The sequence below is a fragment of the Somniosus microcephalus genome, chromosome 28, assembly GCF_052327205.1.
Source record: "Somniosus microcephalus isolate GS21.2 chromosome 28, FLI_Smic_1.0, whole genome shotgun sequence".
In the NCBI taxonomy this organism is placed as follows: Eukaryota; Metazoa; Chordata; class Chondrichthyes; order Squaliformes; family Somniosidae; genus Somniosus; species Somniosus microcephalus.
The window spans coordinates 36,129,148-36,271,400 of NC_141014.1; the positions used below are offsets into that span (position 1 = coordinate 36,129,148).

A 142,253-nucleotide genomic window follows, 5' to 3' on the forward strand; every position below is an offset into this window, starting at 1 on the left:
GGGAGAGAGGGAGGGGGAGAGAGGGGAGAGGGAGGGGGGAGAGAGGGGAGAGGGAGGGGGAGAGAGGGAGAGGGAGGGGGGAGAGAGGGAGGGGGGAGGAGAGAGAGGGGCGGTGGGGAGAGGGGGAGGGGGGTGGGGAGAGAGGGAGGGGGTGGGGAGAGAGGGAGGGAGTGGGGGAGGGGGAGGGGGTGGGGAGAGGGGGAGGGGGTGGGGAGAGGGGGAGGGGGTGGGGAGAGAGGGGAGGGGGTTGGGAGAGGGGAGGGGGTGGGGAGAGGGGAGGGGGTGGGGAGAGAGAGGGGAGGGGGAGAGGGAGGGGGAGGGGGGAGAGGGAGGGGGAGGGGGGAGGGGAGAGGGCGAGGGGGAGGGGGAGAGGGCAGGGGAGAGAGTGAGGGGAGGTGGGGAGAGGGGGAGGGGGTGGGGAGAGGGGGAGGGTGTGGGGAGAGGGGGAGGGGTGGGGAGAGAGGGAGGGGGTGGGGAGAGGCGAGGGGTGGGGAGAGAGGGAGGGAGAGAGGTGGAGGGGAGAGAGTGGAGGGGGAGAGGGGGAGAGGGAGGGGGAGAGGGCAGGGGAGGAGAGTGAGGGGAGGTGGGGAGAGGGGGAGGGGGTGGGGAGAGGGGGGAGGGGGGTGGGGAGAGAGGGAGGGGGTGGGGAGAGGCGAGGGGTGGGGAGAGAGGGGAGGGGGAGAGGGTGGAGGGGGAGAGGTGGAGGGGGAGAGGGAGGGGGAGAGGGAGGGGGAGAGGGAGGGGGAGAGAGAGGGGAGGGGGAGAGAGAGGGGAGGGGGAGAGAGAGGGGAGAGGGGAGGGGAGGGGGAGAGGGAGGGGGAGGGGAGGGGAGGGGGAGAGGGAGGGGGAGAGAGTGGGGAGGGGGGAGAGGGAGGGGGGAGAGAGAGGGGAGGGGGGAGAGGGAGCGGGAGAGAGAGGGGAGGGGGCTAGAGAGAAAGGGGGGGGAGAGAGAGGGGAGGGGAGAGAGAGAGGGGGAGGGGGAAAGATGGGAGGGGGAGAGGGGAGGGGGAGAGGGAGAGGGGGAGGGGGAAGATGGGAGGGGGAGAGGGGAGGGGGAGGGGGAGAGGGGAGGGGGGTGAGGGAGAGAGCGGGGGAGAGGGTGAGGGGGTGAGGGGAGAGAGAGGGAGGGAGAGAGTGAGAGGGAGGGGGAGAGAGGGAGGGAGGGGGAGAGAGAGGGGAGGGGGAGAGAGAGGGGAGGGGGAGAGAGAGGGGAGGGGGAGTGAGGAGGGGGAGGAGAGAGGGGGGGGTGAGTGAGAGGGGAGGGGGAGAGGTGAGGGAGAGAGGAGGGGAGGGGGAGGGGGAATGATGGTGAGGGGGAGGGGGAAAGATGGGAGGGGAGAGGGGAGGGGGAGAGGGGAGGGGGGAGTGGGAGAGAGCGGGGGAGAGGGTGTGGGGGTGAGGGGGAGGAGTGAGGGAGGGGGTGGGAGGGAGGGGGGAGTGTGAGGGGTGGGGGGAGAGAGTGGGAGGGGAGAGGTGGGTGGGGTGAGAGAGGGGTGGGGGAGTGAGTGGGTGAGGGGTGAGGTAGGGGAGGGGGGAGAGAGAGGGAGGGGGAGAGAGAGGGGAGGGGGAGAGATAGGGGGGGAAGAGGGAGGGGAGGAGGGGGAGGGGTAGAGAGGAGGGGGAGGGGGTGGAGTGGGGAGGGGAGAGAGAGAGGGGAGTGGGTGGGGGATAGATGGGAGGGGGAGAGGGAGGGGGGGAGAGGGAGAGAGCGGGGGTGAGTGGTGTGGGGTGTGAGGGGGGTGGAGGTGGGGAGGGGGGTGAGAGAGAGGGAGAGGGAGCGGAGAGAGGGGAGGGGGAGGAGAGTGGGGTGGGGGTGAGGGAGCGGTGAGAGAGAGGGGAGGGGGCTAGAGAGAGAGGGGGGGGGAGAGGGGAGGGGAGAGAGAGGGGAGGGGAGAGAGAGAGGGAGAGGGAGGGGGAGGGGGAGGGGAGTGGGAGAGGGGGAGGGGGAAAGATGGGAGGGGGAGAGGGAGAGAGCGGGGGAGAGGGGGAGAGAGAGGGAGAGGAGAGAGAGGGAGGTGGGGAGGGAGGGGAAAGAGAGGGAGGGGGAAGAGAGGGAGGGGGAGTGAGAGTGAGGGAGGGGGTGAGGGGAGGGGAGGGGGTGAGAGAGGGAGGGAGGGGTGAGAGAGGGAGGGGAGAGGGGGGAGGGTGGAGATGGGGAGGAGGGAGAGAGCGGGGGAGGGGGAGAGAGGGAGGGAGGGGGAGAGGGGGAGAGAGCGGGGGAGGGGGAGAGGGGTGCTACAATTAGCATTACTGCTCCTGAGCTATTGTGTGGGTACGGCGGGGGTGGGGGGGGTGGGGGGAGAGGTGGCTGAAAGAAGAATAATTGTAGAATCATACAGCACAGAAGGAGGCCGTTCGGCCCATCGTGCCTGTGCCAGCTCTTTGAACGAGCTCTCCAATTAGTCCCACTCCCCCCTGCTCTTTCCCCCATAGATCTGCAAAAGAATTTTTCGAATTTCTTTTCAAAAGTTACTATTGAATCTGCTTCCACCGCCCTTTCAGGCCGCACATTCCAGGTCACAACAACTCGCTGCGTAAAAAAACTATTCTCCTCATCTTCCCTCTGGTTCTTTTGCCAATTTTCTTAAATCTGTGGTTACCGACCCTCCTGCCACTGGAAACAGTTTAGAGAGAATTTACAGCACAGAAACAGGCCATTCGGCCCAACTGGTCCGTGCCGGTGTCCATGCTCCACATGAGCCTCCTCCCACCCCTCTACATCTCACCCCATCAGCATATCCTTTGATTCCTTTCTCCCTCGTGTGTTTATTTAACTTCCCCTTAAACACTATTCGTCTCAACCACTCCCTGTGGTAGCGAGTTCCACATTCTCACCACTCTCTGGGTAAATAAAGAGAAGCTTCTTTACCCAATCAAAACCCTTCATCATTTTGAACGCCTCTTTAAACCAGACACACGCCCACACACCCAGACACACGCCCAGACACCCAGACACACGCCCAGACACCCAGACACCCACACACCCACACACCCAGACACGCCCAGACACACGCCCACACACCCAGACACACGCCCAGACACCCAGACACCCACACACCCACACACCCAGACACGCACACACACCCAGACACACACTCACACCCAGACACACGCCCAGACACCCAGACACACGCTCACACCCAGACACACGCTCACACCCAGACACACACTCACACCCAGACACACGCCCAGACACCCAGACACACGCTCACACCCAGACACACGCCCACACCCAGACACACGTGCACACCCAGACACACGCCCAGACACCCAGACACACGCTCACACCCAGACACACGCTCAGACCCAGACACACGCCCACACCCAGACACACGCCCAGACACCCAGACACACGCTCACACCCAGACACACACTCACACCCAGACACACGCCCACACCCAGACACACGCCCACACCCAGACACACGCCCAGACACCCAGACACACGCTCACACCCAGACACACGCTCAGACCCAGACACACGCCCACACCCAGACACACGCTCAGACCCAGACACACGCCCACACCCAGACACACGCCCAGACACACGCTCACACCCAGACACACGCTCAGACCCAGACACACGCCCACACCCAGACACACGCCCAGACACCCAGACACACGCTCACACCCAGACACACGCCCAGACACACGCTCACACCCAGACACACGCGCACACCCAGACACACGCGCACACCCAGACACACGCTCAGACCCAGACACACGCCCACACCCAGACACACGCCCAGACACACGCTCACACCCAGACACACGCTCACACCCAGACACACGCTCACACCCAGACACACGCTCACACCCAGACACACGCTCACACCCAGACACACGCTCACACCCAGACACACGCGCACACCCAGACACACGCTCACACCCAGACACACACTCACACCCAGACACACGCCCACACCCAGACACACGCCCACACCCAGACACACGCTCACACCCAGACACACGCTCACACCCAGACACACGCTCACACCTGCACACCCAGACACACCCAGACACCGCACACACCCAGACACGCACACACACCCAGACACACGCTCACACCCAGACACACGCCCAGACACCCAGACACACGCTCACACCCGGACACACGCTCACACCCAGACACACCTGCACACCCAGACACACCCAGACACCGCACACACCCAGACACGCACACACCCAGACACACGCTCACACCTGCACACCCAGACACACCCAGACACCGCACACACCCAGACACGCACACACACCCAGACACACACCCAGACACACGCGCACACCCAGACACACACCCAGACACCCAGACACACGCTCACACCCAGACACACGCTCACACCCAGACACACGCTCACACCCAGACACACGCTCACACCCAGACACACGCGCACACCCAGACACATGCTCACACCCAGACACACCCAGACACACGTGTACACCCAGACACACGCGCACACCCAGACACACGTGCACACCCAGACACACCCAGACACACACTCACACCCACACACACGCTCACACCTGCACACCCAGACACACCCAGACACATGCTCACACCCAGACACACGCTCACATCCAGACACACGCTCACACCCAGACACACACCCAGACACACGCTCACACCCAGACACACGCTCACACCCAGACACACGCTCACACCCAGACACACGCCCAGACACCCAGACACACGCTCACACCCAGACACACGCCCAGACACACGCTCACACCCAGACACACGCTCACACCCAGACACACGCCCAGACACCCAGACACACGCTCACACCCAGACACACGCTCACACCCAGACACACGCTCACACCCAGACACACGCGCACACCCAGACACACGCTCACACCCAGACACACGCTCACACCCAGACACACGCTCACACCCAGACACACGCTCACACCCAGACACACACACACACCCAGACACACACACACACCCAGACACATGCACACACCCTGATGCATAGCCACATGTGCACGTTTCCACCAGAGGTCACTGGACAGCGATCAGGCCAAGTTGTCCCTCCCTCACCTGATGGGGCCTAATTCAACTCTAGCACCAACCCTCTTCCCCCCACCCCCCCACCCCCACCCCGACGGAGATCCGCTGACTCGGCACAGACATGGGGGTCAACCCTGGGACCCGAGGAAGGGAGGCTGAGGGGTTGGGAGGACCTGGACCTTGGGTCAGGGCTGTGCTCTCTCCTGGGACATTGCCGGGTTCTGCGTTGTGCGTTGCGATGGGTTTCATTCTCCATCTCTCTCTCTGTCTCTCCCTCTCTGCAGACGATGGAGCTGCTGCTTTTGAACAAACTGAAGTGGGACATCGCAGCTCCGACAGCCCAGGAGTTCGTGGAGCATTTAATAGGAGCCATGGGCCTACCGAAGGCCAAAGAGGAGGTTGTCCGAAAACACACGGAGACGTTCATCGCACTCTGCACAATAGGTAGCTGAACAAATACCTGCCCAGGCCGCGGATCAGCGAGTCCCCTGTACATAACACTGGCTGTTTGGTGGGACGGGGAGAGGAGCGCAGACAGAAGCAAGAACCAAATAACTCCGGGACTCAGCTGTAAATAACTCCAGGTCTCACCTGTAAATAACTCGGGGTCGCACCTGTAAATAACTCCGGGTCTCACCTGTAAATAACTCCGGGTCTCACCTGTAAATAACCCGAGGTCTCACCTGTAAATAACTCCGGGTCTCACCTGTAAATAACTCCGGGACTCACCTGTAAATAACTCCGGGTCTCACCTGTAAATAACTCGGGGTCTCACCTGTAAATAACTCAGGGTCTCACCTGTAAATAACTCAGGGTCTCACCTGTAAATAACTCCAGGTCTCACCTGTAAATAACTCCAGGTCTCACCTGTAAATAACCCCAGGTCTCACCTATAAATAACTCCAGGCCTCACCTGTAAATAACTTGGGGTCCCACCTGTAAATACCTCAGGGGTCTCACCTGTAAATAACTCGGGGTCTCACCTGTAAATAACTCGGGGTCTCACCTGTAAATAACTCGGGGTCTCACCTGTAAATAAATCTGAGTCTCACCTGTAAATAACTCCGGGACTCACCTGTAAATAACTCCAGGTCTCACCTGTAAATAACTCGATATCTCACCTGTAAATAACTCAGGTCTCGCCCGTAAATAACTCGGGGTCTCACCTGTAAATAACTCCGGGTCTCACCTGTAAAAATCTCCAGGTCTCACCTGTAAATAACTCGGGGTCTCACCTGTAAATAACTTGGGGTCTCACCTGTAAATAACTTGGGGTCTCACCTGTAAATAACTCGATATCTCACCTGTAAATAATGCAGGTCTCGCCTGTAAATAACTCGGGGTCTCACCTGTAAATAACTCCGGGTCTCACCTGTAAAAATCTCCAGGTCTCACCTGTAAATAACTCGGGGTCTCACCTGTAAATAACTCAGGGTCTCACCTGTAAATAACTCGGGGTCTCACCTGTAAATAACTCCAGGTCACACCTGTAAATAACTCCAGGTCTCACCTGTAAATAACTCCAGGTCTCACCTGCAAATAACTCCGGTTCTCACCTGTAAATAACTCGATATCTCACCTGTAAATAACTCCAGGTCGCACCTCTAAATAATTCCAGGTCTCGCCTGTAAATAACTCGGGGTCTCACCTGTAAATAACTCGGGGTCTCACCTGTAAATAACTCCGGGTCTCACCTGTAAATAACTCCAGGTCTCACCTGTAAATAACTCGGGGTCTCACCTGTAAATAACTCGGGGTCTCACCTGTAAATAACTCGGGGTCTCACCTGTAAATAACTCCAGGTCACACCTGTAAATAACTCCAGGTCTCGCCTGTAAATAACTCGGGGGCTCACCTGTAAATAACTCCGGGTCTCACCTGTAAATAACTCGGGGTCTCACCTGTAAATAACTCGGGGTCTCACCTGTAAATAACTCGGGGTCTCACCTGTAAATAACTCCAGGTCTCACCTGTAAATAACTCCAGGTCTCACCTGTAAATAACCCCAGGTCTCACCTGTAAATAACTCCAGGTCTCACCTGTAAATAACTCTGGGTCTCACCTGTAAATAACTCCAGGTCTCACCTGTAAATAACCCCAGGTCTCACCTATAAATAACTCCGGGTCTCACCTGTAAATAACTCCGGGTCTCACCTGTAAATAACTCAGGGTCTCACCTGTAAATAACTCGGGGTCTCACCTGTAATTAACTCCGGGTCTCACCTGTAAATAACTCCGGGTCTCACCTGTAAATAACTCCGGGTCTCACCTGTCAAAAGCTCCAGGTCTCACCTGTAAATAACTCCAGGACTCACCTGTAAATAACTCCAGGTCTCAGCTGTAAATAACTCCAGGTCTCACCTGTAAATAACCCCGGGTCTCACCTATAAATAACTCCAGGTCTCACCTGTAAATAACTCCGGGTCTCACCTGTAAATAACTCCGGGTCTCACCTGTAAATAACTCCAGGTCTCACCTGTAAATAACTCCGGGTCTCACCTGTAAATAACCCCAGGTCTCACCTGTAAATAACTCGGGGTCTCACCTGTAAATAACTCGGGGTCTCACCTGTAAATAACTCCAGGTCTCACCTGTAAATAACTCAGGGTCTCACCTGTAAATAACTACGGGTCTCACCTGTAAGTAACTCGGGGTCTCACCTGTAAATAACTCCGGGTCTCACCTGTAAATAACTCCAGGTCTCACCTGTAAATAACTCCAGGTCTCACCTGTAAATAACTCCGGGTCTCACCTGTAAATAACCCCAGCTCTCACCTGTAAATAACTCGGGGTCTCACCTGTAAATAACTCCGGGTCTCACCTGTAAATAACTCAGGGTCTCACCTGTAAATAACTCCGGGTCTCACCTGTAAATAACTCGGGGTCTCACCTGTAAATAACTCCGGGTCTCACCTGTAAATAACTCGGGGTCTCACCTGTAAATAACTCCAGGTCTCACCTGTAAATAACTCCGGGTCTCACCTGTAAATAACCCCAGGTCTCACCTGTAAATAACTCGGGGTCTCACCTGTAAATAACTCCAGGTCTCACCTGTAAATAACCCCGGGTCTCACCTATAAATAACTCCAGGTCTCACCTGTAAATAACTCGGGGTCTCACCTGTAAATAACTCGGGGTCTCACCTGTAAATAACTCGGGGTCTCACCTGTAAATAACTCGGGGTCTCACCTGTAAATAACTCCCGGTCTCACCTGTAAATAACTCCAGGTCTCACCTATAAGTAACCCCAGGTCTCACCTGTAAATAACTCTGAGTCTCACCTGTAAATAACTCCGGGACTCACCTGTAAATAACTCCAGGTCTCACCTGTAAATAACTCGATATCTCACCTGTAAATAACTCAGGTCTCGCCTGTAAATAACTCGGGGTCTCACCTGTAAATAACTCCGGGTCTCACCTGTAAAAATCTCCAGGTCTCACCTGTAAATAACTCGGGGTCTCACCTGCAAATAACTTGGGGTCTCACCTGTAAAAAACTCGGGGTCTCACCTGTAAATAACTCGATATCTCACCTGTAAATAACTCAGGTCTCGCCTGTAAATAACTCGGGGTCTCACCTGTAAATAACTCCGGGTCTCACCTGTAAAAATCTCCAGGTCTCACCTGTAAATAACACGGGGTCTCAGCTGTAAATAACTCGGGGTCTCACCTGTAAATAACTCGGGGTCTCACCTGTAAATAACTCCAGGTCACACCTGTAAATAACTCCAGGTCTCACCTGTAAATAACTCCAGGTCTCACCTGTAAATAACTCCGGTTCTCACCTGTAAATAACTCGATATCTCACCTGTAAATAACTCCAGGTCTCACCTGTAAATAATTCCAGGTTTCGCCTGTAAATAACTCGGGGTCTCACCTGTAAATAACTCGGGGTCTCACCTGTAAATAACTCCGGGTCTCACCTGTAAATAACTCCAGGTCTCACCTGTAAATAACTCGGGGTCTCACCTGTAAATAACTCGGGGTCTCACCTGTAAATAACTTGGGGTCTCACCTGTAAATAACTCCAGGTCACACCTGTAAATAACTCCAGGTCTCACCTGTAAATAACTCCGGGTCTCACCTGTAAATAACTCGGGGTCTCACCTGTAAATAACTCGGGGTCTCACCTGTAAATAACTCGGGGTCTCACCTGTAAATAACTCCAGGTCTCACCTGTAAATAACTCCAGGTCTCACCTGTAAATAACCCCAGGTCTCACCTGTAAATAACTCCGGGTCTCACCTGTATATAACTCCAGGTCTCACCTGTAAATAACTCCAGGTCTCACCTGTAAATAACCCCAGGTCTCACCTATAAATAACTCCAGGTCTCACCTGTAAATAACTCCGGGTCTCACCTGTAAATAACTCCGGGTCTCACCTGTAAATAACTCTGGGGTCTCACCTGTAAATAACTCGGGGTCTCACCTGTAAATAACTCCGGGTCTCACCTGTAAAAATCTCCAGGTCTCACCTGTAAATAACTCGGGGTCTCAGCTGTAAATAACTCGGGGTCTCACCTGTAAATAACTCGGGGTCTCACCTGTAAATAACTCCAGGTCACACCTGTAAATAACTCCAGGTCTCACCTGTAAATAACTCCAGGTCTCACCTGTAAATAACTCCGGTTCTCACCTGTAAATAACTCGATATCTCACCTGTAAATAACTCCAGGTCTCACCTGTAAATAATTCCAGGTTTCGCCTGTAAATAACTCGGGGTCTCACCTGTAAATAACTCGGGGTCTCACCTGTAAATAACTCCGGGTCTCACCTGTAAATAACTCCAGGTCTCACCTGTAAATAACTCGGGGTCTCACCTGTAAATAACTCGGGGTCTCACCTGTAAATAACTTGGGGTCTCACCTGTAAATAACTCCAGGTCACACCTGTAAATAACTCCAGGTCTCACCTGTAAATAACTCCGGGTCTCACCTGTAAATAACTCGGGGTCTCACCTGTAAATAACTCGGGGTCTCACCTGTAAATAACTCGGGGTCTCACCTGTAAATAACTCCAGGTCTCACCTGTAAATAACTCCAGGTCTCACCTGTAAATAACCCCAGGTCTCACCTGTAAATAACTCCAGGTCTCACCTGTAAATAACTCCGGGTCTCACCTGTATATAACTCCAGGTCTCACCTGTAAATAACTCCAGGTCTCACCTGTAAATAACCCCAGGTCTCACCTATAAATAACTCCAGGTCTCACCTGTAAATAACTCCGGGTCTCACCTGTAAATAACTCCGGGTCTCACCTGTAAATAACTCTGGGGTCTCACCTGTAAATAACTCGGGGTCTCACCTGTAAATAACTCCGGGACTCACCTGTAAATAACTCCGGGTCTCACCTGTAAATAACTCCGGGTCTCACCTGTAAAAAGCTCCAGGTCTCACCTGTAAATAACTCCAGGACTCAACCTGTAAATAACTCCAGGTCTCAGCTGTAAATAACTCCAGGTGTCACCTGTAAATAACCCCGGGTCTCACCTATAAATAACTCCAGGTCTCACCTGTAAGTAACTCCGGGTCTCACCTGTAAATAACTCCGGGTCTCACCTGTAAATAACTCCAGGTCTCACCTGTAAATAACTCTGGGTCTCACCTGTAAATAACCCCAGGTCTCACCTGTAAATAACTCGGGGTCTCACCTGTAAATAACTCCGGGTCTCACCTGTAAATAACTCGGGGTCTCACCTGTAAATAACTCCGGGTCTCACCTGTAAATAACTCGGGGTCTCACCTGTAAATAGCTCCGGGTCTCACCTGTAAATAACTCCGGGTCTCACCTGTAAATAACTCCAGGTCTCACCTGTAAATAACTCCGGGTCTCACCTGTAAATAACCCCAGGTCTCACCTGTAAATAACTCGGAGTCTCACCTGTAAATAACTCCGGGTCTCACCTGTAAATAACTCGGGGTCTCACCTGTAAATAACTCCGGGTCTCACCTGTAAATAACTCGGGGTCTCACCTGTAAATAACTCCTGGTCTCACCTGTAAATAACTCGGGGTCTCACCTGTAAATAACTCCGGGTCTCACCTGTAAATAACTCGGGGTCTCACCTGTAAATAACTCCAGGTCTCACCTGTAAATAACTCCGGGTCTCACCTGTAAATAACCCCAGGTCTCACCTGTAAATAACTCGGGGTCTCACCTGTAAATAATTCCAGCTCTCACCTGTAAATAACCCCGGGTCTCACCTATAAATAACTCCAGGTCTCACCTGTAAATAACTCCGGGTCTCACCTGTAAATAACTCAGGGTCTCACCTGTAAATAACTCGGGGTCTCACCTGTAAATAACTCCAGGTCTCACCTGTAAATAACTCCAGGTCTCACCTGTAAATTACTCCAGGTCTCACCTGTAAATAACTCGGGGTCTCTCCTATAAATAACTCCAGGTCTCACCTGTAAATAACTCCGGGTCTCACCTGTAAATAACTCTGGGTCTCACCTGTAAATAACTCCAGGTCTCACCTGTAAATAACTCCGGTTCTCACCTGTAAATAACTCGATATCTCACCTGTAAATAACTCCAGGTCTCACCTGTAAATAATTCCAGGTCTCGCCTGTAAATAACTCGGGGTCTCACCTGTAAATAACTCGGGGTCTCACCTGTAAATAACTCCGGGTCTCACCTGTAAATAACTCCAGGTCTCACCTGTAAATAACTCGGGGTCTCACCTGTAAATAACTCGGGGTCTCACCTGTAAATAACTTGGGGTCTCACCTGTAAATAACTCCAGGTCACACCTGTAAATAACTCCAGGTCTCACCTGTAAATAACTCCAGGTCTCACCTGTAAATAACTCGGGGTCTCACCTGTAAATAACTCGGGGTCTCACCTGTAAATAACTCGGGGTCTCACCTGTAAATAACTCCAGGTCTCACCTGTAAATAACTCCAGGTCTCACCTGTAAATAACCCCAGGTCTCACCTGTAAATAACTCCAGGTCTCACCTGTAAATAACTCCGGGTCTCACCTGTATATAACTCCAGGTCTCACCTGTAAATAACTCCAGGTCTCACCTGTAAATAACCCCAGGTCTCACCTATAAATAACTCCAGGTCTCACCTGTAAATAACTCCGGGTCTCACCTGTAAATAACTCCGGGTCTCACCTGTAAATAACTCTGGGGTCTCACCTGTAAATAACTTGGGGTCTCACCTGTAAATAACTCGGGGTCTCACCTGTAAATAACTCCGGGACTCACCTGTAAATAACTCCGGGTCTCACCTGTAAATAACTCCGGGTCTCACCTGTAAAAAGCTCCAGGTCTCACCTGTAAATAACTCCAGGACTCAACCTGTAAATAACTCCAGGTCTCAGCTGTAAATAACTCGGGGTCTCACCTGTAAATAACTCCGGGTCTCACCTGTAAATAACTCGGGGTCTCACCTGTAAATAACTCGGGATCTCACCAGTAAATAACTCCGGGTCTCACCTGTAAATAACTCCGGGTCTCACCTGTAAATAACTCCGGGTCTCACCTGTAAAAAGCTCCAGGTCTCACCTGTAAATAACTCCGGGTCTCACCTGTAAATAACTCCGGGTCTCACCTGTAAATAACTCCGGGTCTCACCTGTAAATAACTCCGGGTCTCACCTGTAAATAACTCCGGGTCTCACCTGTAAATAACCCCAGGTCTCACCTGTAAATAACTCGGGGTCTCACCTGTAAATAACTCCGGGTCTCACCTGTAAATAACTCGGGGTCTCACCTGTAAATAACTCCGGGTCTCACCTGTAAATAACTCGGGGTCTCACCTGTAAATAACTCCGGGTCTCACCTGTAAATAACTCCGGGTCTCACCTGTAAATAACTCCGGGTCTCACCTGTAAATAACTCCGGGTCTCACCTGTAAATAACCCCGGGTCTCACCTGTAAATAACTCGGGGTCTCACCTGTAAATAACTCCGGGTCTCACCTGTAAATAACTCGGGGTCTCACCTGTAAATAACTCCGGGTCTCACCTGTAAATAACTCGGGGTCTCACCTGTAAATTACTCCAGGTCTCACCTGTAAATAACTCCGGGTCTCACCTGTAAATAACTCCGGGTCTCACCTGTAAATAACTCGGGGTCTCACCTGTAAATAACTCCAGGTCTCACCTGTAAATAACTCCAGGTCTCACCTGTAAATTACTCCAGGTCTCACCTGTAAATAACTCGGGGTCTCACCTGTAAATAACTCGGGGTCTCACCTGTAAATAACTCCAGGTCTCACCTGTAAATAACCCCGGGTCTCACCTATAAATAACTCCAGGTCTCACCTGTAAATAACTCCGGGTCTCACCTGTAAATAACTCTGGGTCTCACCTGTAAATAACTCTGGGTCTCACCTGTAAATAAACCCAGGTCTCACCTGTAAATAACTCAGGGTCTCACCTGTAAATAACTCCGGGTCTCACCTGTAAATAACTCGGGGTCTCACCTGTAAATAACTCGGGGTCTCACCTGTAAATAACTCCGGGTCTCACCTGTAAATAACTCGGGGTCTCACCTGTAAATAACTCCGGGTCTCACCTGTAAATAACTCGGGGTCTCACCTGTAAATAACTCGGGGTCTCACCTGTAAATAACTCCGGGTCTCACCTGTAAATAACTCCGGGTCTCACCTGTAATTGTGAGCGATTTTCGTGTCTGGGCTGGATTAGCAAAAGGCTGAAAGTCTCATGCGACTAATCCCTGGGATCTTTTTCAGATTATGAATTTGTTTCGTACCCGCCGTCCATGATCGGCGCCGCCAGTCTGGCCGCCGCGGTGACCGGCCTCCACCTTGGGCAGCACGGGCTTTCCCTCGCCAACTGTGAGCTCACCGACCGCCTCGCGCATTCCATCCGCTGCGATCCCGTAAGTATGACCGGAAAACCCAACGCCCCGATCACGGAGCGGATCTCCATCGACCGCCGAGATTGGCGATGAAGATCACTCTTCCTTTTTGGCTTACCCCACAGTCCTCCTTTATCTATCACCGTTTCCTGACCTCAATGTCTCCATTCATAAACTGGCTCCATGGGGCTCGCTTCCCTCTTTCATGCCGAATCCCAACTGTCAGCAACTCTTAACTCTACGTGAAACCCAGAGACACAAGAACAGAAGAATTAGGAGCAGGAGTCAGCCATTCGGCCCCTCGAGCCTGCTCCGCCATTCAATAAGATCAACTGATCTTCGACCTCAACTCCACTTTCCCGCCCGACCTCCATATCCCTCGATTCCCCTAGAGTCCAAAAATCTATCGATCTCTGTCTTGAATATACTCAAAGACTCAGCATCCATAGCCCTCTGGGGTAGAGAATTCCCAAGATTCACCACCCTCTGAGTGAAGAAATTCCTCCTCATCTCAGTCTTAAATGGCCGACCCCTTATCCTGAGACTGTGACCCCTGGTTCTAGACTCCCCAGCCAGGGGAAACATCCTCTCAGCGTCTACCCTGTCAAGCCCTCTAAGAATTTTATATGTTTCAATGAGGTCACCTCTCATTCTTCTAAGCTCTAGGGAACATAGGCCTAGTCTACTCAATCTCTCCTCATGGGACAATCCCCCCATCCCAGGAACCAGTATCAATGAGATCACCACACCCCCCAAGACGTGAAACACTGTTCCCCAATCTGGGGAGGCTTTTCCGACACCTCTCCCGCTCCTGGAACGGGTACAGAAAAATGAGGTTCTCTTCCCTCCCTCCTTTTCTTCCCCACTCCTCGATCACCCACTCGCTCCCCTCCCATTCCAGGAACTCGAGCCCACAATCCCCCAGCAGTACCTTCACCGCACGGACGGCATCGGCTCAAGAAGGCGGCTCACCACCACCACCTTCTCAAGGGGCAATAAATGCTGGGCCTTGCCAGCGACGCCCACATCCCATAAACTAATATAAAAAAAATCAGAGCTGACACACTCCAGTGCAGTACTGAGGGAGCGCCGCACTGTCAGAGGTGCCGTCTTTCGAATGAGACGTTAAACCGAGGCCCCGTCTGCTCTCTCAGGTAGATGTAAAAGATCCCATGGCCACTATTTTGAAGAAGAGCAGGGGGAGTTCTCCCCGGGGTCAATATTTATCCCTCAACCAACATCACTCAAAAACAAAAAAAACGGGATGTTCCCGATGGCGGGGGAGTCCAGAACCAGGGGTCACAGTCTAAGGATAAGGGGTAAGCCATTTAGGAAAGAGATGAGGAGGAATTTCTTCACCTAGAGAGTGGTGAACCTGTGGAATTCTCTACCACAGAAGGCAGTTGAGGCCAGTTCATTAAATATATTCAAGAAGGAGTTGGATATATTTCTTAAGGCTAAAGGGATCAAGGGATATGGGGAGAAAGCAGGGACAGGGTACTGAATTTGGATGATCAGCCATGATCTCATTGAATGGCGGAGCGGGCTCGAGGGGCCGAATGGCCTACTCCTGCTCCTATCTTCTGTGTTTCTATCTGGTCATCATCACATTGCAGTTTGTGGGAGCTTGCTGTGCGCAAATTGGCTGCCGCGGCTTTGGTGAGACCGCACCTTGAGTATTGTGTGCAGTTTTGGTCACCTTACCTGAGGAAGGACGTTCTTGCCATGGAGGGAGTGCAGCGAAGATTCACCAGACTGATACCTGGGATGGCAGGAATGACGTATGAGGAGAGATTGTGTCGATTGGGCTTATACTCACTGGAGTTTAGAAGATTGAGAGGGGATCTCATCGAAACCTATAAAATTCTGTCAGGTCTGGACAGACTAGATGCAGGAAGGATGTTTCTGATGGCCGGGGAGTCCAGAACCAGGGGTCACAGTCTAAGGATAAGGGGTAAACCATTTAGGACTGAGATGAGGAGGAATTTCTTCACCCAGAGAGTGGTGAACCTGTGGAATTCTCTGCCACAGAGGGCGGTGGAGGCCAGTTCATTAAATATATTCAAGAAAGAGTTGGATATATTTCTTGAGGCTAAAGGGATCAAGGGATATGGGGAAAAGGCAGGGACAGGGCACTGAGTTTGGATGATCAGCCATGATCACATTGAATGGCGGAGCAGGCTCGAGGGGCCGAATGGCCTACTCCTGCTCCTATCTTCTATGTTTATGTCTATGACTACACTTCAAAAGTACTTCATTGGCTGCAAAGCGCTTTGGGAGGTCCTGAGGTCGTGAAAGGCCCAGTATAAATGCAAGTGCTTTCTTATATTGATCAATGCATAAATACTTAAGTCAAGACTTGTAGAGAATTAGCTCTGGGCCAAGGAGAGTGAGAAAGTCTAAAACCTGTTTTCCTCCCTCGCTCCCCAGGAGTGTTTGCGAGCCTGTCAGGAGCAGGTGGAGATCGCTCTACAGGCCCGCCTACGCCAAGCACAGCCGGACACTCTACCCCAGCACATGAAGTCTGAAGAGCTGGAACGTTCTAGAACACCCACGGACATTCAGGACGTAAGCTTGTGACGGCAATCGGAGACTGGGGGAAGCCGCAGTGGCGGAGCGGCTTCGGAGAGGGAGAGTCCGGGTACCATGGGGGATCTACCGCCCCCCCCCCCCTTGTCCCAGCTCGGCCATCAATGGACAGTGAGGAATCCTGTGGGTTAGTGTGGCAGATGGAGCTTTACTGAGCTAGACTGCAGGGTCTGGGGGTGGTGTGGTGGCGGAGAGGAAGGAATGACTGGGAGACGGGGACTGTTTCCAACTGATGGGAATGGGCAGAGTGACCGGGACTGAGCTGTAATGGGGATAGGGAGGTGCTGCTGCAGGAGGGAGACTGGACTACGTGGAAACACAGGAACAGGAGGCCGTTCAGCCCCTCGAGTCTGCGCCGGCTCTTTCGAAGAGCAATCCAGTTAGTCCCACTCCCCCGCTCTTTCCCGATGTCCCTGCAATTTTTTCTACTTCAAGTATTTATCCAATTCCCTTTTGAAGGCCACTGTTGAATCTGTATCCACCGCCCCATCAGGCAGCGCATTCCCAATCCTAACCACTCCTTGTGTAACAACGTTTTTCCTCCTGTCGCCTCTGGTTCTTTTGCTAATCATCTTAAATCTGTGTCCTCTGGTTATCGACCCTTCAGCCATTGGAAACAGTTTCTCTCGATCTAATCTGTCCAAACCCCTCATGATCTTGAACACCTCTATCAAATCTCCTCTCAACCTTCTCTGCTCCAAGGAGAACAACCCCAGCTTCTCCAGTCTATCCACGTAGCTGTAATCCCTCATCCCTAGAATCATTCTAGTAAACCTCTCCTCTACCCTCTCCCAAGCCTTCACGCCCTTCCTAATATTAATTTGATGTGTTGGGGTCAGGAACCAATATAGGTCAGTGAGGAAGTAGGTAATGGGGAGTTGATGGTGTGGGACATTACCGTAAGATCGGGACAGAGCCGGAACAGAGAGAGACAGAGAGAGAGAGACAGTCAGAGAGAGACAGACAGAGAGACAGTCAGAGAGAGAGAGAGACAGTCAGAGAGAGAGAGACAGTCAGAGAGAGACAGACAGAGAGAGAGACAGTCAGAGAGAGACAGTCAGAGAGAGACAGTCAGAGAGAGACAGAGAGAGAGAGAGAGACAGTCAGAGAGAGACAGACAGAGAGAGAGACAGTCAGAGAGAGAGAGACAGTTAGAGAGAGACAGACAGAGAGAGAGACAGTCAGAGAGAGAGAGACAGTTAGAGAGAGAGAGACAGTCAGAGAGAGAGAGACAGTCAGAGAGACAGTCAGAGAGAGAGAGACAGTCAGAGAGAGACAGACAGAGAGAGAGACAGTCAGAGAGAGAGAGACAGTTAGAGAGAGAGAGACAGTCAGAGAGAGAGAGACAGTCAGAGAGACAGTCAGAGAGAGAGAGACAGTCAGAGAGAGAGAGATGACTGCCTCAAGACTAACTACAGGTTTTCTCCCTGCGGAACTGGGCACGATCGCTTCAAGCCATTGGATGTCCAGGGAATGAGCAAGGAATCGGTCCTGTTCATCTCCCTGCCCGACGAGGGGACGCTTATCCCCAAACCACCCACGGTGCTGACTCCTCCTGTGCCGGTGGGACAGACACTTTCTCAACGTCCTTCATTCACAGGTCGCGAGGGCGTGCAGCTTCTCATTGGCCAAATCGTGGGCCAATCCCGGTGGCCGCCCCACCCGCCTGACCCGTGAACTGGCGGCAGTGGGCGGGGCCTAAAAGCAGGAAGCCGGGATGGCGATTCGCACCCAGGAGGCGGGGGGCAGCTGTCAATCATCCCTTGCGGTCACCGTGGAAACCATTACGTGGCGACTTCAACGGTTTCATTATTTAACTATTTATTTTAGATTTTTTAATTTAAAAAAAGCGTATTTAAGTTAATGTTTAAATTAATGTTAATTATGTCCAATAAAGTTCACTGACTCAAAGCTGGTCAAGTGTCAATGATCTGGTCTGTACTTAACCAAAGTTGGTCTGTTCCCTCTGCACCCCTTCCTGAAGGAGCTGGGCTCTTGGTTCCCCTCACATCCTAGACGAGTCTTGGCAACGAGCATGGTCAGACTATTCGACTCGGGGGGGGCATCACAGCGGATCACCGTTCCCGACGTGCATTACCTAGCCGGTCGTCACCGGATAGCGATCGGGAGAGGATTCCCGCACCGCTTCCCTGCTGCCTGGATGGACAGCCAGAGCCCTACTGCAAGCTTTTTAAAAAATTCGCTTATGGGATGTGGGCGTCGCTGGCAAGGCCAGCATTTATTGCCCATCCCTAGTTGCCCCTTGAGAAGGTGGTGGTGAGCCGCCTTCTTGAACCGCTGCAGTCCGTGTGGTGAAGGTGCTCCCACAGTGCTGTTAGGGAGGGAGTTCCAGGATTTTGACCCAGCGACGATGAAGGAACGGCCGATATATTTCCAAGTCAGGATGGTGTGTGACTTGGAGCGGAACTCGGAGGTGGTGGTGCTCCCATGCGCCTGCTGCCCTTGTTCTTCCAGGTGGAAGAGGTCACGGGTTTGGGAGGTGCTGCCGAAGAAGCCTTGGCGAGTTGCTGCAGTGCATCTTGTAGATGGTACACACTGCAGCCACGGTGCGCCAGTGGTGGAGGGAGTGAGTGTTTAAGGTGGTGGATGGGGTGCCAATCAAACGGGCTTAAGATGGGATAAGTTAACTTGCCAAGACACAGCAATCAAACCTGGTCTGTGTGGGTCAGCCCGAGTCCCTAGCGAGCTGCCTCCTTTAATCCTGAACGGTAAGGAATGGTGTACAGAACCAAACCCCATTGTTTGATGTATTTGAGCACATAATCCGGGCCCGATGCTCCCTGTGCAGTACTGAGGGAGTGCTGCACTGTCAGAGGTGCCGTCTTTCGGATAAGACGTTAAACCGAGGCCCCGTCTGCGCTCTCAGGTGGACGTAAAAGATCCCACGGCCACTATTTTGAAGAAGAGCAGGGGAGTTCTCGCCGGTGTCCTGGGGCCAATATTTATCCCTCAACCATCATCACTAAAACAGATGATCCGGTCATTATCACATTGTCGTTTGTGGGAGCTTGCTGTGTGCAAATGTTTATGTTTTAATGTTTCCTACATTACAACAGCGACTATACTTCCATAAAGTACTTTATTGGCTGTAAAGCGCTTTGGGACGTCCTGAGGTGGTGAAAGGCGCTATATAAATGCAAGTCTTTCTTTCTATTAATGTAGTGTCTTCACCTCATGGACTGCAATGGTTCAAGAAGATGGCCGACCATCAACTCTACTTCCCCGCCCGGTCCCCATATCCACTCCAAAAACCTATCGATCTGTCTTGAATCTACTCAATGACTGAGCCTCCACAGCCCTCTGGGGTAGAGAATTCCAAAGATTCACCGCCCTCTGAGTGAAGAAATTTCTCCTCATCTCAGTCCTAAATGGCCGACCCCTTATTCTGAGACTGTGACCCCTGGTTCCAGACTCCCCAGCCAGGGGGAAACATCCTCCCTGCATCTACCCTGTAAGAAGTTTGTATGTTTCAAAGAGATCACCTCTCATTCTTCTAAACTCCAGGGAGTATAGGCCTAGTCTACTCAATCTCTCCTCATAGGACAACCCTCTCATCCCAGGAACCAGTCTGGTGAACCTTCGTTGCACCGCCTCTACAGCAAGTACTTCCTTGCTGAAGTAAGGAGACCAAAACTGTAGCCAGTACTCCCGGTGTGGTCTCACCACAGCCCTGTATAATTGCAAGACTTCCTCACTCTTATACTCCAACCCCCTTGCAATAAAGGCCAATTGGATCAGTACCTGTAGGAAAAAACATTTGCAGGGCTATGGGGAAAGGGCGGGGGAGTGGGACTAGCTGAAGCGCTCTTGCAGAGAGCCGGCACGGGCTCGATGGGCTGAATGGCCTTCTTCTATATGCTGTAACCATTCTATGATTCTATGCCATTTGCCTTCCTAATTGCTTGCTGTACCTGCATGTTAATTTTCTGTGATTCGAGTCCAAGGACACCCAAATCCCACTGAATCCCAACATTTACTAGTCATACGAACATAAGAAATAGGAGCAGGAGTCGGCCATACGGCCCCTCGAGCCTGCTCCGCCAGTCAATAAGATCATGGCTGATCATCGACCTCAACTCCACTTTCCCGCCCAATCGCTCACCTTTTAAAAAATATTCTGCTATTCTACCAACGTGGATCATTTCACACTTCCGCACATTATATTCCAACTGCCTCCTCCACTCACTTAACCGGTCTATATCGCTTTGTGTCCTCCTCACAGCTTACGTTCCCACCTAGCTTTGTATCGTCAGCAAACTTGGATATATTACACTCGGTCCCCTCATCCAAATCATTGATACACATTCTCCCCGTGTTTGCGTGGGTTTACTCCGGGTGCTCCGGTTTCCTCCCACAGTCCAAAGATGTGCGGGTTAGGTGGATTGGCTATGATAAATTGACCCTTAGTGTTAGGGGGATTAAATACGTGGGGTTACGGGGATAGGGTGGGATATGTGTTGGTGTAGGGGTTACGGGGATCAGGTGGGATATGTGTCGGTGCAGGCTCGATGGGCCGAAATGGCCTCTATCTGCACTGTGGGGTTTCTGTGATTCTGTGATATAGGTTGTAAATTCCTGAGGCCCAAGCACTGATCCTTGTGGCGCTCCACCAATTACAGCCTGCCAACCCGTTTATTCTTACTTTATGATGTCTCCATACAATCTATTGATTCCCTGTAGAACTATAATCAATATAAACTCCAAATATTCTATATATCGAACTGCCATTGGTCTCTTCAGATTATGAAAGGGTTTGACAGGGTAGACATGGAGAAGATGTTTCCACTTGTAGGGAAGAGCAAAACTGGGGACCATAAAAATAAGATAGTCATTAATAAATCCAATCGGGAATTCAGGAGAAACTTCTTTCCCCAGAGAGTGGGGAGAATGTGGAACTCGCTGCCACAGGGAGTGGTTGAGGTGAATAGTATCGATGCATTTAAGGGGAGGCTAGATAAAGGAAAGGTTTGCATTTGTCTACCTCCTTTCACAACCTCAGGACGCCCCAAAGTGCTTTACAGCCAATGAAGTACTTTTGGAGTGAAGTCACTGTTGTAGGTTAAGTATGAGAAAGGAATAGGTTATCATAGAAATTTACAGCACTGAAGGAGGCCATTCGGCCCATCGTGTCTGTGCCGGCCGACAAAGAGCGATCCAGCCTAATCCCACTTTCCAGCTCTTGGTCCGTAGCCCTGTGGGTTACGGCTCTTCAAGTGCATATCCAAGTACTTTTAAAATGTGATGAGGGTTTCTGCCTCTACCACCTATTCAGGCAGTGAGTTCCAGACCCCCACCACCCTCTGGGTGAAAACATTTCTCCTCAACTCCCCTCTAATCCTTCTACCAATTACTTTAAATCTATGCCCTCTGGTTATTGACCTCTCTGCTAAGGGAAATAGGTCCTTCCTATCCACTCTATCCAGGCCCCTCAATTTTAAACACCTCAATTAAATCTCCCCTCAGCCTCCTCTGATCCAAAGAAAACTCGGTTAGTCCACACTTGGAGTACTGCGTGCAGTTCTGGTCACCATATTATAAGAAGGATATAGAGGCACTGGAGAGGGTGGAGAGAAGATTTACAAGGATGATACCAGAAATGCGAGGGTATACCTATCAGGAAAAGATGAACAGGCTGGGTCTCTTTTCTCTTGAAAAAGAGAAGGCCGAGGGGTGACCTAATAGAGGTCTTTAAAATTAGGAAAGGTTTTGATAGAGTGGATACAGAGAGAATGTTTCCACTTGTGGGGAAGAGCAAAACTAGAGGCTGTCAATATAAGATAGTCACCAAGAAATCCAATAGGGAATTCAGGAGAAACTTCTTTACCCAGAGAGTGGTGAGAATGCGGAACTCGCTACCACAGGGAGTGGTTGAAATGAATAGTATAGATGCATTTAAGGGGAGGCCAGACAGGCATATGAGGGAGAAGGGAATAGAGGGTTACGCTGATAGATGAGGAAAGACGGGAGGAGGCTCGAGTGGAGCATAAACGCCAGCATGGACTGGCTGGGCCGAATGGCCTGTTTCTGTGCTGTGAATTCTGGTGTCTGCACTGAGGCAGCAATATCTTAACGGACCACAGGGTGGTGTTGTTCCTGGTCCAATTCCCCCCAGGCAGCAGTAACCTCACCTGTCCACATGGTGGCGATGCCACCTAACAAACAGCAGGTAACAATTCTGCTGAGATTTACAGATTTTCCCCACAAAAGCCCTTCGCTGCTTCAAGTACGAACCTAGCAGCCGATTCGATCGGTAAGGAAACTCTGGGAGATATTGTTGGGTCTCTCACCAAACTGCTGTTGCAACAAGTCCTTCTCATTCACGAGGTCTGTTTCTGAGGAAAGATGGGAGCCTCTTTGACCGGGAGTGGAAACACCTGGATCTCACAGGAGAGCGCGAAGGGAATGGGAAAAGTCAACCTGGAATATGACTTGAAATTAAACTGCACCATGTCATCCAGAGCCTGGATCTAGCGGTTGTCCTTGTTTTGGACAGGAAGGGGCTGTGGAATTATTCGGTATGTTCCAACACAGCCTCCCTTCTGCAGACGCTCTTCTGAGTTGAGGGTTGTGTTTCTATTTGTGTGAAACCGCGGGTCACACGAGCTCACACCGTGAGTGTGTAACGCAGGTCACACCCCGAGTGTGTAACGCAGCTCACACCACGAGTGTGTAACGCAGCTCACACCACGAGTGTGTAACGCAGCTCACACCCCGAGTAACGCAGGTCACACGAGTGTGTAACGCAGCTCACACGACGAGTGTGTAACGCAGGTCGTAACGCAGCTCACACTACGAGTGTGTAACGCAGCTCACACCACGAGTGTGTAACGCAGGTCACACCCCGAGTAACGCAGGTCACATGAGTGTGTAACGCAGGTCACACGACGTGTGTAACGCAGCTCACACGAGTGTGTAACGCAGCTCACACCCCGAGTAACACAGCTCACACGAGTGTGTAACGCAGCTCACACTACGAGTGTGTAACACAGCTCACACCCCGAATAACACAGCTCACACGAGTGTGTAACGCAGGTCACACCCCGAGTGTGTAACGCAGCTCACACTACCAGTGTGTAACGCAGCTCACACCCCGAGTGTGTAACGCAGCTCACACCCCGAGTGTGTAACGCAGGTCACACCCCGAGTGTGTATCGCAGTTCACACCCCGAGTGTGTATCGCAGCTCACACCCCGAGTGTGTAACGCAGCTCACACCCCGAGTGTGCAACTTTCACCTCACGCTACGAGTGTGTCCATCAAACCTGATGAAGATTAGTGTTCACTGAGATTGACTCCAGCTTCAGGCGATGGCGGCAGGAGCCGCTTCAGTTTTGTAACCGGGAACCCGGGAGGATCCGAGACGGTTCATTTCACCCACGGGATACAGAAATAAATTCACTTGTGACTTTGTTGCCTGTGGTCGGAAGATGAAACACCCCCATGCTGAACTGAGCTGTTCCCTGTCTCCAGTCACCGAGCGGTAAATAAATAAATGAACCGGTTAGTTTTAGGCTTCAGGTGATTGTCACCGGACACTGGACCAGAATCAGAGACAGCGGAGAGGGCGAGAAACAGGACACTGCCCATCGGGAGAGCAGGACCGTGAACAAGCAAAGGCCAAGACTCTGCACTGAGGCTGCTGGACACTGGGCGGCTGGGGCACTGAGCACTGGGACGCTGGGGCACTGGGAGGCTGGGCCACTGGGAGGCTGGGGCACTGGGAGGCTGGGGCGCTGGGCCACTGGGAGGCTGGGGCGCTGGGAGGCTGGGCCACTGGGAGGCTGGGGCACTGGGAGGCTGGGGCACTGGGAGGCTGGGCCACTGGGAGGCTGGGGCACTGGGAGGCTGGGGCGCTGGGAGGCTGGGGCGCTGGGAGGCTGGGGCACTGGGAGGCTGGGGCGCTGGGAGACTGGGGCACTGGGAGGCTGGGGCGCTGGGAGACTGCGGCATTGGGGCACTGAGGCTGAATGTGGATTTAACGTGGAACATCCTCTTCTGGCAGCTCCGGTATGGGCCCGGATTAAACGCAGAGTGGCTGCGGTTTGGAGACACAGGTTTGACAATAAAAGGGAGCAGGTGGATTTCCAAGTTTCGACACAGACCTTTATGTAAATACGTTAAATACAACGGCGCTCACCTGGAAACGCGCGTGGCACGAATTAAATTAAATTTAAAAACAGACGGGTCGACGATGGCGTGTGTTCGGGACCATATATAAAAAAAAGTGATTTCTTTCCTTGTCGGGCGCAGTAAGTAAAAATTAGCAAGAAAATTTCAAAGAATGTTCCGGCACAGGGGACAGAACATTACACGAGTTAAATAAATACAGTAAACATCCATTTACAAAAGGAAACACACCTCAGGGTTTAGCAATGACAGTAAAGCTTAATTTACATGTTCAACAAGGAAGAGGCCATAACTCAGACACAGGCAGGAGCCAGTGATTAAACAACGCAGACCCGGGGGAGCAGAGAGATTCTCCCAGCCCAAACACTGGCTCCTGCGGAACGGCCCCGGGGACAATACGTGCTCCTGAAGCCCGACATTATTAAAACAAAGCTCTTTTTTTTTTCTTTAATAAAATATCCAGAGTCCTTGGGGGTTGGAGGAGGAGGGAGGGGGTTTACACACATGCTCAATATCGATATAAATAAAACTCCGCTCAGTGCAAAAACAAAAAATTTAAATGAAAATGACGGGCAACGGCATCTCGAAAATATCCCGTCGGCGATTGAATCTCGCCGCCTGAGTTGGTGAGGGTCAGTGCATCGGTCCCTGTGCTGGGGGACGTGGGGAAGATGCAGCTAAGATGCATTGTACGAAAGCTCCTGCAAAAAGTCGTTCCTGTCGCAGCGGCGAGTCTACAGAGCCAACAACAGAAAACGCTGGAAAAGCTCAGCAGGCCCGGCAACATCCGTGGGGAGATAAACAGAGTCAACACCCTTCGTCAGAACTGAGAGAAAACACAGGAAATGAAACAAAAGGCAGTCTGGAGGCTGGGAAATGGGGGAGGGGATGAAAGAAGAGACATTACGAGATATTCAAGGTGAGACGAGATGGTAATAGGACAGGTAAAGAATCAGACAATGGCTCGAAATGATGCCTTTTGTTTCGTTTCCTGCCTTTTTTTCTCAGTCCTGACGAAGGGTTTCGACCTGAACCGTTGACTCTGTTTCTCTCTCCGCGGATGTTGCCTGGCCTGCTGAGTTTTTCCAGCGTTTTCTGTTGTTATTTCGGATTTCCAGCATCCGCAGTATTTTGCTATTGTATCTACAGAGCGGTCCGCCACTGCACGCAATTTAGCGACTCATTCTCGATACAGGCAGCAGCAGCTTCGAGAGATTATTTACCGTCTCTCTCTCTCTCTGCAGGAGCTTTAATTGGTGTCGACACCAAACTCCGCCGTCACTCCCGGGGATGGCAGCGGCTCAGAGACCCATCGAGGCTGCTACAGGGGGACCGGGACTTGGGAAGCTATCTATTCAGTCCAGGAGGGAGGAGAGGGAGGAGAGAGGCAGGTACAGCACGGGTTAGATACAGAGTAAAGCTCCCTCTACACTGTCCCATCCAACACTCCCAGGGCAGGTACAGCACGGGTTAGGTACAGAGTAAAGCTCCCTCTACACTGTCCCATCCAACACTCCCAGGGCAGGTACAGCACGGGTTAGGTACAGAGTAAAGCTCCCTCTACACTGTCCCCGTCAAACACTCCCAGGGCAGGTACAGCACGGGTTAGATACAGAGTAAAGCTCCCTCTACACTGTCCCCATCAAACACTCCCAGGGCAGGTACAGCAACTTAATATATAAGGCCCAGTCTCCAACTAGCTGGCGTTAGTTCGTGCCCACACACCGGTATCGCAGTCTCAATTTGTGCCCAGTCGTTTGAAGGCAGTGTGTTAAAATCCTGGCAGAGGAGCGGCCAAACTCTGTGCTTGGTACCATAATAGGGGTGATCGCAACAGAGCGAGGGGAGGAAGGGGCCTCACCTCCCGGAGGGAGCGGGCACGGAAGGCAAAGTGCGAGTTCAGGGCGAGCAACGGGATTTAAAAAAAAACTTCTGAAAGACAAGATTCTCCAGCACGAAACACTTGAAATTCACACACACGCACGCACACACACAAAGAAATACCCAATGACCAGGGGAAACGGGAGGCTGTGCATCGTATTTACATTCAGAATCAAAAAGGGGACGACGCCTTAAACTAAGGTTGTCGCTTCCCCCCTCGTTCGTGTGCCTGGGTAACCCGCGGGCCGGTGTCGGAGCCGGCTCTGCGCGGTTAACAGTCAGGTGGGGGGGGGCGGGTCCCGACCTCTGCCCTGGACCCCACAGAGTAACAGGAAAACAAAACAAGGCAGAGTCGCAATAGGAAATGAAGAGTCTGTCCGGCCATCTCGCCCGCTCTTCTCAAGTGCAAAGCGAGTCTCTCGCTCTTAACAGTCGGGTCAGTTTTGCTTTTTATTTTGTTCTTCGATTCTTCCTGCCACGATAAATTCCACGACAGCGGCTTAACCCAACACCCTCAGATCTGTTGAGGAACAACAACATTTACACAGCGCCTTTAACATAGAAACATAGAAGATAGGAGCAGGAGTAGGCCATTCGGCCCCTCGAGCCTGCTCCGCCATTCAATGCGATCATGGCTGATCATCCAAATTCAGTACCCTGTCCCTGCTTTCTCCCCATACCCCTTGATCCCTTTAGCCTTAAGAAATATATCTAACTACTTCTTGAATATATTTAATGAATTGGCCTCTACTGCCTTCTGTGGTAGAGAATTCCACAGGTTCACCACTCTCTGGGTGAAGAAATTCCTCCTCGTCTCTGTCCTAAATGGCTTACCCCTTATCCTTAGACTGTGACCCCTGGTTCTGGACTCCCCGGCCATCGGGAATATCCTTCCTGCATCTAGTCTGTCTAGTCCTGTCAGAATTTTATAAGTTTCAATGAGATCCCCTCTCATTCTTCTAAACTCCAGCGAGTATAAGCCCAATCAACCCAATCTCTCCTCATACATCATTCCTGCCATCCCAGGTATCAGTCTGGTGAATCTTCGCTGAACTCCTTCCATGGCAAGAACATCCTTCCTCAGATAAGGCGACCAAAACTGCACACAATACTCAAGGTGTGGTCTCACCAAGGCCCTGTACAACTGCAGCAAGACATCCTTGCTCCTGTACTCGAACCCTCTCGCTATGAAGGCCAACATACCATTTGCCTTCTTAACCGCCTGCTGCACCTGCATGCATACCTTCAGCGACTGGTGCACAAGGACACCCAGGTCTCGTTGCACTTCCCCTTCTCCCAATCTATTGCCATTCAGATAATAATCTGTCCTCCTGTTTTTGACACCAAAGTCAAAAACAGGAATAGAACACCGGAGCGATTATCAAACCATAATTTGACACCGAGCCACATAAGGATAAATTAGGGCAGATGACCACAGGCTTGGTCAAAGAGGTAGGTTTTAAGGAGCATTTTAAAAGTAGGAGAGAGCGAGGTAGCGAGGCGGAGAGGTTTCGGGAGGGAATTCCAGAGCGCGGGGCCCGGGCGGCTGAAGGTACGGCCGCCAATGGTGGAACGATTGAAATCGGGGGATGTGCAAGAATCCAGAATTGGAGGAGCGCAGAGATCGCGGAGGTTCTTAAAAGAAAGAAAGACTTGCATTTCTATAGCCGAACGTCCCAAAGCGCTTTACAGCCAATGAAGTACTTTTTGAAGTGTAGTCACTGTTGTAATGTAGGAAACGCGGCAGCCAATTTGCGCACAGCAAGCTCCCACAAACAGCAATGTGATAATGACCAGATAATCTGTTTTTGTGATGTTGATTGAGGGATAAATATTGGCCCAGGACACCGGGGAGAACTCCCCCTGCTCTTCTTCGAAATAGTGACCAGGGGATCTTTTACGTCCACCTGAGAGGGTTAGGTTGATTGGCCATGATAAAAAATTGGCCCTTAGTGTTAGGGGGGATTAAATACGTGGGGTTACGGGGATAGGGCTTGGGTGGGATGGCTGTCGGTGTAGGGACCGGGTGCTAGGGTTTGGATGATCAGCCATGATCTCGTTGAATGGCGGAGCAGGCTCGAAGGGCCGAATGGCCTACTCCTGCTCCTATCTTCTATGTTTCTATGACAGGGCCTCGGTTTGAACGTCTCATCCGAAAGACGGCACCTCTGACAATGCAGCACTCCCTCAGCACCGCACTGGGAGTGTCAGCCTAGCTTTATGTGCTGAAGCCCCTGGGGTGGGACTATGAACCCACAACCTTCTGACCCAGAGGCGAGAGTGCTGCCCACTGAGCCACAGCTGTAGGGCTGGAGAAGGTTATAGAGCAATGTTCCCAGTCATTTTTTTTTGGGTGTGTGGCCCCTTTAATGGGCTGCGGGGCCCACTCAAATTCAAAAGCCTGTGGGGGGTGGGTGCTTCAGAGCGTTGCCAGCTTCAGGGGAACATTGTCACGGAGACAGGGAGGGGGGCGAGGAGGCCACGGAGGGATTTGGAAACAAGGATGGAGAAATTTAAAATGGAGGTGGTGCCGGACCGGGAGCCAGTGTAGGTCAGCGAGCGCGGTGTGGGGGAGGGTGACGGGCCAACGGGACGCGGTGCGAGTTGGGACACGGGTTTTTGGATGAGCTCCGATGATGGGAACAGGAGAAAGGGGTCAGCGCGGACGCTTACGGCACGAGAGCGAGGCGCCGCACGGCCCACTGGAGCCCTGCTAGCTCCGCGCTTGGAGCGGCGAGCCTGCGTCACATTTTACACAACTTTATCTTGGGGTAAATTTTAGGGGTTTTGCAACACCCCTGACCCCCCCACCCCACCACCTGCCGCCCTGCCACGAGACGGGATCAAATCTCGGGGGTCTGGGCACAACGGGGAGGTGCATTCAAGCTCCGGCCCATCCAATTGGGTGCATTAAAACTCCGGGGGAGGGAATTTTAACATTAAAAAAAAAACACGGGTGGGTTTGAGGTGGAGGAAAAGTTTTAACTTTTACTCAGGCGGGGCGGGGGGGTGGTGGCAGCCAACCCGCTGCCAGGAGGCGGATTGGCATGTTAAATATTCTCTCGAGGCCCGAGGCCTCTGCTTTAACTGCAGGCGGCTGGGGATCCCGGGGATCACCAGAAGCTGCGGCGAGGCGAGTGCAGCCTCGGGGAGCAATCCTTGTGAGCCCAGAGGAGCAGGAGTGCTTCCTCCCAGAGCTCCCCGCATCCGGCCCCCACACCTACCTGTTTGTCGCGGCGTCCTGTCCTGTCCAGTCCGCCCAGGACGTCAGTCCACAGTGTGCGGGGAAATCCGGGCTTCCGGTTTCCCCGCGGTCTACCGCCACCCTCCACACCCCGGGCGGGTTGGAAATTTGAAAACTCCCCCACCCCCACCCCACTCCACCCTCTCTCTGTACGAACTCCCATCGCACACTAGCTCTGATCGCCCGAACACTCATCCTGTTGGCGTCACGGCTCACGCTTACCTGCTGAGCGCTGCTAGCATGAATACGTCCGGATCGATGGGGTATCGGCCCGCGGAGTCCCTGAGGGGTTACCTAATTTTTAAAAAAAATGACGATGGTGAAAAAAGGTTATTTAAATTCTTGAGAAACAAGCAGCATTAATTTAACAGAGGGCAGAACTCATCAAAGATCTTGTTGTACGATCCCTTGCTCACCTCTAACCACTCGCTCTCCATCTCATCCGTTCTGCGCTAAACATTCCTCACTTCTTCCCTCTGGAACTGCCAATCAGTGGGCAGCGCCTCTCGCCTCTGAGTCAGGAGGTTGTGGGTTCAAGTCCCACTCCAGAGACTTGAGCACAAAAATCTAGGCTGACCCTCCCAGTGCGATACTGAGGGAGTGCTGCACTGTCGGAGGGGCAGTACTGAGGGAGTGCTGCACTGTCGGAGGCACAATACTGAGGGAGCGCCACACTGTCGGAGGGACAATACTGAGGGAGCGCCACACTGTCGGAGGGACAATACTGAGGGAGTGCTGCACTGTCGGAGGGGCAGTACTGAGGGAGCGCTGCACTGTCAGAGGGGCAGTACTGAGGGAGCGCCGCACTGTCGGAGGGGCAGTACTGAGGGAGCGCCGCACTGTCGGAGGGGAAGTACTGAGGGAGCGCCGCACTGGCGGAGGGGCAGTATTGAGGGAGCGCCGCACTGTCGGAGGGGCAGTCCTGAGGGAGCGCCGCACTGTCGGAGGGGCAGTACTGAGGGAGTGCCGCACTGTCGGAGGGGCAGTGCTGAGGGAGCGCCGCACTGTCGGAGGGGCAGTCCTGAGGGAGCGCCGCACTGTCGGAGGGGCAGTGCTGAGGGAGCGCCGCACTGTCGGAGGGGCAGTGCTGAGGGAGCGCCGCACTGTCGGAGGGGCAGTACTGAGGGAGTGCCGCACTGTCGGAGGGGCAGTGCTGAGGGAGCGCCGCACTGTCGGAGGGGCAGTCGCGCTCCCCCTCGATGACCAATCTCTTGGTCTACGTCGGAGGCAGAAATTTAGAGAATGACTGGTTTTCCGGGATTCGCGACACGATGAAGCCGCGAATGGCCGGGATCAGCACTTACTGTCCGGCTGCATCTTGCGTAGCTGCACGCTCTGTGAGGTAATGGCGGCCGCGGTCACCCGGAAGTTGGCCGGGAGGGTCTCGGACGTGTCCGAGGTCATGTCGCGCATCTCCTTCGCCCGGAACCGCTTGCGCCACGAGGGGGCTCGACTGAAGTTCTTGGCATCGTCCTGAAAGGAATCGGGAGGAGGCCAAAAAAAAAACATGGGTTAGAAACATAGGAAGAGAAGGAGGCCATTCAGCCCCTCGAGCCTGTTCTGCCATTCAATGAGATCATGGCTGATCATCCAAATTCAGTACCCTGTCCCTGCCTTCTCCCCATATCCCTTGATCCCTTTAGCCTTAAGAAATATATCCAACTCCCTCTTGAATATATTTAATGAATTGGCCTCCACTGCCTTGTGTGGTAGAGAATTCCACAGGTTCACCACTCTCTGGGTGAAGAAATTCCTCCTCATCAGTCCTAAATGGCTTACCCCTTATCCTTAGACTGTGACCCCTGGTTCTGGACTCCCCCCGCCATCGGGAACATCCTTCCTGCATCTAGTCTGTCTAGTCCTGTTAGAATTTTATAAGTTTCAATGAGATCCCCTCTCATTCTTCTAAACTCCAGCGAGTATAAGCCCAATCGACCCAATCTCTCCTCATACGTCATTCCTGCCATCCCAGGTATCAGTCTGGTGAATCTTCGCTGAAATTTGACACTCCACAAATATCAAAGTTAGTTTTTCAGGACCAGAACGTTTACCAGTCAATACGCTGTTAAAACCTCAGTTGCACCTATTCCAACAAGGCTTGACGTTTAATGGGGTGTTTAACAGAGATATTAGAGTAGAAAAGCCCGCGTTTTCGTCAGTGCCAGTGGTTTCACTGTGCCGGGTATGGGGGAGTCCCACAGCGCAGCCAGTGTCAGAGCGGTGAATGACCAACCGCAACTTCAGGATTCCCGCGCTAAATGGCTTACCCCTTATCCTTATATCCTTCTCTCCTGAATGGCCTGGCTCTGATGTTAAGCTTATGACTCCTGGTCCTAGACCTCTCCCCGCCCCCCAACAACCCCCCACAACCCAGCGGAAAAAGTTTCTCTCTAACTAAACTTTCAATTCCTTTCAAAACCTAAAAAATCTCAATCAAATCACCCCTTAACCTTCGACATTCCAGGGAATACAAGCCTAGTTTCTCTCCTCATTATCTGACCCTTTCTCAGGAAAAACCGCAGAGCTGTCCGGGAAAGGGCAGGGGCTCGACACGACCCTGCCCCCGTTCAACCATAAACTAGGAACTTAACAGGAGGGCCTTACTCAACGTAACATTTTCTGGCCCCATGCTCTCCCCCTCGTCTCCACAAGGTGCGGACTCTCAGATTCGAGATTTCTCTTAAGTGACTATTCATGTGCTGGAGAGATATTTGACTGTGGAGGGCATCACCAGACCCTCTTCCTCCCCCCACCCCCCCCCCCGCCCCTCGTTTGCTAATTAAATCATCGTTACTTGGTACAGACAGGCAGGGGGAATAGCCGAGTTCACACTAACCTCTTCGTGGCGTCGATCGGTTCCTTGAAGCAGCAGATTGTTGAACTCGGTTTCCAATATCTGACGGGCCTGTTAGACAGAAAACAATCTCATTGGAGCGTGTCGACATGATGCGACGCACAGTGGAACCTCCATGGGAAATCTCTAGCCCGCAAGAGGCACCGATCCATCCACCGCCTTCCTGCTGTCCTAACAACGGCGTAACGAAGGCATTTTTCTTCAAGATACTACAACCCTCTGAGAAATCTGCGCTCCTCTAATTCTGGCCTCTTGCGCATCCCCAATTTTAATCGCTCCACCATTGGCGGCCGTGCCTTCAGCTGCCTGGGCCCTAAGCTCTGGAATTCCCTCCCTAAACCTCTCCGCCTCTCTCTCTCCTCCTTTAAGACGCTCCTTTAAACCGACCTCTTTGACCTGTCCTAATATCTCATTCTGTGGCTCGGTGTCAAATTCCGTTTGATAACCAACTTCCTGATATTCAACAGAATGCCCCCCTCTGTTAAGGCAGGTGATGGAGGCTCCAGTGTGTGTATGTATAATGCAAACCAGGGTCTGGGAAACAGGCGAAGTGGAGAACTTTGAAAAAGACTGCGTTTCAGAGTCCCTTATTCACCTACACCCCCCGACCCAGAAAAACAATCTCCAATACGCTGGGCGTGTGAAGCCCGGAATAGACCGCAGTTTCTTCCTTCTCTGCAGACTCTCAATTGAACAGAAGGTGTGATCATTACTAATCCTTGCACAGTGGCTCAGTGAGAGAACCTATTACCAAATCCCTTCCTCGTCCAATTCTCTCTCCTCCCCCCCCACCGCCACCCACCCCCTCTCCTGAAGACACCGACTTATGTTGGGGTCCGGCTCCACAGTGGCGACAGCCGGCCGGTAACCTCAACCCAACTCAACACCGGCAGCTATTCAACCGCAGAGGGCATCACACCGAGCCAGTCCACGCTTGCCAGCGGGAGTCACTGCACAGCGACCAGCGCGGGAAACGGTGGCCGGTTTTATATTTTATTCCGTCACGTTCCCAGGCAGGTGCGAAGATTCCGTGCAGCGTCCCCATCTACGCGCCCCCAAGCTCAGATCAGCCGGTTTGGTAGAGACTGAGAATCCTACCCGAGACCTTCTGCCTAGTTCAGAGGCGTCAGGCGTGACTCAGTGGGCAGCGCTCTCGCCTGCGAGTCAATAGGTTGTGCATTCGAGTCCCCACTCCAGAGACTTTCAGCACAAAATCTAGGCTGACACTCCCAGTGCGGTGCTGAGGGAGTGCTGCACTGTCGGAGGTGCCGTCTTTCGGATGAGACGTTAAACTGAGGCCCCGTCTGCTCTCTCAGGTGGACGTAAAAGATCCCACGGCACTATTTCTAAGAAGAGCAGGGGGAGTTCTCCCCGGTGTCCTGGGGCCAATATTTATCTCTCGACCAACATAACAAAAACAGATGATCTGGTCATTATCACATTGCTGCTTGTGGGAGCTTGTTGGGTGGAAATTGGCTGCCCCGTTACAACAGTGACTGCTTCAAAAAGTGCTAATTGGCTGTAAAGCACTTTGAGATGTCCAGTGGTCGTGAAAGGCGCTATAGAAATGCAAGTCTTTCTTTCTCTTTCCCCATCTGCAATATTGTTGTAACTAATAAACAAAAGTATTCAAAGAAAATGGAACCCCCCCCCCCCACAAAATGCCCCTATGATTTTTCTCCCGGGTGTTGCTGGCTGCAGGGGCTGGAATTCCCGGAGACTCCAGGGCAATCCTGGATGGTTGGACAACCCCACCTACAATCCACAGGCCTTTAAAAACCCCAAGTTTGGTGTCACTTCCTCATCTTCGCCCCTGCTCTTCCCAACCCTGTTGGTGTCCTGCACGACAGGCCTAGGCTTCCCACTGAAGGAAGTCCGTACTTCCTTATTGACGGCCGTGCCTTCAGCTGCCTAGGCCCCAAGCTCTGGAATTCTCTCCCTAAACTGCTCTGCCTCTCTCACCCAACTTTAATTTGCAACCTTGGTGTCATATTTGATCACACATTGAGCTTCCTGCCTCATATCCGTTCTATCACTAAGGCCGCCCATTTCCACCTCCGTCACATCGCCCGTCTCCGCCCTTGCCTCAACTTATCCGCTGCCGAAACCCTCATCCATGCCTTTGTTACCTATAGATTTGACTATTCCAACGCACTCCTGGCCGGCCTCCCTAGTTCTACCCTACGTAAACTTGAGGTCATCCAAAACTCGGCTGCCCCGTGTCCTAACTCGCACCAAGTCCCGTTCACCCATCACCCCCTGTGCTCGCTGACCTACATTGGCTCCCGGTTAAGCAGCGCCTTGATTTCAAAATTCTCATCCTTGTTTTCAAATCCCTCTGTGGCCTCGTCCCCTCCCTGTCTCTGTAATCTCCTTCAGCCCCACAAACCCCCCCCCCCCCACCCCCCCCCCCCCGAGATATCTGCGCTCCTCTAATTCTGGCCTTTTGAACATCCCCGATTTTCATCGCTCCACCATTGGCGGTCGTGTCTAGGTCCTAAGCTCTGGAAATCCCTCCCTAAATTTCTCCGCCTCTCCACTTCCCTTTCCACCTTTAAGACGCTCCTTAAAAACTACCTCTTTGACCAAGCTTTTGGTCGCCTGTCTTAACATCTCTTGTGGGTTGGTTGCCAACATTCTGTCTGATAACTCTGCTATGAAGCGGTCTTGGGGCGTTTTACTACGTTGAAGGTGCTATATAAATGCAAGTTGTGGCGAACACGGATCTCCGCCTCCTCCCTCACCTGCGTGTTTTGCATTGGGATCTGCAGGAGTAAAGCGACGTCATTGTGATCGAAGGTGTCGTCCAGTGCAATGAGGGACCCGTGGACACCGCTCTCCTGCAGGTTATTGCTGTACTCCTTCAGCCCAATCGCCTCCACCCAGCCAATCATTCGATCGTTCGTCCACACCATCACGTCTAGAGAGGACAGAAGGGGAAACATTTAAAACCACATCACAAAAGGTTAGCATGCAGGTACAGCAAGTAATCAGGAAGGCAAATGGAGTGTTGGCTTTTATTGCAAGGGGGATGGAATATAAAAGTAGGGAAGTCCTGTTACAACTGTACAGGGCGCTGGTGAGACCACACCTGGAGTACTGCGTACAGTTTTGGTCTCCTTATTTAAGGAAGGATATACTTGTGTTGGAGGCCGTTCAGAGAAGGTTCATGAGGTTGATTCCGGAGATGAAGGGGCTGTCTTATGAGGAAAGGTTGAGCAGGCTGGGCCTACACTCATTGGAGTTTAGAAGAATGAGAGGGGATCTTATTGAAACATAAGATTCTGAAGGGGCTCGACAGGGTAGATGCAGAGAGGATGTTTCCCCTCGTGGGGGAATCTAGAACTAGGGGGCATAATTTCAGAATAAGGGGGCACCCGTTTAAATCGGAAATGAGGAGGAATTTCTTCTCTCAGAGGGTCGTGAATCTTTGGAATTCTCTTCCCCAGAAAGCTGTGGAGGCGGAGTCATTGAATATATTTAAGGTGGAGATAGACAGATTTTTGAACGATAGAGAGTCAAGGGTTATGGGGCGCGGGCAGGGAAGTGGAGTTGAGGCCAAGATCAGATCAGCCATGATCTTATTGAATGGCGGAGCAGGCTCGAGGGGCCGAATGGCCGACTCCTGCTCCTACGTCTTATGTTCTTATATAGGAGCAAGAGGAGGCCATTTAGCCCCTCGAGCCTGTTCTGCCATTCAGTGAGATCATGGTTGATCTGTGTCCTAACTCCATAAAACATACTGGTAAATCTACACTCTAAACATCAGGAGTTAAGACCAAGTGTAGTCTTCAGGTGAAGTGGGGTTAAAGGGCGGGGGAAAGAAAGGACTTGCATTTATTTAGCGCCTTTCACGTAATAAAACGTCCCAAGGCGCTTCACAGGAGCGATTATCAAACAAAATTTGACACCGAGCCACATAAGGAGATACTAGGGCAGGTGACCAAAAGCTTGGTCAGAGAGGGAGGTTTTAAGGAGCGTCTTAAAGGAGGAGAGAGGTGGAGAAGTTTAGGGAGGGAATTCCAGAGCTTAGGGCCCAGGGCAGCTGAAGGCACGGCCGCCAACGGTGGGGCGATGATAATCGGGGATGCGCAAGAGGCCAAAGATTGCAGGAGCGCAGAGATCTCGGCGGGTTGTAGGGCTGGAGGAGGTTACAGAGATAAAGCACCTTTCACCAGTTCAGGAGATCCCAAAGAGCTTCACAGCCAATGAAGTGCTGTTGAAGTGTAGTCACTGTTGTAATGTAGGAAACGCGGCAGCCAGTTTACGCACAGCAAGCTCCCGCAAACAACTTTTACGTAATAATGGAAAAAGATCGACAGCAAGTGTGTGGAGACCTAGGATTATTTATCTATTATCTATCGTGTAGAGATTCTTTTTCAACAGTTCCGCAGTTGTTTTCTCTTCACCCATGGGGTGAGGCCTTTCACAGGTGTTGTCTTGGCGGGAGAGCGTCTTGCTCTCCAAGGAGCTCCGCCCGCCCGCACACGAACTGACCGCACTCAGCTACCAAGCTCCGCACAGCAACTCTAACACACGCTCACCCTTCAGCTGAACGAGGCTCCCCTCTCGTTTACTCTCCAACTCCTTCTTGTCGTAGTTCAGCCGCTTCAGACACATGATGCCATAGTGGAGACTGATTCTGCAACACAGAAGCATTCAGATCAGGTCAGGAGGGAACTTCTGAGAAGATTTGATAGAGGTGGACAAGATTATGATGGGTTTGGATAGGCTAGACGGGGAAAGGCTGTTCCCACTAGTTGATGGTACAAGGACTGGGGGACACAGATTTAAGGTTTTGGGCAAGAGATACAGGGGGGACGTGAGGAAAAACTTTTTTATGCAGCGAGTGGTGAGGACCTGGAACTCGCTGCCGACGGAAGTGGTGGAAGCGGAGACACTCACTGTTTTCAAGGGGAGACTGGATAGGCACTTGAGAGAAATAAACTTGCAGGGCTCCGGGGATAGAGCGGGGGAATGGGACTGACTGGAATGCTCTACAGAGAGCCGGCACCGACTCGATGGGCCGAATGGCCTCCTTCTGTGCCCTTATGACTCTGTGACTATTTCAACTGTCAGAATGGGCCTATACTCTCTAGAGTTTAGAAGAATGAGAGGTGATCTCATTGAAACATATTAGATTCTGAGGGGGGCTGACAGGGTAGATGCTGAGAGATTGTTTCCCCCTGGCTGGAGAGTCTAGAACTAGGGGCAGAGTCTCAGGATAAGGGGTCGGCCATTTAGGACTGAGATGAGGAGAAATTTCTTCACTCAGAGGGTGGTGAATCTTTGGAATTCTCTACCCCAGAGGGCTGTGGATGCTCAGTCGTTGAGTATATTCAAGGCTGAGATCGATAGATTTTTGGATACTAAGGGAATCAAGGGATATGGGGATAGTGCGGGATGGTGGAGTTGAGGTCGAAGATCAGCCACGATCTTATAGAATGGCGGAGCAGGCTCGAGGGGCCATCTCCCACTCCTGATGTTTGTAGAAGCGTCTTTCACCACCTCAGGACGTCCCAAAGCACTTTACAGCCAATGAAGTACTTTTTTGAAGCGTGGTCACTGGTTGTAATGTGGGAAATGCGGCAGCCAATTTGCGCACAGCAAGGTCCCACAAACGGCAATGAGATGACCTGTTTTAGTGATGTTGGTTACTGGGGACAGTGCCCACTGAGGGATAGCAAAACGTCGTATTGGGGGCAGTGCCAATTGAGAGGCCACAGCGCGATGATACCTGTGGAAACTGTCGACCATCTTCAGTTGGCCCCGAAGCTCCTTCTTGGTCAAGTGGTCCAACATGCGTGCATCGACCAGCGACTCCATGAAGTAACTCCGGTACTGCGGAAGCCCGAGGCTGGGCAGCCAATCGTTGCCCACCCACTCATGGTTCATATCGCCGTACGCCAAGATCTAGAGGGTCAAATACTCCAGAATTAAACCAGGTCTAAAAAAAAAATAAAAGGAACTGTACAGATGAAGCCGGGTCAGAGACGCTTCAAGCAAACTCAACGGGCGTAGTTCCAGGTTCACCGACAGCGCAACAGGTCAAAGAGTCCTCTCAGGGTCAAAGGTAACAGAATGGCAAAGGCATCCTGAATGAAGCCTCTACTGATGTCCAACAGGCTACTTGGACGTGAATTACAACAAGGCAACAACTTGCATTTCTATAGCGCCTTTAATGCAGTGAAATGTCCCACGGCGCTTCACAGGAGCGTTTTCAAACAAAATTTGACACCGAGCCACATAAGGAGATATTAGGACAGAGCAAAGAGGTAGGTTTTAAGGAGCGTCTTCAAGGACGAGAGAGAGAGGCGGAGAGGTTTAGGGAGGGAATTCCAGAGCTTAGGGCCCAGGCAGCTGAAGGCACGGCCGCCAATGGTGGAGCGATTATAATCAGGGGATGCTCAAGAGGCCAGAATTGGAGGAGCGCAGAGATCGCGGAGGGTTTGAGGAGGTTACAGATTCAGCAAGGCCGTTCTATGCGGAGTAGCCACGTCAACCTATTTCTCATGGTGAGCACTGCCAGCGACCAAGGTGGCCATTGGCAGCTGGCGATAAACATGGCTAGACCCTTGTACGGTTGCTAGCATTTGGTTTGTCCATCTACTGGAACGCCAGTTATGGTACATTAAAACCAAATTAATTTAGAAGTCACTGTGCTTACTGGATCAAAAAAGCAACCGAGATAGAAAACATACTCGTCAGCAAAGCTCGGAGAATAAACGTGAGGAATGTAACATCTCCCCACTCCCCCGGTGCAGTGACAACACTGTTCACCACTTCCGGGGAGTTGCTGGCTGCACAACCTCGGGTTAATTCTGGGGCACTGCCAGCGGCTGTGTGTGGCACTTGGTGACACCAAGGCACACCATGCCACCTCGGGTTCCCAACTCTGATTGGACCTATTCCTGGAGCTTTCATCACATGACCTCCTGCCTCCAAACACCCCGCCCCCCCCCCCTCCACTCTCGCCATTGGTCGCTTGACATGTCCATCCTTGTGGTGCTCCGCCCTCCCTCGGCCAATCAGAAAGCGAACAGACTCTTCATTACCATTGGACGATGATTGACCATCAGCCTTTATTCCCCATGCCCGATATTTTCAGAACTAGCAAGCAAAAGTGGTCAAAGGAATTTTATTTAAACACACAATTTTTTAAAATTTTTTTAACGCTTCTATGGTTTTTCTCCCGGGAGTTGCTCGGAGTGGTGTCCTGGAAATTAATCTTCAATTCCTGGAGGCTCCAGGGCCAATCCTGAAGGGCTGGAAACGCTAATCCCACCAGGGGTGTGCCCTAGACGGCGCTCAGCGATACAGGGGCCAGCTCCCAGTGGCAAGAGGCGACATCAAGTTGCACCCCTTCCCCCCCCCAGCACACTGCAACAGAGGACTGCCCCTCGCACCCCCCAACCCCACCCCCACCCCCAACCTGCCATCCTCAGGGGACATCAGGCTGCGCGTCCCCAGGTCCAATCTACAACATCTTACGCCGGATTTGATTGGGAGAAAGACAAGAATGGAGAACCCACCTGGTCCCAGCTGATTTCTTTGGCCTCCTACCATCGGAGAGGTTAAAGGTTAGTGAGGCAAGGGTTGAAAGGATGCAAGAAAAGAATTAGTACAGTGTTAGTGTGAGGACAGTGCTACATTCTACAGGCGAAGGGACACGAAGAGAATCGAGGGAGATGGGGATCGTGCGGGAAAGTGGAATTGAGGTCGAAGATCCGCCATTACCTTATTGAATGGCGGAGTAGCTTCGAGGGGCCGAATGGCCAACTCCTGCTCCTAATTCTTATGTTCTTATGTAACAGGGTAGGGAATGGGACATGTCAATCAATTTGTACTTGGGTTCTGCATGAGGAGAAAACTGTTAGAAAGAAAGGATGTCTCAAAGCGCTTTACAGCCAATGAAGTACTTTTTGAAGTGTAGTCACTGTTGTAATGTAGGAAACGCGGCAGCCAATTGCGCACAGCAAGCTCCCACAAACAGCAATGTGATAACGACCTGCTGTTCTTCGAAATAGTGGCCGTGGGATCTTTTACGTCCACCTGAGAGGGCAGACGGGGCCTCGGTTTAATGTCTCATCCGAAAGACGGCACCTCCGACAGTGCAGCGCTCCCTCAGCACTGCACGGGGAGGGTCAGTCTGGATTTTTTGTGCTCAAGTCCCTGGAGTGGGGACTTGAACCCTCAACCTTCTGACTCAGAGGCCAGAGTGCTACCCAACTGAGCCACGGCTGACAGACCGATACAAAACAGGCCCAGCACAACGCGTAGCGAACCCATAAGGGACCGCACCAACGTACGGGCTCCGCAATCTCACCTCAACAGCCCCTAGTGCTCCATCGTATGTCCATGGATGAGGGGACCCTTGCCAGAATTGCCTCCCACTTACGGCCAAGAAGGTTCAGATTGTTATTCATTTGCTCTTGGGATGGGAGTGACTCTGGCAAGGCCTCATCTATTGACACTCTCCAGTCAAGTAGTTCATAGAGCATGTGTGTAGGCCAAACCAGTTAGGGCTTCACTTCCCTTCCCTTATTAGTGAACCAGTTGGGTTCCCTTGCCATCTAGCCTTGATGTGACACCAAAGCCCAAACTATCTAGTTGCCCTCTGAATTGGTCTGGCAAGCAACACAAACAAGCAACTAGGAAGCCCACCACCATTTCCTCAGGGCAGCTGGGCAATAATTGCAGCCTTGCCCGCCGCCTTTCACTTACCGAGAACAAATCCAGAAAAACCTTCTTAAATATCTTCACATCTGTCAACTTTTTTCATTATATATTCCTGTGTCCATATTTATCATGGAAACTGGCCATGTAAACTTGTCACGGTGTACTGACACTCTCCCGCCAGTAGGAGACACTACAGCGCCGCCACTGGCAGGAGGATGCAATTACAGTGTGACAAGTTTACATATCTAGTTGCCATTATAAATGCAAACATAGAATTTATAATGGAAATATATAAAAATAAGGACAGCATGTATGGCTTTAATACCGAACAGTTGGTGCGCCCTGGTCTAATTATCTCCAGCCTCTAATCCCACTTCACCTGAAGACTACACTTGATCTTCACTCCCCATATTCAACACCAGGGAGATTAACTAATATTAAAAACCATGTACTCGACAGAGGTATTTGTGATTCTCATGGGTTGCAGAAATTGGATCCAGGATTTATTTTCTGTTGGACCCAGTATTCGAGGGCTAAGGGAAGCATCTTAAGGGCGTCAAAGGGGAAATAGGATTTAAAAAAAAAAAATCGATTATGGGATGTGGGCATCACTGGCAAGGCCAGCATTTATTGCCCATCCCTAGTTGCCCTCGAGAAGGTGGTGGTGAGCTGCCTTCTTGAACCGCTGCAGTCCGTGTGGTGAAGGTGCTCCCACAGTGCTGTTAGGGAGGGAGTTCCAGGATTTTGACCCAGCGACGATGAAGGATTGGCCGATATACTTCTAAGTCAGGATGGTGTGAGATTTGGAGGTGAACTTGGAGGTGGTGGTGTTCCCATGAGCCTGCTGCCCTTGTCCTTCCAGGTGGAAGAGGTCGCGGGTTTGGGAGGTGCTGCCGAAGGTGGTGGGAGTGAATGTTTAAGGTGGTGGATGGGGTGCCAATCAAGCGGGCTGCTTTGTCCTGGATGATGTCAAGCTTCTTGAGTGTTGTTGGAGCTGCACTCATCCAGGCAAGTGGAGAGTATTCCATCACACTCCTGACTTGTGCCTTGTAGATGGTGGAAAGGCTTTGGGGAGTCAGGAGGTGAGACACTCACCGCAGAATACCCAGCCTCTGGCCTGCTCTTGTTGCCACAGTATTTATGTGGCTGGTCCAGTTAAGCTTCTGGTCAATGGTGACCCCCCAGGATGTTGATGGTGGGGGATTCGGCGATGGTAATGCCGTTGAATGTCAAGGGGCGGTGGTTAGACTCTCGCTTGTTGGAGATAGTCAGTGCCTGGCACTGGATATTAGGCGATACCTTTCAGTGAGAGAGTGATAGAATTGTGGAGCAGATTACTCGTGGGGGAGAACGGAGCAGGGTGGCGGGGGGGGGGGGTTTTCCCCCCAAAAAAGGAGCTGGGTGCATTCCTGTTTAAAGGGGAGCCACCAGGACTATTAGTTCCCGATTCACGGTGAGGACAATGATGGAACGTCTGAATGGATCAACTACAATGGACCAAGATGCTTCTGCCCAAAAACGTTACGCAAAAAATGAGAATCATCTCAGAACGCGACTGTACTCCGAAGGAGGAGACAAACTTTCAGCATCAGAAGCGGCTTTGATCCACAAGAACCTGTTGTCATAGCAACCTAATTATTATATAATATAATATAATAGCCAAAAGGGAATTGGACAAATACTTGAAGGAGAAAAAAATTGCAGGGCTATCGGGAAGGAGCGGGGGGGGGGGGGGGGGGGTGGGGGGGTGGGATTGCTCCTCGAAAGAGCCAGCGCAGACTCAAGGGGCCGAATGGCCTCCTTCTGTGCTGTTCTATTCCATGAATCTCTTGTGACCTATCGTGACACGGAGATATTGCCACCGTCCCTTCAGGGTAAAATTCAAATGCGATTTTAATTCAATTACTTTATTTCCCCCTCCCCGCCGCCCCCCCTCCCCCGAGTGACTGCCGCCAACGACTGGAGGCTGGGCAGAAATGCTCTGCACATGAATCTGGAAGCTGACATCGATGAGGTTTCTGCTTTTTTCCCCACCCCCCACAAAGGCCTGCTCCCTTCCCCGCTTTTTTTCTTCTAGTTCCAAAGGCCTGCTCCCATCCCGACTTTTTTCCCCCTACAGTCCCGAAGACCTGCTCCCATCCCGACTTTTTTTTCCCCACAGTCCCGAAGGCCTGTCCGTTCCCAGCGTGTTTTTCCCCAGAGCCCGTGAGTAGCGAAGCAAACAACCAAAAACACAACTATCGTTAGCAGCAGTCGCTGCCTTTTTTTTTTATACTGAAAAGAAACACATTTTAACCCTGGAAAAAAAAATCGGCTACAGTATCTGTGATGAGTCAGATAAAACTGGTTTGTTCCTCGTTTGTTTAAAACGCTCTGGATTGTGGCAAAGTTGTTACATCCAAGGTAAACAATCAAGTTTAACTTAAAATGTACCAGCCAGCCCGGAGGCTCGGCCGAAGCGGACTGCGTGGCTCCGGGTGTTCACCGAACGAATGGCTCATCGTTAGCAACAGTGAGACCCCATCACTGAAGGTGAATGAATATTGGTAGAGGCCGGCACTCACCGTCTTTGTTGCTGCCGTCAGGGTCTCCATCTCCTCGTGCGTTACCCAGACATTGCCCGTGTTCTGCTCACGTGGCCCAGGGGTGGTCCAGTCGTGTCAAAGGTCAGGGAGAGGGAAACCGAGAAAAAAGAGGGAGGCACAAAATTCAGAAACTTTACAACACCTAGAATAAAACATTCAGCTTAAAGAGATTTATCCAGTTCACTGCTGCCTTTTAAAACATGCTTGCAGAGAGAGGGAGAGAGCCAGAGAGACAGACAAGAGAGAGAGACAGACAGAGAGAGAGAGAGAGAGAGAGGAGACAGACAGACAGAGAGGCAGACAGACAGATAGAGGCAGACAGACAGACAGACAGACAGAGAGAGGCAGGCAGACAGACAGACAGATAGAGAGAGAGAGAGAGAGGGAGGCAGGCAGACAGAGGCAGGCAGACAGAGGCAGACAGACAGAGGCAGACAGACAGACAGAGAGAGAGAGAGAGGCACATAGACAGAGAGAGAGGCAGAGAGAGAGAGAGAGAGAAGCAGACAGACAGAGAGAGGCAGACAGACAGGCAGACAGACAGACAGAGAGAGGCAGACAGACAGACACAGAGAGGCAGACAGACACAGAGAGATTGGGAATACTTGGCTGTTTCAGGGGAGGCAGCAGAAGGCATTGAGTGTTTATTAAAGTCGGGGATCAAGGGGTGGCAATGGGTGGGGGATTGGGGGGGGAGGCCATGATTGAATCAGACACGGATTCTGCTGGAGTGGGAATGGATGGTCTGAATGGCCTTTTCTCAGTCCGTGCTTAGCTATCTACGCAGGGGTTGATCCAGCACTCCCAGAGGGCGTGTATTGGGAAATTGCAAAGTATGCGTTCCCAGTGAGTGGCGAATGGTGGATTCTCTCCCACAGGTCCTTAGTTTCTGCTACTTGGTGCTGCAGGAGTGCCCAGTGCTTCGATGAAATGCCGTACCATTCGCGACGTGGTCGGTGCGGAGGGACTGGTCAAGGATACCATTTCCTGGATGGCTAACCGCAGCTTCAGCCTGTGCAGGGGGTTACTGATTCCAATCTCGCGCTGGATCTCGGTGTCGGACAGGGCGGACATGATGGCTCCACTCTTGACGTTGGCACGACAGGCCGCCACATACCAGGCGGGCATCCCTACCCACAGCTAGAGAGAGAGAGAGAGAAAGACCTTCCTTAAACACTAGTACACACCGAGCAGGTTACAGACAAGCTCTCCTACTACAGGCCACCCTTTCCTTCCTCGTTTTTCTTCAGAGAAGCTAAGAATTTTGTGAACCTGTGGCCTCCACGAGCAACAATAGTACAGGTTGCAGGAATCGGGAGGGAGCAAGAGGCAGCGAGCACCTCCCAAATCCGTGACTTCCACCCCCTAGAAGACCAAGGGCAGTAGGCACATGGGAGCACCATCACCTCCAAGTTCCCCTCCAAGTCAATGACCCTCTCGGACAAGGGGACATCACCTTAAAAATCAGAGCCAGGCCATTCAGGAGAGAAGTTAGGAAACACACTCCTACGAAAAGCAGTGGATGCCAGCTCAGTTAATAATCTTAAAACTGAGAGAGATAGATTTTTGCTAGCCACGGGTATTAAGGGATATGGAGTCAAGGTGGGTTGGATGGAGTTAGGATACAGATCAGCCATGATCTCATTGAATGGCGGAACAAGCTCTCGGGGCTGAAAGGCCTCCTCCTGTTCCTATGTTCCTATAAGTCACACACACCTATGTTTCTATTAGATATATTTCTTAAGGCTAAGGGGATCAAGGGATATGGGGAGAAAGCAGGGACAGGGTACTGAATTTGGATGATCAGCCATGATCGCATTGAATGGCGGAGCAGGCTCGAGGGGCCGAATGGCCTACTCCTGCTCCTATCTTCTATATTTCTATCCCATCCCGAAATGGAGATATATGCCGTTCCTTCATCGTCGCTGGGTCAAAATCCTGGAACTCCCTCCCTAACAGCACTGTGGGAGCACCTTCACCACACGGACTGCAGCGGTTCAAGAAGGCGGCCCACCACCACCTTCTCAGGGGGCAATTAGGGATGGGCAATAAATGCCGGGCCTCGCCAGCATCGCCCACATCCCCCGAGAATGAATAACAATTAAAAAAAATTAACGAGGGCCCACTACTTGGGACTTTGTTCAAGTGTTGATCGCTCAGCTCCTCCCCGAAGCCCGCTCTCCCCCCTTCTCGCCTGTAATACACACGTCTACCGATCGTCTCACCTCCAGCCAGGCCACGACGGTGGGCCCGTCCCACGAAGCAAAGGGAAGACCCTGGCGACACGCCTCTTCCAGCAGTTCGTGCCTGGAAAGCAAGATTTCAATCCTTTACTGAGAACCCGTTCAAAAATTAAAAAAAAAAAGTTTCGAAAGAACTTGCGGGGAGTTTTTACAGCACAGGAAACCGGCCGTTCGGCCCAACTGGGCCAGGCCAGTGTTGGCGCTCCACACGAGCCTCCTCCCAGAGAATGAATATTGCACCCTCCCAGACACTGCAGCCTGTATAGAAACCAGACTGATTTATTCCATTTAAGTATTATTTTTCTGGCAAAACTGGGCACGCTGCGGAAAGGGGAATTTTTTTTTTTTTTTGTTTATCATCTACTGTTTTTAAAAACTCAAATGTTCATCTATTGAACTTGTGAGGAAATCATTATCCCGGTTTATCAGTGCAAAAAACCAGGGCACGGACATGCGTTTATATAGCGCTTTTCACCACCTCAGGACGTCCCAAAGCGCTTTACAGCCAATGAAGTACTTTTTGAAGTGTGGTCACTGTTGTAATGTAAGAAACGCGGCAGCCAATTTACGCACAGCAAGCTCCCACAAACAGCAATGTGATAATGAGCAGATCACCTGTTTTAGTGATGTTATTTGAGGGAAAAATATTGGCCCGGGACACCGAGGAGAACTCCCACTGCTCTTCTTCAGAATAGTGACCGTGGGATCTTTTACGTCCACCCGAGGGGTGACGGTTGAACGCCTCATCCGAAAGACGGCACCTCCGACAGTGTGGCACTCCCTCAGCACCGCACTGGGAGTGTCGGCCTGGATCTTGTGCTCAAGTCCCTGGAGTGAGGACCTGAACCCACGACCTTCTGCCTCAGAGGCTGCCCACTGAGCCAAGACTTTCGTTAAATTAAATTAATGAACTTAAAACTCACTCTGGTGTAGGGATGTGTTTCTGAATTCTCTGGTGGGTTTTGTCAGTCGAAACCTTGTGGGGATTTTCAGAACTTACCAGCAATCCAACTTGGCAATCGGTGACAGGAGGGGGTGACGGCACAGGCGGGTTTACGGGATAACGCGTGTCTCGAACATTCGGCAGGGGAAAGGAGGGGTCTGTTGTCAATGGATTGTAACAAACACTAAACAGTAGGGTGTGTGTTTATTACTCCGGAACAGTAACAAAGTTAATTCTCAAAAGATATAATTTTGTAAACTGCAGTGGAATGTGAGAGCAGCACAAGAATTGTAAACTCGAATATCAGATGATTAAAGTCACAAATGTACACACTACTGTCAGTGGCTGAGAGAAGCTAGGAACTGGTGCACTACACTCCTGGAGTTAGACTGCCCAGAGACAGTGCTCACTGTACTCCTGGAGTTAGACTGCCCAGAGACAGTGCTCACTGTACTCCTGGAGTTAGACTGCCCAGAGACAGTGCTCACTGTACTCCTGGAGTTAGACTGCCCAGAGACAGTGCTCACTGTACTCCAGGAGTTAGACTGCCCAGAGACAGTGCTCACTGCACTCCTAGATTTAGACTGCCCAGAGACAGTGCTCACTGTACTCCTGGAGTTAGACTGCCCAGAGACAGTGCTCACTGTACTCCAGGAGTTAGACTGCCCAGAGACAGTGCCCACTGTACTCCCGGAGTTAGACTGCCCAGAGACAGTGCTCACTGTACTCCCGGAGTTAGACTGCCCAGAGACAGTGCTCACTGTACTCCTGGAGTTAGACTGCCCAGAGACAGTGCTCACTGTACTCCTGGAGTTAGACTGCCCAGAGACAGTGCCCACTGTACTCCTGGAGTTAGACTGCCCAGAGACAGTGCTCACTGTACTCCTGGAGTTAGACTGCCCAGAGACAGTGCCCACTGTACTCCTGGAGTTAGGCTGCCCAGAGACAGTGCTCACTGTACTCCTGGAGTTAGACTGCCCAGAGACAGTGCTCACTGTACTCCTGGAGTTAGACTGCCCAGAGACAGTGCTCACTGTACTCCTGGAGTTAGACTGCCCAGAGACAGTGCTCACTGTACTCCTGGAGTTACACTGCCCAGAGACAGTGCTCACTGTACTCCTGGAGTTAGACTGCCCAGAGACAGTGCTCACTGTACTCCTGGAGTTAGACTGCCCAGAGACAGTGCCCACTGTACTCCTGGAGTTAGACTGCCCAGAGACAGTGCCCACTGTACTCCCGGAGTTAGACTGCCCAGAGACAGTGCTCACTGCACTCGGAGTTAGACTGTCCAGAGACAGTGCTCACTGTACTCCTGGAGTTAGACTGCCCAGAGACAGTGCTCACTGTACTCCTGGAGTTAGACTGCCCAGAGACAGTGCTCACTGTACTCCTGGAGTTAGACTGCCCAGAGACAGTGCCCACTGTACTCCCGGAGTTAGACTGCCCAGGGACAGTGTTCACTGTACTCCTGGAGTTAGACTGCCCAGAGACAGTGCCCACTGTACTCCTGGAGTTAGGCTGCCCAGAGACAGTGCTCACTGTACTTCAAGTGTTAGACTGCACAGAGACAGTGCTCACTGTACTCCAGGAGTTAGACTGCCCAGAGACAGTGCTCACTGTACTCCTGGAGTTAGGCTGCCCAGAGACAGTGCTCACTGTACTCCTGGAGTTAGACTGCACAGAGACAGTGCTCACTGTACTCCAGGAGTTAGACTGCCAAGAGACAGTGCTCACTGTACTCCTGGAGTTAGACTGCCCAGAGACAGTGCTCACTGTACTCCTGGAGTTAGACTGCCCAGAGGCTGCTCACTGTACGATAGCAAAATACTGCAGATTTTGGAAATCCGAAATAAGAACAGAAAATGCTGGAAAAACTCAGCAGGTCAGGCAACATCCGTGGAGAGAAATTTGAGTTGACGTTTCAGGTCGAACCCTTCTTCAAAACTGGAAAGAAAAGAAAACAGATCGAAGGCAGGGCTGCGATCGGACAAAAGAAGTGAAAGAAACAAAAGAGCTAGAGGAGATGGTAATAGGCTGAGATTAGGTGTAAAGTGTACTGGCAGGGCAAGAGATAGCTGCCAGGTGTGAGAGAGAAACAAAAGGAAAGGGGGGGGGGGGGAAAGGAGTGGAAAAATTACAAGAAAAAATGTGTAATAGGGGCCGAGGTTATGATCTGAAATTGTTGAACTCGATATTGAGTCCGGAAGGCTGCAGAGTGCCTAATCGGAAGATGAGGTGCTGTTCCTCGAGTTTACGTTGAGCTTCCGTGGAACAATACAAGAGGCCAAGGACGGTGAGGTCCGAGTGGGAATGGAGCGGTGAATTAAAATGACAGGCGACCGGAAGCTCGGGGTCACCCTTACGGACTGAACGGAGGTGTTCCGCAAAGCGGTCACCCAATCTGCGTTTGGTCTCCCCAATGTGAGCAGCGAACACAGTATACTAGATTGCGAGAAGTACAAGTAAATCACTGTTTCACCTGGAAGGGGTATTTGGGGCCCTGGACAGTGGGAAGAGGGGAGGTATAGGGGCAGGTGTTACATCTCCTCCGCTGTACTCCTGGAGTTAGACTGCCCAGAGACAGTGCTCATTGTACTCCTGGAGTTAGACTGCCCAGAGACAGTGCTCACTGTACTCCTGGAGTTAGACCGCCCAAAGACAGTGCCCACTGTACTCCTGGAGTTAGACTGCACAGAGGCCAGGTTTCCGAGTACCAGCCAGTGTGACTGTATATATGAGTGAGACTGCCCGGGAGGAATCGGGTTTAGCCACAGCAAAGGTACCACGGAAACTTACTTTTTCTTATTCCTTCGGTCCTTGTCCACCGGTCCCCCCAGTTTCGAGAGTCCCAGGGGGTCTTGCGGGGACATCTCGGTGTCTGGCGTCCCGGCTGCAGAAGAGACAGAACACAGTGCGTTAGCCCCCTGTACCTGGGGTAAAGAGAGAGACACACACACCAGCCGAGAGCGGCTTGCAAGCCGCGCGCATACACCAAGATCGCGTGCACGCTCCCAGTGCGCGCGCTCAGTTCTACTCTCCATCCTGGTGACTGGTGCGGGCTGGAGGGAAGACGTTCCGCTCCAAACACACAATACAACTCCAGCTGCTTCACGGGGGCGGGAGAGCCACAGGAGTCTACAGCACAGGAGGCCATTCGTTCCATCGTGTCGGGGCCCGTCTGTTGCTAGAGCAACCAAAAACTAACGTCACACCCCCCCGCACTCATCCCATCTGCTTATTTTCCGAATTGTGTTCAAATGATTTGTTTTCAAATCCCTCCACAGCCTCGCCCCCCCCTCCCCCCCCCCCCAATCTCTGTAACCTCCTCCAGCCCCCACACAACCCTCCGAGATTGCTGCGTTGATCCAATTCTGGACAGTTGTCCATCCCCCCCACTCCCTTCGCTCCACCATTGGCGGCTGTGCCTTCAGCTGCCTGGGTCCTAAGCACTAGAATTCCCTCCCTAAACCTCTCCGGCTCTCTCTCGCTTCCTTTGACCCCCCCTTAAAACCTACCGCTGTCCTTGACATGAATCAACTGAGCGGCCTGCGGGTGGCGCTGTCCAGGGAGAGTATAAATACTCGGGCACGGGCCCAGCTTGCGCAGGACATTCTTAACAGGAACTAGTGAAGGACACAACTAGGCCTCCATGTTGTAAAACAGTTGATTAAAGCTTTGTTTAACGCTTAGACCAAGTGCCTAATAGTTTGCTTACATCCGTCCTCATATCGCTTCATGTGGCTCGGTGTCAACTTCTGCTTGATTATGTTCCTGTGAAGCGCCTTGGGACGCTTATTGCGTTCAAGGCGCTGTATAAATGCAACTTGGTTGTTGCTTCAAATATTTACTCCAATCTGCCATTGTCGGGAGCATTCCACGCTCCCAACGGGCCTCTGCTCTGGGCTGTGGTGGCTGATCTCACCCAGTGGCAGTGAGGTCTCTCGGACCGAGTAGACTCAGTTGGGGTGGGAGTGGGGAAAGGTCCGGGAAGGCTCCCCATCACTCAGACTCATCTTGGGTTGGGGCGGGGGAGAGGGGGGGGCGTGGAAGGAGAGTGCGAATTTGGGGGTCCGGCCATCACTAAGAGACGCTGCTTCAGTTGGGAGGGCAAAGGTCAACCCTCTGACCTACATGGGCTCCCGGGCTAAGCAACGCCTCGATTTCTCATCTTTGTTTTCCAATCCCTCCATGGCCTCGACCCTCCCTATCTCTGTAACCTCCAGTCCCACAACGTCCCCCCCACCCTGCCGAGATACCTGCGCTCCTCTAACTCTGGCCTCTTGAGCATCCTTGATTTTGATTGCTCCACCGTTGGCGGCTGTGCCTTCAGCTGCCTGGGTCCTAAGATCTGGAATTGCCTCCCTAAACCTCTCCGCCTCTCTTTCCTCCTTTAAGACGCTCCTTAAAACCTGCCCTTCACCAGTCATAATATCTCCTTATGCGGCTCGTTATCAAATTTTGTTTGGTAATCGCTCCTGTGCAGCGCCTCGGGATATTTTACTACGTTAAAGGCGCTATATAACTACAAGTTGTTGTTGTTCAATGGATTGGTGGAAAGAGAGAGAGAGAGAGAGAGAGAAGTACAAATCGAGTCCCGTCACCTTTAACCCCCCCCCCCGCCCCTGACCCACCGCCCCAGGGGAGCCCCACTCCCCAGGCAGGAACGGAATTACGGCGGTACAAAACCCACCTTGTGAGGAAGGCTCCCTGGCACCGTGTCCCAGGCGGCCTTTTTCTTTCTTTCCAAACAGGCGGCCGATGGACGACTTGATGCTCTTCTTCTTGGGGACCTTGTGCAGGGAGTCTTGGCTGCTGTTGCTGCTGCTGCTGCCGAGGCCGTCCTGGAAACCTGACAAACTGACAGCGGACACGCAAACATTACCAGCTCATTCGTTCCGACACAACCCCTTCCCCCCCCCCCCAGCACCTCCTCCCGAGGCTTCTCTGGGCACCCACTGCCATCGCACGGCGAGAGATACCGTCAACTCTTTTCCCTTGAAAAGAGAAGGCTGAGGGGGTGACCTAATAGAGGTCTTTAAAATTATGAAAGGTTTTGATGGAGTGGATACAGAGAGAATGTTTCCTCTTGTGGGGCAGAGCATAACTAGAGGCCATCAATATAAGATAGTCACCAAGAAATCCAATGGGGAATTCAGGAGAAACTTCTTTACCCAGAGAGTGACGAGAATGTGGAACTCGCTACCACAGGGAGTGGTTGAGGCAAATACTATAGATGCATTTAAGGGGAGGCTGGACAAGCATATGAGGGAGAAGGGAATAGGGGGTTACTCTGATAGATTTAGATGAAACAGAAACATAGAAACATAGAAGATAGGAGCAGGAGTAGGCCATTCAGCCCCTCAAGCCTGCTCCGCCATTCAATGAGATCATGGCTGATCATCCAAACTCAGTACCCGGTCCCTGCCTTCTCCCCATATCCCTTGATCCCTTTAGCCTTAAGAAATATATCCAACTCCTTCTTGAATATATTTAATGAATTGGCCTCTACTGCCTTCTGTGGTAGAGAATTCCACAGGTTCACCACTCTATGGGTGAAGAAATTCCTCCTCATTTCTGTCCTAAATGGCCTACCCCTTATCCTTAGACTGTGACCCCTGGTTCTGGACTCCCCGACCATCGGGAACATCCTTCCTGCATCTAGTCTGTCTAGTCCTGTCAGAATTTTATAAGTTTCAATGAGATCCCCTCTCATTCTTCTAAACTCCAGCGAGTACAAGCCCAATCGACCCAATCTCTCCTCATACGTCATTCCTGCCATTCCAGGTATCAGCCTGGTGAATCTTCGCTGAACTCCTTCCATGGCAAGAACATCCTTCCTCAGATAAGGTGACCAAAACTGCACACAATACTCAAGATGTGGTCTCACCAAGGCCCTGTACAACTGCAGCAAGACATCCTTGTTCCTGTACTCAAACCCTCTCGCTATGAAGGCCATCATACCATTTGCCTTCTTAAACGCCTGCTGCACCTGCATGCTTACCTTCAGCGACTGGTGGACAAGGACACCCAGGTCTCGTTGCACTTCCCCTTCTCCCAATCTATTGCCATTCAGATAATAATCTGCCTTCCTGTTTTTGCCACCAAAGTGGATAACCTCACATTTATCCACGTTATATTGCATCTGCCATGCTTCTGCCCAATCACCCAACCTGTCCGAATCATCCTGGAGTTTCTCGGCATCCTCGTCCAGTTCCCTTGTCTGGATCATTAATGTATATTGTGAATAGCTGGGGTCCAAGGACCGATCCCTGCGGTACCCCACTAGTCACTGCCTGCCACTCGGAAAAAGACCCGTTTATTCCAACTCTTTGCTTTCTGTCTGCCAACCAGTTCTCTATCCAAGTCAATACCTTGCCCCCAATCCCACGTGCCTTAACTTTACACGCTAATCTCTTATGCGGGACCTTATCGAAAGCCTTCTGAAAGTCGAAATACACCACATCCACTGGTTCTCCCTTATCTATTTTACCAGTTACATCCTCAAAAAATTCCAGTAGATTAGTGATGCGCTATCAATTACTCATAAAAGACTGAGAGTTAGAAGAGTAACTAAAGGCTTTTATTAACAACAGAATGGAGGTCTGCCTCGCGTGGTCGACCGGTCCATGATACTAAGGGCTGGGGAGCAGTCACCTTTATACTAGGACCTGTGGGAGGAGTCAGCCGAGGCATGTCCAGGCATGTACACAGTGGAATACAAACAGGACAAACAGGAATACAAACAGTGGTTTACCACAATTAGTCAAGCACGATTTACCTTTTGTAAATCCATGCTGACTTTGTCCGATCCTGTCACTGTTTTCCAAGTGCTCTGCTATTACATATTTTATAATGGGCTCTAGCATTTTCTCCACTACCGAGGTCAGGCTTACCGGTCTGTAATTCCCCGTTTTCTCTCTACCACCTTTTTTGAATAGTGGGGTAACATTAGCTACCCTCCAATCCATGGGTACTGTTCCAGAGCCTATCGAGTTCTGGAAGATGACCAGCAATGCATCTACTATTTCTAGGGCTGTGGTAAACCACTGTTATACCTGCCTGTGTGGGTGTTTGTATTCCACTGTGTACATGTCTGTACATGCCTCGGCTGACTCCTCCCACGAGTCCAGGTATAAAGGTGACTGCTCCACAGTCCCTCTGTATTCTGGACTGGTCGACCACTCGAGGCACACCTTCATTCTCTTGTTAATAAAAGCCTGTTAGTTACTCGCTTAACCTCAGTCTTTTGAGTAATTAATAGCGCATCAATTTTATTAACAAGATTTTTTTATAATGGAGAAGATCCTCACACCAGCATGCCTGGACTTAGACCATCGGGAGGCGGACGCATCCACCAAGTTTGCTCACTGGCTTAGGTGCTTTGAAAGATTCCTGATCGCCTCTGCTGCAACGGTCAAATCGGATGAGGACAAACTGGATGTCCTGACCTCCAAAGTGAACCACCGAGCGTACTCGGTCATCCAGGACGCGACCTCGTACACGGCTGCTCTCAAGCTCCTCAAGGACCAGTACACGCGCCCAGTGAACGAGGTGTACGCCAGGCACCTCCTGGGGAGTCGTAAACAACAACCTGGGGAATCGACCGAGAATACCTTCAGGCACTGTCTGTGCTTGGCCGGGCCTGTGGTTGTAAGGATGTAAAGGCCGCCGTGTACACAGAGGAACTTATCCGGGACGCTTTTGTAGCGGGCCACAGGTCCAATTACACCCGACAGCGACTGTTGGAGCAGAGTGACCTCGACCTCAACAAGGCCTCTGAACTCGCACTATCATTGGACGCAGCCTACCGGGGCATGGATGCCTACTCCTCTGCACCGTGGACGCCGCGGGGAACGACAGCCTGGGACACAGTAGGACTGTCTCATAGCGCCGTGCCACCCCAGCCACATCCCAGCAACGGCCCAACTACCGCAGCAGTGTCCCAAGGCCAGAAATGCTACTTCTGTGGCCAGGCCAAACACACCAGAGCGCGCGCTGCCCGGCGAAAAATGCGATCTGCTTGGGCTGCGGGAAGAAGGGACACTACGCCAGCGTCTGCAGGGCCAAAGCCACCCCGAACCCCAGCAGCGCCGCGTGTGGGCCGTGCGGGCCGCCATCTTGGGCCTCCCCAGCCATGTGCGAACCACCGGAACAGCAGCCATTTTGGACGCCTCCAGCCACATGGGGATCATGGACGCCGCCATCTTGGATGCCAGCCGGGACGCAGCAGGCCCCCAACACCGCCTCATCTGATACCCGCAGCGACACACCGACCCCTACGCTGGCCTCCGTTACGCTGGACCAAGCGAGACCGCACCAACTGGCCCGGTCCACAATGGACATTAAGGTAAATAGTCACGAAACAACCTGCCTTTTTGACTCTGGGAGCACGGAGAGCTTCATCCACCCCGACACGGTGCGGCGTTGCTGTCTCCCAGTCCTGCCTGCGCACCAGCGGATTTCTATGGCCTCCGAGTCCCAGTCGGCGGACATTGGCGGCTACTGCGTGGTGACACTCTTAGTAGACGGGACTGTGTACGATAATTTTAAACTTCTGGTCCTGCCCCACCTCTGCGCTGCCGTTCTACTGGGGTTAGATTTTCAGTGCCACCTTAAAAGTGTTACGATGGCGTATGGTGGACCCCTCCCCCCACTCACAGTCCGCAGCCAGCAGCTTCCAAATTGCCCGCCGCACACCAGGTGCAACCTCTCCACACTCAGAGTCACCCCCCCCCCCCCCACTGTTTGCTAACCTCACCCCCGACTGTAAGCCCATCGCCACAAAGAGCAAGCGATACAGTGCCGGGGACAGGGTTTTCATTAAAACCGAAGTGGAGCGGCTCCTGAAGGAGGGGATTATTGAGGGCAGCACCAGCCCCTGGCGAGCCCAGGTTGTGGTCGTTAAGACCGGCGAGAAGCAGCGCCTGGTCATCGACTACAGCCAGACAATAAATCGCTACACCCTGCTGGACGCTTACCCACTTCCCCGCATAGCTGATATGGTCAACCAGATCGCGCAGTACCGCGTCTTCTCGACCATTGACCTGAAATCAGCGTACCACCAGCTCCCTATCCGCCCTGAGGACCGCCAGTATACTGCCTTTGAGGCAAACGGCCGCCTCTATCACTTCCTTAGGGTTCCCTTTGGCGTCACCAACGGGGTCTCCGTCTTCCAAAGGGAGATGGACCGGATGGTCGATCAAAATGCGTTGCAGGCCACTTTCCCATATCTGGACAATGTGACCATCTGCGGCCATGACTTGCAGGACCATGACGCAAACCTCGAAAAATTCCTCCGCACCGCCCAACTCCTGAACCTGACGTATAACAAGGAGAAGTGCATATTCTGCACAACCCGCCTCACCATCCTTGGCTGTGTTGTGGAACACGGAGTCATCGGTCCCGACCCCGACTGGATGCGTCCCCTTATGGAACTCCCACTGCCCCACTGCCTCAAGGCCCTGAAGAGGTGCCTAGGGTTTTTCTCCTATTACGCCCAGTGGGTCCCCTACTATGCGGACAAGGCCCGTCCGCTGATCAAGTCCACCTCTTTTCCCTTGACGGCAGAGGCCCGCTTAGCCTTCCACCGTATCAAGGAAGACATTGCCAAAGCCACCATGCACGCAGTGGACGAATCCATCCCCTTCCAGGTGGAAAGCGACGCGTCCAACTTTGCCCTGGCCGCTACCCTTAATCAGGCGGGGAGACCCGTGGCCTTCTTTTCACGAACCCTCCAGGGCCCGGAGACCAGACACTCCGCTGTTGAGAAGGAGGCCCAGGCTATTGTGGAGGCTGTGCGTCATTGGAGGCACTACCTGGCCGGAAAACGATTTACCCTGCTCACTGACCAGCGTTCAGTTGCTTTTATGTTTAACAACAAGCAGAGGGGCAAAATCAAAAAACGACAAGATCTTGAGGTGGAGAATCGAACTTTCCACCTACAATTACGAGATCTTGTACCGGCCCGGGAAGCTCAATGAACCCCCGGATGCTCTATCGCGTGGCACCTGCGCCAGCGTGCAGATCGATAGACTGCGGGCCCTCCACAATGACCTCTGCCACCCGGGGGTCACCAGGTTCTTCCACTTCATCAAGGCCCGCAACCTGCCTTACTCCATTGAGGAGGTCAGGACCATGACCAGGAACTGCCAAGTCTGCGCTGAGTGCAAACCGCACTTTTATAGACCAGACAGGGCTCACCTGATAAAAGCCACTCGCCCCTTCGAGTGCCTGAGCGTTGGTTTTAAAGGGCCTCTCCCCTCCTCCGACCGCAATGTGTACTTCCTCAACATTATTGATGAGTACTCCAGTTTCCCGTTCGCCATCCCCTGCCCGGACATGACCAGTGCCACGGTCATTAAATGTCTGAACGACCTCTTCACCCTGTTCGGTTTCCCCAGCTATATCCATAGCGACCGGGGCTCATCGTTTATGAGCGACGAACTCCGCCAGTACCTGCTCGCTAGGGGTATTGCCACAAGCAGGACCACCAGTTACAACCCCCGGGGGAACGGACAGGTGGAAAGAGAGAATGCGACAGTTTGGAAGGCCGCCCTGCTAGCCTTAAAGTCTAGGGGCCTTCCGACCTCCCACTGGCAGGATGTGCTCCCCGATGCGCTCCACTCTATTCGGTCACTGCTCTGCACTGCCACTAACGCCACCCCTCATGAGAAAATGTTTGTCTTCCCAAGGAAGTCCACATCGGGGACATCGCTACCGCCATGGCTGACGTCCCCAGGGCCGGTCCTACTGAGAAGACACGTGAGGACCTATAAAACGGACCCCCTGGTCGAGAGGGTCGACCTCCTCCACGCCAACCCCCAGTATGCTTACATTGCGTACCCAGACGGGCGGGAGGACACAGTCTCCATACGAGACCTCGCACCCTCGGGGGCCCCAGTAACCCACTACCCACTACCACCCCCCCCCCACGATCCAATATCCAACCCCAGCAGACGGCACGCCTGGGCCCCGCGACCCGCTCGACACCCACGAGTACTACACACCAGTGCCCCAGCCTACGCGGGACTCGACGCCGGAAGCTTCACTACCCCTGCCATCGCCACGTCGATCACAGCGGCAGACAAGACCTCCGGAGAGACTCCAATACACAAACTTTTAATACACTTCACCCCGCCGGACTCATTTTTAAACAAGGGGTGAATGTGGTAAACCACTGTTATACCTGCCTGTGTGGGTGTTTGTATTCCACTGTGTACATGTCTGTACATGCCTCGGCTGACTCCTCCCACGAGTCCAGGTATAAAGGTGACTGCTCCACAGTCCCTCTGTATTCTGGACTGGTCGACCACTCGAGGCACACCTTCATTCTCTTGTTAATAAAAGCCTGTTAGTTACTCGCTTAACCTCAGTCTTTTGAGTAATTAATAGCGCATCAAGGGCCACTTCCTTAAGTACCCTAGGATGTAGATTATCAGGCCCTGGGGATTTATCGGCCTTCAATCCCATCAATTTCCCTAACACCATTTTCCTACAAATACTGATTTCTTTCAGTTCCTCCCTTTCATCAGACCCTATGTTCCCTGACATCTCTGGGAGGTTATTTGTGTCATCCTTTGTGAAGACAGAACCAAAATATGTATTTAATTGGTCTGCCATTTCTTTGTTCCCCATTATAAATTCCCCTGATTCGGACTGCAAGGGACCTACGCTTGACTTCACCAATCTTTTTCTCTTCACATATCTATAAAAGCTTTTACAGTCAGTTTTTATGTTCCTTGCAAGCTTACTCTCATATTCTATTTTCCCCTTCTTAATTAATCCCTTTGTCCTCCTTTGTTGAATCCTAAACTGCTCCCAATCCTCAGGTTTACTGCTTTTTCTGGCCAATTTATATGTCCTCTCCTTGGATCTTATGCTATCCCTAGTTTCCCTTGTTAGCCACGGTTGAGTCACCTCTTTTGTTTTATTTTTATGCCAAACTGGGAAAGACGGGAGGAGGCTCGAGTGGAGCATAAACGCCGGCATGGACTGGTTGGGCCGAATGGCCTGTTTCTGTGCTGTCTATCCAATGTAATGTAAAAGCTCACCAGCCACAAAACCGTAGCAAAAGATATCAGGGTTTTCTCCCTTCCTCCTCTCCTGAAGGGATCTGAATCTTACCGAGGTACCGTGGGTGCCATCTAGTAGCTCACTGGCATACCTGATGCCACCATGGCGCATCTTTGGCACCGGCACGGTGTGGGGGCACATGCCGGGATAGGTATCGATGTCCGTATTTCCCTGGATCCTGGCTGCACAAGGTGGCAAAATGAACCCGGGCACCTGCCAACAGGAGGGGTGGGAGTCACCCAAGGGGGCTGCCTCGCGCCCTCCAGCACTCGGCAGTGGGGGGCAGGATTCCCTACACCTCCCCTCACCCTCCCATCACTGGGGGACTGAGGTGTGGCGGAGAAAAGGGAATTCCGATAAATCGACACTGGGGCAGTTTTAAATCCCTTCTGAAATTATGAAAAAATAATTAGCATCATCTCACGGGCACCATAGGAACAAATGCCATGTGTTGTCTCCAAAGCGGTCAGAGGTTGTGCTGCACAGAACTTGCTATTAATCCCAAAGAAACCAGCACAGTCCCACTCCCCGGTCACGGTATAAACGCATTCCGCACTGTGCACTAGCTAGAGGCCGTCCCTGAACGAAACGTCACTGCAGCCACAGCAACTCCAGGTGCCTCCACTACAGACACCACAGGTTCAGAGACGACAGCCGTTCGGCCCATCGAGTCTATGCCGGCTCTTCCGAAGAGCAATCCAGTTCATCCCACTCCCCCCGATCTGTCCCCATATCCCTGCAATTTTTTTCTCCTTCATGTAGTTAACCAATTTCCAGCATTCCCAGGCCCAGAGGCAAGGTCCAACTCTCCGACATAATCTGTTTCCGCCTAGTTACAGCAATACGTACTTCCAGGAGCGTGACCAAGCTTCCTAACATTCTTACACAGCATAGAACTTACAGCATCGAAACAGGCCATTCGGCCCAACTGGTCCCTGCTGGTGTTTATGCTCCTCACGAGCCTCCTCCCACCCCTCTACATCTCACCCCATCAACATAACCCTCTATTCCCTTCTCCCTCTTGTGTTTGTCCAGCTTCCCCTTAAATGCGTCTATACTATTCGCCTCAACCACTCCCTGTGGTAGCGAGTTCTACATTCTCACCACTCTCTGGGTAAAGAAGTTTCTCCTGAATTCCCGATTGGATTTATTAGTGACTATCTTATATTGATGGCCCCTAGTTCTGGTCTATGCTCACAAGTGGAAACATCTTCTCTACGTCTACCCTATCGAACCCCTTCATCATTTTTTTTTAAGACCTCCATCAGGTCGCCCCCTCAGCCTTCTCTGTTCTAGAGGAGAAAGAGCCCCAGGCCCCGTTCAAGCCCGTCGCTTACCTGCGGACCTCCCGATTGTCATCCAGAGCGCTGGCCTGCAGAGCCTGGGTGACCCTCTCCAGTCGGACAGCCCGGGGCGTCAGGGGCGGGGATGTTTCGCACTGGATGGTGGGCTTGTCCTCGCGGGAGTCCTCTCGGGTCAGAGAATTCTGAGGGAGGAAAAGCATCCGGCAAATAACAACAAGAGGCAAAAAAAAAAAGGTGCCAGATTTGGAAAAATGAACAACTTCACCAAAGCATCATCGAATCATCGAACAGGAGGCCGTTCGGCCCATCGGGCCTGCGGCGGCTCTTCCGAAGAGCAATCCAGTTAGTCCCACTCCCCTGTTCTATCCCCATATTTGCAATTTTTTTCTCCTTCATGTAGTTAACCAATTTCCAGCATTCCCAGGCCCAGAGGCAAGGTCCAACTCTCCTACATAATTTGTTTCCGCCTAGTTACAGCAATACGCACTTCCAGGCCAGCCACAGAATGATCCAGGTGCAGTGGACTTTTCTCATGGCCATCTCAGAAGGAGCACTCTACACGATGGTATATTTCCAGTTCGATATCGCTTCCCAAACCCACGGGCCTCCACCACCTAGAGGGACAAGGGGCAGCAGGCGCATGGGAACGCCGCCACCTCCAAGTTCCCCCTCCCAGTCACGCACCATCCTGACTTGGAAATATATCGGCCGTTCCTTCAACATCGTCGCTGGGTCAAAATCCTGGAACTCCCTCCCGAACAGCGCTGTGGGAGCACCTTCACCACACGGACTGCAGCGGTTCAAGGCGGCGGCGGCTCACCACCACCTTCTCAAGGGTGACTCGGGATGGGCAATACGCCCACATCCCAGGAACGAATAAAAAACAATCTAGCCTTGCTTATGACTGCCAAAACAATCGATAACACACTTGCTGGAAAACCATCGGCCAAATTCACGGCCCTTTAGAGGTTTATTTTGCCCCTTTCCACAAATAAAGGGTTAATTGCCCTTGTATACTGTAGAGAAAGTAATAATCCCAAATCCAGATGACATACGCGCACAATTTATTTCTTATCTGTTCACGCCATCCCAGATGGTTAGCACCTAAACTGCCGTCAGGTTCTATAAATGGCAAATATTCCATCTATCCCGCTGAGATGGAGCAACAAAGAAGCCATGAAGTTCGACCATGGACCAGGACACTGAGGTCCCGATTTGGAAATTGCAATTGACTTTTTGGCCCCCTCCCACCACCCCCCCAACCTCCTCTGTACTCAGAAGCCTCACAGTGGGTCATCGAGGAGGTCAACTCAAGACCGACCACAGCCAAGGTCCTGACAGGAGATGCGCAACACCCGAGAGGGACAACACCCCTTCCCCTTCGCCCGGCACCTTCCCGTGCGAGCACAGGAGATGCAACACCTGCCCCTTATACCTCCCTCCTTCCCACTGTCCAGGGCCCCAAACACTCCTTCCAGCTGAAACAGCGATTTACTTGTACTTCTTGCAATCTAGTATACTGTATTCGCTGCTCACGATGTGGTCTCCTCTATCTTGGGGAGACCAAATGCAGATTGGGCGACCGCTTTGCGGAACACCTCCGTTCAGTCCGTAAGGGTGACCCCGAGCTTCCGGTCGCCTGTCACTTTAATTCTCCGCTCCACTCCCACTCTGATCTCTCTGTCCTCGGCCTCTTACACTGCTCCAATGAAGCTCAACGTAAGCTCGAGGAACAGCACCTCATCTTTCAATTCGGCACTTTACAGCCTTCTGGACTCAACATCGAGTTCAACAATTTCAGACTATACCCTCTGCCCCTATCTTTTTTTCCCATTTTTATTTCTCTCTCACATGGCAGCTGTCGATCATTCTGCCAGTGCCATTTACACTTCTTCTAGAGCCATCTTTTGTTTCTTAACTTGTCCCATTACCATCTCCTTTTGCCTCGCACCATCATCCCTTTTGTCGTTTAATCTCTCCTGCCTTCCATCCTATCACAGACCTTCCCTTCTGTTCTTTCCTCCCCTCCCCCCTTTCGCTGCCCCTACACTTGCTTAAAAACCTGTTCCATCTCCAGCTTTTTCCAGTTCTGACGAAGGGTCATCGACCTGAAACATTAACTCTGTTTCTCCCTCCACAGACGCTGCCTGACCTGCTGAGTATTTCCAGCATTTTCGGTTTTGATTTCAGATTTCCAGCATCCGCAGTATTTTGCTTTTGTACCCGAGAGGGATTGCTACGGCAAGAACATAGCACAGACTGGTTGGGCCGACTGGCCTGTTTCCGTGCTGTGTGTTCTATGTAATTCTATGCAACATCTTGCTGGTTTTATGTGGAGTGAAGGAGATATATACAGGGCAGGCGTTTAACCGCGAGTTGCTAAAGATTTCGGTGGAAGGAAAAAAAAAAGGAAATGTGTGAATGCAATACCAGGTGGCACATGGGATCGTCTTTACATGATGGAGCTTAAGGACATGTATGTACACAGGAACTCAATACCTCATTCAATAAAGTTACACCGCTTGGTAAAAATTGTGTAGTCCATTTATCGGGCAGAGAAGGAAGCGATATTTTCCCCACAAGTAGACAAAAAAGTGAACATAGGCAGTTCGGAGGCAAAGCAGGTAAATATATCCCAATGGGAAGCCATCATGGGCAACTGCAGACCAACCAGATTCTCTGGACAATCAGTGCTCCCTGTACTTGTCCTCCTGATTGGAATGGCTTGTAAGTCCAGGTCAAGTAAAAAGGGCCATTCAGCCCATCAGCGCTCCTCCCTTTAGCAACCCGAGTCAGGTCTCGCATCAATCTCCACTTTAAATGTCCCCACCGCTTCTGCCTCTAATACCGCACCTGGCAAATTGTTCCAAACATTCACCACTTTCGTAATCTCAGTTTTAAAATCTACCCTTCACTAATTTCAATTCACGGCTTCTAGTTTCACTTCCTTGGCTTTATTTGAAGTCATATTCTGTGTTTGCTTTGACTACAACATTTTATATATTATAGAAAGACGTGCATTTATATAGCTCCTTTCACGCCCCGAAGCGCTTTACAGCCAATGAAGTACTTTTTTGAAGTATAGTCACTGTTGTAATGTGGGAAACGCGGCAGCCAATTTGCGCACAGCAAGCTCCCACAAACAGCAATGTGATAAATGACCAGATAATCTGCTTTAGATGTTGATTGAGGAATAAATATTGGCCCCAGGACACCGGGGAGAACTCCCCCTGCTCTTCTTCCAAATAGTGGCCATGGGATCTTTTACATCCACCTGGGAGAGCAGACGGGGCCTCAGTTTAATGTTTCATCCGAAAGACGGCACCTCCGACAGTGCAGCGCTCCCTCAGTACCGCACTGGGAGTGTCAGTCTAGCTTTATGTGCTCAAGTCCCTGGAGTGGGACTTGAACCCACAACCTTCTGACTCAGAGGCGAGAATGCTGCCCACTGAGCCACGGCTGACACATTATGTACCTCAATGAGATAGAGGCCCCATTAACCACTTCCTCCCCAGAGTGGAGTGCTTGAACTTCTCTATAACGTTTTGTTAAAGCTCATCCCCTTTACATAGGTTTCTTTCTTTCTTTCTCTCTTTCCTTTTGTCTCTTTCTTTCTTCTATTGATTTACTCCTAACTATAACTGAAGGGGTGAACGGTCTGTTCTGCTGATGCTTCGCGGCATCTGATTTACTTTAAAAAAAAAACTTAATTAGACTGTTCCAACGCTCTCCAGACCGACCTCCCACTCTCCGTAAACATGAGCTCATCCAAAACTCGGCTGCCCCCGTGTCCTAACTCGCTCCGAGTCCCGTTCACCCATCACCCGCCGCCCTAGACTGGCCCCTCCACCCCCCACCCCGGTCCGGCAAAAGATTCTCACCCTCGTGTGCGCGTGGGGTCGCTCCGTCTGAAGGTGGAAAACGTACCGTGTTTCCGACGCTGAGCCGCTCGCACTCGCGGGCGGGGCTGTGCGGCGTCAGCCTGGGCGTGGAGTGCCCGCTGTTTGGGGGCGAAGGGCTGGCCAGCGTGGAAGCCGTGACGGAGTGCGGGAGCGTTGGGGCCGAGCGGTAGCGGCCGGGCTGGGGCCCCTCCAGGGTCCCGCTGCCCACCCGGCTCTCGATCTCCTCCGCTCGCAGTTCCGTCGTCTCCTTCTCCTCTTGGATCATCCTGAAAGCAAACAAAACCAGCCAGGCATTCACCAAAAACAGGTTGGTCACTTTCACGGAGCGCCGTGCGTTCTCTGCCGGCCTCCTTCCCCTGGTTGTCTGTTCGCTCTCATAGTTCTAGAGGTGGAACTCGCACCTTCACGCAGCACTGTTGCAGCACTGTTGCAGCACTGTTGCTGCGCTGCTGCAGTTCCAACATCCCCTTTTGTGGCCGGCAGTTAGGTAACGTACTACAATCGGACACTGCTGCTGGTTTTTGGGACCCGGCTTCAAATGTAACAACAGATAGGATGAATGATAGACTCACACAGCACAGAAAGAGGCCGTTCAGCCCATCGTGCCTGTGCCGGCTCTTTGAATGAGCTCTCCAATCAGTCCCACTCCTCCCTGCTCTTTCCCCAGAGTCCTACATATTTTTCCTTTTCAAGCATTTATCCAATTCCCTTTTGAAAGTTTCTATTGAATCTGCTTCCACCGCCCTTTCAGGCAGCGCGTTCCAGATCACAACAACTCGCCACGTGAAAGAAATTCTCCTCATTGCTCCCTTAGTTCTTTTGCCAATCACCTTCAATCTGTGCCCTCTGGTTATCGACCCTCCTGCCACTGGAAACAGCTTCTCCTTACTTACTCTATCAAATTAAAAAACAGAGAGAGAGAGAAATAAAGAGGGGGGAATAAACAGAGAGGGGAAATAGAGAGGGAGACAGAGAGAGAGAGAGGAAATAGATGGAGAGAGAGAAAGGGGAGAGAGAGAAGGGAAATAGAGAGGAGAGAGGAAAGAGAGAGTGAGCGAGAGAGGGGAAAGAGAGAGAGAAAAGGCAAAGAGAGTGAAAGCGAGAGGGAGGGGAAATAGAGAGAGAGAGAGAAAAGGGAAATAGAGGGGGAGGGAGAGAGGAAATAGAGAGAGGGAGAGAGAGGGGAAATAGAGAGACAAGAGAGAGAGGGAAAGAGAGAGAGGGGAAATAAAGATAGAGTGTGTGTGTGTCTGTGTGTGTTAGGAAGAGAGTGCTGGCTTTGTATTGCACAGCCGATATACCTGCTTCCTTGCATTAGAGTGCAGTTTGAGTCGGCCGCCAGTGATCTAAGCTGAGCTTCCTATTCTTTCTTCACATTTTTATTACTGCATCATTCCTTGGAAGACTTAATGTTATCCCCGGGTCCCCAGAAAGGAAACATTTCTATTCATTGGTGAGTTCATCAGCAGGTGAACATGTACACACGTACACACACACGTACTCACTCACGGCCTCACTGAAACACACACACACCCCTTCACGAATGAATGGAAATTCTGCTCGACGGTGCCCGCGACCGTTTACGCGGCCAGACTTCTGCAGGTGAAGCGCTCACCTTATTTCTTTGTTGATGGCTTCCAGCTGTTCCTGGAGCATCAGGGCGAGCGTCTGGACGTCCGTCTGCCCGCTCGGGGACAGGATGTCGGCAGAGCTGAATATGGTCTCGCGGTCATCGTCGTCGATGTCCGAGCCGTCCACGTCGCTCTCGAACGCCTGGGCGACATTGGCCAGGACACTGGCCTGCTGGGCTCGCTCCCATTCCTGCTCGTTCAATGTCTGCACCTGCTCGCACAGGGCAAACGGATCAGCGACACAATTTGCTCCCAATCAATGGCGCTTGTATCAATTTACAGCTCTTATCCATCCGTGTGTACGAGTGTGCTTGTCAACAATGTTCTCCCGAATACACACACACACACACATATCCGTGCCACACTCGCACTGCACTGAATCCAACTCCCAGACACACACGCAACGACACTCAAGAAGCGCGACACTCATGAAACTGGACCAGCCACATAAATACTGTGGCTACAAGAGCAGGTCAGAGGCTGGGTATTCTGCGGCGAGTGTCTCACCTCCTGACTCCCCAAAGCCTTTCCACCATCTACAAGGCACAAGTCAGGAGTGTGATGGAATACTCTCCACTTGCCTGGATGACTGCAGCTCCAACAACACTCAAGAAGCTCGACCCCATCCAGGACAAAGCAGCCCATTTGACTGGCACCCCATCCACCACCTTAAACATTCACTCCCTCCACCACCGGCGTACCGTGGCTGCAGTGTGTACCATCTACAAGATGCACTGCAGCAACTCGCCAAGGCTTCTTCGGCAGCACCTCCCAAACCAGCGACCTCTACCACCTAGAAGGACAAGGGCAGCAGGCGCATGGGAACACCACCACCTCCAAGTCACACACCACCCCGACTAGGGCGTATATCGGCCGTTCCTTCATCATCACTGGATCAAAATCCTGGAACACCCTCTCTAACAGCACTGTGGGAGCACCTTCGCCACACGGACTGCAGCGGTTCAAGAAGGCGGCTCACCACCACCTTCTCGAGGGCAATTAGGGATGGGCAATAAATGCGGGCCTTGCCAGCGACGCCCACATCGCATAAGCGAATTAAAAAAAAATATCAGGTTATACTTCAGTAAGCGAGTGAGGCTCAGGGAACCGAGCTCTGCGCCAGACTGGAGGCCGATGACACACCGTCCAGACTTACACGTAATGAGGGGACAGGGTCTATGGGACCACGAGGCCAGGCAAGCCCCTTCCAAGGTTTCTGTCAAAGATGCTCGCTAAATGGAGGTGCATTGGACTATCCCACGCTGATCGTATATCAGGGGCACATTCCCATTGAACAAACACCAGTCTCAATACAAGAAACATCAGGAGAGAAAAAGAATGATGCCAAAAAAAAAAGGAAATCTTTATTTTGTTAAACAACAGCCAAATCCTGAGATGAAACCATCCTGCGACGATTGGCCAGGGACAGTCTGGGCTTCGCGGGGATTGAAAAGGGACACAAGGCTAGTGCGGAGCACAGGCTGCCGCCAGCCTTCCTGCAAATGACATCACTCCAGTTCGCTGTACAGTGTTGGGGGTCATCAGCACTAACGGAGGACAGCCTGGTCCACACTAGCAAGCGCGCGATACGCTACACCGGAATCCATCGATCGGTCGGTACACTTACATGCTGCAGAGTCCGTACGGAAGCAGGAAGAGAGGGTTGAGAGGGCGTGAGTGAGAGAAGGAGAGAGACACACACATCCCGTTAATATTTAGTAGCACAGTAACATTAGGAACAGGAGGAGGCCATTCAGCCCCTCAGGCCTGCTCCGCCATTCAATCAGATCGTGGCTGACCCACGCCTTAACTCTATTATCCCGCCTTTGCTCCAAGTCCCTCGCTATCCTAACCGTACAAAAATCTATCAATCTCAGTCTGGAAAGTTCCAACTGTTCCCCAGCATCCACAGCTTTTGGGCGAGAGTGTTCCAGATTTTCACTGCCCTTTGTGTGAAGAAATGCTTCCTGATTTCACTCCTGAATGGCCTGGCTCTAATTTTAAGGTTATGCCCTGTTTTTCTCAACTCCACCACCAGAGGAAATAGTTTCTCTGTATCTATCCTATCGAATTCTTTTCACATTTCGATCTGATCACCCCTTAATCTCTTTATACTCAAGGGTATGTCTTACAATAAGGAAAGCGAATGGCATGTTGGCCTTTATTGCAAGGGGGTTGGAGTATAAGAGTAAGGAAGTCTTGCTACAATTGTACAGGGCCTTGGTGAGACCACCCCTGGAGTACTGTGCACAGTTCTGGTCTCCTTATCTAAGGAAGGATATACTTGCCTTGGAGGCGGTGCAACAAAGGTTCACTAGATTGATTCCTGGGATGAGAGGACTGTCCTATGAGGAGAGATTGTGTAGATTGGGCCGATACTCTCTGGAGTTTAGAAGAATGAGAGGTGATCTCATTGAAACATATGTTCTTATTCTGAGAGGGATTGACAGGGTAGATGCTGAGAGGTTGTTTCCCCTGGCTGGAGAGTCCAGAACTAGGGGTCACAGTCTCAGGATAAGGGGTCGGCCATTTAAGACTGAGATGAGGAGGAATTTCTTCACTCAGAGGGTTGTGAATCTTTGGAATTCTCTGCCCCAGAGGGCTGTGGATGCTGAGTCGTTGAGTATATTCAAGGCCGAGATCGATAGATTTTTGGACTCTAGGGGAATCAAGGGATATGGGGATCGGGCGGGAAAGTGGAGATGAGGTCGATGATCAGCCATGATCTTATTGAATGACGGAGCAGGCTCGAGGGGCCATGTGGCCGACTCCTGCTCCTATTTCTTATGTTCTTAACAACATCGGTGTTCAACCTCCTCCCCAAGGCTCTCCATAGCTACTACCCTCTGAAGACTAAAAGGCCTTTTGTGTTTTTACACTCGGCAACGAATTTCTTTTATGTAACAGCAAGAGTAAGAGAGCTTCCCTCTCTACTTCTGCAGTAGAATTAAAATGGCCCCGATTTTAACTCCAGGCAGATTCCCCGCTCAGGCCAGAGTTAAAATTAAAGTCGGGCCTCAATGATGTCATCGGGCCGCAACGTGCCGATGTAAAGAAGGACCCCGTTGGCTCCGGGCGCCTGTTCTTGCTGCCTGCTCAGGAGAGCGGGTTAAAATTGCAGATGTTGCGATCACGCCGGCTTTCGGACGGGTAAGAACCCAGGAGGGTGATTTTAATTGCCCGCCCGCCAGGTTTCCGCTGAACTCTCAGGATTTTTGGGGTCCTCCTCGCACCAGGTTTTACTTCAGTAACCCGAGTCACGCTCAGAGAACTGACCTCTGCCCCAGGAAGGGGGAAGGCAGGGCTATCAGAACTTCCTCCCTCTCTCAGGCAGAAATGTCAACAGTGTAAGCCAATGACATAGAAACATAGAAGATAGGAGCAGGAGTAGGCCATTCGGCCCTTCGAGCCTGCTCCGCCATTCAACGAGATCATGGCTGATCATCCAAACCCTAGCACCCGGTCCCTACACCGACAGCCATCCCACCCAAGCCCTATCCCCGTAACCCCACATATTTAATCCCCCCTAACACTAAGGGTCAATTTTTTATCATGGCCAAGCAACCTAACCCGCACAGCTTTGGACTGTGGGAGGAAACCGGAGCACCCGGAGGAAACCCACGCAAACACGGGGAGAATGTGCAAACTCCACACAGTCACCCGAGGCCGGATTTGAACCCGGGTCCCTGGCGCTGTGAGGCAACAGTGCTAACCACTATGCCACCGTGCTGCCCATAGGTGATCCTGGCTGGACGAGCGGCAGGAAGCTTGCCAGTGCTTTGTACTGGTTGGTAGCTCGTGGGTTAAGCGCGTTAAACCACAGCAGAACCTGCGCTCTCCTAAGATTCAATAATAACTTGCAAAAGGGGAGTTGGATAAATACTTGAAAAGGAAACATTTGCAGGGGCTATGGGGAAAGAGCAAGGGGGGAGCGGGACTAATTGGAGAGCTCTTTCAAAGAGCCGGCATGGACACGATGGGCCTGAGGATATAGAATGCAAAATATGGTAACAACTCGCTTCGCATAGCCAAGGACCCTGTCAATCTAAAATGGAGGATCCTGTCAGCATAAAGTGGTGGTGAAATGTCGACATCGCTGAGTCACTTGCATATTGTAAGAAATGATCATGTTAACTCAAGAAACTGTGAAGGCAGCAGGAAGTAAAATAAAAGAAGCTAAACTGATCTGTGGCTGCTAATATGGCTGGCACCCACGATGTCACACCTTACTGGTGGAAACAGTGTAGGGCGGAGTGCAGAGGTTATACAGACAATAGGCGATCAGAAAACACATTACCATGATTGCAAACGCATTACCATAATGATTAGGTGATCATGAAACCATTACCAGGATATTTACTTAACTATAAACCATTCAGTGAAATGTGACTTCTTTGTTTCATACTGCCAGGCCAGGAAATCAAATTAAATGTATACGTGTACAGCTCAGGATTGGTGCAGACTGTACGATGTGTTAATGTCTTCTCAAATGCAAGTATAATAATGTGGCACACTGTATGAAAGATTGCTTGCTCTGGTTTAACCTGTCGGACTCTTCTGGAGTCAGGACTGTGCTGTATCAGAGTAAGTCTCCCGGGATGACGGAATAAAAACTGTTGAACTCAACCAGTATTCGACTCAGTGTTTGTACTGAACCAGATTGAGGACCAAAAGAGTCCGTTTCAACAGGCCAAATGGCCTCCTTCTGTGCTGTATCATTCGAAGCTTGGGCTCTTGCCAACCAACCAGCGGCAGAGCCTCGAGGGCTTGGGCGCGTGGACTGTGCCCCTGCAGGGACTCCATAATCGGGCAAATCGAGACTCCACCTGTGCGAACTCCTCAGCAGGCTGACTGAGACTCTTAAACATGGCCATGAGTTCCTGCACATTTGAAAGATAATTGGCAAAAAAGCCAGTGGGGGTGGCGGGGGAGGAGACGAGAAGATTTTTTTTTTTTTAACGCAGCGAGTTGTTGTGATCTGGAACGCGCTGCCTGAAAGGGCGGTGGAAGCAGACTCAATAGTAACTTTCAAAAGGGAATTGGACAAATGCATGAAAAGGGGAAAATTTGCACGGCTGTGGGGAAAGAGCGGGGACTAATTGGAGAGCTCGTTCAGAGAGCCGGCACATAGAAACATAGAAGATAGGAGCAGGAGTGGCCATTCGGCCCCTCGAGCCTGCTCCGCCATTTAATGAGATCATGGCCGATCATCTAAATTCAGTACCCTGTCCCTGCCTTCTCCTCATATCCCTTGATCCCTTTAGCCTTAAGAAATACAGGCGAGTGTCTCACCTCCTGACTCCCCAAAGCCTTTCCACCATCTACAAGGCACAAGTCAGGAGTGTGATGGAATACTCTCCACTTGCCTGGATGAGTGCAGCTCCAACAACACTCAAGAAGCTCGACACCATCCAGGACAAAGCAGCCCGCTTGATCGGCACCCCAGCCACCACCTTAAACATTCACTCCCTCCACCACTGCGCACTGTGGCTGCAGTGTGTACCATCTACAAGATGCACTGCAGCAACTCGCCAAGGCTTCTTCGGCAGCACCTCCCAAACCTGCGACCTCTTCCACCTAGAAGGACAAGGGCAGCAGGCGCACGGGAACACCGCCACCTCCAAGTTCCCCTCCAAGTCACACACCATCCTGACTTAGAAGTGTATCGTCCGATCCTTCATCGTCGCTGGATCAAAATCCTGGCACTCCCTCCCTATCGGCACTGTGGGAGCACCTACACCACACGGACTGCAGTGGTTCAAGAAGGTGGCTCAGCACCACCTTCTCAAGGGGCAACTCGGGATGGGCAATAAATGCTTGGCCTTACCAGCGATGCCCTGATTGCATAAGCGAATTTTTAAAAAGGCACAATGGGCCAAATGGCCTCCTTCTGCACTGTGTGATTCTATTCTATTCTACGTGGCAGAAACCACCGACTTTGCCGCACATTTGCTGACACGACAACCAACCCTGCGTCAGTGCCGGGCTCCGCAAATGGACGAGTACACACGGCTCAGTCAAAGTAATTCCACTTGGAAAATACTGCTGATCGAGGACATCGCCTGCAACTTCGGAGAGTTGCTGACGTTCAGAACCACTTGAGCCAATTTCACAGACTGCTTTTTGATAGGCAGTGCTTCTAACCGACACCAGCTTTCCGTACAACCTTACAGCGCCAGAAGGCGGCCATTCGGCCCATCGTGCCTGTGCCGACTCCGTGAAAGAGCGTTCCGACTAGTCCCACTCACCCCCCCGCTCTTTCTCCGTGGCCCCGCAAGATTTTCCTTTGAGTATTTGTCCCAATTCCCCTTTTGAAAGTTGCTACTGAATCTGTTTCCATCGCCCTTTCGGGCAGCGCGTTCCAGATCACAACAACGCGCCGCGTAAAAAAAAAAAATTCTCCCCCTCTGGTTCTTTTGCCAATTACCTTAAATCTGTGTCCGCTGGTTACCGACAATGCTCCCGTTAACTGGCTGGTGCTCCTGCATAGGCGGCTAGTTGGCTCCACAATCTGAATGGGCCCTTAAAGGGGCCCTGCGCCCCCTCCCAAAAAGTAGATGGAACATTGGTTACCGCCCCCCCTGCCAGTGGAAACAGTGTCTCCTCACTTACTCTATCAAAGCCCCTCATAATTTTGAACACCTCTGTTAAATCTCCCCTCAGACTTCTCTGCTCCGAGGCTGTCAAGAGCATTTTGCCGCAAACGGCCCATTCTAAACGCTCGCTAGCGACATCTAGCGCTGCCTAACATGCAATGCACGCGAAGGTTTGTCACCGGGATTCTGGTGGCGAACGGCTTTATAAGCGCCTAATCGACCATCTTACCTTCGAGGGGTCATCCTTAAGCGCCGCCCAGCGTCCTTTATGGGATCTTCGAAGGACCCCTGTGGTGCTGTAGATGTCCACCTGGCTGCCCATGGGAATGCCGGAGCTGTGAGAGTATCGCAGCTCTGACGCGCTGCCTGGGAGTGACCTGTCATTCCAAAAGAGAAAGCAACAAATAGCAGCGCGATGGACGCGCAGATCCAAGGCATAAAGCAAACCTGTGCGTATTTCAATTATTTATTCAGGGAGTGAGTTTCACTGGCCTGCCTTGGGTTGGGGTAGAATTCACAGCCCTCGTCGGTGGGTTGGAAAACGGCCATTGTTCAAGAACCGGTCACCGAGAAAGACCAACCAGGCTAGAATTTCCTCTAGGGGCTGCCCCAAAATGGCAGAGTCTTCGGCCTTGCCCGCCAGTTTGGGGTAGGCCGTTGCGACAGCTTTCTCCAGCTACCCCATGCTGGGCCCCGACAAACAGCTTCACCGACGTATTGCCAAGAAGCCCCAGGAAATCCCTGTGGGGGGCAGGGAATGGGGTGGTTGGGAAGAAAAGGCTCCCCGTTTCCTCTTCAACAACAACAAGTTGCATTTATACAGCGCCTTTAACGTAGTAAAAAAAAAAACAAGGCGTTTAAAACTGACCCCCCTTTGCAGATATACACACTGAGCCTCGACTGGGTCTGGTGATGGTGGGTGAGGACTGGTGAAGGATCCAGTGGAATTGGTTACATACAGGAGTCACCAGGAATCACAGATTAGTCTCCCGCCGTGAGCAACGCCCGGGAGAAAAATTACAGGGGCAAATCGAAGAAAAAATTGGGTTTTTTTTCCTCGCATACGTTCATTTACAGGAAACTCTCTTTATACCGGCACCTAAATAACCGGAAATCTCTCTTAACCGGCAAAATTCAGGAGTAGGTTCAGGTAAGTTTTACTTCATATTAGTGGCAGTTCCTGGATCTATGGCCATGTAACCGGGGTTCCTGGATCGGTGGCTGTGTAACCGGGGTTCCTGGATCTGTGGCCGTGTAACCGGGGTTCCTGGATCGGTGGCCGTGTAACCGGGGTTCCTGGATCTGTGGCCGTGTAACCGGGGTTCCTGGATCTGTGGCCGTGTAACCGGGGTTCCTGGATCTGTGGCCGTGTAACCGGGGTTCCTGGATCTGTGGCCGTGTAACCGGGGTTCCTGCACCTGTTGCTATGCAACAGGGACTCCTGGATCTGTGGCCGTGTATGGGGCTCTCGTACCTTGGTAAGTATACCTCTCTGTAATCCGGACTTTTTGATCAACCGGCACCATCCCGGTCCCGTCGGTGCCGGATAAAAAAAGAGTTTCCTATATTGTTGTAAAAATATTGGAGATGCAGGGGGGAAAAAAAGACGGTTTCACTGACGGCCAATATTAATTCAAATCAGGTAACAAAGAGCCGGCTCGGTTTCCCAATTGGCCGTGGGAGGATGGACCAATAGCAGGAGTGTTGGGGGGGGCGGGGCGGTTCGAGATCATGTGAGGAAACCTCCAGCAATCCGCCCGACCAGCGTTGGCGACCCTCTGGTTACGGTTCTGTCGGGAGGGGAGGACCACAGATGGAGCTCTGGGCGAGGTTCGACTGGTCACCGGCACAGGGGGAGCAGCAGCCATCGCTCGCACGTCTCCGGCCGATGGCCGACACAGAAATCCGGTTTCAGCGCGAGCGCAGCATTATTCCGTTTACCTCGAGTAGGCATCGCGAATCCCGGTCTTGGTCCTCAGCTGCTCCAGCTCGGTCTGCATCCTCTCCACCTCCGCCATTAGCTGCTCCTGCGAAGAGGAAGCAGTTGCTCACCGCCGCACGGCCAAAATGCCGGAGAACGCAAAAAAAAAAGAAACACGGGCCAAAAAAACCCAACCGGCTCCAGAGGCGCGTTTGTCAACATTCACAGAAGCTTCCGACGGAAACCCAGACAGCGTCGTCAAGCAAACCGCTAGGAAAACCTCCACCGCACGGGACTGCAGCGGTTCAAGGCGGCGGCTCACCACCACCACCTTCTCAAGGGGCAATTAGGGGATGGGTAATAAATCCCGGCCTTGCCAGCGATGCCCACATCCCAGGAACGAATAATTAAAAAAAAAACGAGGACGGACATGTTGGGCGGCCAACGGCGGGAGTGCGGGGGGTTGGAGGTCATGTGATGACACCTCCAGGAACACGTCCAACCAGAAGTGGCGACCCGGATGACGGGACTGGGCAGTCCCATCACAAGACATCAATCGACAATGGGGGGGGGTGATCACGGACACAGTTGGTTACAGGGATAGTCAGTCCCATCGCAGCCACGTTAAATGGGTAAATCAGTCCTGCCACTCGATTGCCCGGTAACCTCCCTGTGCAACCAGCAGATGTTCATCGTACCCTTGGCCTGCCACGGCAGGACGTTGCGTTACTATTGGCCGTAGGTGGCCCCAGATGGAGAAGGGCAGAGTGGAAATACCTTGTTGAGCATCACTTCCTCCTGGACTTTTTTGATGTTAGAGAGTTCCTGACTTAGTGTATTCTACGAGGCAAGGAGTTAGAAAAGGGGGAGGAAAGAGACAGAAAAGGAAAGACAGACATTAGAATACCTTAGCAGTCAGACAACAGAGCAGAGATTCACATGAAATGTATAGCACACAAAAAACATTACAGAAACCGCGTGCTCTTGCTCCTATTTCACTGTGCCTAAAACAAGTGCATGGCTGTGTATTCCCACCCATTGTACTACAGGTAGACTATCCTTTATCCGAAAACCTCGGGACCAGCCGTGTTTTGGTTTTCGGAAAATTTCGGATTTCGGAAGGTGGGTCGGCGGGGGTCCGCGGGGGTCGGGGTCGGCGGGGGTCCACGGGGGGGTCGGCGTCGGTCCATGGGGGGGGGGGTCCGCGGGGGTCGGGGTCGGCGGGGGGGTCCGCAGTCGTGGCTTGTCCGTCGCTGCTAGCCTGGAATGCAATGAAGTTCCGCATTTCCACCAACAGGTCGTCGTGCTCGATCGGAACAGGGGCCGGCACCGCCGCGGGCTCAGAGCTCTCGTTGCTTTCGAGCCTTTGGAAGAGAGTCAGGTGGTTCCACGGGGGGGGGTTGGCGGGGGGTCGTGCGCACGACTTACGCTGACCCTCTGCTCTGCGTAAGTCGGCGGGGGTCGGGGTCGGCGGGGGTCCGCGGGGGTCGGGGTCGGCGGGGGTCGGCGGGGGTCGGGGTCGGCGGGGGTCGTGCGCACGACTTACACTGACCCTCTGCTCAGCGTAAGTCGTGCGCCACTCTGGTCATGTCGTGCGCATGACTTACGCTGACCGAAAAAACCTTCGGTCTTTAGAGGGTTTCGGTTTTCGGAAGTTCGGATAAAGGGTAGTCTACCTGTACAGGTAGAGCGTCCAAAATCCGGAGTTCCGGAATCCGGGACGATTGGTGGCAGGGTCGTCCGGAATCCATAATATGTTCCAGAATCCGGAACTCTGGATTTTGGACGCTCAACCTGTACTTCAAAAAGCCATTAACTTTTGTTGTCCTTTTTTTGAAAAATGCGAGTGAGGCAATAAAACTTTAGTGTTGTGTTTTATCCTCCTTAATCTGCACGGCTCCACTAAGTGTTTCCGCCAGGCTGCGGCCGCGGCACCAAGCCGCCCTGGTGTGGGCCATCGGATGCTCTGCAGAGCTCGCAGCGTCCCTCCCCTTTAACAGAAGGGGGAGGGGGCGGAGAAACGCGTCGGCGCTACGCGGGAGCGGCCCAGGCATTTCCGGACTTCGGAACGTGTTTCTGATGCCCGAAGTCCGGAAACGCCCAAGCCCAGGTTACGATATTTCCAGACTTCGGACATCAGAAACACGTTCCGAAGTCCGGAAAAACACGGAAAACCAGCTCGGCCTCGGTCCCGAGGTTGCCGGATTCAGGACGCACAACGTGTATATACATCCCAGCACGTGTACTATCACCACCTCCTTAGCACGTGTCCTTCATAGGAAAGGTTATAAGGCAATTGGACATGTGCTTGAAGAGGATTAATTTTCAAAGTTATAGGGAAAAAGCTCTGACAGGGCTAGACAGACTGGATGCAGGGAGGATGTTTTCCCTGGGCTGGGGGGTCGAGAATCAGGGGTCACAGTCTCAGGATACGGGGTAGGACATTTAGGACTGAGATGAGGAGACATTTCTTCACTCAGAGGGAGGTGAACCTGTGGAATTCTCTACCACAGAAGGCTGTGGAGGCCAAGTCACTGAATATATTGAAGAAGGAGATAGATAGATTTCTAGACACAAAAGGTATGGGGAGAGAGGGGGAATATGGTATTGAGATAGAGGATCAGCCATGATCATATTGAATGGCGGAGCAGGCTCGAAGGGCCGAATGGCCGACTCCTGCTCCTATTTTTCTATGTTTCTATGTTTCAAGGAGACGGCACAGACGTGTTGGGCCAACTGGCCTCCTTCTGTGCTGTAAGATTCTACGTTAATCGTATTCCACAAGCAGTCATGTCAGCGGGTCGTGGGTTCAAGGCCCACTGCAGAGACTGGAGCACAAATTCTAGGCTGACACACCCAGTGCCAGTACTGAGGGAGCGCTGCACTGTCGGAGGGGCAGTACTGAGGGAGCGCCGCACTGTCGGAGGGTCAGTACTGAGGGAGCGCCGCACTGTCGGAGGGGCAGTACTGAGGGAGCGCCGCACTGTCGGAGGGGCAGTACTGAGGGAGCGCCGCACTGTCGGAGGGGCAGTACTGAGGGAGCGCTGCACTGTCGGAGGGGCAGTACTGAGGGAGCGCCGCACTGTCGGAGGGGCCGTCTTTCGAGTGAGAAGTTAAACCGAGGCCCCCGTCTGCCCTCTCAGGGGACGTAAAAGATCCCACGGTCACTATTTCAAAGAAGAGCGGGAGAGGTGGAGCGGGGGAGAGGTGGAGCGGGGGAGAGGTGGAGCGGGGGAGAGGTGGAGCGGGGGAGAGGTGGAGCGGGCAGAGGTGGAGCGGGGGAGAGGTGGAGCGGGCAGAGGTGGAGCGGGCAGAGGTGGAGCGGGCAGAGGTGGAGCGGGCAGAGGCGGAGCGGGGAGAGGCGAAGCGGGGAGAGGCGGAGCGGGGAGAGGCGGAGCGGGAAGGGGAGTCTGCTAAGCAGCAGTTCGAACCCAGTGAGAGTTGCCAGGCCCCGCTCGCTCCCCCCATTGCCCCCTCCCCCGCCCCGCCCCCAGGCACGTTTCCAACGAGTGCGATTCTCACCTTCTCTTCCAGTGCAGCCATCCTCTCCTTGAGGTGGAGCTGTAGCCGTTCGTTGGATTCGGAAAGGAGCTTGTCGACTGTTTCCGACAGGCGCTTGTTGTGCTCGTCGTTCATTTTCTCCCTCTGTCGAGCCTGACCGCAATAAAGACACGTTTTAAACACACAGCTTGGGTGAGTCGTGAAGCCGGTGCAGACATTCAATGTGCCGGGGGACAGGGGAGAGTAGGGGAACTCGACAAGTCGCCTTCAGCATCCCTAGGCAAGTGGAGGAAAAAATCCACCAGGCAACGTCGAGATGTGTGGAGGTCGGCTGAGGGCAAGTTTAGGCTCCGATGTGATATCCCCATTCCCGCATGCTCCCCAAAGCCTTTCCACCATCTACAAGGCACAAGTCAGGAGTGTGATGGAATACTCTCCACTTGCCTGGATGAGTTGCAGCTCCAACAACACTTAAGAAGCACGACATCATCCAGGACAAAGCAGCCCGCTTGATCGGCACTCCGTCCACCACCTTAAACATTCACTCCCTCCACCACCGGCGCACCGTGGCTGCAGTGTGGACCATCTACAAGATGCACTGCAGCAACTCGCCAAGGCTTCTTCGGCAGCACCTCCCAAACCCGCCACCTCTACCACCTAGAAGGACAAGGGCAGCAGGCATGTGGGAACACCACCACCTCCAAATTCCCCTCCAAGTCACACAACATCCTGACTTAGAAGTATATCGGCCGATCCTTCATCGTCGCTGGGTCAAAATCCTGGAACTCCCTCCCTAACAGCACTGTGGGAGCACCTTCACCACACGGACTGCAGCGGTTCAAGAAGGTGGCTCACCACCGCCTTCTCAAGGGGCAATTAGGGGATGGGAAATAAATGCCGGCCTTGCCAGCGACGCCCACATCCCAGGAACGAATAAAACAAAAAGGGCAGATTTTCCATCTATAAGGCCCCTATGAAACCATTGGGTTGACCAGGCCTCACTCTCTAGGTTCACACTGGAGCCTCACCAGCAGCGAGTGTGGGGTGGATAATCGGGACTCCTCGCGGAATCGCCCACCCCGCGCCGCAGGAACTACACCTCCCCCCCAGAGAACCACAGCTCGTACAATAACCAGGTGTACACCAGCTTGTAGCACAAGTTCTTGTAGGAAATTATATTAAAATCGTTTATGTACTTTGCCTTTTCTTTTGATCAGAAAAAAGAAGCGTTAAGGCTGTAAATAAACTTTTGATAGGGGTGGTGAATGATTGAAACACCAGAATGTATCTCGCAGGGAGAGTGGGTTTATAGCAAGTATTGAGTTCTCGTGGTAGTATTGTGATACCATCTTTGCTGAGAAGGGGAGATAAAAATTCAGCCATGGGTTCTTTCTCTTATATTTAAAAAAATCTTATTTGGAAAAGTTAAGTGTGGGCTGGTTTAAATCATCAAATTTAATCTAAAAAAGCACTCTTAGCGTGGTGTCAGCCAGTGGCTCAGTGGGCAGCACTTTGGCCTCTGAGTCAGAAGGTTGTGGGTTCAAGTCCCCACTCCAGAGACTTGAGCACAAAAATCCAGGCTGACACTCCCAGTGCAGTGCTGAGGGAGTGCTGCACTGTCGGAGATGCCGTCTTTCGGATGAGACGTTAAACCGAGGCCCCGTCTGCTCTCTCAGGTGGACGTAAAAGATCCCACGGCCACTATTCCGAAGAAGAGCAGGGGAGTTCTCCCCGGTGTGCTGGGCCCAATATTTATCCTTATCCCTCAATCAACATCACTAAAACAGATTATCTGCTCATTATTGACATGAATCTTGCCATTCATGTAGAAATGACTTATGAAATAATGCTGGGCGGCCTGCTGGTGGCGTTGTCCAGGGAGAGTATAAATACTCGGGCATGGGCCCAGCTTGCACAGGACATTTTGTAAACAGGAACTAGTGAAGGACACAACTAGACCTCCATGTTGTGAAACAGTTGATTAAAGCCTTGTTTAATACTCTGACCAAGTGCCTAGTAGTTTTCTTACGTCAATTATCACATTGCTGTTTGTGGGAGCTTGCTGTGTGCAAATTGGCTGCTGCGTTTCCTACATTACAACAGTGATTACACTTCAAAAAGTACTTCACTGGCTGTAAAGCGCTTTGGGATGTCCGGAGATCATCAAAGACGCTATAGAAATGTATTTCTCTTTAATGTGATCCTGAATGTTTAGAATCTGGATTTTTTTTAATAAGGGGTCAGTGAATCCGCAATATTCTTATGTATTCGTGTTTCCTTCACTCACTCGACTAACATCTCAGTTTATCAGGGAAAAGCATTTCCGATTGGGATACTGGGAGACTTTACCCGTTGCAGCTCTTGGTTCTTCTCCTCCAGCTCCGCTTCCAGCTGGCACAGTCTCTCCTCGATGTTCCCGTGTCTTTCCTCAGCCTGAGAAGGAAAGGTCCTGAGTTAGTCCGATCCAATTACATACCAGCGGGTCGCGGCACGCAGCGCAGGAGCCGAAGGCCGGCACTGTGGGCGCCACCGGGCACCTGTCCACTGCCCCGACACAAGCCGTAGCTGAGTGGGCGGCACTCTCGCCTCCGAGTCCGAAGGTCGTGGCTTCAAATCCCACTCCAGACTCACGGTCCAGTGCAGCACTGTCGGAGGCGCCGTCTTTCGGATGAGATGATAAACCCCGTCTGCCCTCTCGGGTGGACGTAAAAGATCCCGCGGCCTCTATTCCGAAGAAGAGTGGCGGGGGGTGGGGAAGGTCGGGGGGAGTTCTCCCCAGTGTCCTGGACCAACATTCATCCTTCAACCAACACCAGATTATCTGGTCGTTATTGCAGTTTGTGGGATCGTGCTGTGCACAAATTGGCTGCCGCGTTTCCTACAACGCTTCAAAAAAAAAAGTACAGGTCGAGCGTCCCGAATCCGGCAACCTCGGGACCGAGGACGAGGTTTTCGTGTTTTTCCGGACTTCGGCACGTTTTCTGATGTCTGAAGTCCGGAAATATCGCAACATGGGCTTTGGCGTTTCCGGACTTCGGACATCAGAAACACATTCCGAAGTCCGGAAATGCTTGGGCCCGGGTTGCGGTTTGACAGGATGTCCGGATTCCGGAACATTTTACAGATTCCGGACGACCCTGCCACCAATCGTCCCGCATTCCGGATTTCGGAACATTCTGGAACTCCGGATTTTGGACGCTCAACCTGTACTTCAAAAATAAAAAAGACTTCATTGGGTGCGAAGGGCTTTGGGACGTCCTGAGGTGGTGAACAGTGCTGTAGAAAGGCAAGTCTTTACTGCACCTAGTGTCGAGCTTGCGGTGGCCCAAGAGGGGAGCCAGGCCTTTCCGCCGCCCGGCGCCCGGACTGTACCTTGTTCAGAGCCGCCACCCGCTGCGCCAGCTCGGCCTCCACCTCCGGGAGCGTCTCCGCCTTTCGCATCGTCTGCTGCAGCTTCTGTTTGGAGGAATCCAGCCACTCCTGGAGCTGCCGGTTCTTCTCCTCGCTCTGAAAGGGCGAACACACATCTCCGGTGACTGAACGGCCACGGCCAGGACACACAGCTCGCGCTTACCGCGCCGGCGGGCCGCGAACGCGTAGACACCCGCGCCAACACTCCCTACTTTCGTGCACACGGGGATCCCGGGCTTTATAAATAGAGGCATAGAGTACAAGAGCAAGGAAGCCATGCTAACTCCTTTACAAGGGATATACTTGCATTGGAGGCAGTTCAGAGAAGGTTCGCTAGGTTGATTCCTGAGATGGAGGGGTTGTCTTATGAAGAAAGGTTGGGCCTATACTCATTGGAGTTTAGAAGAATAAGAGGTGATCTTATTGAAACATATAAGATTCTGAGGGCACCTTCCCGTACAAGCGCAGGAGATGCAACACCTGCCCTTTTACCTCCTCCCTTCCCACCGTCCAGGGCCCCAAACACTCCTTCCAGGTGAAACAGCGATTTACTTGTACTTCTCGCAATCTAGTATACTGTATTCGCTGCTCACGATGTGGTCTCCTCTACATTGGGGAGACCAAACGCAGATTGGGCGACCGCTTTGCGGAACACCTCCGTTCAGTCCGTAAGGGTGACCCCAAGCTTCCGGTCGCCTGTCACTTTAATTCTCCGCTTCACTCCCACTCTGATCTCTCGGTCCTCGGCCTATTACATTGTTCCAATGAAGCTCAATGTAAGCTCGAGGAACAGCACCTCATCTTTCGATTAGGCACTTTACAGCCTGCCGGACTCAACATCGAGTTCAACAATTTCAGATAATAATCCCTGCCCCCATTTTTCATGCTGTATGATTTTGCCATTCCCATTTGCAACATTTTATCTTTCTCGCCTCTTACATAAGCACAGTATGTTCTTTCAATTCCTTCCTCCCCCGGTCTCTGCACCTGCTTAATATCTGTTACATCTTCAGCTTTTTCCAGTTCTGATGAAGGGTCCCAGACCTGAAACGTTAATTCTGTTTCTCTCTCCACGGATGCTGCCTGGCCTGCTGAGTGTCTCTGGCATTTTCTGTTGTTATTTAAGATACCGAGGGGGTTGGACAGGGTAGATGCAGGGAGGATCTTTCCCCTCGTGGGGGAATCTAGAACGAGGGGGCATAGTATCAGAATAAGGGGGCGCCCATTTAAATCGGAAATGAGGAGGAATTTCTTCTCTCAGAGGGTCGTGAATCTTTGGAATTCTCTTCCCCAGAGAGCTGTGGAGGCGGAGTCATTGAATATATTTAAGGTGCAGATAGACAGATTTTTGAACGATAAGGGGAGTCAAGGGTTATGGGGAGAGAGCGGGAAAGTGGAGTTGAGGCCAAGATCAGATCAGCCATGATCTCATTTAATGGCGGAGCAGGCTCGAGGGGCCGAATGGCCGACTCCTGCTCCTATTTCTTGTGTTCTTTTGTTCTTAAACACTGGTTAGGCCTCAGCTGCAGTATGTGGCCAATTCTGGCCACCGCACGTTAGGGAGGATGTCACTGCCTCGGAGAAGGTGCAGAGGAGGTTTACCAGAATGACACCAGCGACGAGGGACTTCAGTTACGTGGAGAAACGTACGGTGGCATAGTGGTTAGCACTGTTGCCTCACAGTGCCAGAGACCTGGGTTCGAATCCGGCCTCGGGTGACTGTCTGTGTGGAGTTTGCACATTCTCCCCGTGTTTGCGTGGGTTTTCTCCGGGTGCTCCGGTTTCCTCCCACAGTCCAAAGATGTGCGGGTTAGGTTGATTGGCTATGATAAATTGACCCTTCGTGTTAGGGGGATTAAATACGTGGGGTTACAGGGATAGGGTGGGATATGTGTCGGTGCAGGCTCGATGGGCCGAAATGGCCTCTATCTGCACTGTGGGGTTTCTGTGATTCTGTGATTGTGAAAGCTGGGATTGCTCTCCTCAGAGCAGAGAAGGTTGAGAGGAGAGTGAATGCAGGTTTCAATAGAGTAGCTCGGGAGAAACTGTTTCCACTGGCAGGAGGGTCGGTGACCAGAGGACACGGATTTAAGGTAAGAATCATAGAAACGTACAGCGTGGAAGGAAGCCATTCGGCCCATCGTGCCTGTGCCGGCTCTTTGAAGGAGCAGTCGTGCTCAGTTCCACACCCCCGCTTTTTGTCCGTAACCCCCTTTTATAATTATTGATGGAATCAGTGACATGAATCAATCAGTCATTCATGAAAGAAAGACTTATGAAATAATACTGAGCGGCCTGCGGGTGGCGCTGTCCAGGGAGAGTATAAATACTCGGGCACGGGCCCAGCTTGCGCAGGGCATTCTTAACAGGAACTAGTGAAGGACACAACTAGACCTCCATGTTGTAAAACAGTTGATTAAAGCTTTAACGCTTAGACCAAGTGCCTAGTAGTTTTCTTACGTCAATCAGCTTCCACCGCCTTTACAGGTCGCGTGTTCCAGATCCCCACAGCTCTCTGAGTGAACAAATGGGCAAAAGAACCAGATGATCTGGAACGCGCTGCCTGAAAGGGCGGCGGAAGCAGATTCAAAGGTAGCTTGCAAAAGGGGAATCGGATTTATAAGAACATAAGACGGAGGAGCAGAGGTAGGTAATTCGGCCCCTCGAGCCTGCTCCGCCATTCAATAAGATCATGGCTGATCTTCAACCTCATCTCCACTTCCCTGCCCGCTCCCCATAACCCTTGACTTCCCTTATCGTTCTAAAATCTGTCTGTCTCCACCTTAAATATATTCAGTATATACTTGAAAAGGAAATATTTGCAGGGCTGTGTGGGGAAAGAGCAGGGGGGAAGTGGGACTAATTGGAGAGCTCGTTCAAAGAGCCGGCACAGGCACGATGGGCCAAATGGCCTCCTCCTGTGCTGTAAGGGTCTACGAGCTCGTGAAGGGAATTTAAGTTTTCACCATAAAATGAACTGCGTGGCCCACACAGAGTGAGACGCAGATCGAAGTTACACAGTATTTACAGCACAGAAATAGGCCATTCAGCCCATCAGGTCTGTGCCGGTGTTTCTGCTCCACACGAACCTCCTCCCACCCCTCTTCATCTCACCCTATCACCATATCCTTCTGTTCCTTTCTCCCTCATGTGTTTATCCAGCTTCCCCTTAAATGCATCTACGCTATTCGCCACAACCACTCCCTGTGGTAGCGAGTTCCACACTCTCACCCCTCTCTGGGTAAAGAAGTTTCTCCTGAATTCCCTATTGGATTTATTAGTGACTATCTTATATTGATGGCCTCTAGTTCTGGTCTCCCCCACAAGTGGAAATATCTTCTCCACATCTACCCTATCAAACCTTTTTATAATCTTAAAAGACTTCTATTAGGTCACCCCCCTCAGCCTTCTCTTTTCTAGAGAATTGTCTCCCCCTATAACTCACTCAAGTACCCCTTGTTCCTGTGTGAGGCTCAGTGGGCTATTCAGCTACCAAGGGCATCACAGCTGAGCCCGACTTTTGTCCTCACCTTCGCACGTGCACCAGTCAGCAAGGGGGGGAAGAGCGGCGGACAGCGAGGGAGCAGGAACCTTAGCGAATACCCACCCCCCTCCCCCCATCTTGTGTTTCAACACGAACATCCCTCGCTCCGAAAATGTACACAACTGAAATTTAACTAGTGTCTTTAATGTGGCAAAACATCAACAACAAGAAGCCTCACAGCTGGCGGTCGGTCCCAAGCAGGGGGATGGAGGGGGTTAATGGAGGTCGTCAAAGGCGCTATCTAAGGATAAGGGGTAAGCCATTTAGGACTGAGATGAGGAGGAATTTCTTCACCCAGAGAGTGGTGAACCTGTGGAATTCTCTACCACACAAGGCAGTTGAGGCCAATTCATTAAATATATTCAAGAAGGAATTAGATATATTTCTTAAAGCTAAAGGGATCAAGGGATATGGGGAGAAAGCAGGGACAGGGTACTGAATTTGGATGATCAACCATGATCGCATTAAATGGCGGAGCAGGCTCGAGGGGCCGAATGGCCTACTCCTACTCCTATCTTCTATGTTTCTATGTTGATAAGATAGGGTTTGGCTACCTCCTGCGATCTGGTTTCTCGGCTGAAGTCGAAATGATCCGACACCTGAGCACATTCATGCACCACCCGGTCCGAACAACTCAAATGGTGCCATGCACATGTTACAGATAGCAGCGCATGCAATAGGCCACTTGATTGTGTCCAGACCGATGCCATGAACTTTCTATTCTTGCCATTGGGCAGCAGATCCAGATACCACAACCCCGTTTAAATATTCTACTTATCCAGCGACCATTTTAATTGGCCCGAGACCATTTCGCTTATGGAAAGGGAATCCAACAGCTGGGTAATTTACTGATGACCACTATGGAACAAGTCCAGTAGCTCCGTTAATAAACAGTTGGGCGGTCATCATAGGAGAATGAAATGGAAGGACCAAACGACTGAATGCTAGAATCTGGCCACTTGGTATAACGTCAAGGCCTCGGAGAGGGTGCGGAGGAGGTTTTACTCGAACGGTACCAGGGATGAGGGACTTCAGTGATGTGGAGAGACTGGAGAAGCTGGGATCGTTCTCCTTAGAGCAGAGAAGGTTAAGGGGAAATTTAATAGAGTCGTTCAAAATTAGGAGGGGTTTCAATAGAGCTGATGGGGAGAAACTGTTGCCAGTGGCAGAAGGGTCGGTAACCAGAGGGCACAGATTTAAGGTGATTGGCAAAAGAACCAGAGGGGAGATGAGGAGAATTTTTTTTACTTGGCGATTTGTTGTGATCTCGAACGCGCTGCCTGAAAGGGCGGTGGAAGCAGACTCAATAGTAACTTTCAAAGGGGAATTGGATAAATACTTGAAAAGGAAAAAAATTGCAGCGTTATGGGGAAAGGGCAGGGGGGAGTGGGACTAATTGGAGAGCTCTTTCAAAGAGCCGGCACAGGCACGATGGGCCGAATGGCCTCCTTCTGCGCTGAAAGTGGGTTGACCAAAGAGGAACATTTTCTGGTAGCTACCTCCTTGCACAGGCTGCGCCTTCCCAGGGCACGAGCACCATGACGGAGGAGCGAAGCATTCAAACAAGCCAGGTATCTGTGGTGCCCTTGACGGGGTGAGTAGCGCAAGAGTGAGGCGGGATGCTTCCATCTGCCCACCACAACGTCATGTTCTTCTCCTCACCCTGCCCGCCACCCAACTTAACAACAGCTCCATAGAGGGTCAACCACGAAACAAAAAAAATCGGAGAAAAGTGCGGTGAGGTGACCAAAGAGGTCGGTTTTGAGGAGGTTTATGGAAGCGGGGAGGGAGGAAGGGTTTACGGGAGAGTGGGGCAAGAAGACTGAAGGCCGTGATACCAAAGATGGCTTGCAGGCAGGGGAGGAGTGCAGAAGAGGCCAGTGTTGGAAGAGTGCAGGATGCATGTTGGGCTGGAGCAGGTTGCAACGGCCATGGAGGGGCTTCTCAATGAAGACCGAAAATCTCATTTCAGTGCGTTGGGCACAGGAGTCAATGGAGACTGCTGAGGACAAGGGTAAAAGGGGAGTGGGATTTAGTGCACGACAGTGGGTGGTGTGTGGCGTGTGTTTTTTTTATTCGTTCCTGGAATGTGGATGTCGCTGACAAGGTCCAGCATTTATTGCCCATTCCTAATTGCCCTCGAGAAGGTGGTGCTGAGCCGCCATTTCAGAGGGCAGTTAAGAGTCAACCACATTGCTGTGGGTCAGGAGTCACATATCGGCCAGACCGGGGTCAGGGCAGCAGATTTCCTTCCCCGAAAGGACATTAGTGAACCAGATGGGTTTTTTAACGACAATCCGGCAGTTTCATGGCCACCATTGCTGATACTAGCTTTTTTTATTCCAGATGTATTTAATTAATTGAGTTTAAATTTCCCAGCTTCCGTGGTGGGATTTGAACGAATGAATGAGCAGGCGAGCGAGCGTGTGTGGAGGGGTTGCTTGGAATTTTGGATGAATTGGAGAAGTTTACATAGGGAAAGAACAAGGAGGAGGGATAACCTTAAAATTAGAGCCAGGCCGTTCAGGGGCGATGTCAGGAAGCACTTCTTCACACAAAGGGCAGTGGAAATCTGGAACTCGCGCCCCCCAAAAAAGAATGTTGAGGTTGGGGGGGGTCAATTGAAAATTTCAAGGTTGAGATCAATAGATTTGTGTTGGGTAAAGGGTATTAAGCGATATAGAACCAAAGCGGGCCGATGGGAGTGCAGATACAGATCAGCCGTGATCTAACCGAACTGCGGAACAGGCTCGAGGGGCTGAATGGCCTCCTCCGGTTCCCTATGAAAGTTCTAGTGGAAGCTGCCTCAAGACCAGAGCACGTGGCTGGTTATATAAAAAAAAAAGAGTTTGTCAAATTTGTTTGTCCCCTTTTGCCTTGCTCGATGGAAGAGTCTGGGCTGGGTAATCCCAATACTCCAAACACCTGGGGATGGGAGAAAACAGGAAGAGAGTTACCTGCTTGAAGAGGGACTCCTTGCTGGCCAGCTCGTTCTCCAGCTTATCGTTGGCGTCGTGAAGCGACGTAGCTTCACGCTGTGCACTGAGGTAGCGTTTCTCCAGTGTCGTTATTCTCTCTTCCATGTCTTCTCTTTGTGCTAAAGCCTAAAACAGAGAAAACGATGAACAACAGGCCATGAAGCGGTGTGGAATTGTCCCCATCCCCCCCCCCCAATATACATGGGTACAATAGCTTGAGCAGTGGTAACAACAGCAACTGGCATTTATATAGCGCCTTTAACATAGAAACATATAGAAACATAGAAGATAGGAGCAGGAGTAGGCCATTCGGCCCCTCGAGCCTGCTCCGCCATTTAATGAGATCATGGCTGATCATCCAAATTCAGTACCCTGTCCCTGCCTTCTCCCCATATCCCTTGATCCCTTTAGCCATAAGAAATATATCTAACTCCTTCTTGAATATATTTAATGAATTGGCCTCAACTGCCTTCTGTGGTAGAGAATTCCACAGGTTCACCACTTTCTGGGTGAAGAAATTCCTCCTCATCTCTGTCCTAAATGGCTTACCCCTTATCTTTAGACTGTGACCCCTGGTTCTGGACTCCCCCGCCATCGGGAACATCCTTCCTGCATCTAGTCTGTCTAGTCCTGTTAGAATTTTATAAGTTTCAATGAGATTCCCTCTCATTCTTCTAAACTCCAGCAAATATAAGCCCAATCGACCCAATCTCTCTTCAAACGTCATTCCTGCCATCCCAGGTATCAGTCTGGTGAATCTTCGCTGAATTCCCTCCATGGCAAGAACATCCTTCCTCAGATAAGGCGACTAAAACTGCACACAATACTCAAGGTCTCACCAAGGCCCTGTACAATTGCAGCAAGACATCCTTGCTCCTGTACTCGAATGCTCTCGCTATGAAGGCCAACATACCATTTGCCTTCTTAACCGCCTGCTGCACCTGCATGCTTACCTTCAGCGACTGGTGCACAAGAACACCCAGGTCTCGTTGCACTTCCCCTTCTCCCAATCTATTGCCGTTCAGATAATAATCTGCCTTCCTGTTTTTGCCACCAAAGTGGATAACTCACATTTATCCACATTATACTGCATCTGCCAAGCATCTGCCCAATCACCCAACCTGTCCAAATCATCCTGGAGTTTCTCGGCATCCTCCTCACAGCACACACACCCACCCAGCTTTGTGTCGTCTGCAAACTTGGAGATATTACATCTAGTTACCTCGTCTAGATCATTATTAATATATATTGTGAATAGCTAGGGTCCTAGCACCGATCCCTGCGGTACCCCACTAGTCACTGCCTGCCACTCGGAGAAAGACCCGTTTATTCCAACTCTTTGCTTCCTGTCTGCCAACCAGTTCTCTATCCAAGTCAGTACCTTGCCCCAATCCCATGTGCTTTAACTTTACACGCTAATCTCTTATGCGGGACCTTATCGAAAGCCTTCTGAAAGTCCAAATACACCACATCCACTGGTTCTCCCTTATCTATTCTACCAGTTACATCCTCAAGGTACAATACCTCGAGCAGCGGTAACAACTGGCATTTATATAGCACCTTTAACGTAGTAAAACGTCCCAAGATGCTTCACTTGAACGTAATCAACCAAAATTTGACACCGAGCCACATAAGGAGCTATTGGGACAGCTTAGTCCAAGAGGTTGGTTTTAAGGAACGTCTTAGAGAGAGGCGGAGGCTTAGGAGAGAATTCCAGAGCTTCGGGCCCAGGCAGATGAAGGCACAGCCGCCAATGGTGGGGTGAAGAAAATCAGGATTGCGCTGGAGATCAGAATTGGAGGAGCGCAGAGACCTCGGAGGGTTGAAGGGCTGGACGAGGTTACAGAGATAGGGAGGGGCGAGGCCATGGAGGGATTTGAAAAGAAAGATGAGAACGTACTGGGCAGCCATTTTAGCAAGGGCTCACAAAGCTCCCCACTTTACGGCGTCGGCTTTAGCTCAGTGGGTAGCACTCTCGTGTCCGAGTCGGAAGGCCATGGGTTCACAGTCCCACTCCAGGGACTTTAGCACATAATCCAAGATCACACTCCCAGTGAAGTACTGAGGGAGTGCTGCACTGTCGGAGGTGCCGTCTTTCGGATGAGATGTTAAATTGAAGCCCCGTCTGCTCTCTCAGGTGGACGTAAAATATCCCGCGGCACTATTTCGAAGGAGAGCAGTGGAGTTCTCCTCAAATAACATCACTAAAACAGATTATCTGGTCATATATCTCACTGCTGTTTGTGGGAGCTTGCTGTGCGCAAATTGGCTGCCGCGTTTCCTACATTGCAACAGTGACTACACTTCAAAAAGTACTTCATTGGCTGTAAAGCGCTTTGGGACATCCTGAGGTCGTGAAAGACGCTACAGAAATGCAAGTTCTTTCTTTCTATCTCAGAAAAGCACAAATTTAAATTGTTACCAATTTCCAAAGTGGAGGTTCGAGTGACAGAATTGCGCTCAGCCAAGAGGGACCCCTGATCCCTGAGCAACCCCCCCTCCAACACCCCAGCCCCCTATCTCCTCCAAGGAAGGACTACCATCTTGCAACCACAAAGAACAACAGTTGATTTTCCTATTCTCCTGGCTCAAGAAGAAATTCCGGCAGGGAGCCATTAGTGGAGGTGTCTTAGTCCAATTATACAGGGCCTTGCTGAGACCACACCTGGAGTACTGTGTACAATTTTGGTCTCCTTACCCAAGGAAGGATATACTTGCCATAGAGGGAGTGCAACGAAGGTTCACGAGATTGATTCGTAGGATGGCGGGACTGTCGTATGAGAAGAGATTGAGTAAACTAGGCCTGTATTCTCTTGAATTCAGAAGAATGAGAGGGGATCTCATTGAAGCATACAACATTATTACAGGGCTTGATCGGGTGGATGCTGGGAGAATGTTTCCCTTGGCTGGGGAGTCTAGGACCAGGGGCCACAGCCTCAGGATAAAGGGTAGGCCATTCAGGACTGAGATGAGAAGAAATTTCTTCACACAGAGGGTGGTGAATCTTTGGAATTCTCTACCCCAGAGGGCTGTGGAGGCTCAGTCATTGGGTATATTCAAAACAGAAGTCGATAGATTTCTGACTAGTAAGGGCATCAAGGGATATGGCGATCGGGCCGGTGAATGGAGTTGAGGCAGAAGATCAACCATGATCTCATTGAATGGCGGAGCAGGCTCGAAGGGCCGAATGGCCTACTCCTGCTCCTATTTCTTATGGTCTTATGTTCTTATAGCATGAAGCGGACAAACGGGACCCTCAATCCATTACTTCTCACCCACCTCCAAAATCAAAACAAGTTTCCTTCTCGTCCCCCCTGCAGTCAATAGGTAAACAGAGCTGCCACTGCACCAGCAGGGAAACCTGAGTAAAATCAATAGCCTCGAAACTACTGCTGGTGTTAGCAGTCCTACACTTAACGAGTTCATATGACATTCCTTTACGCAATGTTTTAGGGGAGGAGTGAACCCGTTTGAACTGAAACACATTAATAGCGCCACTAAAATAGCTAACAATGGAATTTTTTTTAATTTGTTTATGGGATGTGGGTGTCGCTGGCAAGGCCAGCATTTATTGTCTGTCCCCAATTGCCCCTTGAGAAGGTGGTGGTGAGCCGCCTTCTTGAGCCGCTGCAGTCCGTGTGGTGAAGGTGCTCCCACAGTGCTGTTAGGGAGGGAGTTCCAGAATTTTGACCCAGCGACGATGAAGGAATGGTCGATATATTTCCAAGTCAGGATGGTGTGTGACTTGGAGGGGAACCTGGAGGTGGTGGTGTTCCCATGCGCCTGCTGCCCTTCTAGGCGGTAGAGGTCGCGGGTTTGGGAGGTGCTGCCGAAGAAGCCTTGGCGAGTTGCTGCAGTGCATCTTGTAGATGGTACACACTGCAGCCACAGTACGCCGGTGGTGGAGGGAGTGAATGTTTAAGGTGGTGGATGGGGTGCCAATCAAGCGGGCTGCTTTGTCCTGGATGGTGTCGAGCTTCTTGAGTGTTGTTGGAGCTGCACTCACAAGTGGAGAGTATTCCATCACACTCCTGACTTGTGCCTTGTAGATGGTGGAAAGGCTTTGGAGAGTCAGGAGGTGAGACACTCGCCGCAGAATACCCAGCCTCTGACCTGCTCTTGTAGCCAGAGTATTTATGTGGCTGGTCCAGTTAAGGCATTGTATCATCAACAGTCCTTCCTAGGTTGTTACCTCAACTATTGTCTCTTGATAACTAATGTATTTGGCAAACGAAAAGATCATCACACAAAGGGGCAGCACTTTACTTAACCCAATGTATTAAGACGTCAACATTCAGCCTCAAAAACTGGCTACCCCTCACTCCGCTGACTGGAGCGTTAACCCGCGATATTCCCACCGCTCCAGATTCACCAGTTCCCAGGATCTGCTCGGTCTCACAGGTACCTCTTTCAAATCCCGCTGGAGCTTGGCGTTCGCCTCCTCCGACTTGATCAGGTCTTTCCGCGCCGTGCTCAGCTCCTCCTCGACCTCGGCCACCTTCCGGCAAAGCGCGGCCAGGCGCTCCTTCATCTGCAGCAGCTCCGCGCTCTGCCTCTCGATCAGGTCCTGGCACTCGGAGTCGCCGTCTGCGCCGAGCGCCGTGCCGTTCGTCAGCCTCTGTGCGCGGAAAAGGGGCACCGTTAATCATCCATTCGCAACCCAACCCCGCAATCCCATGAAAGCTCAGCTCAGCTCAGCCCAGCCCAGCCCAGCCTTTACCCACGCGCGTGCGACAGATTGATTGCAAATCATCGCTGGCACGAGTATGGGATACGGTAGCATAGTGGTTATGTTAGTTATCCAGAGGCCTGGACTAATGATCCAGAGACGTGAGTTCAAATCCCACCCACGGCAGCAAGGGGAATTTAAATTCAGTGAATTAAATAAATCCGGAATAAAAAAAAACTAGTGACCATGAAATGACCAGATTACCATTAAACGCCCATCTGGGTATTAGGAAAGGAAATCGGCCCTCCTTACCCGCTCTGGCCTATATGTGACTCAGCTGCATTGAAGGTGGCGGCTCACCACACCCTTCTCGGGGGCAATTAGGGATGGGCAATAAATGCTGGGCCTTGCCAGCGATGCCCACATCCCGTGAATGATTTTTTTTTAAAAACCTCATGCATTGATGCCAATGTTGCCCGCTCAGAGTGAGGAGTAACGTTGGCAGAGAGCACGGGTCAGGAAATTGCGACCTCTGATTCTCCATCCGTTTAAACTGATAAGACAGGACAATTGGGCCCACAACTTCCACGATTGCCTTCCATGATCCGGCCAATTTCTAATTCGGATCGCTGGCTCACGGTAACCGAATCAAATCCAAATTTTAAATACATGGAATTTTTTCTGTGGCTTTTATTGGTATTTTGGTGGGGGGCGGGATTTGCATTCTGCCCCGTTTTTCTTTCGTGAAACTCCGCAACACGGAGAGAACCCGGTCACGCCTCGCCCGAACTGGCGATCCGCACTCTCGCTATGAGGGCGGGAAAGATTGCCAAGGGTGCGTTTGAACCCAAATCCAGACTGGCGGATAGAGGGTCGATAGAGAGAAACTATCTCCACTGGTTGGGGAGTCTAGGACTAGGGGGCATAGTCTAAAAATTAGAGCCAGACCTTTCAGGACTTTTTTTACGCAGCAAGTGGTGAGGACCTGGAACTCGCTGCCGACGGAAGTGGTGGAAGCGGACACGCTCAATGTTTTCAAGGGGAGGCTGGATAGGCACCGGAGGGAAATAAATTTGCAGGGCTACGGGGATAGAGCGGGGGAATGGGACTGACTGGATTGCTCTAGAGAGCCGGCACGGACTCGATGGGCTGAATGGCCTCCTTCTGTGCCATTATGACTGAGTGACATTAGGAAACACTTCTACACACAAAGAATGGTAGAAGTTTGGAACTGTCTTCTGCAAATGGCAACTGATGCTAGATCAATTGTTAATTTTATATCTCGAGATTGATAGCTTTTTGTTAACCAAAGGTATTAAGGGATATGGGCCAAAGGTGGGTATATGGAGTTAGGTCGCAGATCAGCTGTGATCTCACTGAATTGCAGAACAGGCTTGAGGGGCTGAATGGCCTCCTCCTGTTCCTATCTCTTCCTGCACAGCGCTCCGCTCGTTAAGCGCGGACCACTCACGTCCTGGGCCGTTGTTTCCAGCTCTTCTTCCAATATCGAGACTCTTTCCAGCGCCACCCGCAGCCTCTCCCGTACCTGCCATCCAAACAGCGAAGAATTAACCCGTCGCCTCCAATACCGCCCAATGACGGGAGAGCAAAAGTGCACAAGAGACCTGGTCGAATAACCCAGCGAACGCAGCCGTGTAAATAGAGGAGTAAGAGTACAAAAGCAAGGAAGTTATGCTAAGCCTTTATAAATCACTGGTTAGGCCTCAGCCAGAGCATGCTGTCCAATTCTGGGCACCGCACTTTAGGAAAACACAGAAGATAGGAGCAGGAGTAGGCCATTCAGCCCCTCGAGGCCTCTCCGCCATTTAATGAGATCATGGATGATCATCCAAATTCAGTATCCTGTCCCTGCTTTCTCCCCATATCCCTTGATCCCTTTAGCCTTAAGAAATATATCTACAGGAAACTTTCTGTTATCCGGCACGGACGGGACCGACGTGGTGCCGGTTCACCAACAATTCCGGATAGCCGAACGCTTTAGTAAAAGATATGGAGCTCAGCGCTCCGTATAAAGCAACAAACCCTGTTGCTCCTTCAGAACAAATTGGCACAAGTTGCAAGCGTCTCTGTAGCTTAGCAACAGCTGCAGCTACACCCTTGCACAGCAACAAATGGAGTAAAAAAAAGTAATAAAAGTTACCTGAACCTACTCCTGAATTTTGCCGGTTAACCGACATTTCCGGTTATTTAGGGGCCGGTTAATCGAAAGTTTCCTGTAACTCCTTCTTGAATATATTTAATGAATTGGCCTCAACTGCCTTCTGTGGCAGACAATGCCACAGGTTCACCACTCTCTGGGTGAAGAAATTCCTCCTCAGCTCAGTCCTAAATGGTTTACCCCTTATCCTTAGACTGTGACCCCTGGTTCTGGACTCCCCCGCCATCAGAAACATCCTTCCTGCATCTAGTCTGTCTAGTCCTGTTAGAATTTTATAAGTTTCAATGAGATCCCCTCTCATTCTTCTAAACTCTAGCGAATATAAGCCCAATCGACCCAATCTCTCCTCATACGTCATTCCTGCCATCCCAGGTATCAGTCTGGTGAATCTTCGCTGCACTCTCTCCATGGCAAGAACATCCTTCCTCAGATAAGGCGACCAAAACTGAAGGATGTCAAGGCCTCGGAGGCAGTGCAGAGATTTACGAGAATGGTACCAGGGATGAGGGACCTCAGTTACGTTGAGCGACTGAAGAAGCTGGGGTTGTTCGCCTTAGAGCAGAGAATGTTAAAAGGGAGATTTAATCGAGGTGTTCAAAATCATGAAGGGTTCTGATAAGAGTAGAGAGAGAGAAACGGTTTCCACTGGCAGGAAGATTGGTAACCAGAGGACACGGAATTCCAAAGAGGGGGAGATGAGGAGAATTAATTTTTTTATGCAGTGAGTTGTTATCTGGAATGCGCTGCCTGAAAGGTCAGCAGATTTGAACTGAAGTAGTAACTTTCAAAATGGGAATTGGATAAAGACTTGAAAAGGAAACATTTTCAAGGCTATGTGGAAAGAGCAGAGGGGGGTGTGGAGCTAATTGGAGAGCTCTTTCAAAGAGCCGGCACAGGCACAATGGGCCGAATGGCCTCCTCCTGTGCTGTGTGATTCTACGACTCCCCTCAGTGTGTTCGCAAAGACACGCCACCATTTACCACTCCGCAAGGGCCACACACGGGGGCCCAGGAACAAGAGAAGACGCTGGAAATTGAGGTGATCTTATTGAAACATATAAGATTCTGCGGGGGGTTGGGCAGGGTAGATGCTGAGAGGATGTTTCACCTCGTCGGGGAATCTAGAACAAGGGGGCATAGTCTCAGAATAAGGGATCGCCCATTTAAGACGGAGATGAGGAGGAATTTCTTCTCTGAGGGTCATGAATCTTTGGAATTCTTTACCCCAGAGAGCTGTGGAGGCGGAGTCATTGAATATATTCTCAAGGCGGTGATAGACAGATTTTTGAGCAACAGGGGAGTCGAGGGTTATGGGGAGCGGACAGGAAAGTGGAGTTAAGGCCAAAATCGGATCAGCCATGATCTCATTAAATGGGGGAGCAGGCTCGAGGGGCCGAATGGCCTGCTCCTGCTCCTGCTCCTGTTTCTTATGTTCTTAACAGGGGAGCCGGCACCTTTTCATCCAAAGCTTTATGATGTTCGAAGAGCGACTTCAAGGCCTTGAGCACTTCGACCTCACTGGAGACGCCAGCGGGAGACTGCGCCTGGCGTTTCACCACCGTCATGCGGAGGGAACGCTCGTGTCGCGACACCAGGCACTCCAAGTGTTCCAGCAGTAACTGTGGAGAACAACAACAGGCATTTATATACACAACAACAACAACTCGCATTTATATAGGCACTTTACAGCCTTCTGGCCTCAACGTTGAGTTCAACAACTTGAGATCATAACCACTGCTCCCATTTTCTCAAACAGCAGCTGTTGGGAATGATTCTGCTGTTGCCATTTTCAGCTCCTCTAGACCCATCTTTGTTTCTTTACTCGTCCCATTACCAAAAAAATTGAAGTGAATGGGAATCGGGGATCACACCAAGCACAAAGGAAGATGGCTGTGGCGGTTGAAGGTCAATCACTGCAGGAGTCCCTCAGGGCAGTGTCCTAGACCCAACCATCTTCAGCTGCTTCATCAATGACCCTCCCTCCTTCATAAATGGTCAGAAATGGGGATGTTCGTTGATGATTGCACAGTGTTCAGCGCCATTCACAACTTCTCAGATAATGAAGCAGTCCATGCCCGCATGCAACAAGACCTGAATGACATTCAGGCTTGGGCTGATAAGCAGCAGGTAACAGTCGCACCACAGAAGTGCGAGGCAATGACTATCTCCAACAAGCGGGAGTCTAACCACCATCCTTTGACATTCAACAGCATTACCATCGCCGAATCCCCCACCATCAACATCCTGGGGGGTCACCATTGACCAGAAACGTAACTGGACCAGCCACATAAATACTGTGACTACAAGAGCAGGTCAGAGGCTGGGTATTCTACGGCGAGTGGCTCACCTCCTGACTCCCCAAAGCCTTTCCACCATCTACAAGGCACAAGTCAGGAGTGTGATGGAATACTCTCCACTTGCCTGGATGAGTGCAGCTCCAACAACACTCAAGAAACTCGACACCATCCAGGACAAAGCAACCCGCTTGATTGGGACCCCATCCACCACCTTAAACATTCACTCCCTCCACCACCGGCGTACCGTGGCTGCAGTGTGTACCATCTACAAGATGCACTGCAGCAACTCGCCAAGGCTTCTTCGGCAGCACCTCCCAAACCCGCGACCTCTTCCACCTAGAAGGACAAAGGAGGCAGCAGGCACATGGGAACACCACCACCTCCAAGTTCCCCTCCAAGTCACACACCATCCTGACTTACAAGTATATCGGCCGTTCCTTCATCGTCGCTGGGTCAAAATCCTGGAACTCCCTCCCTAACAGCACTGTGGGAGCACCTTCACCACACGGACTGCAGCGGGCAAAAAGGCAGGTTTTAAGGAGCATCTTAAAGGAGGCGAGAGAGGTAGGGAGAGGCGGAGAGGTTTAGGGAGGGAATTCCAGAGCTTAGGGCCCAGGCAGCTGAAGGCACGGCCACCAATGGTGGAGCGACGAAAAGCTGGGATGCGCAAGAGGCCAGAATTGGAGGAGCGCGGAGATCTCGGGGGGGGGGGGGGGTTGTGGGGCTGGAGAAGGTTACAGAGATAGGGAGGGCGCGAGGGTCAAAGAGGGATTTGAAAACAAGGATGAGAATTTTAAGTTGAGGCACTGCTGGACTGGGAGCCAATGTAGGTCAGCGAGCACAGGGGTGATGTGGACAGTAAATGACAATTAGAAAAGATGGAACGATTACTCGATCGAGTCTTTTCTCACTGACGGGGAGAGGGGAGAGGGGAGCTGGGCAATGTAGCATTCAGAGACCCCGACCTTTCACATTTAGGATCTGGCTTTAACCACGGCAGTGGGACTGGAGATCTCTTCTACTGGATGACAGACAGGGTGGGAACCCTGTTTACATTGGGGTTCTGCTCCTAGAGATCTCGAAAAATGTGCATGTTGATAGAGAAGGCACACTAATCAGCAAGCTGGACAAATAACTCAAGGCTGCTGACACGCAGGGATCCATTTTTATTACTTCACCGCGATTTCCTTTTCCAAACAATTGCTGTTTTTCTCGTTCTCGGCTACTGAGAGCCAATTGGAGCCAGCGTGGCAGGTGGAGGAGGGAGCGGGGTCATGGGGGGGTGCGGAGTTGGGTGCAGGAAAAAAAGACTTGCATTTATATAGCGCCTTTCACGACCACCAGACGTCTCAAAGCGCTTTACAGCCAATGAAGTAGAGTCACTGTTGTAATGTGGGAAATGCGGTGGTCAATTTGCGCACAGCAAGCTCCCACAAACAGCACTGTGATAATGACCAGATAATCTGTTTTAGTGATGCTGATTGAGGGATAAATATTGGCCCCAGGACACCGGGGAGAACTCCCCCTGCTCTTCTTCGAAATAGTGCCATGGGATCTTTTATGTCCGCCTGAGAGAGCAGACGGGGCCTCGGTTTAACGTCTCATCCAGAAAGACGGCACCTCCGACAGTGCGGCACTCCCTCAGCACTGCACTGGGAGTGTCAGCCTAGATTTATGTGCTCAAGTGGGACTCGAACCCAGAACCTTCTGACTCAGAGGTGAGGACGCTACCCACTGACTGACACAGGAGGAGGAAGCGGGGGGGGGGGGGGGCGGCAGGGAGAAAAGCGGGAGCAGGGGGGGCGGAGGGAGGAGGGAGCGCGGGGGAGGGGGCTTGAAGGGTGGGTGCGGGGGGAGGGGGGAAGGAGGAGGAAGTTGCGGTTTGGGGGGGGGGGGCGGGGAGGCCTGGGTTGAGGATTCCTGCGGGCAAGAACGTGGCGGGGAAGTAAAGAGGCCACAGCTTCAGAACCTCTGGTTTCATCCCGTTGGGTGGCAGCCTCGGTGCGTTTGGCAGCTGGCTGTACTCACCCGCGTGTTGTTCCTCTCTGCCTTCAGCTCCGCAATCTCCTCCTCCCTCTCCAGGAGTTGCTCCCGGCACAAATTCAGCTCCTTCGTAAGTACCGCAAATTCCTGCACAGGAATAAGAAGATATTTTTAAAAACAATGAGTGACAGAGAGGTAGAGGGTGACAATTCCTGTTGGAGAGCGCGCGAGAATACGAGTGCCTCCATTAATTAGAGCGCGAGCTAAAGACATGAGAGAGAATGAAAAAGAAAGCTAGGGATCACAGAATGCTATATCACAGGAGGAGGCCATTCGGCCCATTCTGCCTGTGCCGGCTCTTTGAAAGATCTCTCCAATTAGTCCCACTCCCTCCTGCTCTTTCCCCATTAGCCCTGCAAATTTTTCCCCTTCAAGCATTTATCCAATTCCCTTTTGAAAGTTCCTATTGAATCTGCTCCCACCGCCCTTTCAGGCAGCGCGTTCCAGATCACAACAACTCGCTGCGTAAAAAATATTCTCATCTCCCCCTCTGGTTCTTTTGCCAATTACCTTAAATCTGTGTCCTCTAGTTATCATAAAAACATAAGAAATAGGAGCAGGAGTCGGCCATTCGGCCCCTCGAGCTTGCTCTGCCATTCAGTGAGATCATGGCTGATCTTCTACCTCATCTCCACTTTCCTGCACTATCGCCATATCCCTTGATTCCCTTAATATTCAAAAGCCTATCGATCTCTGTCTTGGATATACTCAATGACTGACAGCCCTCTGGGGTAGAGAATTCCAAAGATTCATATCGACCCTCCCGTCAGTGAAAACGGTTTCTCCCTATTTACTCTGTCAAAACCCCTCATAATATTGAACACCTCTATTAAATCTCCTCTTAACCTTCTCTGTTCCAAGGAGAACAACCCCAGCTTCTCCAGTCTCATCCCCCTGGTACCATTCCAGTAAATCTCCTCCGCACCCTCTCCAAGGCCATGACATCCTTCCGAAAGTGCGATGCCCAGAATGGGACACAGTACTGCAACTAGGGCCGACCAGCGATTTACCATAACTTTCTTGCTTTTGTCCTCTATGCCTCTATTTGCAAAGCGCCAAGGAGCCCGTGCGCTTTTAGCCTTCTCAACTTGTTCGACCACCTTGAAATCAGAAAATTGAATTTTATAATAGCATATTTGATGCTGATGGAACCAGAATGAATGAACAAAAAAAGGTTTATTTAGATTTGAAACGAGGTGGTGTCACCTGACAGGGTGCCCTTGGCAGTAGATAATGAGCAAATAGGAGAGGCCGAGAGTTGAGACAAAGAGATCTTGAGTAATATTCCAGGGAGTGTGTGAGGGAGTCAGTGCTGCAGCCCCGCTGTTGATGGGGCATTTAGAAGAGTACAGTGGTGTGTCTGTGGTTTTTTTTTATTTAAGTCGATGACGGGGCTATGTTGTTAAAAAAAAATTCCACCACCTGAGCTCTCCGAGACTGAAAGTCGTTCTCGATCTGGATCTTGCAGTTTCTCCGGCGGCAGAATGCTTACTACTCGTGGGGCCGGCACACTGCTCCCAGTCTCAGACTGTGGAATGTGCTTCATATCCTGTCAGCCCTGAAACAAAAACAGTGCCCACGAGAGACCTCCGACACCAGCTCCAGCCACTGCCAATCAGGCAGCGAACATGAGCACACGTAAATCACACACTTACACTCTCGCCCGCACGCTCTCACACTCTCTCCCCCGCGCGCTCACACTCTCTCCCCCGCACGCTCTCTCCCCGCGCGCTCTCACGCTCTCTCCCCCGCGCTCTCTCACGCTCTCTCCCCCGCGCGCTCTCACGCTCTCTCCCCCGCGCGCTCTCACGCTCTCCCCGCGCGCTCTCACGCTCTCCCCCGCGCGCTCTCACGCTCTCTCCCCCGCGCGCTCTCACGCTCTCTCCCCCGCGCGCTCTCACGCTCACTCCCCCGCGCGCTCTCACGCTCACTCCCCCGCGCGCGCTCACGCTCTCTCCCCCGCGCTCTCTCACGCTCTCTCCCCCGCGCTCTCTCACGCTCTCTCCCCCGCGCTCTCTCACGCGCTCTCCCCCTCGCTCTCTCCCCCGCGCGCTCACGCTCTCTCCCCCCCGCGCGCTCACGCTCTCTCCCCCCCGCGCGCTCACGCTCTCTCCCCCCCGCGCGCTCACGCTCTCTCCCCCCCGCGCGCTCACGCTCTCTCCCCCCCGCGCGCTCACGCTCTCTCCCCCACTCACACTCTCTCCCCCCCACTCACACTCTCTCTCCCCCACACTCACTCACACTCTCTCCCCCACACTCACTCTCACTCTCGCTCCCCCACACTCACACTCTCCCCCACACTCACACTCTCTCTCCCCCACACTCACACTCTCCCCCACACTCACACTCTCTCCCCCCCACGCTCACTCTCCCCCCCACACGCTCACACTCTCTCTCCCCCACACACTCACACTCTCCCCCCCCACACGCTCACACTCTCCCCCCCACACACGCTCACACTCTCCCCCCCACACACTCACACTCTCGCTCCCCCACACTCACACTCTCCCCCACACTCACACTCTCTCCCCCCCCACTCACACTCTCTCCCCCCACTCACACTCTCTCCCCCCCACACTCACACTCTCTCCCCCACACACTCACACTCTCCCCCCCACACGCTCACACTCTCCCCCCCACACACTCACACTCTCGCTCCCCCACACTCACACTCTCCCCCCCCACACACTCACACTCTCTCCCCCCCACTCACTCTCTCCCCCACACTCACACTCACCCCCACTCACACTCTCTCCCCCACACTCACACTCACTCTCACCCCCCCACACTCTCTCTCCCCCACACACTCACACTCTCTCCCCCACACACTCACTCTCTCCCCCACACACTCACACTCTCTCCCCCCCACACACACTCTCCCCCCCACACGCTCACACTCTCTCTCCCCCACACTCACACACTCTCTCTCCCCCACACTCACACTCTCTCCCCCCCACACACACTCTCCCCCCCACACGCTCACACTCTCTCTCCCCCACACTCACACTCTCCCCCCCCACACGCTCACACTCTCTCCCCCCCCACACGCTCACACTCTCTCCCCCACACACACACTCTCTCTCCCCCACACTCACACTCTCCCCCCCTCTCCCCCACACACACACTCTCCCCCCCACACGCTCACACTCTCGCTCCCCCACACTCACTTTCCCCCACACTCACACTCTCTCCCCCACACTCACTCACACTCTCTCCCCCCCACACTCACACTCTCTCCCCCACACACTCACACTCTCTCCCCCCCACACACTCTCTCCCCCCCACACTCACACACTCTCTCTCCCCCACACTCACACACTCTCTCTCCCCCACACTCACACACTCTCTCTCCCCCACACTCACACTCTCTCCCCCCACACGCTCACACTCTCTCCCCCACACACACACTCTCTCTCCCCCACACTCACACACTCTCTCTCCCCCACACACTCACACTCTCCCCCCCCCCACACACTCACACTCTCCCCCCCCACACACTCACACTCTCTCCCCCCCACACACACACTCTCTCCCCCCCACACACACTCTCTCTCCCCCACACACACACTCTCTCCCCCCCCACACTCACACTCTCTCCCCCCCACACACACTCTCTCTCCCCCACACTCACACTCTCCCCCCCCACACACTCACACTCTCCCCCACACACACTCACACTCTCTCTCCCCCACACTCACTCTCCCCCACACTCACACCAATGTTCCCTCTAAGCTGCACGTGTGCACGCCGCGCAGTACTCTGCAAGGTCCCTCGCGGGCCGGCCGCTCGCGTGTCCAGAAATGCCGCGCACGTGCAAAAAATTTAACGGGACCGCGCTTTGAAATGAGCAGCCCGCGCAGAACAAAGCGCAGCTTAGAGGGAATGCCGACACCCACACGAACACACGCTTGCCCACATGAACGAACAAAAAGACGCATCAAATACAGACACACACACAAATTCTCTGATAGAAACACACAAAAATTTCAACACAGCAGCCATTCGGCCCGTCCAGTCCATGTCGGTGTTTATCCTCCACACCTCAGGTTCTCCACCTCTTCCCATTTCCCTTTTATTTCCGCCCCCCCCTTTCAACCACCTAACTGATCTCTTTACGAGAAGTTACTCTCTAAATGTTGACACGGTGACCCCGCTGTGTTTTTTCAGATGTCCTGACTTTCGGTTTCAGACATTTACGTTTCTCTTTTAGGTTTCAGCATCACGCACAAACTCGCAGCCCCGGAACACACAGGCACGCACTGGTGTTTAGACATATACTCACACACAACTGTAATGCGTTTTAAAGTCTTTTTTGAAAAGTAAAAGAGTCACTGAAACTGCTTCATCCAAACCTTTTTCCATAGTCAGAAGGTTGTGGGTTCGAGTCCCCACTCCAGGGACTTGAGCACATAAATCTAGGCTGACACTCCCAGTGCCAGTGCTGAGGGAGCGCCGCACTGTCGGAGGTGCCGTCTTTCGGATGAGACGTTAAACCGAGGCTCCGTCTGCTCTCTCTGGTGGACGTCAAAGATCCCATGGCACTATTTCGAAGAAGAGCAGGGGGAGTTCTCCCCGGCGTCCTGGGGCCAATATTTATCCCTCAATCAACATCACAAAAACAGATGATCTGGTCATTATCACATTGCTGTTTGTGGGAGCTTGCTGTGCGCAAATTGGCTGCCGCGTTTCCCACATTACAACAGTGACTACACTTCAAAAGTACTTTATTGACTGTAAAGCGCTTTGAGTCATCCAGTGGTCGTGAAAGACGCTATATAAATGCAAGTCTTTTTTTCATAGAATAGGATCTGGAATGCACCGCCTGAAAGGGTGGTGGAGGCAGATTCAATCGTGGCTTTCAAAAGGGAATTGGATAAGTACCTGAAGGAAAAAAACTTTGCAGGGCTACGGGGAAAGGGCGGGGAGTGGGACTAGCTGAAGTGCTCTTGCAGAGAGCCGGCACGGGCTCGACGGGCCGAATGGCCCCCTTCTGTGCTATAACAATTCTATGAACCATCTACTGCCATGGGATGAGGGGATTGTCCTACAAGAAGCGATCGAGTAGAATGGGCCTATATTCCCTAGAGTTTAGAAGAATGAGAGGTGATCTCTTGAAACATATAGGATTCTGAGGGGGATTGACAGGGCAGATGCAGGGAGGATGTTTCCCCTGGCTGGGGAGTCTAGAACTAGGGGTCATAGTCTCAGTACAGTATAAGGGGCCGGCCATTAAGATAAGGTGATATCTCTTCACGCAGAAGGTTGTGAATCTTTGGAATTCTCTAGCCCAGAATATACTCAAAACTGGGATCGATAGATTTTTGGATATTAAGGGAATCAAGGGATTCGGGGATCGGGCGGGAAAGTGGAGTTGAGGTCGAAGATCAGCCATGATCTTATTGAATGGCGGAGCAGGCTCGAGGGGCCGAATGGCCGACTCCTGCTCCTATTTCTTATGTTCTTAATCGTACAGCACAGTCGGAGGTCATTCGGCCCATCGTGCCTGTGCCAACTCTTTGAAAGAGCTCTCCAATTCATTCCAGTCTTTCCCCATAGCCCAGCAAATTTTTCCTTTTCAAGTATATATCCAATATTCTTCTGAAAGTATCCTTAGGTCTATTTTCAGATTGTCTGATATGCTGCATTTTTTTCCCCCAAACTACATTACGAGTATCAGCTTGGCTTGGCTGGTATAATAATAATAATAATCAACTTTATTGTCATTGTTAGTGCACAAGTGCAGTACAACGAAATGTAGGCTTGTGGCTCCCGAGAGTGTACATTTAGATGAAGACATTTAAACATTCAACATACATTTGGCTTGTAATACATTAACATAAACATAATAAAGTGCATTGGCAGATGTGCAGGCTTTAGAGTTTATTTGTGGAGTTCAGTAGGATGACAGCCCTGGGAAAAGTGCATTGCAGTGCTTTAGAGTTAGTTGTGGAGTTCAGTAGGATGACAGCCATGCAGAAGCGAGGGCGAACAGACTGTGGCTGGGGTGGGTAGGGTCTTTGATGATGGACCGTGACCTCCGTAAACAGCGTTTCTGGTATATGTGCTCTATGGTCGGTAGCCGGGTGCCGGTAAGATGCATGGGCAGTTTTGACTACCGCTGCAGGGCTTTCCGGTCAGAGGAGCTACAGCTGCCATACCATACTGTGATACAGTTCATCAGGATGCTCTCTATTGTGCAGCGGTAAAAGTTAGAGAGGATCAGGGGTGACAGGTTACATCCCTTCAGCCTCCTTAGGAAATATAGGCGCTGCTGGGCCTTCTTCACCAGAGAGGAGGTATTGAGGGACCAGGAGAGGTCTTCCGTGATGTGGACTCCGAGGAACTTAAAGCTGTCCACCCTTTCCACCACAGCCCCATGGATGTGGATGGGGGTGTGACTTCCGCCTTTCGACTTCCTGAACTCCACAATGATTTCCTTGGCTTTCTTGATGTTAAGGGCCAGGTTGTTATCGGCGCACCACTTCACGAGATGCTGGACCTCCTCCCTGTAGGACCTCCTCTCACTTAGGAGTCAGAAGGTTGTGGGTTCGCGCCCCATTCTGGGACTTAAGCACGTAATCCAGGCCGACACTCCCACCGAGGGAATGCTGCACTGCCGGAGGTGCTGTCCGTTCCAACGAGACCATAGTCCGAGCTCCTGTCTGCCCTCTCGGGTGAGCGTGAAGGATCCAATGGCACTACTCAGAAAAGAGCAGGGAGCTTTTCCCCGATACCCCGGCCACGAGTCCACCCTCCGCCAACATTGCCCTTAAGCTGTGTGGCCGCGCGGCGCTCCGCAGCGCCCACGCAGCCGGCTCATAAATAGGGGGGAAAAAAAAAAGTCATGCCCGAAACATTGCCCTCCACCAATACCACCGAAACAGATTAACCAGTCATTTATCTCAATGAGGTGCGTGGGATGATTGCCGAGGGCAATTTGGCTGCCGCGTTTCCCTGCACTTCAAAAAAAAGTGTCTCGTTGGCTGTGAAGTCTTCTGGATTGTTCGACGGATGAGATGAGGTGCGATGTGAATGCAAATTCCTCCGTTGACATTTCAAGACGCAGCTGTGACCCTCAGCGTAACTCCAGCTCTCTCGGTGAAATAAGTCTGCAGCTTGTTAGGCAGCGCAGAGAGCTAAGTCAAGCAGGAGGCCCTGTGCAGCTGAGCAAAGTGAGGGGGGGAGCCATGAACCTGGGGCACAGTTGCTCGGGGGCCGAGTGACTCTCCCAGCGCCGGTGCTGAGGGAAGCACCGCACTGTCGGAGGGGCAGTGCTGAGGGAGCGCCGCACTGTCGGAGGGGCAGTGCTGAGGGAGCGCTGCACTGTCGGAGGGGCAGTGCTGAGGGAGCGCCGCACTGTCGGAGGGGCAGTGCTGAGGGAGCGCCGCACTGTCGGAGGGGCAGTGCTGAGGGAAGCGCCGCACTGTCGGAGGGGCAGTGCTGAGGGAGCGCCGCACTGTCGGAGGGGCAGTGCTGAGGGAGCGCCGCACTGTCGGAGGGGCAGTGCTGAGGGAGCGCCGCACTGTCGGAGGGGCAGTGCTGAGGGAGCGCCGCACTGTCGGAGGGGCCGTCTTTCGGAGGAGACGTTAAACCGAAGACTCCCGTCTTATCTCTCAGGTGGACGTAAAAGATGCCATGGCCACTGACGTAAGAAAACTACTAGGCGCTTGGTCTAAGCGTTAAACAAAGCTTTAATCAACTGTTTTACAACATGGAGGTCTAGTTGTGTCCTTCACTAGTTCCTGTTAAGAATGTCCTGCGCAAGCTGGGCTTGTGCCCGAGTATTTATACTCTCCCTGGACAGCGCCACCCGCAGGCCACTCAGTTGATTCATGTCAGCCACTATTTCAAAGAAGAGCAGGGGAGTTCGCCCCGGTGTCCCCTGGGGCCAATATTTATCCCTCAACCAACATCACTAAAAACAGATGATCTGGTCATTATCACAGTGCTGTTTGTGGGAGCTTGCTGTGCGCAAATTGGCTGCTGCGTTTCCCACATTACAACAGTGACTACACTTCAAAAAGTGCTTCATTGGCTGTAAATCACTTTGGGATGTCTAGAGGCAGTGAAAGGCGCTGTATAAAAATAATTTCCTCCCCAAATGTGAATATTCGCTCAATTTCTATTTCCCAATTAGTGGCAATTCTTCAAACAGTCCCATTTCCTATCTGATCATTTATTTCCCCGATATCTGCTCCACAGATATTCTCCACCTAGGGCCAGGAATGGGCTGGACTGCCCTTGGGTGTGGAGCGGAAGTAGGCCTCCATGTGGGGCCCTGGTCTGCGAACAAGCCTCATTAGGCCACCACGCTCGAGGAGGTCACTGGTGTGAAGTTCTGTCTGGGGAAAACATTTGCCAGTTGCGAGCATCTCTAACGCCCCACCCTCCCGCCTCCCAACCCACCCATTGCCACACAGGCGGGTGGCGCTCTCTCTCAGTTCAGCTCTCCGCGCGTCACACAGTGAGGCCTTCCCACATTGCGCTACTATTTAGGGCCATTATTGATCCAGACCCGAGAACTGTGCGACAAGGCTTCAAATTAAGCTCCCCTCCTCCTCCACCCAACAGACTCTTTTCCCCGCACCCCACCTCCCGCCCCCCCCGCCCACCACCGCCTCCCAAACCAGATAGCTCATCAATTGAACAAGACGGCTAATTGACAATCTGTCACCCATTGGTTACTGCCGATCGGCTCCTGGAGGGACGGGTCGACCCAGCAGCTGAAAACCAGACGGGCGGAGGGGAGAGGGGTGGAGCAGCTGTGAACTGTGCAACAGACACCAAACAAACAAACAAACAAAAAATCCTAGACTGTACAAGACAATTAAAGAAAATTCACACCAGAAACACACATTGATATTCGAAACATAGAAGATAGGAGCAGGAGTAGGCCATTCGGCCCCTCGAGCCTGCTCCGCCATTTAATGAGATCATGGCTGATCATCCAAATTCAGTACCCTGTCCCTGCTTTCTCCCCATACCTCTTGATCCCTTTAGCCTTAAGAAATATATGTAACTCCTTCTTGAATATATTTAATGAATTGGCCTTCTGTGGTAGAGAATTCCACAGGTTCACCACTCTCTGGGTGAAGAAATTCCTCCTCATCTCAGTCCTAAATGGCTTACCCCTTATCCTTAGACTGTGACCCCTGGTTCTGGACGCCCCGACCATCGGGAACATCCTTCCTGCAGCTAGTCTGTCTAGTCCTGTTAGAATTTTATAAGTTTCAATGAGATCCCCTCTCATTCTTCTAAACTCCAGCGAGTATAAGCCCAATCGACCCAATCTCTTCATACGCCATTCCTGCCATCCCAGGTGTCAGACTAGATGGTTCCGAGGCTGGCAACTCCCTCGGGAGCCCCTTGTTGCTTCACCTCTATATCTGGGAATCTGCTGTCATCCTTTGCGCCCTTTCCCTCCCAAATCTCATCGCTTCTCCTCCTGCGGCTCGGCGTCATATTTTGTTTGATGACGCTCCTGTGCGGTGCCTTGGGACGTCTGGCGGCATTGAAGGCGCTCCATAAATACAAGTTGTTTAATGTTGTTACTGGTTGAATCCCCCACGCCCGGAACCGGCACCAGAAAGGAAGGAATTCTGGGGAAACTGTGGGGCTTGCGGGGTTCGGGCCAGTCCACGGCGGGTGGGGGGGGGTCCTCGCCAGTCCTTTTTTCACGGGGTGGCGACATCTCCCAAACGGACGTTTCACTTCGCTGGTTTTACAGATGTAGGCGGCACCGGCCAGGCTGCATTTATCATCCACCCCGAGGCAGTGCTGGGCCTTCTTCGTGGCGACTGTGTCTACAACTCAAGCCCATCCCTGGTTGACAAGCCCCAAGAAGCTTGCTCACCTGCTTCAGGGGGAGCAGTTAAGAGTCAACCACTTTGGTGTGGGATTGGAGTCACACATGGGATTACATCGGATATACGGCACAGAAACAGGCCATTCGGCCCAACCAGTCCATGCCGACGTTTATGCTTCACTCGAGCCTCCTCCCGTCTTTCCTCATCTAACTCTATCAGCGTAACCCTCTATTCCCTTCTCCCTCAGATGCTTGTCCAGCCTCCCCTTAAATGCATCGATACCATTCGCTTCAACCACTCCCTGTGGTAGCGAGTTCCACATTCTCACCACTCTCTGGGTAAAGAAGTTTCTCCTGAATTCCCTATTGGATTTCTTGGTGACTATCTTATATTGATGGCCTCTAGTTATACTCTTCCCCACAAGTGGAAACACTCTCTCTCTATCCACTCTATCAAAACCTTTCATAATTTTATAGACCTCTATTAGGTCACCCCTCAGCCTTCTTTTAGGCCCAGACCTGGCAAGGACGGGAGGCTTCCTTCCCTAAAAGGGGCATCAGTGGACCAGTCGGGTTTTTGATGACATCACGACAGCTTCGTAATCATTTTTACTTTTTTTTTTAAATAACAAAAACTTAATTCTAATTCTCAAACAGCCATGGTGGGATTTGAACTGGCGTTCAAATGGATTACTGGGCCAGGCCTCATGATTACTAGTGCAGTAACATAACCGCAACACTACACAGCCTACCCCCCTGATGCCAGCCCAGCTAACTCAGCATAAACGGGAGATCGATCTGGGACCAGCCTGGTCTTGTTCAGTATTATAGCCGACAGTGTATTCACACAAGAAAACAGACCTGCATTTCTATAGCACCTTTCATGACCACCGGACGTCCCAAAGCGCTTTACAGCCAATGAAGTACTTTTTGAAGTGTAGTCACTGTTGTAATGTGGGAAACGCGGCAGCCAATTTGCACACAGCAAGCTCCCACAAACAGCAATGTGACAATGACCAGAGCATCTGTTTTTGTGATGTGGATTAAGGGATAAATATTGGCCCCAGGACACCGGGGAGAACTCCCCTGCTCTTCTTTGAAATAGTGGCCATGGGATCTTTTACGTCCACCTGAGAGGATACCTCGGTTTAACGTCTCATCCGAAAGACGGCACCTCTGACAATGCAGCACTCCCTCAGCACTGCACTGGGAATGTCAGTCTAGATTTATGTGCTCAAGTCCCTGGAGTGGGACTCTGAACGCACAACCTTCTGACTCAGAGGCGAGTGTGCTGCCCACTGAGCCACTGGCTGACCGAGAGGCCAACAGCGGGAGCTATATCTGTGCTTGGAACTCAATTGCGATCAATTTTAGTGCTCAGGGTCACGACAGTCCCGATTGAGAAGTCAGTCACCCTCTTCAAACGCATAGAACAGTGGCATCAGGTACAAGCCAGCGTGAGTTTAAAGAAAGAAGGGATGTTCGTGCTCCTGCCTTAAACACACTCACTAGGGTTGCCGGCCCTCCAGAACTTCCCCTGGAGACTCCAGGACACTACTGTGAGCAAGACCCAGGAGGAAAATCATAGGGAATTAAAAGTAATTTTTATTTTTTTTATTTTCTTTGCACACTTTGGTTTATTAGTTATAAAAATATCAGTCACACTGTGGCAACAAGAGCAGGTCAGAGGCTGGGTATTCTGCAGCGAGTGTCTCACCTCCTGACTCCCCAAAGCCTTTCCACCATCTGCAAGGCACAAGTAAGGAGTGTGATGGAATACCCTCCACTTGCCTGGAGGAGTGCAGCTCCAACAACACTCAACAGTCCATGCATTGGCAACCCTGGCTCATTTTCTCCCCTCTCAGCTCAGGGGCAATGCGACCAACTATATTGCCCCAACCTCTGCCTTATTGCATCACTTTTTCGACAGCACCTCCCAAACCCGCAACCTCTTCCGCCTAGAAGGACAAGGGGCAGCAGGCGCATGGGAACACCGCCACCTCCAAGTTCACCTCCAGGTCACACACCATCCTGACTTGGAAGTATATCGGCCGTTCCTTCATCGTCGCTGGGTCAAAATCCTGGAACTCCCTCCCTAGCAGCACTGTGGGAGTACCTTCACCACATGGACTGCAGCGGTTCAAGGCGGCGGCTCACCACCACCTTCTCAAGGGGCAATTAGGGATGGGCAATAAATGCTGGCCTTGCCAGCGACGCCCACATCCCATGAACAAATTAAAAATAAGGGGAAAAAAAAAAAATCACCCAATCAGGTGATCAAGAGTCTAATCACTTTCTGATTGGCTGTGGGTAGGTGGTGAGCGAGGAGGATGGGAGTGTTGGGCGACCAATGGCGGGAACGTGGGGGCGGGGCAGTTGGAGGCAGGAGGTCACGTGACAAAACCTCCAGGAACACGTCCCACCAGAGTTGGCGACCCGAACTTTCACACCAATGGCTCAGGTTAGAGACACGGAGAGAGGCTGATGAGTTTTAGCTGCTGTTCGTTCACCAGCAAAGGAACGGAGGTTCTGGCAGTGACTGATGCTGCAACTGTGGGGCGGCGAGGCTGAGCTCAGGACAGAAGGTGCAGCACAGCACAATATCCAACAGGAGATGGACGGGCAACGAGATACGACCAGGATCGGGGGTTTATCCCCCCCCTTTGCTCGTTCCCTCGGGTGCTGAAAATAACGCGATTTTCTGCCGCAAAAACATTGGCTGACCTCAAGTTTACGTTTCATCAGAACTCGGCTGCCCGTGTCCTAACTCGCACCAAGTCCCGTTCACCCTCTGCTCACTGACCTCCATTGGCTCCCGGTTAAGCAACGCCTTGATTTTAAAATTCTCATCCTCGTTTTCAAACCCCTCCATGGCCTCGCCCCACCACCCCCACCCCCCGCCCGAGATCTCTGTAACCTCCTCCAGCCCCACAACCACCGCCCCCACCCCCCGAGATCTCTGCGCTCCACCAATTCTGGCCTCTTGAGCATCCCCCGATTTGAATCGCTCCACCATTGGCGGCCGTGCCTTCAGCTGTCTGGGCCCCCGAGCTCTGGAATTCCCTCCCTAAATCTCTCCGCCTCTCAACCACCCTATCTTCCTTTAAAATGCTCCTTTAAAACCTACCTCTTTGACCAATCTGTCCTCATTATTTCTACTTATGTGGCTCAGTGGCCAATTTTGTTTGACAATACTCCTGTGACGCGCCTTGGGACGTTTTACTACGTTAAAGGCGCTATATAAATATAATAAGTTGATGTTGTTGTTTTGACGAGAAGAATTAAAACTTTGAAGAACGAGTCCCGCGTAAGAGATTAGCGTGTAAAGTTAAGGCACACGGGATTGGGGGTAAGGTACTGACTTGGATAGAGAACTGGTTGGCAGACAGGAAGCAAAGGGTTGGAATAAACGGGTCTTTTTCCGAGTGGCAGGCAGTGACTAGTGGGGTACCGCAGGGATCAGTCCTAGGACCCCAGCTATTCACAATATATATTAATGATCTAGACGAGGGAACTAGATGTAATATCTCCAAGTTGGCAGACGACACAAAGCTGGGTGGGCGTGTGTGCTGTGAGGAGGATGCCGAGAAACTCCAGTATGATTTGGACAGGGTGGGTGATTGGGCAGATGTAGTATAATCTGGATAAATGCGAGGTTATCCACTTTGGTGGCAAAAACAGGAAGACAGATTATCTGAACGGCAATAGATTGGGAAAAGGGGAAGTGTCCTTGTGCACCAGTCGCTGAAGGTAAGCATGCAGGTGTAGCAGGCGGTTAAGGCGGCAAATGGTATGTTGGCCTTCATAGCAAGAGGATTCGAGTACAGGAGCAAGGATGTCTTGCTGCAGTTGTACAAGGCCTTGGTGAGACCACATCTTGAGTAGTGTGTGCAGTTTTGGTCGCCATATCTGAGGAAGGAGGTTCATGCCATGGAGGGAGTGCAGCGAAGATTCACCAGACTGATACCTGGGATGGCAGGAATGACGTATGAGGAGAGATTGGGTCGATTGGGCTTATATTTGCTAGAGTTTAGAAGAATGAGAGGGGATCTCATTGAAACGTATAAAATTCTAACAGGACTAGACAGACTGGATGCAGGAAGGATGTTCCCGATGGCGGGGGAGTCCAGAACCAGGGGTCACAGTCTAAGGATAAGGGGTAAGCCATTTAGGACAGAGATGAGGAGGAATTTCTTCACCCAGAGAGTGGTGAACCTGTGGAATTCTCTACCACAGAAGGCAGTTGAGGCCAATTCATTAAATATATTCAAGAAGGAGTTAGATATATTTCTTAAGGCTAAAGGGATCAAGGGATATGGGGAGAAGGCAGGGACAGGGTACTGAATTTGGATGATCAGCCATGATCTCATTAATGGCGGAACAGGCTCGAGGGGCCGAATGGCCTACTCTTGCTCCTATCTTCTGTGTTTCTATGACTCTGCAAAATGGCCAGAATCCAAGGAGAGTTACCAATCCGACATACCCAAAAATAAAGCCATTTGGCCTTTTAATTAGAGTAATGAATGAATATAAAACAAGATAGGGGTCCCAGAATATTGCAGTCATTTGGTTTCTGAAGCTAAATAATGAAGTGCTACAGGCAGATCATTACTTCGCTGGCCCAGGGCCAGCATCACACCGTTGTGGGCCCACAGAAAGAGATTCCAAGCATCGCTGCTAAAGGGCAAGTCATTTTATCCAGTTACAGAACCATACAGCACACAAGGAGGCCATTCAGCCTATCAGGTCTCTCCTGCTCCCCCCCCCCACCCCCCAACCGCTGCTCTTCACCCGTAGCATTTTATTTTCCCTTTTAAGTGATTATCCAATTGCCTTTTTGAAAGTTACTGTTGAATCTGCACCCACCGCCCTTTCGGGCAGCGTGTTCCAGATCACAACAACTCGCTGCGTGGAAGAAAATTCTCCTCGTCTCCCCCTGAATTTTTTGTGAATTATCTTAAATCTGTGTCCTCTGGTTGCCAATTTTCCTGCCAGTGGGATGGCAGGAATGACGTATGAGGAGAGATTGGGTCGATTGGGCTTATATTCGCTGGAGTTTAGAAGAATGAGAGGGGATCTCATTGAAACTTATAAAATTCTAACAGGACTAGATGCAGGAAGGATGTTCCCGATGGCGGGGGAGTCCAGAACCAGGGGTCACAGTCTAAGGATAAGGGGTAAGCCATTTAGGACAGAGATGAGGAGGAATTTCTTCACCCAGAGATGGTGAACCTGTGGAATTCTCTACTACAGAAGGCAGTTGAGGCCAATTCATTAAATATATTCAAGAAGGAGTTTGATATATTTCTTAAGGCTAAAGGGATCAAGGGATATGGGGAGAAAGCAGGGACAGGGTACTGAGTTTGGATGATCAGCCATGATCTCATTAAATGGCGGAGCAGGTTCGAGGGGCCGAATGGCCTACTCCTGCTCCTATCTTCTATGTTTCTCCATACTTACTCTTCCAAAACCCCTCAATTCTGAACACCTCTATCAAATCTCCTCTTAACCTCCTCTGCTCGAAGGAGAACAACCCCAGCTTCTCCGGTCTCTTCCCCACATAACCGACGTTCCTCATCCCTGGTACCATTCCGGTAACTCTCTCCTGCACCCCGTCCAAAAAAAGCAAGCCTTGCATTTCTATAGTGCCTTTCACGACCACCGGACGTCTCAAAGCCCTTTACAGCCAATGAAGTACTTTTTGAACTGTAGTCACTGTTCTACTGTGGGAAACGCGGCAACCAATTTGCACACAGCAAGCTCCCACAAACAGCAATGTGATAATGACCAGCTAATCTGTTTTTGTTATGTTGGTTGAGGGATAAATATTGTCCCCAGGACACCGGGGATAACTCCCCCTGCTCTTCTTCGAAATAGTGGCCGTGGGATCTTTGACAGAGCAGGCGGGGCCTCGGTTTAACATCTCATCCGAAAGACGGCAGCTCCGACAGTGCAGCACTCCCTCAGCACTGCACTGGGAGTGTCAGCCTAGATTTATGTGCTCAAGTCCCTGGAGTGGGGACTGGAACCCACAACCTTCTGACTCAAAGGCGAGTGTGCTGCCCACTGAGCCACGGCTGACACATAAGGCCTTGTCATCCTTTCTAAAGTGTGGTGCCCAGAATTGGACAGAATTCAGGGTCATAGTTTGTTGTGCAATGTTGTGCTCAACTAGGATTTTAAGACATGTTTGTCCAACCTCCTTTTGTTGAAAGGGTTTAAGAGCAGAATTATTTCAGTTTTGGACACAGTACGCTAGCGGAGGTCTAGCCATGTGATTTATAAAGGTTTCCCATCACAGCCTTGCTTTTGCACTCTATGGGCTGGATTTTGTCAATGGGAAGCTTTTGGAGGCGGGATTGCTGCTGGCTGGCTTTCAATTCCACCTACATCAGCCAGCGGGATTTTCCCGATTGACCTTGTTAAGTCCGCCCAGCAGGCTCAGCAGGCCAATTAGGGGGAAGTCAGTGACAGAGCACGTCAACGTCTGACGTGCCATCTGTCAAAGATTTTGTGAAAGAGGAAATGTCAGCTTTTGACGGCTCTGTGAAGCTGTCAAACACGGACACGTGTAGTTTGATGAGTCCTTCTGTCCAGGACTCATCAAACCTTTCAACTTTGCAGAAATCACCTGGCTGTTGGTTCGGAGGATCCAACAGCCAGTCTGTGAAATTTACAATGGAGATGTCGGGACTCCGGCTCCACAGCGACTGAAGGCTGTGGGCAGAAACAAAGGTAAGTGAACATTTTCTAACACTTTACATTCACCTTACATACTTACCACTCCACACTTGCACCCATCACTCACCTCTACATTGCACTTTCAGACCCCTCCGGCCCCTGCAGACCTCCTACTCGTCTCCTCCACCCTGGCGGGGTTCCCCGAGGTCGGGAAGCCTGCACTTGCGGAAGGTAAAATGGGAATAAGCCTATTTTCTGCCCGATAACTACCTGTTAACAGGCAGTTAATGGGCTTTAATCCCTATCCCGCCTCGAGGAGACGGGACCTGGGGCAGGACGTTCTTCCCGCTTCCTGGCAAGCGGGCACGGAGGCGGGATGGGGGGGCGGGTTGGCCACCCGCCCCCCAAATTCTGCAACTTTACCGGCAGTCCCGCCTCCTCGGGGCTGACAAAATCCAGCCCAATGACTCTTACTTATAAAGCCAAGGATCCCCGTCTGCTTCACTCTCATCCTGGGTAGAATCGTGGCAGAAGCCTTCACAAAGACTTGTAGGAATATTTTCTTCTCATTTCCAAATTTATGCTCCACACCGCTGAAGAAACAAGGTCATACGCTACGCGTGCGCAAATATAAACAGTCGTGCGTGTAGCGCCATCGCAGTCAGCAGCTGACGAAAGCATAGCGCCGCGGGATCTTTTACGTCCTCCAGAGAGGGCAGACGGGGGGGCGCCGGTTTAACGTCTCATCCGAAAGACGGCACCTCCGACAGTGCGGCGCTCCCTCAGCACCGGCACTGGGAGCGTCGGCCTACATTTTGTGCTCAAATCCTGGTTTGGGGTTTGGACCTGCGAACTTCCGACTCTGAGGCAAGAGTGCTGACAGCTCGAGGATCAGCACCTCATCTTCTGATTAGGCACTTTACAGCCTTCCGGACTCAATATCGAGTGCAACAATTTCAGATCATAACCTCGGCCCCTATCATATTTTTATATATTTTTTATCCACACTTTTGGTTTGTGCCTTTTCCCTTTTTCTCTCTCCCACATGGCAGCTGTCTCTCACTCTGCCAGCGCATTTCACACTTCATCTAGAGCCATCGTTTGTTTCTTTACCTGTCCCATTACCATCTCGTCTCGCCTTGAATATCTCTTAATGTCTCTTCACCTCTCACTGACCTTCCCTTTTGTTCTTTCATCCCCTCCCCCATTTCCCAGCCCCCAAACTTGCTTTTTAATCTGTTTCATTTCCTGCTTTTTTCTCAGTTCTGACGAAGGGTCTTCGACCTGAAACGTTAACTCTGTTTCTCTCTCCACAGATGTTGCCTGGCCTGCTGAGTTTTTCCAGCGTTTTCTGTTGTTATTCCTACCAAGTGTCAGCCTTGGTCGAGCTGTCAGCACTCTTGCCTCGGAGTCGGAAGCTCGCGGGTCCAAACCCCAAACCAGGATTTGAGCACAAAATCCAGGCCGACACTCCCAGTGCCGGTGCTGAGGGAGTGCTGCACTGTCAGAGGTGCCATCTTTCGGCTAGACCGGCGCCCCCGTCTGCCCTCTCAGGTGGACATAAAAGATCCCAGGGCACTACAGGAAACTTTTTTTTTAATCCGGCACCGACGGGACCGGCGTGGTGCCGGTTGATCAAAAAGTCCGGATTACAGAGAGGTATACTTACCAAGGTACGAGAGCCCCGTACACGGCCACAGGTGCAGGAGCCCCGGTTACACGGCACTTGTGCAGGAGTCCCGGTTACACGGCCACAGATCCAAGAGTCCCTGTTGCACGGCCACAGGTGCAGGAACCCCGGTTACATGGCCACTAATATATAGTAAAACTTACCTGAACCTATTCCTGAATTTTGCCGGTTAAGAGAGATTTGCGGATATTTAGGTGCTGGTTAAAAGGGAGTTTCCTGTTTTTCGAAGAAGAGCAGAGGGAGTTATCCCCGGTGTCCTGGGGCCAATATTTATCCCTCAACCAACATCACTAAAACAGATTATCTGGTCATTATCACAGTGCTGTTTGTGGAAGCTTGCTGTGCACAAACTGTCTGCTGCATTTCCTACATTACAACAGTGACTATACATTAAAAAGGAAGTACTTCATCCTCAATGATGGTGGAGCCCAGCTCGTGAGTGCAAAAGACAAGGCTGAAGCGTTTGCAACCATCTTCAGCCAGAAACCGAGTGGATGATACATATCGGCCCCCTCCTCAGGTCCCCACCATCACAGAAGCCAGTCTTCAGCCAATTCGATTCACTCCACGTGATATCAAGAAACGGCTGAGCGCACTGGATACAGCAAAGGCTATGGGCCCCGACAACATCCTGGCTGTCGAGCTGAAGACTTGTGCTCCAGAACTAGCCGCGCCTCTAGCTAAGCAGTTCCAGTACAGCTACAACACTGGCATCTATCCAACAATGTGGAAAACTGCCCAGGTATGTCCTGTCCACAAAAAGCAGGACAAATCCAATCCGGCCAATTACCGCCCCATCAGTCTACTCTCAATCATCAGCAAAGTGATGGAAGGTGTCATCGACAGTGCTATCAAGCGGCACTTACTCACTTACTGGGTGGAGTCATACCTAACACAAAGGAAGATGGTTGTGGTGATTGAAGGTCAATCATCACAGCCCCAGGACATCGTTGCAGGAGTTCCTCAGGGCAGTGTCCTAGGCCCAACCATCTTCAGCTGCTTCATCAATGACCTTCACTCCATCATAAGGTGTAAAATGGGGATGTTCGCTGATGACTGCAGTGTTCAGTGCCATTCGCAACTCCTCAGATAATGAAGCAGTCCATGCCCGCATGCAACAAGACCTGGACGACATTCAGGCTTGGGCTGATAAGTGGCAGGTAACATTTGCACCACACAAGTGCCAGGCAATGACTAACTCCAACAAGCGAGAGTCTAACCATCGCCCCCTGACATTCAACGGCATCACCATTACCGAATCCCCCACCATCAACATCCTGGGGGTCACCACTGACCAGAAACTTAACTGGACCAGCCACATAAATACCGTGGCAACAAGAGCAGGTCAGAAGCTAGATTTTCTGTGTAGAATGTCTCACCTCCTGACTCCCCAAAGCCTTTCCACCATCTACAAGGCACAAGTCAGGAGTGTGATGGAATACTCTCCACCTGCCTGGATGAGTGCAGCTCCAACAACACTCAAGAAGCTCGACACCATCCAGGACAAAGCAGCCCGCTTGATTGGCACCCCATCCACCACCTTAAACATTCACTCCCTCCACCACCAGCGCACCGTGGCTGCAGCGTGTACCATCTACAAGATGCACTGCAGCAACTCGCCAAGGCTTCTTCGGCAGCACCTCCCCAACCCGTGACCTCTACCAGCTAGAAGGACAAGGGCAGCAGGCGCATGGGAACACCACCACCTCCACGTTCCCCTCCAAGTCACACACCATCCTGACTTAGAAATATATTGGCCGCTGCTTCATCATCGCTGGGCCAAAATCCTGGAACTCCCTCCCTAACAGCACTGTGGGAGCACCTTCACCACACAGACTGCAGCGGTTCACCACCACTTTCTCAAGGGGCAATTAGGGATGGGCAATAAATGCTGGGCCTTGCCAGCGACGCCCACATCCCATGAACGAATATATATTTTTTTAAATTAGTTATAAAGCACTTTGGGATGTCATGAGGTCGTGAAAGGTGCTGTATAAATGCAAGTTCTTTCTTTCTTTGAATTATGTCTGGATTGGGTCCAATTGGGTTGTGTTGGGCTGGATTAGGCCTGGTTTGGGCATTGTAAATTTAGACTAGATTTGGCCGCGCACATTTGAACTGGATTGGGGCTGGATCGGGCCTGGATTGAGTTCGGCCTGGGTTCGGGCTGGATTGGGCCTGGGTTCGGCCTGGATCGGGCCTGGGTTCGGGCTGGAACGGGCCGGCTTGGGCTGCGTCGCACGACAGTGTCTGTTCAGAGCCCGAGACCCATATCTCTCAGCTCTCCTGACATAATACAGCCAGCTGGAGAGCTGCAGGTGGCTCTTTTTTTGCTCTTTTTGAAAGTTGAGCAAACGACAGATCGAATCACCATCAGAAATCGGCACAAACTGTTACCAGCGTCACCACTCGCTCGACGCTGCCAACACTGGAACTGTCCTCGAATTCCTAAAGAAACAAACAAAAACGTATGCAGCGGACCACGTCTCAACAAAAGCCTCGACACAAACACATACCTCTAAACTTGCCTGCGGCACAGATTCCCCACACGCACCGATGAACGTCTCGCTGTGCACTTCCAATATTACATACATTGCCTGGTGTTCCGAGGTGTACATCTTCAAAAGCCAACAGCAGGCAATGGGTCTTCCTGCGACAATAGGAAGCCGTGTACACAAAAAGAACTCTTCGCTTGGGTGAAGCTCAGAGATTAAACGCTGCTCCTTGATCTGGCTGAAGTTGCGTTCATTTTGAAAAGATTTTTTTTTTTTTTTCCCCCCAGTCCTTCTGCGGACTCCCTTTTTCCACTGGAGACGCCAGGGAAGGGTATGAAGGCTTGTAGCACGCCCCAGCTATCTGTGCAAGAAAGCAAGCCATGCTGGGCTCGCGAGCTGGTCCAGCACCAGATTTAGCGACAGGAATCTGTCATGTTAGGCTCTCTGCCAGGATATGGCAGAAGAAGAGGTAGAGTCAGAATATTGACAGGTGTCGCAGGAGCTGATCAACGTGACTTTCTGCGAATAATTCTCATGTTGCTCTGTAAAAAACACAAGTTTCGAAACCCTTTCCAAAGCTCTCCTGGCCGAACCTCCAACCTTCCACCCCTCCATAAACTTTAATCTCTGCTGCCCGCATCCTAACTCACTCATCCCACTCACCCATCACCCCTTGACCTACATCGGCTCCCGGCCTGGCATCGCCTCCATTTAAAAATTCTCATCCCTGTTCCCAAATTCCCCCCCCCCCCCCCTTCCCCTATCTCTGTAACCGCCTCCAGCACGACAACCCTCCGCGATCTCTGCGTTCCTCCAATTCCGGCTTCTTGCGCATCCCCCCCCCCCCCCCGATTTCCATCGCTCCACCATTGGCGGCCGTGCCTTCAGCTGCCTGGGGCCCCTGAGCTCTGGAATTCCCTCCCTAAACCTCTCCGCCTCTCTCTCCCCCCCCACCACCTTCAAGATGCTCCATAAAACCTACCTCTTCGACCTAAGCTGCCTTAATATCTCACGTGATGTTATGTCAAATCTTGTCTGATTACGCTCCTGGGGACGTTTTACTACATTAAAGGCGCTATGTAAATGCAAGTTGTTGTTGTTGCCTGAGCTGCCTGGTTCAGGCTCAGAGGCCGACAGACTATTTTCCTTCCGAAAGGTGGAGGTCCCCTGCAAAGACCCGCTTCTTTGGTGAACAGGGTACATAGGGTGACATTTTGTGTCATTTCCTCACTGGATGGTGGGTGGGAATAGTACTCCGAATAGGCCGAGGAATGGTATAAGCATACTGGGAGACAGGCGAAGAGAGAGTTTGCAATGAGCATTTCAGAAAGAGAACACGGTTTCCACTTTTTAAAAAATTCGTTCCTGGGATGTGGGCGTCGCTGGCGAGGCCGGCATTTATTGCCCATCCCTAATTGCCCTTGAGAAGGTGGTGGTGAGCCGCCGCCTTGAACCGCTGCAGTCCGTGTGGTGAAGGTGCTCCCACAGTGCTGTTAGGGAGGGAGTTCCAGGATTTTGACCCAGCGACGATGAAGGAACGGCCGATATACGTCCAAGTCAGGATGGTGTGTGACTTGGAGGTGGTGGTGTTCCCATGCGCCTGCTGCCCTTGTCCTTCTAGGTGGTAGAGGTAGCGGGTGTGGGAGGTGCTGCCGAAGAAGCCTTGGCGAGTCGATGCAGTGCATCTTATAGATGGTACGTGCCTTTCCATTTCCATTCAGACAGTGGGGATTGGTGACAAGACGGTGACACATCCCTCCTGCAGATGCCTGATATTTGACACAAAACTATGTACAATGATAACCAGAGGGCACAGAATTAAGGTGATTGGCCAAAGAACCAGAGGCGACCTGAGGAAAATCTTTTTTACGCAACGAGCGGTTAAGATTTGGAATGCACTGCCTGGTAGGGCGGTGGAAGCAGATTCAATAGTCGCCTTCAAAAAGGAATCGGATAAATACTTGAAGGAGAAAAAAACTGTAGAGATGAAGAGCGGGGGAGTGGGATTAACTGGATTGCTCTTCGAACGAGCCGGCGCAGACTCGATGGCCCAAATGGCCTCCTTCTGTGCTGCACTATTCTATGATTCATCAATACCAGTGTGGAGGCTTCCGGATCCTGTTAAAAGGACTTGGTCTCAGTGAAGTGATGTGCAACACATACATGGTGGCGGCAGTGCAGGGGTTATTGTCCTGGAAGAGCAATCCAGGACGTCACAAGTTCAAATTCCACCAGAGTAAACTGTGAAAGTAAGTGGCGAGACCACATCTGGAGTACTGTGTACAGTATTGGTCTCCTTATTTAAGGAAGGATGTAAATGCGTTGGAAGCAGTTCAGAGAAGGTTTACTAGACTAATACCTGGAATGGGCGGGTTGTCTTATGAGGAAAGGTTGGACAGTCTGGGCTTGTATCCGCTGGATTTTAGAAGAGTAAGAGGTGACTTGATTGAAACATATAAGATCCTGAGGGGTCTGGACAGGGTGGATGTGGAGAGGATGTTTCCTCTTGTGGGAGAATCTCGAACTAGGGGTCACTGTTTAAAAATAAAGGGGTCGCCCATTTAAAACAGAGATGAGGAGAATTTTTTTTTCCCCACAGAGGGTCGTGAGTCTTTGGAACTCTCTTCCTCAGAGGGCGGTGGAAGCAGAGTCTTTGAATATTTTTAAGGCAGAGGTAGATAGATTCTTGGTGAGCAAGGGGGTTGAAAGGTTATCGGGGGGTAAGCAGGAATGTGGAGTAATCGGATCAGCCATGTTCTCACTGAATGGCGGAGCAGGCTCGAGGGGCCGAGTCCTGCTCCTAATTGGTATGTTTAATAAATCTGGTACTTTGTGGACTGGCACCAAGGGCGAGGGAAAGAATCGGCTGTGAAAGCTGCCGACTGTCATTAAAAAACTCCCCCCAACAGGTTCGCTCGCGTCTTCCGAGGAAGGAAGCCCGCCGTCCCGACCCAGTCTGGCCGACAGGCAGCTCTGGAAAGGGGCCGAAGTGAGCCACTGAGAGGCGACGGCAAATAGCGATAGGCCGTAGATGGCGGCCGGTGTGACGACATCTCCACACCGCAGGCCGGTGGGGAAAAAGGCAAAAAAAAAAGCAGAATTAAGCTGCCGAAAACTGCTCCGAAATGCTCGCTCGCCCCCAAGAGATTCCATGCACAAAGAAGGTCACAACCTCGACGGGTCAGTGAGCCCCCCAAGAAAGTCAGGGCACAGGAATACTGCATGTCAAGGGATCCTCAGAGTTTGCAGGTATAAATTAAACCAATTTTTTAAATTACTTTACTGGACACTCTGTGTTGTCCCTTCTGCGCCGCTTTCTTTCAATGAGGTGTTGAGCTGAAACGAACGATACTCGGCAGAACATCTCCTGCCTCAGCATTCCCTTCACTCCTCCGAGATCTCTGCGTTCCCCCAATTCTGGCACATCCCCCCACCCACCATTTTCACTGCTCCACCATTGGCAGCCGTGCCTTCAGCTGCCTGGGCCCCAAGCTCTGGAATTCCCCCATTAAATCTCTCCTTTAAAGACGCTCCTTAAAACCTACCTCATTTTGGTCACCTGTCCTAATATCTCCTTGTGTGGCTCGGTGTCAAATTTTGTTTGCTAATCGCTCCTGTGAAGCACCTTGGGAACGTTTTACTACATTAAAGGGGCTACATGAATGCAAATTGTTGTTGTCATCATGAAAGCAAACAAATCTTCAACTGCTGCAAGAAGATGATAAAATGTTTGAGGCAATTCCGGAGTATAATTGTAACCAGGGTTAATAAACCTGATTGAACTGTGGCCACCAATCCAAATTCTGACTTCCATCCCTCCCCCATCTCTAGTTTTCCAACCCCCGGCCCATTTTCCCATCCTTCCCCCTCCCCAGCACCGCTTACCATGCTCTCCCTCCTCCTCCTCTCAGCCTGTCTTGCCTGTACCCACTGCACTTGTTTTCACGAGTCGCTTGACCAATCACCTGCCCTAACACCTCCTTACGTGGCTCGGTGTCCTGTTTAGTTTGAGAACGCTCCCGTGGAGCGCCTTAGGGACGGTTTCCTTGTTTTCAAATCCCTCCGTGGCCTCGCCCCCTCCCTATCTCTGTAATCTCCTCCAGTCCCACAACCGCCTCGCGATATTGGCGCTCCTCCAATTCTGCCCTCTTGAGCATCCCTGATTATAAATCGCTCCACCATTGGCGGCCGTGCCTTCTGTTGCCTGGGCCCTAAGCTCTGGAATTCCCTCCCTAAACCTCTCCGCCTCTCTTTCCTCCTTTAAGACCCTCCTTAAAACCTACCTCTTTGACCAAGCTTTTGGTCACCTACCCTAATTTATCCTTAAAACACTCCTGTGCAGCGCCTTGGGACGTTTTACTACGTTAAAGGCGCTATATAAATACACGTTGTTGGCGGCGGCGCTATATAAATGCACATTGTTGCTGCAGTGTTCATCCTGATCCTCTCACCACAGGAGCTGCTCAAACCCCCTCCGCTGCACAGTGTAATCACCCACCAGCCATGCATTATGCATGATTGATAATCATGCACGCCCAGAAATATCAGTGGAAAAATCGCGTTTCCATAGCGATGACATGATTGCACTGAATGAACACATCCAGCGAGTTCCTTTCAGTTACAGGGATAACACAAACGTTCACTTTAAGCTCAAGGTTTTTCTTTGCTTGTAAGGAAATGCCAAAAAAAGGAACAGTCTGGGCTGGTCACGTCACGTGATGTGATTAAACCTCTCCTCCAGTGAGGCCCACCATAGCCCACTCTCCTCCTTCGTACAGCCGGTCACATTCGGGGGAGGCCTTTTTCTCGCATCGAAAACTGCCTGGGACACAACTCACTTCAAACGCGGGCAAAATCCGGTGGGGGTGCCAGCTGATCAGGGGGCGCGTTATCTGCCCAGCAACATGGGGTACGAAATCTCTTCATTTAATTGTAAGAGGGTGTAACATTAAAATTACAGCTAGGTCATTCCGGGGGGGGGGGGAAGGGAGCTTAGGAAGCACTTCTTCACACAAAGGCTTCTTCGCCAGCACCTCCCAAACCCGCAACCTCTACCACCTAGAAGGACAAAGGGCAGCAGGCGCATGAGAACACCACCACCTCCAAGTTCCCCTCCGAGTCACACACCATCCTGGCTTGGAAATATATCGGCCGTTCCTTCATCGTCACTGGATCAAAATCCTGGAACTCCCTCCCTAACAGCACTGTGGGAGCACCTTCACTACACGGACTGCAGCGGTTCAAGAAGGCGGCTCACCACCACCTTCTCCAGGGCAATTAGGGATGGGCAATAAATGCCGGCCTTGCCAGCAACGCCCACATCCCACGAACGAATTAAAAAACATTTGGAACTCTCTTCCCCTAAAAAAACCATTGAGGCTGCGGGGGGTGCGGGGAGGGCGGGTGGGGAGGGAGAGGCGGTCAATTGAAAATTTCAACACCGAGATCACTAGATTTTTGTTAGGTAAGGAAGGTGGAACTAAGTTGAGCTACAGATCAGCCATGATCGAACTGAATGGCGGAACAGGCTCGAGGGGCTGAATGGCCTCCTCCTGTTCCTATGTTCTTAAAAATATTAAAAAGAGAGTTGATCCGCCTGTGTAGCTATTCACAGTGGCAGAAGGTAGGATCAGTGCTAGGACCACTGCTGTTCACAATTTACATAAACGATTTAGACTTTGGAATCAAGAACACAATTTCTAAATTTGCGGATGACGCCAAATTGCGGGGGGGGGGACAGTCAATACTGAGGAGGACTGCAACAAGTTACAGGAGGACAATAATAAACTTGAAGAATGGGCAAATAATTGGCAAATGAAGTTCAACACAGGCAAATGTGAGATATTATATTTTGGTAGGAAGAATAGGGAGGCCTCATCACTTGGAGGGTGCGAGTCTGGGTGGGGTAGAGGAACAAAGGGATCTCAGAATACAAATACACAAATCACTAAAAGTTGTGACACAGGTTAGCAAGACCATTAAAAATGCAATATTTCTAGAGGGATAGAATTGAAAAGTAGGGAAGTTATGCTAAACCCGTATCGAACCTCGGTTAGACCACACTTGGAGTACTGCGTACAGTTCTGGTCGCCATATTATAAAAAGGATATAGAGGCACTGGAGAGGGTGCAGAGAAGATTTACAAGGATGATACCAGAAATCCGAGGGTACATATATCAGGAAAGGACGAGCAGGCTGGGTCTCTTTTCTCTTGAAAAAAGGCCGAGGGGTGACCTAATAGAGATCTTTAAAATTAGGAAAGGTTTTGATAGAGTGGATACAGAGAGAATGTTTCCACTTGTGGGAAAGTGTATAACTAGAGGCCATCAATATAAGATAGTCACCAAGAAATCCAATAGGGAATTCAGGAGAAACTTCTTTACCCAGAGAGTGGTGAGAATGTGGAACTCGCTACCACAGGGAGTGGTTGAAGCGAATAGTATCGATGCATTTAAGGGGAGGCTGGACAAGCATCTGAGGGAGGAGGGAATAGAGGGTTACGCTGATAGATTTAAATGAGGAAAGACAGGAGGAGGCTCGAGTGGAGCATAAACGCCGGCATGGACTGGTTGGGCCGAATGGCCTGTTTCTGTGCCCTATATCCGATGTAATTTGAATGAAATCAGCAATAAAGAGTTGCACTAATAGGATAGCAAAATACTGCGGATGCTGGAAATCCGAAATAACAACAGAAAATGCTGGAAAAACTCAGCAGGCCAGGGCAGCATCGGTGGAGAGAGAAACAGAGTCAACGCTTCAGGTCGATGAACTTTCGTCAGAACCGGGAAAAAAAGCAGGAAATGGAAAGGGGCTGGGAAAAAGGGGGAGGGGATGAAAGAACAAAAGGGAAGGTCAGTGATAGGATAGAAAGTGGGAGAGATGAAGAGACATTGAGAGATATTCAAGGCAAGAGGCTCAGTCTCTGGCTCCCTGCTGATGGTGGCTTCAATCTGGAATCAACCAGCTGCAGCTTAATGCTCACTGCCGCCAGGCAGAGAGGACATTCAATCAGCCGGCCCCAGCACGGACCCCGTCCCGTGGATACCCTTCACGCCTCACAGAGCTTTCCCTGGCTTTGCTGACCCTGTGCATTCGGCACAAGTCGTTAGGTTGAGGCCGAGTTGGTTTCTGCATTCCATGCTTCAGGAAACTATTTACCAAATGGTGGAATCTGCAATATATATAAAAAAAAGCAGCAAAACTGTACTCCAGCTCAGACACGGACACACACGTGGCGCTCGATTCCTTTACGTCCATGACTGAACAGAAAGTCAGGCTGAAAGATGAGGTGCAAAAAAAAAAAAAAAATTCCAAAAAAATCCGGATATATTTACTCTGAAGGGGGGAATTCCCGAGATTTCCGAAGGGGGACATTGGGGGGGGGGGGGGCGGAAACAGAACTTAGAGAGCGCTTCTCAGCATCCATCCTGCGATTTTCTATCCATCGTTCATTTTAAGGTATAAAACCATGGGAAATAATTTTAATTGCAATTTAATGCGAGAATTTAATGAAGTAATTTTAAAGGACAGCAAGTTGTAGCTGCAAGCTCCCCCCCTCCCCATTGCACTCCCGGTGGGATCATTGCCTGAATCATCATGGCAATATCATTCCCAGGACGCGACTACATTCCACTGCACTCTCCAGTGCGGTGCCGAGGGAGTGCTGCACTGCCAGAGGTGCCGTCTTTCGGATGAGACATTAAACCGAAGCCCTGTCTGCCCTCTCGGCTGGATGTAAAAGATCCCATGGCACTATTTCGAAGAGCAGGGGGAGTTCTCCCCAGTGTCCTGTGGCCAATATTTATCAACTCGGTCAACATCACTAAAAAAAAACAGATTATCTGGTCATTATCACATTGCTGTGTGTGGGAGCTTGCTGTGCGCAAATTGGCTGCCAGGTATTGTACATTACAACAGTGACTACACTTCAAAAAGTGTTTCATTGGCTGTAAAGCGCTTTGGGCCGTCCTGAGGTCGTGAAAGGTGCGATATAAAGGTAAGTCGGTCTTTTTTAAATAAATTGAATGCAGCACAGAATCCGGGTTAATAATAATCCGTAGCCTTTGCTTTTCAGGGCTATTCATTTATTGTATTCTTTGAAAAAACTTTTTTTTTTTTTTTTTTTTTAAAAACGGATTTTTAATTTTTCTTTAAATTTTGAGCTGGAGTGTGAAACACTTTCCGCTTCAGGCACCTCGGGGGTCGATCTTGACTTTGCGCGAGAGCGTTAAACAGGTGACCGCGGGTCGGAATCTCGTTTTACACCTCTCCCGATTTGTATTTCCGCCGACTTGCACTCAGCATCAAGAGTTGATCGTAAACACACACACACACACACACACACAGACGCTGGGTTTTAGGTCGGATTCTGCCAGCATCCTAGAGCGGTTTCCTTGCAAGTTAGACCATTTCGCTGGCTCCTTTATCCGCCCCCCCCCCCCCCCACACAGCAGGATCACTGATCCACAGAAAAAAATTGGGCCCCCGCGAGCCTTCCGTCGGGATTAGGACTTGGCACTGGAAATAATCGGGGCCGGCTCACGACTTCCGAGAACCCGCTGTCGAGTCCGCAAGTGGCCAATCGCTCCCAGGTCAGGAGCAGCACAGCTTAGCAGCAGAGTCAAGCTCTCTCTGGGAATGGCAGGAATGACGTATGAGGAGAGATTGGCTCGATTGGGCTTATACTCGCTGGAGTTTAGAAGAATGAGAGGGGAATCTCATTGAAACTTATAAAATTCTAACAGGACTAGACAGACCAGATGTAGGAAGGATGTTCCCGATGGCGGGGGAGTCCAGAACCAGGGGTCACAGTCTAAGGATAAGGGGTAAGCCATTTAGGACTGAGATGAGGAATTTCTCCACCCAGAGAGTGGCGAACCTGTGGAATTCTCTACCACAGAAGGCAGTTGAGGCCAATTCATTAAATATATTCAAGAAGGAGTTAAGATATATCTCTTAAGGCTAAAGGGATCAAGGGATATGGGGAGAAGGCAGGGACAGGTAACTGAGTTTGGATGATCAGCCATGATCTCATTAAATGGCGGAACAGGCTCGAGGGGCCGAATGGCCTACTCCTGCTCCTATCTTCTATGTTTCTCTGCAGTCCTCCAACTTCGTAGCAGTTTTCCAGCTCCCGAGTTTCTGCCAATTTAGCAGGAAATTTAAGGGAGCGTTGTGCGCTCCGGACCCATGCCCACCGCCTAAACAGACGGGTTTCAGCCTGCCCAAACCCCTGGGGTGCAGACAGCGACAACCTGCATTTATACAGCGCCACCAACATAGTAAAACATTCCCCAAGGTGCTTCACAGGAGCGATTATCAAACAAAATTTGACACTGAGCCACATAAGGAGGTAATAGGGCAGCTGACCAAAAAGCTTGGTAGGTTTTAAGGAGCGTCTTAAAAAAGAGGTGAACAAGGCGGAGAGGTTTAGGGAGAGAATTCCAGAGCTTGGGGCTTCGGCTGCTGAAGGCACGGCCGCCAAATGGCGGAGCGATGGAAATCGGGGGGGATGCGCAAGAGGCCAGAATTGGAGCAGCGCAGAGATCTTGGAGGGTTGTAGGGGCTGGAGGAGGTTACAGAGATTGGGAAAGGGGCGAGGCGGCCATGGAGGGATTTGAAAACAAGGATGAGACGGCCCAAATCCATTTCACACAAGGCACTTGCAGTCAGCAGACAGAATAGATATTCATCATCTCTTTGGGCTGGGATGCAACCCAGCTCCCAGAGGTGAAAGGCCAGTAGACCACTCGGTCCTGTTATTAATCAATATACAGACCATGAACAATAGCAAAATACGGCGGATGCTGGAAATCTGAAATAACAACAGAAAACGCTGGGAAAACTCAGCAGGCCAGGGCAGCATCCGTGGAGAGAGAAACAGAGTTAACGTTTCAGGTCGATGACCTCTCGTCAGAACTGGAAACAAGCAGGAAATGGAACAGGTTTTTAAGCAAGTGTAGGGGCTGGGAAATGGGGGAGGGGGTGAAAGAACAAAAGGGAAGGTCTGTGATAGGATGGAAGGCAGGAGAAGTGAGGAGACATTAAGAGATATTCAAGGCGAGAGGAGATGGTAATGGGACAGGTTAAGGAACAAAGGACCCTGTTCCTGGGACTAGGGACAGGGTCACTGGCAAGGCTTGGAAGCTAAGCAGAGCCAGGCCTGGTTAGTACCTGGGAGGGATGACCATCAGGGTAAGACCAGGTGCAGAAGGTCACGGAAGGAGCCCTGAGGAGGGGCGGTTGGTGAGAAGGTCACGGAAGGAGCCCTGAGGAGGGGCGGTTGGTGAGAAGGTCACGGAAGGAGCCCCGGGAGGGGCGGTTGGTGAGAAGGTCACGGAAGGAGCCCCGGGAGGGGCGGTTGGTGAGAAGGTCACGGAAGGAGCCCCGGGAGGGGCGGCTGGTGAGTAGGCCCGGGCGTTGGGCTGAAGATTGTCGGACAAGAGGAATGGTGGAAATGGAATGGCGGCGCGCACAGACGCAGCGGCTTTGCTTCTCCCAGGACGGTGCTATTTACGTTTAATGTTAATGTTATTTGTACTGGACTCATGGGAGCTTGCAAGATCACATTTCGTTGTTCATGTACTTGTGCATTGTACAATGACAATAAAGTTGAATTATTATTATAGATGGAGTGTGAATTGCGCTGGCAGAACGAAAGACAGCTGCCATGTGGGAAAAAAAGCACAAACAAAAAGTGTATAAAAAAATATGTATGTGATGGGGGCCGAGGTTATGATCTGAAATTGTTGAACTCTATATCGAGTCCAGAAGGCTGTAAAGTGCCTAATCGGAAGATGAGGTGCTGTTCCTCGAGCTTACGCTGAGCTTCCGTGGAACAATGCAAGAGGCCGCGGACAGTGAGGTCTGAGTGGGAGTGGGGTGGTGAATTAAAGTGACAGGCGACCAGAAGCTCGGGGTCCCCCTTACGGACTGAACGGAGGCGTTCCGCAAAGCGGTCGCCCAATCTGCGTTTGGTCTCGTATAGACCGACATTAGCATCTTGGTTCACTCGATTTGCTTCGTTACTGGTTCACTTCCTCATTTCCCGGCCAACCCGAGACTTTTGAACTGACCGTTCTCTCCTCCCTGACTGATTACACACCACTGTATCCAGGGTTTTATCAATGATCTGTTGGCTGACCCAGGAATTTCTGAATGGGAACAATGTATTTGTTGCATGGCGATACCAACATGGACTTAAACTGAAATTCACAAGGAGAGGTTTCCAGGAAATAGAACAGCTCGCTTATGCCCAAAAAAAATTAGACTTGCATTTTCTATAGAGCGCCTTTCACCACCTCAGGGCGTCCCAAAGCGCTTTACAGCCAATAAAGTATTTTTTTTTTTTTGAAGTGTAGTCACTGTTGTCATGTAGGAAACGCGGCAGCCAATTTGCGCACAGCAAGCTCCCACAAACAGCAATGTGATAAATGACCAGATCATCTGTTTTTAGTGATGTTGGTTGAGGGATAAATATTGGCCACGGGACACTGGGGAGAACTCCCCCAGCTCTTCTTCCAAATAGTGACCGTGGGATCTTTTACATCCACCCGAGAGCGCAGACGGGGTCTCTTTTTAACGTCTCAATTAAAGACAGCACCTCCGACAGTGCGGCGCTCCCTCGGCATTGCACTGGGAGAGTCAGCCTGGATTTCGTGCCCAAGACTCTTTTGTGCCCAGGTGAGGTCCTCTAATCATCCGCAGTGTTTCCATTGTCCCTTCCTGCTTCTCCTGAGAACACGACTCTTTCCCCCCCCCCTGCTCCTGTATGTGGAAGAACTCTGAACACCATGGCCTCACATGCAGGTGGACTGCAGTTTCCGATATGTCCAACAGCACACGATCGCATCCAGACATCATGCAGGGCCCACACCATCACTGCGTAGGCGGATTAAGCCGCTCTGAGATGTTGCTATAATCAGAGCTCCCAGGCTGGGTGACAATCTGCTCCCAACGGTAATTTGCATCCACATCAATCAGGCCGCCCTCGCCCCCACTTGCTGGGCGACAAGTCAGTGCCAGGGCAAGATTCCATGGGCACTGGTCATTCTCCATGCGCAAGTCATAGAGTGATCAAGTTATACAGCACAGGCCGTCAAGCCCCGTCTATTCTAATCCCATTTTCCAGCACTTGGTCCGTAGCCTTGCATGCTATGGCATTTTAAGTGCTCATCTAAATGCTTCTTGAATGTTGTGAGGGTTCCTGCCTCTACCACCCTTTCAGGCAGTGAGTTCCAGATTCCAACCACCCTCTGGGTGAAAAAGTTTTCCCTCAAATCCCCTCTAAACCTCCTGCCCCTTACCTTGAAACTATGCCCCCTGGTTATTGACCCCTCTACTAAGGGGAAAAGTTCCTTTCTATCTACCCTATCTATGCCCCTCATAATTTTGTACACCTCAATCAGGTCCCCCCCTCAGCCTTCTCTGCTCTAAGGAAAACAACCCCAGCCTGTCCAGTCTCTCTTCATAGCTGAAGCGCTCCAGCCCAGGTAACATCCTGGTGAATCTCCTCTGCAACCTCTCCAATGCAATCACATCCTTCCTATAGTGTGGCGACCAGAACATATAGTACTCAGCGAGTGTCGGGAGGGCTAATACGCTTTTGGACGGCATCATCCTGCCCCCGTCCTCCCCTATAGTACACGTACACACGCGCACAGAGCAGCAGTCCATGCATTGGCAACCTTGTCTCATTTTCTCCCCTCTTAGCTCAGAGGCATTGCGACCAACTATATTGCCAACAACCTCTGCCTTATCTCATCGCTTTTTTGGCCGCAGCTCCCAAACCCGTGACCTCTGCCGCCTAGAAGGACAAGAGGCAGCAGGCGCATGGGAACACCACCACCTCCAAGTTCCCCTCCAAGTCACACACCATCCTGACTTAGAAGTATATTGGCCGTTCCTTCATCGTTGTTGGGTCAAAATCCTGAAACTCCCTCCCTAACAGCGCTGTGGGAGCACCTTCACCACATGGACTGCAGAGGTTCAAGGTGGCTCACCACCGCCTTCTCAAGGGGCAATTAGGGAATGGGCAATAAATGCTGGACCTTGGGATTTTGCGACTCTTGTAACTTGGTGCTGCAGCAGTCACCATCCATCCTAGTTCCATTACAACTGACACCAGGCAGGTCATCCACATCAATGTACAATGTGGTCATTTCTCAGTAATCAACAGCAAATCAGCCAATTATCAATCCGACAATTATTAACCTTCTTGCGAGAATATGACTCACGATGAACGCCAGGGTATCAGGTGACCTCGTGAGTTGGTGCCAACTTTAATTCGAAAGACACAACAATTTCGAAATAGGCTGGTGGGAGGGGGGGGGGCGGGGGGGGAGGAGGGGGGGCAGTGTAGGGCCCGGTTCATTCACAGAGAAGGAAAAGGAAATGGATTTGGTTGTGATTTTAGTGGAACGTTTCCAGTCAGCGCGAAGCTGTCATCAACAACACCAAAGAAACGTCGGGAGGGTATTTGGCTACAAGTCGAAGCAAGTCATTCTAATCTTGCATAGCTCAACGGTGAGGTTACACTTGGAAGATGGTGTGCAAACATCCTACCTTTAAAAAGGCCACTGATGCATCAAACAACATTCAGAGAAGTGTAGTAAAGAGAACTCCAGGAATTACATTTCCAGATTCAAAGGAAATAATTGCAAAGATAAATGTGTTTCGATTGGACTTGACGATTCCAACGCACTCCTGGCCGGCCTCCCACGTTCTAACCCTACGTAAACTTGAAGTCATCCAAGACTCGGCTGCCCGTGTCCTAACTCGCACCAAGTCCCGTTCACCCATCACCCCCTGTGCTCGCTGACCTACACTGGCTCCCGGTTAAGCAGCACCTCGATTTCAAAATTCTCATCCCTGTTTTCAAATCCCTCCGTGGCCTCGTCCCTCCCTATCTCTGTAACTTCCTCCAGCCCCACAAGACCTCCCCACCAAGAGATATCTGCGCTCCTCTAACTCTGCCCTCTTGAGGATCCCTGATTATAATCGCTCCACCTTTGGTGGCCGTGCCTTCTGTTGCCGAGGCCCCAAGCTCTGGAATTCCCTGCCTAAACCTCTCTGGCTCGCTACCTCTCTTTCCTCCTTTAAGGCGCTCCTTAAAACCTACCTCTTTGACCAAGCTTTTGGTCACCTGACCTAATTTCTCCTTATGTGGCTCGGTGTCAAATTTTTTGTCTTACAATACTCCTGTGAAGCGCCTTGGGACGTTTTACTACGTTAAAGGCGCTATATAAATACAAGTTGTTGTTGTTGTTGGATAAATGACTGGGGGGGGGGGGTGGGGGGGGCTACATGTTCCAGGTCTTTATAGAGAGAGTGTTGAGAAGCTTCGATAATGTTCATGGGATTGGGATGGTGAGCAGAGAGCAAGGGGACACAGTTAAAATTTAATAGCCATTGGAACAAAAAAGAAAGGAAAAAACTTGCATTTATATAGCGCCTTTCACCACCTCAGAACGTCCCAAAGCGCTTCACAGCCAATGAAGTGCTTTGGAAGTGTAGTCATTGTAATATAGGAAACGTGGCAGCCAGCATTCCCTATAAAAAGGTGCACGGCGCACCTCTCTGCTGGTCCTGCGCAGCCCGGGACTGGCTTTTTGCAATCTAAAGTTAACAGGCCGCACACCCCCCAAAAAAATGAGGGAACTTTGGTGGCAGCCAATTTACGCACAGCAAGCTCCCACACACAGCAACGAGAGAACGACCAGATCATCTGTTTTTAGTGATGTTGGTTGAGGGATAAATATTGGTCCAGGACACCGGGGGGAGGGGGGAAACTCTCACCTGGCTCTTCTTCAAAACCGTGTCCGTGGGATCTTTTATGTCTACCCGAGGGAGCAGACGGGATCTCGGCTTAATGTCTTATGCCAAGACTAGAGACCAGGAAAATGGTTTCTGTAGAGGTGGGGGGGGGGGGCGGGTGGGGAGGGAAACAGTCCTAGCAACAGCAACCTTTGATGCAATTACCCGCTTTAAAAAAAGAGCGCGCACTGGATGTCATAAATCTCATCATCGAGAAACTACCTAGGAAATAACACTGGACGGCCAGCTGGTGGCGCTGTCCAAGGAGTATAAATACTCGGGCGTTGGCCCCAGCTTGCCAGGGACATTTTGTAAGACAAGGGAGCTAGTGGATACAACTAGACCTCCATGTTCTGAAACAAGTTGATTAAAGCCTTGCTTTATACTCAAACCAAGTGCGTAGTGAGTTTAATTACGTCACTGGATAAGTATTACAGATAAAAAGAAAATAAAACACTGCCCGTTTGTCTTTGAGGATCTGGGAGTATTTATGCAGATTTTTCTCAATTGACTAAATACGTGGGGTACAGTCCAAGATAGGGTGGACTTTTCCAAGGCCTAATGATACAACAGGTTTGATCGGGTCTTTTCACATTCCACATATATATAAGATACAGAGGAGTTGCTATCGAGGTTAGCATTTATTGCCCATCACTAGTTGCCCCTTGAGAAGGTGGTGGTGGGTCTTCTTCTTGAACCGCTGCAGTCCGTGCGGTGAAGGTGCTCCCGCAGTGTAGGTAGGGAGTTCCAGGATTTTGACTCATTGTTATCTATCCAACCATGATAACCTACGTTAAAATCAACCCTGAACTGATTCCGCAAGTGATATTTCCACCGCCTCAGTAGCACAGGACTCATGTTCCATATTGTCTGTTTCCACAGCAACAGTTCTCAGACTTTTTGATGTGGGGATTCGCTACAAGTCCGGACACACACCCTTGTTCTAACCTCCAAAATGCAGTGCCAACTACCTAAAGGAAAACAGTGTGCGCTGTAGGGTGAAAAAAGAAGTTTCCTTCTAACCTCATGGAGCTCCTTAATTTTCGCACTCGTTTCCCCTAGCTCTGCCATCACTAAATAGCCTCCGCGCATCCACATTATCTGTGGCGCTCAGCATTTGAAAGCGCTGGATTGTGTCCTCTCTCAATCGTCATTTCGCCACTGGTTGGCTGCGCCGTTGCAGTACTGAGGGAGTGTTGCATTGTCGGAGACTGAGGGAGTGCTGCATTGTCAGCGACTGAGGGAGTGCTGCATTGTCGGAGACTGAGGGAGTGCTGCATTGTCAGAGACTGAGGGAGTGCTGCATTGTCAGAGACTGAGGGAGTGCTGCATTGTCGGAGACTGAGGGAGAGCTGCATTGTGGGAGACTGAGGGAGAGCTGCATTGTCGGAGACTGAGGGAGTGCTGCATTGTCAGAGACCGAGGGAGTGCTGCATTGTCGGGGACCGAGGGAGAGCTGCATTGTCGGAGACTGAGGGAGTGCTGCATTGTGGGAGACTGAGGGAGAGCTGCATTGTCGGAGACTGAGGGAGAGCTGCATTGTCAGAGACTGAGGGAGTGCTGCATTGTGGGAGACTGAGGGAGAGCTGCATTGTCAGAGACTGAGGGAGAGCTGCATTGTCGGAGACTGAGGGAGAGCTGCATTGTCAGGGACTGAGGGAGAGCTGCATTGTCGGAGACTGAGGGAGAGCTGCATTGTCGGGGACCGAGGGAGTGCTGCATTGTCAGGGACTGAGGGAGAGCTGCATTGTCGGAGGCTGAGGGAGAGCTGCATTGTCGGAGACTGAGGGAGAGCTGCATTGTCGGAGGCTGAGAGAGAGCTGCATTGTCGGAGACTGAGGGAGAGCTGCATTGTCGGAGACTGAGGGAGAGCTGCATTGTCGGAGACTGAGGGAGAGCTGCATTGTCGGAGGCTGAGAGAGAGCTGCATTGTCGGAGACTGAGGGAGAGCTGCATTGTCGGAGACTGAGGGAGAGCTGCATTGTCGGAGACTGAGGGAGAGCTGCATTGTCGGAGACTGAGGGAGAGCTGCATTGTCGGAGACCGAGGGAGAGCTGCATTGTCGGGGACCGAGGGAGAGCTGCATTGTCGGAGACTGAGGGAGAGCTGCATTGTCGGAGACTGAGGGAGAGCTGCATTGTCGGAGACTGAGGGAGAGCTGCATTGTCGGAGACCGAGGGAGAGCTGCATTGTCGGGGACCAAGGGAGAGCTGCATTGTCGGAGACTGAGGGAAAGCTGCATTGTCGGAGGCTGAGGGAGAGCTGCATTGTCAGGGACTGAGGGAGAGCTGCATTGTCGGAGGCTGAGGGAGTGCTGCATTGTCGGGGACCGAGGGAGAGCTGCATTGTCGGAGGCTGAGGGAGAGCTGCATTGTCGGAGGCTGAGGGAGAGCTGCATTGTCAGGGACTGAGGGAGAGCTGCATTGTCGGAGACTGAGGGAGTGCTGCATTGTCAGAGGCGCCGTCTTTTGGATGCAAAGCATCGGAGGCCCGGGCTGCCCTCTCGGGTGGACGTAAAAGGTCCCAGGGCACCGTCCGAAGGAGAGTTCTCCCAGCGCCCTGGACAATATTCCACCCTCAGCCATCACTAACACAGATTAACGATGGATATGGAGATGGAGGATCAGCCATGATTGTGTTGAATGGCAGAGCAGGCTCGAAGGGCCGAATGGCCTACTCCTGCTCCTATTTTTCTATGTTTCTATAAAAACTCGTCGTGCATCTCATTTGCAGTTTGTGGGACCTTGCTGTGTTTTCCTACATAAAAATAGGGTTTAAACCTTAAAAATAACGCATTAGCAATGGAGAGCTTTGGGATGTCATGAAAGGCATCATATATAGATGGGGATGGTGGGGGGGGGATCTTAGCTACAAGGACAGGTTGGAGAAGCTGGATTTGTTTTCATTAGAGCAAAGGAGGTTGCAGGGTTGATTTGATCGAGGTGTCCAAGATTAAGATGGGTTTGGATAGGCTAGACGGGGAAAGGCTGTTCCCACTAGTTGATGGTACAAGGACTAGGGGACACAGATTTAAGGTTTTGGGCAAGAGATACAGGGGGGGGGGTGGGGGGACGTGAGGAAAAACTTTTTTTACGCAGCGAGTGGTGAGGACCTGGAACTCGCTGCCGACGGAAGTGGTGGAAGCGGAGACACTCAATGTTTTCAAGCGGAGACTGGATAGGAACTTGAGGGAAATAAACTTGCAGGGCTACGGGGATAGAGCGGGGGAATGGGACTGACTGGATTGCTCTACAGAGAGCCGGCATGGACTCGATGGGCCGAATGGCCTCCTTCGGTGCCATTATGACTCTATGACTAAGTTATTTTTTTCTTTAAATTTGAGGTTTTTTTCTCAGAATGGGGATGGGGGATCCCAGAAGGACAAGGGGCAACAGGCGCATGGGAACACCGCCACCTCCAAGTTCACCTCCAAGTCGCACACCATCCTGACTTGGAAATATATCGTCCGTTCCTTCATCGTTGCTGGGTCAAAATCCTGGAACTCCCTCCCTAACGGCACTGTGGGAGCACCTTCACCACACGGACTGCAGCGGTTCAAGAAGGCGGCTCACCACCACCTTCTCAAGGGGCAATTAGGGGATGGACAATAAACGCTGGGCCTTGACGATGATGACGTAAAAAGGTTTCAGACTACAAATGGCTGCTACTCTTTTTCAAACACCTCTTTCTCCCTCCATCTCCTGCATCGTATTATTTACAGGCTGGCAAATGGGGCAGCAAGAATAAGCAGGAAAGAAAATCTTTTTTTAATTATTTATTCCTGGGATGTGGGCGTCGCTGGCAAGGCTCAGATGCAATCTCCAAGCTCCAAATTCCACCAACAAAGGAAGCCCATACATAGTCAAGGAGTTCGTACATAAACACGGGATTAAAGTAACTAGCTTTTAATCAAGAGCCCTTGAGATGTATTGAGAAGTGTCCCCTACTTGATAGCGTTTTTGATAACTGGGGTTGTTGATAACTGCTTCACATCGATTGAGTATCTTCACCGAACAGCCAATAATCACACAGAATACCTGTTCCACCTTTACATAGAAACATAGAAGATAGGATCAGGAGTATGCCATTCGGCCCCTCGAGCCTGTTCCGCCATTTAATGAGATCATGGCTGATCATCCAAATTCAGTACCTTGTCCCTGCTTTCTCCCCATATCCCTCGATCCCTTTAGCCTTAAGAAATATTAAATATATTCAAGAATGAGTTAGATATAAGTTGGCCTCAACTGCCTTCCGTGGTAGAGAATTCCACAGGTTCACCACTCTCTGGGTGAAGAAATTCCTCCTCATCTCAGTCCTAAATGGCTTACCCCTTATCCTTAGACTGTGACCCCTGGTTCTGGACTCCCCGACCATCGGGAACATCCTTCCTGCATCTAGTCTGTCTAGTCCTGTTAGAACTTTATAAGTTTCAACGAGATCCCCTCTCATTCTTCTAAACTCTGGCGAATATAAGCCCAATCGACCCAATCTCTCCTCATACGTCATTCCTGCCATCCCAGGTATCAGTCTGGTGAATCTTCACTGCACTTTAAGAACGAGCTTGCATTTATATATCGCTTTTCCACCACCTCAGGATGTCCCAAAGTGCTTCATAGTCGCCGAGTTACTTTTGAAGTGCAGCCACTGTTGATACTCGGCAAGCGTGACCCCCAAATCTACACATAGCAAGGTCCCACAAACAGATGAATGGTCAGTTAATCCATAAACTTGGAGCTCATCCAAAACTCTGCTGCCTGCATCCGAACTTGCACCAAGTCCCGCTCATCAGTCCAGCAACACCTCGATTTTAAAATTGTCATCCTTGTTTTCAAATCCCTCCATGGCCTCGCCGCCCCCCCCCTCCCTATCTCCTTCAGCCTGACAACTTCCACTGCCCCCCCCCACCACCCCGGGCCCGAGATCTCAGCGCTCCTCCAAATCTGGCCTCTTGCGCATCCCCAATTTTTAATCGCTCCGCCACTGGCGGCCGTGACTTCAGCTGCCTGGGCCCCTAAGCTCAGGAATTCTCTCCCTAAGCCTCGCTCTCCTTAAAGCTAACTAAAAACAAATACAACCGAGTGGCTCGCTTGGCCATTTGAGAGGGGCAGTTAAGAGTCAACCACCTGGCTGTGGGGGTCTGGAGTCACATATCGGCCAGACCGGGTAAGGACAACAGATTTCCTTCCCTAAAGGATATTAGTGAACCAGATGGGTTTATTATGACAAGCCAATAATTTCATACTCACCATTACCAATACTAGCTTTTTATTCCAGATTTATTTAATTAACTGAATTTAATGCTGCGGTGGGGGGTGGGATTTGAATTTGTGTACTCACGGATGATTAGTCCAGGCCTCTGGATTACTAGTCCGGTAACATAACCACTACACCACCGTTCTCTTACCACTTGAATCAATGAGCTTCCATCACTGAGCCAAGCTGCCACTTTACTGGCGGACGCCAATCCAATTTACAATAATGCTGGACAAGGTGTCTCATCAACTGAGGGAGACCGGCTCAGTTCTGCTACTTTTGGAAACGACTATGGGATAGACTTGGGCTGGAAATCAAGACCAAGCTTAAGGCAGTGGTCTCGTCATCGCCATAGCGGCGAGACTTCGACAGCTCACAGGTGCCACACCAGAGAGCTTGAAAGACCTCTACCTCCAGACAGTCTCCGCTCTGTGTGTGTCAGAAAGGAACGCGCAGAACTGACAGATCAGCGAGGAACCCTGGGAGCAGCTTGCTACAGACAGACTCGGCTGGCAGAAAGCCATTCACCAAGACGGCTGCCACTTTGAGAGAGAGAGAGAGAGAGAGAGAAAGAGAGAGAGAAAGAGAGAGAGAAAGAGAGAGAGAAAGCTTGTCGAAGCTGCACAGGAGGATAAAGAGAGAGAAAATAAAAGAAGAGATGGATTATCTGGGAACCAAAAACGTTAACACCTGTAACCAAAGGCAGATGGGCTTGCCTATTCCTTACCCGACTGCCGGGCCGATACACAAACTCGTGAGCGACGACAAGCCCCCTCAACAATCCAGGCGATGACCTGATCAACATGCCAACCAAACACATGTGCCTCATGCTTCCTGTTTCAATATGCATATCCTTACAGCTACCTACGTTTAAAACCATCTGCCATTCTTCAGCCCATCTGCTAAACTGATCCAATACCAATCTCTGCTACGTCACCCCCCCCTACCCACCTCTCCAACCTCCTCCAGCCCCTACAACCCTCCCGAGATCTCGGCCCTCCTCCCAATTCTGGCCTCTTGCGCATCCCCCCCCCCCCCCGATTTTCATCGCTCCGCCAGTGACGGCCGTGCCTTCAGCTGCCTGGACGCCCAAGCTCTGGTATTCCCTGCTTAAGCCACTCTCTCTCTCCTTCGTTAAGACGTTCCTCAAAACCTACCCTCTTTGACCAGCTTTTTGTCACCTATCCCAATTTACATAGAAGATAGGAGCAGGAGTAGGCCATTCGGCCCCTCGAGCCTGCTCCGCCATTTAATGAGATCATGGCTGATCATCCAAATTCAGTACCCGGTCCCTGCTTTCTCCCCATATCCCTTGATCCCTTTAGCCTTAAGAAATATATCTAACTCCTTCTTGAATATATTTAATGAATTGGCCTCTACTGCCTTTTGTGGTAGAGAATTCCACAGATTCACCACTCTCTGGGTGAAGAAATTCCTCCTCATCTCTGTCCTAAATGGCTTACCCCTTATCCTTAGCCTGTGACCCCTGGTTTTGGACTCCCCCGCCATCGGGAACATCCTTCCTGCATCTAGTCTGTCTAGTCCTGTTAGAATTTTATAAGTTTCAATGAGATCCCCTCTCATTCTTCTAAACTCCAGCGAGTATAAGCCCAATCGACCCAATCTCTCCTCATACGTCATTCCTGCCATCCCAGGTATCAGTCTGGTGAATCTTCGCTGCACTCTCTCCATGGCAAGAACATCCTTCCTCAGATAAGGCGACCAAAACTGCACACAATACTCAAGATGTGGCCTCACCAAGGCCCTGTACAACTGCAGCAAGACATCCTTGTTCCTGTACTCAAACCCTCTCCGTATGTGGCTTGGATAACGCTCCCGTGAAGCGCCTTGGAACGTTTTAGAACATTAACGGTGTTATATCAAAGCAAATTGTTGGCCAACTCACTCAGCGTCATCACTGAATTTTATATCAAATTTAAGAAGTACCATCCCCCCCAAATTGTTTATGACACTCTCCACCGTGAGAAGCACTGAATGTTGAGGGTTATGTCGGCTGCATTTAAGAGGCACGAAGCTGGGTCTGAATTCTCCTATTTGACCCCAGAGGTTGGAAGGTCTAGTTGGAGTAACACTCTGATCCTCGCCAGGCTGACCAGTGCTTGGAGTAACATAAATGTGAAGATACATTCCTCCCATAGTCCCAGTGGCTTCATAAACAGTGCACAGCACAGGAGGCCATTCGGCCCATCGTGCCTGTGCCGGCTCTTTGAAAGAGCTCCCCAATTAGTCCCACTCCCCCCCCCCCCCCCAACCCCCTGCTCTTTCCCCATAGCCCTGCAATTTTTTCCTTTACAAAGTATTTATCCAATTCCCTTATGAAAGTTACTACAGGTAGACTATCCTTTATCTGAACTTCCGAAAACCTCTAAAAACCGAAAGTTTTTTCGTTCAGCGTAAGTCGCGCGCACGACATGACCAGAGTGGCGCACGACTTA

General features: G+C 51.4%; 1 protein-coding gene and 1 pseudogene across 4 annotated transcripts; one reads left to right on the forward strand and one right to left on the reverse strand.

Moving 5' to 3' along the window:
- LOC147099553 (G1/S-specific cyclin-D1-like) overlaps window positions 1-16,534 on the forward strand; it is a 23,734-nt pseudogene extending 7,200 nt beyond the window's left edge.
- Window positions 16,535-24,518: 7,984 nt separating this feature from the next.
- On the reverse strand, window positions 24,519-99,160 carry LOC147099554 (liprin-alpha-3-like). 4 transcript variants are annotated; one of them, XM_085969795.1, is made up of 27 exons: window positions 99,045-99,160; window positions 96,174-96,338; window positions 94,012-94,086; window positions 92,277-92,489; window positions 87,851-87,997; window positions 81,311-81,445; window positions 80,288-80,371; window positions 77,960-78,091; window positions 75,215-75,277; window positions 74,458-74,543; window positions 72,746-72,893; window positions 65,905-66,131; window positions 64,315-64,555; window positions 60,421-60,569; window positions 51,702-51,868; window positions 49,808-49,901; window positions 46,051-46,132; window positions 44,765-44,965; window positions 43,805-43,867; window positions 40,094-40,120; window positions 38,299-38,474; window positions 37,106-37,203; window positions 35,306-35,481; window positions 32,544-32,612; window positions 31,012-31,180; window positions 29,930-30,001; window positions 24,519-26,983 (listed from the first exon to the last, which is right to left on the reverse strand). In XM_085969795.1, exons 2-26 carry the CDS (start codon window positions 96,282-96,284, stop codon window positions 29,943-29,945), a joined length of 3,192 nt encoding a protein of 1,063 aa, XP_085825921.1. In that variant the 5' UTR covers window positions 96,285-96,338; window positions 99,045-99,160; the 3' UTR covers window positions 24,519-26,983; window positions 29,930-29,942. The 4 variants fall into 4 exon arrangements, with proteins under 4 accessions (XP_085825921.1, XP_085825923.1, XP_085825922.1 ...); XM_085969797.1 differs by having other exon boundaries at window positions 65,905-66,134; window positions 99,045-99,157; XM_085969796.1 differs by lacking the exon at window positions 40,094-40,120 and having other exon boundaries at window positions 65,905-66,134.
- Between the last annotated feature and the right edge of the window lie 43,093 nt (window positions 99,161-142,253).

What these genes read in the sequence shown, in the direction of transcription:
- LOC147099554 (XM_085969797.1), bottom strand. Translation starts at nt 96,284, where the DNA reads ATGACGGTGGTGAAACGCCAGGCGCAGTCTCCCGCTGGCGTCTCCAGT. An exon ending in TGGAAACAACGGCCCAGGAC is followed by an intron (nt 92,490 to 94,011) that starts GTGAGTGGTCCG and finishes TTCCGCGCACAG; the next exon opens with AGGCTGACGAACGGCACGGC. An exon ending in GAGCCTCGTTCAGCTGAAGG is followed by an intron (nt 35,482 to 37,105) that starts GTGAGCGTGTGT and finishes TGTCCTCTCTAG; the next exon opens with ACGTGATGGTGTGGACGAAC.